General features: G+C 38.7%; 2 protein-coding genes and 1 pseudogene across 2 annotated transcripts; all 3 read right to left on the minus strand.

The window, feature by feature from the left end:
* Positions 1–34,071: 34,071 nt before the first annotated feature.
* On the minus strand, positions 34,072–88,556 carry IDO2 (indoleamine 2,3-dioxygenase 2). The gene is made up of 10 exons (XM_046648389.1): positions 88,373–88,556; positions 74,454–74,549; positions 63,112–63,231; positions 60,842–60,960; positions 58,966–58,980; positions 57,517–57,616; positions 56,510–56,627; positions 42,984–43,035; positions 36,040–36,188; positions 34,072–34,799 (listed from the first exon to the last, which is right to left on the minus strand). The coding sequence occupies exons 1-10, from the start codon at positions 88,469–88,471 to the stop codon at positions 34,444–34,446; spliced, it is 1,224 nt and encodes a 407-aa protein (XP_046504345.1). The 5' UTR covers positions 88,472–88,556; the 3' UTR covers positions 34,072–34,443.
* Positions 88,557–95,455: 6,899 nt separating this feature from the next.
* Positions 95,456–97,141, minus strand: LOC124231811 (serine/threonine-protein kinase PLK4-like; annotated as a pseudogene).
* Positions 97,142–100,287: 3,146 nt separating this feature from the next.
* Positions 100,288–114,300, minus strand: IDO1 (indoleamine 2,3-dioxygenase 1). The gene is made up of 10 exons (XM_046648648.1): positions 114,093–114,300; positions 110,520–110,615; positions 110,287–110,406; positions 106,851–106,969; positions 105,907–105,921; positions 104,284–104,383; positions 103,608–103,725; positions 102,541–102,592; positions 101,947–102,095; positions 100,288–100,893 (listed from the first exon to the last, which is right to left on the minus strand). The coding sequence occupies exons 1-10, from the start codon at positions 114,189–114,191 to the stop codon at positions 100,538–100,540; spliced, it is 1,224 nt and encodes a 407-aa protein (XP_046504604.1). The 5' UTR covers positions 114,192–114,300; the 3' UTR covers positions 100,288–100,537.
* Positions 114,301–144,179: the final 29,879 nt, after the last annotated feature.

The following is a 144,179-nucleotide window of genomic DNA, read 5'->3' on the forward strand; positions in this document are numbered from 1 at the left end:
ATTATGGTTTTGCACCAGATTGTAAATGGCTCAATCAGTGTTTACTGAGGAGTACGGAACACAAGGTAGTAGATGCCCCAGGTGATAACCAGAGCTTGATATGCGTGTCTGAGAGAGGACTGTCACAGGTGATCTTATCACGTTAGTGACACATTAGTGTTTATTCAGAAGAAAAAAGATGAAGCAAAAGTTAAGGACTTCATCTAGTTCTCAACCTCCTGCAGCCTCATTAAAAAAATACACAAACTTATTTCTTAAGAGTATTCTGTGCTCACTGACCTCACTTCCTCATCTCAACTTCTTCTTTAAGAAAATATATTTCGCATTTATTTTTTTTAAATGCAAATACTTGGGAAATGCTAAACATATAGAAAAATAGACAGGAATACACATATCCACCAATCAAATTTAACAAATATTTTTCTATATCCTTCATAGATTGTTGTTTAAAAAGACAAAATACCACAGAAACACTTGAAAACTGCCTTCTCTAGCCCATCCTTGTTCTTCCCATCTAATATACAACCATTATTTTCAGGTTGTTATGTGACATTGTGTGTTTATGTTTATAAATTTAGTATATGACCATGTAGAATTTTTTTTCTTAATCTAATATCACATGTCCTAAAATTTCTTCTTGGAGTTTTAAGGGTAGTTTTTCACCTTTAGAACCTCAACCCATGTGGCATTTCATTTTCATCACAATGTAATAGCATGTGGTATTGAAGAACTGGGCTCCGGAGACAGACTGCCAGTGTACATATGGGTCACAGTTCTGCTTCAGCCACTTACTCCCCATTGCCTCTGAGCGAATCTGCCTCTTTCTGAGACTCCACTTACTCATCTGTAACATAGCTCATTGGCATGTGGAAAGGATTAAATGAGTTAACACATATACAGCATTTACTAGACTAGGGCCTGACGTGTAATGACTATTCAATAAATGTTAATTCTTATTGTTTTTGTTGCTGTTGCTGCTGTTATTATCACTTGAAGTAGAGATTTACTTTAGTATATTATGAATGAATAGTTATTCCAACAATATTTATCATATAGTCATTTTTTTCACCACTGATTTAAAAAGCCGCCTCATTCAACAAGCTCCCAAATGTGCGTGTCTGTTCTTGTTTCCCTGCTGTTCAGTTGTTCCTCTTGCCTCTCCTTGTCTCTAGACCACAACCTCCTGGTTGGCAGCCTTATAACAATTCTTGGATCTGGGGTAGCTAGTCCATCCTCCTCTTCTTCCTCTTTTGTATAGTTTTGGCAATTCTTGGCTTTTTATTCTTCCATTTTAATTTTAGTATCCATCAATTAAATTTCTTTAAAAACAACAAGCAAGCAAACAGCAAACCTACTGTGTGGTAGTGGCTAGAATCACAGATATTTCATGTTCCCATTCATGTACATGACATATCACCAGTTATTTTGATATTTTTAGAATATCCTTCAATAAAGTTTTATTATTTTTCCATAAAGTTTATTCTCTACCTTTCTAAAATATATTCTTATGTACTCTTGCTGCTATCATGGATGAGATGTTAAATTATATTTTCTAAATTTTTTCTGTTGGAATTAAACGTTATTGTTCTATCCAGTAATGTCAATGAGCATTAATCAATTCCGATAGTTTTCGCGTTTTCTTTCTTTTCTGCGTAGGTAACCATGTCACCTTTGAATAATGTTCATTTTGTTTCTTCCAAATTGCATATCTTTTACATTTTCCTACCTTATTGGTCTGGTGACGACTGAGGGTACAGTTCTGAAGGAAATTTTTCTTTACTTTAGAGGGTATGCTTTAATGTTTTAGCATCAAATACGATATTCAATTTCAGTGTTGACTGACAGCCTTTATATAGTTAATGGCATTTCTTATGACTAGTTTAAGAGATTTCTAAAAATCATGAATATTGTGGGGCTGGCCCCGTGGCCGAGTGGTTAAGTTCGCAAGCTCCGCTGCAGGCGGCCCAGTGTTTCGTCGGTTCGGATCCCGGGCGCGGACATGGCACTGCTCGTCAGACCACGCTGAGGCAGCGTCCCACATGCCACAACTAGAAGGACCCACAACGAAGAATACACAACTATGTACCGGGGGACTTTGGGAGAAAAAGGAAAAAATAAAATCTTTAAAAAAAAAATCATGAATATTGAATTTTAACACATGGTTTTTGGCATTTATTAAGATAATCACATAGTTTATCTTCTTTAATCATTAATTTGTTAAAGTGATGATTATAGATGTAGATCTTTTTTTTAAAGATTGGCACCTGACCTAACATCTGTTGCCAATCTTTCTTTTTTCTTCTTCTTCTTTGCCCCCAAGTCCCCCCAGTACATAGTTGTATATTCTGGTTGTAGGTCCTTCTAGTTGTGCTAAGTGGGATGCTGCCTCAGCATGGCTTGATGAGCGGTGCCATGTCCCCACCTAGGATAGGAACCGGCAAAACCCCAGGCCGCCGAAGCAGAGCACAGGAACTTAACCACTCAACCACGGGGCCACTGGGCCCTAGACATAGATTTTCTAATGCCAAACTATCTATGAATTACTGGGATGCACTCTATTTGTTCACTGAAAAAATGGCTGGATTCAACAGAGCTTATTAATATTTTATTTAGGATTGTTGCACCTGTCTTCCTATAAAAGATTGACCTACAGTTCTTCCTTTTGATATTTTCTTGGTCCAATTTTAGAAGAGAGCATTGAACTTACTGAATTTACAATTTTTCTTAGACATTTAAGAGGAGGTGAGATGTTGAGTAGGCAGTTGGATAAATGAGTCTGTAGCTGAGATGAAGAGTTAATTTATGTAGATTTGGGAAGCAGCAGTATACTGGTTGAGATTACCTAAGGAGAGAGTATAGACTTAAAAGAAAAGATGTCACAGGAAAGAGCCTTGGGACACTACAATATTTAACAGTTGGGAAGAGAAGATTTAGTAAAAGAGAATAAGAAAGAGCAGTCAGTGTGGTAGAGGAAGAACCAGAACACTATGGCAATATGGAAGTCATGTTTACAAAAGGTCTTAAGAATGAATAAAAAAAGAAGAAGAATGAATAGGTGGTCCTTTGTGGAATAAGCTCTTGAAAGTTCAAAAACGATGACTGAGAATTGACCATTAGATTTGATCTTGTGGAGATCATGTTGATCTTGATGACGATGGTTTCAAAAGAGTGAGGAAGAGGTAAATGTATCCAGTAGAGTCAAGACAGAAAGGGAAGGGGGAAAGTCGAGACTTGATAATGACAGACTTTTGAGAGGTGTCTGCCAAGATTTTCCACCATAAATTTACTCTTTTCCTATATGAACTAAGTAAGTTAGTTGTGAGTAGTTACTTTCAGATTATATAAATATTCCATTTCAAATTAAATGCACAATTTATTCACTTATGTATTTGTATCAGAGTAAGACTTATGGTTTCCCATTTTATCCAGTGGGTTATAATCTGTTACTATAATTATTTATTTTGATGCACGAATTGTTCCTTATTTGGCCAGCAGGACCCCTTCAAGCTGGCTCTTATTGTTATGTGTGCCCTCTTTATCCTGTTTGTCTTGACGTCTCTTTCCAGGCTGCCCTCTTGCATGGATATCCTCCTTACCCTTCCTGGGATATGACACTCTTTGTTTTCCTACCCCCAATGTCCCTGCCTGTGCTCGGACACACTGCTCTGAACCAGGATGGGTCTTATCACGTGGCTCACAAACACCTACCTTGCTTGACTCCTCTTGATGACTTGTGCACAAAATTGTTCCAGAAGGGTTGAAAGTGGAAAGGAAATGAAAACAAAAGGAAGGAAGGGATATAAAGGAAAAGAAAGGGAATTAAAGAGAAAGAAACTGAAGAGAAAGGAAGGAAAGAGAAAGGAAGCAGCAAAAGGGGAAGAGCCAAAATAACTTCTTAGTTGGGCTTTCCATGTTCACTCATGTCCCTTCTCCATCTAGCCACAGAGCAGCTGAGTGTTCTTTGCAAAATCTATGCCAAATCACACCAGTGTTTTGTTAATTCAAACTCTGTAAGATGACCTAAAAGGCCCTGCAATATTGTCTTCTATTGACTTCTCTATCTTCATCTCTTCTACTTGCCCCCAATCCACCGTGATGCTGCTATGTTCAAGTCACTCTGACCTTCTTTCAGGTTCTTATGCTGTTAAGCTTTTTCCTTCCTTGAGGTCCTCAGCATGTGGCTTCCTATGTCTGGAATGCTTTTCTCCCTGTACTTTGCCTATAACTCTCACTCATCCCTCTTATATAGTATAGAACTTCCTCAGATGCCATCTCCAACCTGCCAAACTATAAAACATGTCCCCTGTTGTTCTCTCGCACATTACTCTGTATCTTCCTTTGTTTCACTTAACACAATGGGTAATTGTGTGTATGTTTTATTTTTAAAATGTCAGTATTATTCATTAGGGATAAGGTCTACTTTGTTCATTATTATATATGCAGTGCCTAACATCCATTAGATACTTAACAAATACATGTGGCCAGATGAATGTTAAAATAAATTCATTAATGTAGCTGACTTCAAAGCCAGATTGAGCTGTTAAACTACTGATTGGCTACCACTTCTTTCCTAGGAATCAGGCTTTCTCTCTTTCCATGGTTACTTTTGAACCTGCCACCTTGACCTTTAAAGGTGATCTGAGATGTGTACACCAGAAATAACACTTATTCTTCTGTTATCCTGCCATACTTTATCCTGGAGACAACTCCCAGAGAAGTCTGTTGGCTGATTTCCTGATTCTGAGACTCTACTGCTGACAAGGTGTGAATCACATTACGGAACTGAAAAGATCCCCTTGGGGCAAGGTCACAATGAACTGCACATTACATCAGCAAGCCCGGGTAGGCTGTGCTGCCACCACTGCTACTAGCGATAACAACAACGTTTTCGAGTATTTATCACTTTCTGTATATCAGCCATCTTACATATCACTTCATTCATTGATCTCATTTCTCTCATTCATTTATTTCAGCTAACTACGAGTTAAATTACTATGGTGGATGTTACTATTTTCAATGGCCACATCTGAAAAACAAGTAAAATAATACCATACTATTTACCTCCAGATGAGAAAACTGAGCATCAGAGCAGTTGATTCCATGGTGAGATTTGAACCTAGAGTAATCTGACTCAAAAAATCATAACTCTCGACCTTAGGGCACTCTCCAATATCCTTTCTCCACGTCCTGTCCCAGCTGTTCACACACTCACACAGTATATACGCACAATAGGCATCTAAAAAAAGGCTGAAACAGAAGGCTAAATACCACGCTCTCTATCATATGATTTGCCACATCTCTTGCTAAAAGAAGCCACATCCAAAATTACTGGGGGGAAGATAATTTCTAAATCTTAACCGCCTTTCTTCTTTCCCACCTCTCCCTTCCTCAAAGTCTGAAACTATAGTGCCTTATTGCAGCCACAGCTCTTGAAGCAACACATTACATTCTGTGCTCAACACCCCTGCTCCTTGCTGGAAGGGCGTTTGCCTATTGGAGCCTGTTGAGGAAGGGCTCTGATGTGCTTTCCCTTTCTACGTGCCTCCACTGATGCCTGGGAGAGAGAAGCACAAGGTTTCTTCGAAGTGTTGTCACAGAGTCGGTCCTTCCTGAAGCAAAAGGCATTCCCTTGTGATGAGTCCACAGGCTGAGTCACCTGCTGATTAGCACTTTCTAAAAGGAAGTGCTGGTAGACAAGTGCCTTTAGAGGCAGGATCCTTGGTGTTTGCTTTGGAGAGTCTTTCCGCCAGCTGCTTTGAAGAAAAATGCCTTGGACTAAACACTATAATGACCTGTTACCGTTCCTGGTAGACTGACTTCTGGACTTGGGGGCTGTGATTTTGATGTTTTTTATGTTGAAATCTGAGTGATGAGGTGGGCAAATGTTTCCATTGGCGAAATTATTTCTTGCAAGTCATGCACTGCCCTCAGCAGCGTGCTCCTTATCTCAGAGACGGAGGTGTGATAACTTTATAAGAAATTTTATCATCCCCAAGTTTTGGTTGAATTACAGTGATTTCTGGTTTTGTCAAACATTGACAGAAACTAGAATAATATTTTTTAGAGCCTAGAAGTATTTTTTAACTATAACAGTATCAGCTTTTCAGGATGTCCATCTCCAGTTAAAATAATATATTTTATATTCTGACATTTAAGTACCAGGGTAAGTACTAGGGTTTGTATTATGCCTCATTCTATGAGATACGTGAGGCAGCTTGCAAAATTAGAGGGGAAATTTTTGATTGGAAGCTATGATTGAACTTGAGCAGAGAGTTAGAAAACAGCCTTCTGGGTTGTGAAGGTTGGGAATGCGTCTTGGCTGAGAAAAGCATGAACCAAAACAAGGCAACATACAAGGAGGAAAACTCCTCCCCAGGCTCTGCTGGATTGTGGCAGGAGAACAGGAAGGTGTCAGTTTCAGTATCTCATCCTCTCCACCCCAGTTGTGTATCAAAACCAATGACTTTTTAATTTTTTGAGGAATCTCCATACTGTTGTGCATAGTGGCTGCACCAGTTTATATTCCCATCAGCATAGTGTATGAGGGTTCCCTTTTCTCCACACCCTCTCCAACATTTGTTATTCCTTGTCTTGGTAATTATAGCCATTCTGACAGGTGTAAGGTGATATCTTATTGTAGTTTTGATTTGCATTTCCCTAATAATTAGCAATGTTGAATGTCTTTTCATGTGTCTGTTGGCCATGTGTATATCTTATTTGGAAAAATGTCTGTTCATATTCTCTGTCCATTTTTTGATCAGGTTGTTTGTTGTTAAATTGTATGAGTTCTTTATATATTTTGGAAATTTGGTATTTCTTGAAAAAACATGAAATCAACAATTCAAAGAGATTTATGCATCTCTGTGTTCATCACAGCAGTGTTTACAATAGCCAAGACATGGAAGCTACGCAAGTGCTCATCAACAGCTGAATGGATAAAGAAGATGTGAGATACCTGTCTAACTATCTATCTATCTATCTATACATAGAACGGAATGCCACTCAGCCATAAAAAGACAAAATTGTGCCATTTGTGACAACATGGATAGAAGTTGAGGGTATTATGCTAACTGAAATAAGCCAGACAGAAAAAGACAAACACTGTGTGATTTCACTCTTTTATGGAAGATAAACAAAGATATGGATAAGGAGAATAGACTAGCAGTTACTAGAGGGGAACAGGGTGGAGGGCAGGTGAAAGGGGTAAAGGGGCACATATGTATGGTGACAGATGAAAACTAGACTATTGGCGGTGAGCCCAATGCAGTCTACACAGAAACTGAAATATAATAAGGTACATCTGAAATTTGCATAATCTTATAAGCAATATGACTTAATAAAATAATTTTTTTTTAAAAAGCCAATGACAGGGCAGGCCTAGTGGCACAGTGGTTAAGTTTGTGGGCTTTGCTTCAGTAGCCCAGGGTTCACAGGTTTGGATCCCAGATGCGGACCTACACACCGTTCGTCAAGCCATGCTGTGGTGGCATCCCACATATAAAATAAAGGAAATTTGGCACAGATGTTAGCTCAGGGCCAATATTCCTCACCAAAAAAAAAAAAAAAAAGCCAATGAGTTGACTTTGGTAGCTTGTGTGCAAAGGCACCATGGATCCTGAGCTGCCCAGACCAGGAGTGGAGCTGCAGCAGGATGAGTGAGAGATCCCATCTCAGCCGTGTTTCCTTTGCCTCAGGTCAGGGCTACATGGGACTCAGGATGCCCCCAACCGGTTCAGGCCTGACACCCTCAGCAACTCCATTATTCCCTTGCTGGCTCCCATACTTGTAAAGTCAAAATAGCTTAATAAGTGCCTACAAGACTAATAATCATTATTTTTTAAAGATCATTTTTTGTGTGCTGAGTTCCTAAAAACAGTTTGGTTATATGACATATAATTATTATTGTGTATAATCATCTGTAGGATTAGTTACATTCTCCTCATTTTAGAGAAGAGTGACTAAGCCTTAAAGAGGTAACATGGTTTGTTTACCCTTCCACAGTAATAAGTGGAAGTGTTAGAATTGGAGCCCAGGGTTAGCTTCAGAGACTACAGTCTTTCCATTGTTCCACACTGCCTGCTTGGAAAACAGACCTGACAGGGCCTTGATGAACACCCCCAAAAGGAAGAGAACTGTATCTACTGCAAAGTTCTCCATATTTTCTCATAAAGAAGCTGTGCTTATGTGAAACTGGTCACAAAGCCCAGATGGCAACAGATAAAAGTTTCAGAATCAAAAACAAAGACTTGAAGAGACGTTTGTACACCCAAGTTCATAGTGGCATTATTCTCAACAGCCAAAAAGGGCAGAAACAACCCAAGTGCCCATGAATGGATGACTGGGTAAACAAAATATAGTATATACAAGCAATGGAATATTATTCAACCTTAAAAAGGAAGGAAATTCTGACACATGCTACAACATGGATGAACCTTGACATCAGGCTACACAAAAGAAATCATCACAAAAGGACAAATACCATATGATTCCACTTATGTGATGTGCTTGAGTAGTCAAATTCATAGAGGCTGAAAGTAGAAGGGCCTTTGCCAAGGGCTGAGGGAGAGGGGAGTGGGGGGTTGTTGTTCAATGGGTGCAGAGTTTCAGTTTTGCCAGATGGAAAGAGTTCTGGGGATGGGTGGTGCTGACGGCAGCATGACACTATGAATGTACTTAATGCCACTGAACTGGACACTTAAAAATGGTTACGATGGGAAATTTTATGTTATGTGTATTTTACCACAGCTTTTTTAAACCCAGCAAAGGCAAAGGTCTCGGTAGGTGAGGGGTCTGTGAGGGCCATCTTGGTTGGGGAGGGTCTGTGAGAGCCATCGCGATTGAGAAGGATCTGTGAGAGCCGTGGGGGAAGGAAGAGCCACTTTGGGAGTTGGGTTCTGGTCTTTGCTTCTCCCCTTCCAGTGCTAGCCTTGACCCAAAGCCGTAGGACCAGAGCAGTCAACATCATAGTCATCCTCCCACTTTGCGGCAGCGTTTTGTGAGCTGAAACTTGGAGATGTCTAAGTGCCCGCCTCTCACCTGCTTTTTCCATGCCTGGCTTCCTAAGCTCCAGCCATACCGAGCTCTTTCCAGGTAGAGAGACACTATATTCTTTTAGATCTCTGGGCCTTTATGCACTTTAAGTCCCCTCTCTCCCTCCTGCTCTCCCTCAGCCCCTGTTGAAATGCTTTTCTCTCCCTGTTCACCTGGCTAATTCTTTATCATCCTTCAAGACTCAGCATAGACATCACTCCCTTCAGAAAGCTTTACTTGAGCTCCTCCAGGCCTGGACAATGTGCTCCTTCCTCTTTGTGTTCCTAAAGTACCTTGTACTTCCCCCATCATAGTGCTTATTAAACTTCATTAAACTTCCTTTTTTTGCTCTATCCCCCAAAAGACTACAAGCTTAATGAGAACAAGGGCTTTATTTGTCTTCTTTTCTGTCCTATCTTTAATGCTTAGCATGGGGTCTGACATGTAGTAGGCAGGCATTCAATAACATTGGTTGAATAAATCAATTCAGTGTATAATGTTTACTTTTGTGCAAATATCTACATAAGCACTTTCTCATTTTCTCTTCTTGAAAATTCTGCCAGTAAGATTGAATAGATCATATAGTTTTCATTTCACAGATGTGGAAATTGAGGTCTTAAAAAATTTAGGCAAGGGGCTGGCCCTGTGGCCGAGTGGTTAAGTTCTCGCGTTCCGCTGCAGGCGGACCAGTGTTTCGTCAGTTCGAATCCTGGGCGCGGACATGGCACTGCTCATCAAACCACGCTGAGGCAGCGTCCCACATACCACAACTAGAAGGACCCACAACGAACAATGTACAACTATGTGCCGAGGGGCTTTGGGGAGAAAAAGGGAAAAAATAAAATCTTTCCTTAAAAAAAAAAAAAAATTTAGGCAAGAGGGGCTGACCTGGTGGTGCAGTGGTTAAGTTCGCACGTTCTTCTTCAGTGGCCCGGGATTCGCTGGTTCGGATCCCTGGTGCGGACGTATGCACCGCTTGTCAAGCCATGCTGTGGCAGGTGTCCCACATAAAATAGAGGAAGATGGGCACGGATGTTAGTTCAGGGCTGGTCTTCCTCAGCAAAAAAAAAAAAAAAAAGAGGAGGACTGGCAGTAGACATTAACTCAGGGTTAATCTTCCTCAAAAAAAAAAAATTAGGCAACAACGTAGGGCCCTACAGAGAGAAAGCGGTGGAGGGGCCTCTTGTCAGAGTCTGTGTTTGTATCACAATACCTCGTGTCTTGGCTCCCAACTTCATATAAATAAGACTCCTCCTCTCTAGGCATCTCTTCATTTGTTTCCCTAAAAAGTGCAAACTTTGTGTGTGTGCACTCCAGTTTTCTCTTGCTGACTGCAGCAGACACCACTGATGCCCCTTTCATGTCCCCACAGTCCGCCGCTGAGTCCACCTGTGGCAGTGGTAGACAGTTTTCAGGGTGTTAAGAACTTTCCACCTCAAGCCCCTACATTTCTCATCTCCTGCGCCTGAGGGTTTTCTTCAGTACCACTGGCACTTGCTCTCTGCATCCCAGTGCAGCCCAGAACTGTGTGTAGGGGCTTAATGCCCTTGGAAGCAATCTCCAATTATGGGGATGGGAGCCACTGGATAAATCCTACAGCCTTCTCGCTCTCTGGTGGGATGGTTCTGAGGTGTGCTCCCTCCTCATGGTTTCCTGCAGGGTCTCCATCAGGGCTGAAGCCTAGTTGCCTGCAGGGGTTAGCCCACACAATAACATACCCTCTAAGGGATGTTTTTCCCCTCCTTGAATCATTGTAATCACTCTCTCATTTGTGCTTCCAGAGATTACTTCACAAATAAGCTACTAGCAACCAAGTCTTTGTCTCAGGGACTCATTTTGGAGAAAACCAGTCCAAGATATGACGAATCCACAGCAAGTGAGGACAGGGAAAAGAGCACAGCTTTCTCTCCACTACTAAGTAACGGCTTTGGGAGACACTCTCCTGCCAGGTTCCTCACTTGCCTCCTCACCAGGTGATCTTTTGGGCCCCTCTCAGCTCCGAGAGGTCACTTATTCCGCTCTAGGGTACACTTATTCATCAACTGCCAAGCTTGGAGATCATTGTTCTTCCAAGTGTGGTCTTCCTCTAGCTGCACAGGTGCCCTTGGGGCACTGAGTGGTGGCAGGCCGGTAATTGGCACAGAGCAAGCAATTTCCAACCTCTGTGCCAGTTCTCTCTGTCCTTTGTTTATCAGAACTGGCTGAATTACTGACTCGAATCCCTGAGGGGAGGACAGAAGTTGCAAACAACCATGGTTGCCTACACTCCATTAGCTGAAGCAGACAGAGCCGGCAGCACAATAGAGCATTAACTTCCAGACATAGACATTTAGTTTTAGACAGTCCATGAACAAGCGTGGAGAGTGCACGGAAGTAAACATACCCACGCAGCAAAATGCAAACGAGCAGCACACCAATTGCCTGTGGTCAACTATTGCACAACAGGTTTCTGAAACCAGTTTTCCCAGAGTTGCTGAAATGTTTGTTTGTTCAAAGGACGTTTCTGTAAATTCCAAAGGTCAATTTAGTTGATTCATGTCCGTGCCACTTCCACCACAAAATGTGCACTGCTGACTTGGGTCTTCCTTTCTCCTCTCCTTGGGGATACTGGTGGGCTACCCACCAACTTACTGTTTTCTTCACCCCCAGCTACTGAACCTGATGACTGCTCCACCACACACTCCACCCTAGCAGGAGGAAATCACAGGTGCAAGGAGGCAAATGTGCTTCATAGGCAGAGGGTTACACTTGATCAAACTCTGTGCGCCTCAGTAACTTTTGTCTTATTTATCTTCATACCCCATTCTTAAGTAGAGTGCCTGGCACCTAGCAGATGTTCATTAAATATTTGGTGAATGCTTGGATGCCCACATGAATGGATTAATGAATACATGCATAATTCTTCCAGCTTGAAAGACTGAGACTTACACTACGAATATATTTTCTGAGTAATTAGCTCTGTGTATAGTGGGTGCTCAATAAATGTGAATTAATGGATCAATAATGTGCCTAAAGTGGTTTCCAGAGAATAAATCACCATGGAGGCCTGTGGACATGCCCCCATCTTGCTGTTGGTGGATTGCGTGTTGTACCCATTGAGTATTATAGTCTTACATAAGCACGTAAGTGATTCTTATGATAATTTGCACTAGCAAGATTGGTAAACCATCATTTTAGTAGGGTTTTCTATTTTGGCATATGCCCTTTACCCATATCCTGTTTTGTATTAGTCTTGTAAGATATCTAGGCAGGGTTAGATAATGGGGGAAGACCAGGGCTAAAAGTAAGTTCCAGACAAATCCCCTAATTGAATAAGAGTTTGTCTGTGGTCTTAAGCATAGACGACTAGTCCCCAAGGGGAAGTACTAGCTATGTTGCCTATAGTACACTGTGGGCATGCAGTACATTTTACAAGGCCATAATGGAGTAATAGGTACAATCATTCATTGTTATCTTTATCCCTTTAAAGCTGCTTCAGAGTGCTAAATCAAATACAGCTTCCTTTCTTCACTATATAATGGCATTGTAGAATTGAGATAATTTGTTTTTCTATTTTCATATAGCATTGAATATTTCCAGAAAGTTGTGTAAATACTATGCCATGAGTCAACATTTCTTATATTGAATAAGAGTGGTAATAATAATAGCGATAGCAGTTTCCATTTTTTGAGCATTTGCTATGTATTAGACTCTATACTAACTGCTTTATAGGCAAAATCTTATTTATTCCTTGGATGAAGATTTGAAGTATTTATTATTATTTTCAGTTTATGTATGAGGAAACAGAAATTCAGAGAGGTAAGTAATTTGATTAGTATCGTATGGCTGGTAAACAGAAGTCTGTTTGATTCCAAGTCCTTTGCTCTTAATTACTTTACTAGCATGCATGCAGGAATACTTTACAGAAGGCTGAAGTTAGGACCATCATTTTAAAAAGTAGGACCTGGAATAGTAAAAGCTATCATCAGATTTTATGCTAAGTATATTATAAAAGTTGTCCCATTCAATATTTAGACAATACACCTAATAAATTAGGTACTATAGCTTCTTTATACAGATGAGAACATTTGAGATACTAAAGGTCGCGTGATTTGCTATAGATGACCAGGAACTAGGTAGCAGAACTGTGACCTAAACCAGCTCCATCTGATCTTGAAGCCTCGGAGAACCTCTGTAACACTCTACTGTGTCTAAGGCAGAAATTGCCAAAGTGTCTTTGACATATATTTATCATCTTTTTGTTTGTATAACGTCCATCCCCACTTCTTACCAACATTTGCTTCTGCATTTTAATTTTTGTGGAGGAAAAGGGCGATCACCTCTTCTCACGTGTGTAGAGCTGTTGGGATAGCAAATCCATGTTCCTGCATTTTACTAAAGAAGCTGAAGGGACCAGATTCTACCGTCTGTCAATTCACGTGGACAAGATGTGGATGCATGACCTAAATTTGACCAGTGGAATACTTTTTTTTCAGGAACTTGAATCTTGATGGACTCATGCAGGTGGTGCTGATGTGACTGGAATGTTTTAATCTCATTTCTTTTTTCTCAAATTTCCCTGCCATGATCACTTTTGTGATTCCTATATTACTGTAAACTCACTCAGGCATAGCCCTGAAGCATAATGAAGAAAAGAAATACTTTCATGAGTCGAATTGCAAAGAGCACATTTTATCAACTTTGCTTAGGAGAGATGGTCTGAAATAAGATCCTCACTTAATCAGGGGCAGTGGCTAATAGTCTGGCCAGATTATAAAGAACTTTTAAGGAGCCTGATTAGGGAATTGATGAGAAGGAAGTTTTGAGGAGAAGTATGTGGACACATGGATCCTATGTTATTTAGGATTAGTTTCAGCTTACCATAACAGAAGGCCCTACAAAACAGTAACCAAACAATGGAAGATCGCTCTTTGTTCTGTCTTGTTTTCTGTTTTCACATAAAAGAAGTTGTGGGTGGGCATCCAGGAATGGTACAACTGCTCCGTGGTCATCTTGGTTACTTCATGGTCCAAGATATCTGCTGGAACTCCAGTCAATCATGTTCTAGGCTTTGGAAAAGAGAAAAAGGAGAAGAGCAAAAAGAGGAACACCACCCAACTGTATCAGCTTTTTTTAAGCAATCTTCTTGGAAATTCCATGCAACATTTCCCTTTACATCTCATCAGTCAGAATTTAGTTACATGGCTACACTTTGATGCAATGGAGGCTTGGAGGTAAAGATTTTTCTGTCTAGATGGTTTGATACTCTAAATAAAATCAATATTCTATTTCATATAAATTATCACCAACAGTCCACCACTGCAAAAAAGAATCTTAATAATCAGGTGGACAGACCTGCTTTGTACTAATTCCTTTACTGGTCACCCCAGAATTTGCTCAATAACCTCAAGAGCAAAGTAGCCATGATGGCAGGCATGGAAACTGTACATTGGTTCAGACACAAAGACATCCTTTCACCAAGGTTGATATGCAACTGACCATGCTGAATATCCAGTAAGCCCCCATTGCTGAGCACCCAGTTTAGTGCTATTTGCTGATAAGAGAATTCAGCATGCTGACAGTATATTATTCACATTAGGCCCTTTCCATTATGAAGGGGGCAGAGACTGGATTTTCTGGCACAAACATTTTTTCTAGATTTGCATTTGCTTTCCATGTCTGTCATGCCTTTGCCAGTCCTATAATCTATGAGCTTGTAGAAGTCCTTATATGCCATCATGGTATCTCACACTTTCATGACATGAAAGATATTGCCTCCTTGTCAAAGTAGTAAGGCAATGATCCTGTGCTAATGGTATTTGTTGATCCTATTCTGTCTCTCATTACCCTGAAGAAACAGTTGTACCATAGCTAGGATACAAAGCCTGGCCAGGTTGTGCTGCTGTCCTGAACAATGCAATGAATGCTGTGAAGCAGTGACCCAAAATATGATGGTGTTTCACCCACAGCTAGAATATATGGCTCTTAGAGCTGAAAGAAGGAGACAGATTTGGCACTTCACAAGGTTACATATCTGCTTGCTCTCTACAACATCACTGCTTTCTGTTCTCAGGACTCGGAGATTGGAGGTTTTTAATACTAATTCAATTGGGAACCTGGGGTTCCCCGTGTAACTAGGTGAATAGGTTAAAAAGAATGTTATGGCTTTAGCTATCTAGGGAAATTGAGTTATTCATATATATTTGGGCAGGAAAGAATATGGATGAAACCCAAGTTGTTCCCTTTGGGGTTTCCTTGTACTTCTATGTCTAGTAGTAAAAGCTAATGGAAGACCTTAATAAAAGGACTGCCAAGGTCTCAATTCCCTCAGCAAGGCAAAGGTTTTGGTCACCGTGTTAAACAATCCTCTCACAGACCAGTTGTTGGCAGATGGCAAGGGAATGCAGCATAAGCACGAGAGAAAGGGAAAGAGAAATATTAGTTATGGTCTTGTGACCAGTTGTGGAAATGAGCTCTATAGTCTCTAGCTTTATGCATTTATTGTGTTGTGTCTACACACGTCTACAAATATTTTTATATTTCTGTTAAATTATCTTTTTATTTCTCAATTTCTATCTTTGAATAATTGTATTTGTTTTTTGTTCTGTTGTAGGGAAAACACAGCAGAACTCGTGCAGGAGGGATGGTCACCAAAAAGAGTTCTTTGATTTGGAGATGATATATAACCTGCAAGACTTAAGTTACATAGTTTTTATTGTACGTGAAATAGTTTTATTATATTGGTTGGTGGAGGTATGTCAGAAAGTTCATCCAAGGGTAAAAATGTATGAACACTGAGCAGCAAAATAGATAATCTGCAGTTCACGTTTGATGAATATTGTGTGAGTGACATCTCCCACAATTCATTCCCGCTTCCCAAAAGCATTCTATTTTCCTTTTGGGAGAGTTTGCGATCTTGATAGAGCAGGAAATCCAAAAGCCTAATTCAACAATGAAAGCTGTAAGGGCCGGAGTGACACTGCTGTTATCATGGGGCAAGCATGTGTCCTAACCCTGGACAATGGATATGCTTCTTCTCTCTGCATTTTTCATTTTCATGGTTCAAGATTATTCATCCTGATACTGGTGACTTCACCAGCTTGATGGAGATGAATACTGGGATTCTTATTCCTTAGCTCCCTGCTGAGGTGTTTTGCCTTTTGCCTTTTGCCTTTTTCAAAGTCTGGTTATAGGACTTCCGATTACAGAAAAATGGGCAAGGCATAATTTCCCTATCCATTCCTGTTAAGTATACCTAAAATGCCTTGAAATTATTTGTGAAAGAATATGAAACGACCCTGCAAGGTGGAGCTAAGAAAGCAGTCAGACTAGGGACCCCAGGACCCAAGTAATGACATGGTGGTCAGTTCACTAGGTTTTCTTTTTGCCTCATATATCCCTGACTGGATATTGGAGAAGCCAGCAACCCAGAAATGCCCATGGGTGCGGACAAGAAAAGCTCCAACAGAAGTCTGCTGTCTCTAGCCAACGGATCAGGAAAGGGACAGACCTGCAACACAGAAAACTTTTAGAAACTAGCCACTCTACTCCAGCCAAATACCACACAAAAACTGCTGCCCCACCCCCATACCTGCCAACAAAGGCCAGTGGAGACCATCTGCTGTAATGAGGCTCCCTAACCCCTTTACCAGTGTGTTGTCAGAAAAGGCACGGTGAAGACCCTGGACAATCATCCCCACTAAGCAGTAAGGAAGCTTCCCACCTTACATGGGTCAGTGGAGATCATGTGGGAGCCTGGATTTCTGCCACCACCTGACAGTAGTAAGGTGCCCGCCATTTCTCTGCCTCAGTGGTAGCAGAGGAGGCTGGTGGAGAATCAGCACCCTGTGGTGCTAAAGCCCCTCCCCCTCACCAGAATCTCAGTGGGGAGTGATAACAAGGCACCATTGCACCTCTCAACCAGGATAGTATCAGCAGAGGTTAGTGCAGATCGTGAACTCCTGCCCAATAATAATGCACCTCTCCATGCCCTGAGTGTCAATGGATTTGCACAGTGGGGAACTTGGACTTCCACCCCCATCTGGCAGTAGGTGATGAGATGCCTCTCTTTCCCTGAAGAAATGGTGTCAGACAAGGCTTGCTACACCAGAAAATTCAAATAAGGCCCAGAGTCTCTTAATATAACACAGAAAGTATGCAACTTTAATCACAAATCACTCTTCATATAAGGACCAGGAAAATCTCAATTCAAATGAAAACAGACAATCAATAGACACAAACAACGAGATGACAGATATATTAGAATTATCTGACAAAGATTTTAAAGCAGCCATCATAAAAAGAACATTTTCAACAAGCAATTACAAACACACTCGAAACAAACGAAAAATATAAAATGTCAATAAAGAAGACATACCAGAAGGAACAGTATGGAAATTTTAGAACTGAAAAATAGAAAAACACATAAAAAAACTCAGTGGATGAGGTCAATGGCAGAACGGAGAGGAACAAAGAGAGAATAAGGGAAGGTGAATTTAGAACATTAGAAATTACTGAATCTAAAGAAAAACAAGAGAGAGAGAAAAACAGACTGAAAAAAACAATAAACAGAACCTTGGGAATCTGTGGGACAAAAGTTTTCAAAATCTAGTATTTATACATTAGAGTCTAGAGAGAAAAAAGAAAGAGGTTGAGACTGAAAAGTACTTGAAGAAATAATGGCTAAAAACTTTACAAATTTGTCAAAAGGTACAAACTTACAGATTCAAGAACTTGAGCTGACACCAATGAGGACAAACCCAAAAAATCAAACTTCCGAAAATTAAAGACAGAAAATTCATGAAAGCATCAAGAACTGACACTTATCTACAGGAGAAAAACAATTTGAAAGAGAGCAGATTGATCTTTAGAATCTCAGAAGGCCAGGAAGAAGTGGCACACCATTTCTCAAGTGTTGAGAAAAGGAAACGTCAAGCCAGAATTCTATACCCAGTGCAAACATTCTTCAGCAGTGAAAGGGAAATTAATATATTCTGAGATGAAAGAAACCTCAGAGAATTTATCAACAGTAAACCTACACTAAAAATATTGCTAAAGGAATTTTCTTAAAAAGAAGAAAAATGATTAAAAAAAAACGGACCTAAGAACATCGGGAAAAAAGAAAGAGAATGAATAGGGCAAAAATATCCATAAATACAATAGTGTTTCCTTTTAATGTTAAGTTTTCTAAATTATGTTTTACATTTGTAACAAAAATTATGACAAATTTATATATAAAATTTATATTAAATATAAAAAGTATGTAGAGGAAATATTTACAATATTACATTGCACGTGGAGGAGGCTTATGGATGTAAAGTGAGGTAAGCTTTCTACACTTCGCTTGAACTGGCATAATGTTCATACCAGTACACTCTGCAAAGCTGTGCCTGTATAACGTGATACTGCACATATATAATATAGTAAAGCAACGGCTAAAGCTGCTTTACAAAGAGATACAGTCAAAAACCCTGAGATGAATCAAAATAAAATTTTAAAAAATATTCATGGAGAATGGGAATTGGTCCCACTAGTAATACATGAAATGGAAAAAAGCCATTCTCACCTTGATCCTAGAGAACTAATGAGAGCGGGAAGGTGCTCTTGCAGGTAAGATAGAAGCAGGCGTGTGGGGAGTTAGGAGCTGGATAGAAAAGCATTAGAATGTTTGAGACAGATGGAGACAGGCACTGCAGATAAAAAAATATTTACTTCAGCATTTTGTCAGAAAAGATGTGTGTGGGAAGAGGCCACACATGGAACGATTTTGACATAGAGATCCCACATTAGGAAGGTCAAAGGAGGAAAAACAGAAGATCTGAATTCCCCTATGACCACACTGGGCTGTCTCTGGACATAACGTTTACCCCTAGGGTTTGCTTATGTAGAGTCAGAAGTCTTTTATCTCAGGAAGAAATGAAAAACAGATTGTATGGGCCAGCCTGTGTATCCTCCTCAGCACTGTGAGTAAAGAAACTGAAAGTCTTAGTCACTCTTAAAACCAGAGGAAGAGGCCAGCAATATAGCTCACAGAGAAGCACCGTGAAAATACTTAACACTCACAGAGAGACAGATGCATTGAAGCTTTTTACCTGGTAGCAGCACCAAATGTTAATGCATCGTTTCATGGCCGAGGCTTGTGTTCTCCTGGTATCAGACAAGGCAGAGAGTTAGTCCTGGTGTTTTGAAAGGTGCCTTATAACACTAGCAGTGTGAACCTCACTGTCTGACTCTCCGGATAGACTAAGAATTCTTTGAGGACATGTCTTGAGACTATTCTATATGTACAGAATATAGAGTATAGATATATACACACATATAGCTTATCCAGTACCTGGCATGTAAAAGGTGCTCCAAAAATGATCATTTGATGGTCCTGAAGTAAGTGCTCTGAAGATTGGGCATCTGAGCTATGTCTTTAGTTTGGAAGCATAAAATCTAGTTTCTACTGTTTGCATCCCTTTCTGAAACCACTTAATTATTTTACTATGCTATATATAAGAGTTTACATGCTGACAATGATCCAGCCTCTTAGCTGTGAGTAGCATCCACATCAGGCAGCTCTTTGACAGTGTTGCTGAGAATTTCAGTCTAGGATCTATTCCTCTGTGCTTGGAACAGTAAATCAAGCCTTCCTTTCCTCTTTGGACAGAACAATCCAGATATACAGCTTTGTGACATCATTAGGGTTTCAGAGTCTGCACTAAAGAAGCACCAAACCCAGTCCTATTCTGCTTTCTCCACCAGGGAGGCCCTGTTGAAAGTTGGGGAGGATGTTTCAGAGCCACACCCGTGGAATTCCTCCACCGCTGAGGCAATAAAGGGTGGTTTACGGTGATCCCTGTCTCCGGGTTAATCTCAGAGCTTGGAGGGCAGATGGAAAGTGCACTTTGTATGACTCCCTCCCTCACCACCAAGGAGCCCGGGAGGTCACCACAAGGGTGGGGATGCAGAAGATGCTATATTAATGGTGATTTCTATTGAGAACAAAAAGGGACGTCGGCTTTCATTTTCTGCTCTTTTCTCTGTGTGAAGGGACTTCTTGCAATTGCTGTGGCCGTTGCCCCTGACTCCTAAATTAAAGACTTCTGAAGTAAATGAACAGTTTATGAAGTATGAATTAAAGATTAGAGCTAAATGGCCTGACTCACCGGTGAGCGGAGGGTGATTCACGGCAGGGGAATCTCTGCCCAAATCCGGTAATGTAGATTCGCCAGGCAGCACCAGCACTTTGGGATCCTGTGTCTCTGTTTCTGCTCCCAGCGTGGCACAGAAGCTCAACAATGAGACAGTGGGACAGGAGTAAAACTACTAAAAGCTGAGGCCAAAGGACCAAGTCCACTGTTAAGCCACTTAGGAGGGACTGAGGCAGGCTGGCTTACAGCATACTCCTCTCTCTTCCCATCAGACAACATGCACCAAGCTTTGGAAATTGCTTCTCCTACATTCAACTACATCAGGTAAGAACAATACAGAGGCCATTGCATTTGGAGCCAAAACATCTGGAGTGAGTTCGAGTTCCTTCCCTTACTGTGTCCTTGAGCCTGGGTAGGTCACCTATCTCCTTTGAGCTGCATTTTCTTTATTAGCCAAACTGGAATAATAATACCACCCACCTAACCAGCCTGTGGAAAAACTAAGTGGAATAATATTTGTGGAAGCATTTCATAAATTATACACATGCTATTATCATTATTTTTCACCCTGAATGCTTCTGTCTAAGCCAGTCCTGTATGCAAAGCTTTGCATGATGTAAATTTGAGTGAGATTTTACTGGCATAAAAGTGTGAGGGAAGGACTCACAAAATAATTTGCCCCAGGCTACAGATCCTATAGAGATAAGTAAACACCTGTTCCCTGGTAAGGCAGTTTGTTCCCCCTATACCAGAATCTCAAGTCGTGTTTATATTGCTGGCTCTACCTCAAAAAGGCTCTATCCACACACCCTCTGAGCTTATCATTTCTTCCTTCATTCAAAGAATATTTACCACGGAACAGGGAGACATGGAAGCAGAGGGGACATGGAGGTGACTTCCTGGAACTCAGAATTGAGTGGAGGAAGCAGTTATAGAACACATAATTATAGTTACTCCATGAGACAAATCCAGCAATAGAGGCAAGCCTAAGGTGTCAGGCAGGGTATAGGCTGGTGGGGCAGGGTAGGGGGCGGGGAGTAGTGGAGAAAGGGCCTCCTGGAAGCAATGCCTTAATTGAGTCTTTAGGGATTTGCAAGAACTTGCCAGGAAAAGACAGAAGGGGAAGGTGCTGAGGGAATTCCAGGCTCTCCCTACATGGAACAGATTGACTTAGCTAGCAATCATAAATTATGAGGAGTTAAGATAACATGATTTAAAATACCAATAGTCACTCAAATGTTCCGTGATATGTCTGCAAGGAGCAGATGGCTTGGTATAGTGAGGGCTTGTTCAGTGGGGCTGGTAGCTGTGGGGTGGGCGTTCCAAGGAAGGGGGAAGATGGGTTTCTCTGGTAAATTTCATTGTTAAAATATGATTAATTTGTCTATGATTTATCATTCTATTTATCATAAACGTTGCCTGTGTTTAACGCAAACAAGCGGAGTCTTGCCTAAATGACAGTGAACCAACCACAGCTTAGAATAATCCCCAACTGATATTACAAATAGAACTAATTCCCTGTGCATCCACACAGGATTGCCTCGTGCACACTTATTAGAGAATCATTGGATGTTAGAAAAGAGAGAGGCCTTAGAGAACATCTAGTCCAGCACATTCACTCCACAATCCAAGGCATTGAGTCTCAGTGAGGAGAGGCATCCTGCCTGAGATGGGCAGGCAGAGGGGAGTAAGACAATCCTTTAGCTACCCAATGTATAATTATTTTCAGAAGAATCTGGATTTGTATTAAACATTTTCCAGCTCTTTCTATTTTATCCATTAATTTTAGCATCATTAAGACCGTTAAGAAACACACTAAACCAATTTCAATTCAAGCCCCAGAAACAGTTTTCCCTCTGATAAAATCGTAGTTGGTCAGCAGTTGATTTGGGATTTTGCCACTTGGAGGAAACCATCCATCTCCCTTCCCGTGTCTTTTGGCCTAAGCTGTCTTGAAGTTTTTACTATGTCCTTCATTTAACAATAGTATTGTTTTCTTTCCTGACATTTGAATTTGTTTTCTATTTCTGTTGAAACTTAATGGTGCAAGAGAGTGATCAAAAAGAAATATTTCCCTTTATTATACATGGAAACACCTTTCTGCATGTTATTGGAGAGGGATGGGTACGTGGGCCACCAACACAAGTTAGGCATGTTACAGTTTATATTCAGATCATTATAAAGAAGGTAAGGTTTCCCCCTTCAAAAGCAAAACTCTCTTTCATTAAATGTGAGGTGAGCTATAGGTAATGGTTCACAGTGCCCTTGATAACAAAGAGAAGAGGAAAACACCATAAGCCAGTGGTTCTCAAACATTAGCTTGTAATGCCATCACCTGGGAACGTGGTAGAAAAGCAAATTCTCAGTTTGAACCCAAAATCTGCTGAATCAGAAACTCTAGAAAGGAAACCATCAACGAAACTAAAAGGCAACCTACTGAATGGGAGTAGATATTTGCCAATCATACATCTACTAAGGGGTTAATATCCAGAATATGCAAAGAATTACAGAACGTAATATCAAAAAAAAAAACAATCCTATTAAAAATGGGCAGAGAACTTGAGTAGACATTTTTTTCAAAGAGGACACACAGATGGCCAAGAGACACAAGAAAAGATGCTCAGCATCACTAATTATTAGAGAAATGCGAATCAAAACCACAATGAGATATCACCTCACACCTGTCAGAATGGCTATTACCAAAAAGACACCAGATAACAAATGTTGGAGAGGATGCGGAGATAAAGGAACCCTCATACACTGTTGGAAGGAATGTAAATTGGTGCAGTCACTATGGAAAACAGTATGGAGTTTCCTCAAAAAAATAAAAAATAGAATTACCATATGATCCAGCAATTCCACTTCTGGGTATTTATCTGAAGAAAACTAAAACAATAATTCAGAGACATATGCACCCCTATGTCCACTGCAGCATTATTTACAATAGCCAAGATATGGAAACAACCTAAGGGTCCACTGATAGATGAATGGATAAAGAAAGTGTGATGTATGTATACACAAAGGAATTTTAGCCACAAAAAAGAATGGAATCTTGCCAGTTGTGACAATGTGGATGGACCTAGAGGGTACTGTGCTAAGTGAAATAAGTCAGACAGAGAAAGACAAATGCCATATGATTCCACTTATATGTGGAATCTAAAAAACAAAACAAATGGACAAACAAAACAAAACAGAAAGAAACTCACAGATATAGGAAACAAACTGGTGTTTACCAAAGAGGGGAGCAGGCAAAATAGGTAAAGGTGATTAAGAGGTACAAACTTCCTGGGGATGGCCCAGTGGTGTAGTGGTTAAGTCATGCGCTCTGCTTCAGTGGCCTGGGGTTTGCAGGTTCAGATCCTAGATGCAGACCTAGCACTGCTCATCAAGCCGTGCTGTGGCGGTGTCCCACATACAAAATAGACAAGGACCAGCACAGATGTTAGCTCAGAGACAATCTTCCTCACCAAATAAAAAAAGAGGTACAAATTTCTACTTATAAAATAAATAAGTCATGGGAATGTAATGTATAGCATGGTGACTAGAGTCAATAATATTGTATATTTGAAAGTCGCTAAGAAACTAGATCTTAAAAATTCTCATCACAAGAAAAATATGTAACTTTGTATGGTGACGGATGGTAACTTGACTTATTGTGGTGATCATTTTGCAATCTATATAAATACCAAATGACTATGATGTACACCTGAAACTAACAGGATATTGTATGTCAATTATACTTCAATAAAAAAAGAAAGAAAGACACTATGGGAGTGGTCATTCAAATCTGTGTTTTACTAGGTTCCAGGCAATTCTGATGTAGGTTTCAAGTTTCAGATACAGTCTCCTGTAAACTTATGGAATGCAACCAATTTAAAGAATTTACTCCTGACTATGAGAAGAGGTAGAATTTCTTCCAGTCTGATTGCAGCTATTTTACACAGGAAGGACTTTTCTCATATCAGCGTGGCTGCAAGTTGAAGATAATATTACAAATTTTAGTGCAAGCTGACTGGCCTAAGACCAGGAGCGAGCTGTCTACACACTGCAATTTCATACTCTGCCCCACCAAACAGCCTCAGCTCCCTCTCCTCTCTCAGAATTTTACTGGCAATAGTTAATAACTATACTTAAGGCTTTAATCCTACTATTATTCAAATCCCTTAGGTAGGGTTAATACTTTCATCCTTTATCAATCTCTTCTACAATGGAGCGAGTTTTAGATTCCTTTTTAAGGGAACGTTTTGAGAAACATGCAGGGAATGGAGAAAATTGGACTATTTAAGCAAGGTATAACATAAATGGGTTTTGTTGCCTACTCTATATACGTTCATCCTATTCTTATTTTTTTTTAAAGAACCTATTTTTTGTTGGGTGTGTGACTGTTCTGTTAAAGGACTACATTTGCCCATATCCGTTGTAACTGGGAAGGCTGTGAGACTAAAATACAGTCAATAGAAAGCCAAAGATATATAGGGCACTTCTTGGAAGTCTCTTCAAAAAAGAGAAAATTACCCTTCTTTGCCTTTTTCTTCCTATGACCTGGAAGGCAGATACAAAGGCTGGAGCTCCAGCGACCATCTTAAACCATGAGGTGGAAGAAATCCTTTGAGGATGTTAGCGCAGAGAGAAAGAGCAACTTGAGTCATTAATGACTGTGGAGCCACCATTCCATGCCTGTATATTTTAAAATATGAGAAAGAAACTTCTATCCTTGGGATTTTTTTGTTTTTGATTATATAAAATACAACATTGTCCTGATAGAAGAGGTGTCACCAAGTTGGGGAGTTGGCAGCACAGAAGGGAGGTTAAAAGTGTGGAAGCTAAATTTTCCAGCCAGGCAGTAGGATAGTACATTCCTTCTTCCAGAAAATTAGCTTTCCCTTGCCAATATTCTTCACAGTCTTTAGCTCTGTAAATCCTTAGTTCCAGTTTTCTCAAATTCTATAGTATTTTCACTTCTCTCAAAGAGTATTGTTGTAAAGTCTAACAACACTGACATGTTTTTGTTTTGATTTAAAAACTAGATATTTTATATCATTTAGAATTTAGGAGTGGAATTGGAGAAGATCTTGTATAGTAAACATGACAGCAATCAGATAGTGTCAGAAAATATTTCCCTAAAAAGATGAGAAAGCAATACCACAGAAATTTCTCAGTTTTTCCAAAGGTCTTCCTCTGTGGTTCTTAGATCATAAATTTCCTCTTCCAGGTGAAGCCTGAGAGAGCAGAAATGAGTGGAACTCTTCCATGACTCTATGCCTTGGATTTAAGAAAGCAATCTTCCCTTCCACACTGTTCAACAGGATGTCTAACAGTCCCTGGAAATTAATAATAGTGATAAAAATAGCAGCAAATAGATACATAGTGTTTGTTCTACCCAGACACTGGTCTAAATGCCTTAAAATATTAACTCATATAATCATCATATCCTATAATGCAAGTATCGTTATTACCTGAAAATGGACACACAGAGATGTTACAAATGTATCGAATGGAGGAACTGGATGCTTACCCAGGCAAGAGGCCTAGAAAGGAGGGATGATGTGAGTAGAAGCTGTGTGGGCTTCGTACTCTGTACTGAGATCACTAATCCCAAATTTATGTTTACTATGTGGCTAAGGGGGATTAGTAGTATATAGTTTGGATTTGTTGTTTTCATTAGTTTCATACTAAAATTTTTAATTCTCTGTTCAGTATCTTTATTAAACCTTGGAAATGAACAGACAAGGGAGATGATAAATAAGGACTCTTAAGGTTGTTTTCTTTTATGCTTTTTAAAAGAAGGTTGGACTTGGTTAGATTAGCTAGATATCACATTGCCTAGTCCATCTAGCATCTCAGCCCATCCATGCGCTCCCCTCCAGAGTTTGAATAGAATTTCAGTGATTACCGTAATAGGATATTTGTAGGTAAACTATTTTCCCTTGCAGACTACGTCACTGAGCTCTTACGATGGTAGGTATTGCACACATGTCACTCACGGCCACGTGCCGTAGAGTAAGGATGTGTGTGTGGGGGATGAGGCAGGCAATGAGGACAGAAATACTTAGTCAGTGATGATATTTGTCTTTTCTTGTAGATAAAATCCCAAGTAATCTCTTTCTAAGCCCAAGGCAGTGATTTGGCTTCTCCTCTTTGTGCTATTTATGTGATCCTTCTTTTCAATGCTTACACATGTTACTCATCCCCTTTTCACAGTTTGGCAGCACTTAAGCCTCCCTGACAGTAAAGATTCTCAGATAACACAGGTCACGGAAGGAGGATGAAGAATTCCTCTCCAGCTTAAGAAAAAAAAACTTCGTTTTTAATTTTAATAAAGAATAATATAAAAAGAAGAATACAAATTATCTACAATTCGACCAGCCGGAATATCCTTAGTAAAATTTACAAATAAAATAGGATTTGCTTTTGGCAAGGCCCTGGGTGCCAACATCTCGAGATTCCCCCTGTCCTACTTCGGAGAAAGAGAGACTTCAGAACCAACAGGCTTGCCACATCAGGCGGGAATCCATTCCTTGCTCGGAGCTTGGTGCTGAGTGTTGCAGGTCGCTATTGCCCTCTGGTGGTAACGGACCACACTTACAAGCAAAGTTTAAACTTCTCAAGCCGCAGACAGACAGACAATCCCCCTCTCTGATGTTTGCCGGGCCCGGGGTAAAAAGTGCAAATGGACATCCACATACCATTCCTACACATAGTTAAAAGTTATAAATCAAGCTAGTAAATTATTAAATAAAAGATGTTCCATCATCCTACCTAGAAAAAGATAATTTCAGAATGACCTGGAAGCCCATACTCAAGTTAAGATGCTCTGACTCAGAATTCCACATCAGACACGAGACAATCGGTCTCAGGTCTCGCCTCCCTCCTCGCAGCGCCGCTCTGCGCGTCCTTTCAGGGACTGCTCCGCCAGGCCCGTGGAACCCCGGCCCCCAGCTACGCTCCGGCCCCGTGTGCGCAGAGAGCCCGCCACACTCAGTGTGGGCATGTGGACACCAATGGCACAGTCAGGAGCAAGCCCAGGAGAGAGGGCTGAGTAGGTTCCAGAAGCAATCTTGAGACCGTTTGTGCAAGGAATTCTGGGGATCTAGGTACCCAGAACATGATCTAGAAAACAGTGGTGGTGGAGGTGGTAGGGGCGCCTGGAGGGCAATTAGGGTGACCAGACGGGTTTGCCTAGATCTGTCCTGCTTTTGGCACTGAAAATTCCATGTCCTGGGAAACCTTTGATCACGATGTGAAAAGTTCCACTTTCTGATCTTGCATCAGAAGATTAAAGGAAAAGTACAAAATTCACATGACAGTTCCCAAATAGCAGCTGCAAGTGACAGTTTTTTGCGTCACATAGATATGGTGTAGATTATCCATCTTCCATAGTCATTGTCGCCGGTTTTTCCCCTGACGGCTGACGTTGGAAACTGGTCTGTGGTTCACAGTGGTGGACCGGCCCGAGCTGCTCTGAGGAATCTGAGCAAAGCCTGCAGTTTCAGCACATTCCAGTCCTAAGCGTGAACAGTCTGTCTGTGACTTGCTTGTGGACTAACGCTGTGCTTTGTACTGAGATAGTACGTTTGATTGAGTTTGATTTCTCACATTGTGATCATCATGACCATGTTTCCTGAACTCCCTTGAAAAGTTTAGACAATTAAAATGAGAACAATTACGTATTAGTAGTTGTTTAATTGGTCCTACTGCTAATTACTAATTGCCATTGTTAACTAGCCAATCGTTTTGTTTAAATACTAGCATTTATGTAACAAAAAAGTAAGTGATGCTGAATATAATAATATAATTTCAATTCTAGATGCTTATTTTTCATATTTTAATGATAAATTAATAACACATGCATTATTACTATTATTATTGCTGTTGTTGTTATTTTGTCTAGGATAGCTGTGTCCCTGATTGTTTCTCTAAACAGCTGGTCACTCTAAAGGCAAGCCCCACGCCCCTAGTACTCCTCACCTTGTGAGGAAGGATATGGCCTGTGAAGGGCCAGAGTGGGGTCTAAGGCCTTACTCCAAATGGCTCCCAACATACAGTGCAGGTCAAATCTCTGAATGATCCCTTTAGGGAGGAAAAAAACTGTTTATGGATAATTAAAGGCAAATTCATAATAGATTTTGGTTTGAAATCTATACAGCCACAGAACCGTGTGGGCCGATAGATTTATGAGTTTACAAAGGAAATTACTTTGCCAAAAAAAAATCATTTATTTTTGGTGATGCTTACATTCAGGAACTCAGTTTTTTAACGTTACTGTGAAGCAGATGCTAAACTGCAGAAATTAACTAGCGACTGCATTTCAGAAAGCAATGATATCCGACTTCTTTATCAAGTTTACTGTTAAGTGAACACAGAAAGAGAAGAGCGTTTCTTCCATTAGCAAAGCAGATAGGACATCTGTGCACAAGAAAACGCAGGACAAAATTCGGTGGGTGAGATTCATTGTTGTGGAAGGAATAATTGGCTTGTCGTACTGAAAGTTTCATATCCCAGATCTTAAATTGGATAAGATCTCACAGGTTTTAAGCATTTCTTTGTTGTAGTTGTTGCTTAGTTTTATTTTGATTTTAACTCTGGTTTGGAGACAACAAAAGATGAATTTCGGACTAACAGCAAGGGAAAGTGAGTTCAGTCTCTGAGCGTCCCTGTCCTGACCGGACCCTGTAAGTCCAGAGAGCTTTGCATCCCAGGTGGAGGGATCCCAGCCCCCTGCAGGCAGCCCCAGGGCCTGCGAGCCCCACAGAGCGGGCATCACTCTGTGATATATGTGATGTGTGTGATGTATGGCGTGTTAGCTATGCATCTCACTGGCATTTCCTTTCTTTTTGTTGTTTGCTTTTAGAATCATTCCTGAGTCTTTACTGAAGTCTCCTAAAAATGCCAACTAATCCCAGCTGGACGTGGGCTTTTCCAGATGAAAAGGAATCAGCACTCCTTTGCCACCAGCAGTGGTCGGTGGTGGGGGCAGCCAAGGAGAAGGTCAGTCCTTGAAGGTCAAATCTGGAAGGCACAGGTTTAGGACTTCAAGGTCTTGCTCCCCCTTCCCAGGTGAAGATTTCTCCTACACTCTCAACCTCCGGCAGTGGGTTTGAACTTTTATTGAGAGAGACAGTGTGTCATTCCACGTGGATTACCCAGCATCAGGAGCTTTAGTTGTCAACTAAGAATGTCTTTTCTGAGTGGTGTTCCTTGTTTCTCCCTAGTGGCTTCTGTCCAGTCCACTGCTCATCCCTTCCTGGCATCTCTTAGGTGATAGTGGTACTCCGCACTAAGTTTGATCTCCTCTCCGTCATTTCAAAGGAAGGTTCTTCATCTGTAATAGGGAGTGTGGGGAGAGTGTATGTCAGACACCATAACTGTCCTGATTCAAATTCTTCTCAAGGAGACTTGTGATGGCTAATTTTACATGTCACCTTGGCTGGGCCATGATGCCCTAATATTTGGTCAAACATTATTCTGGATGTTTCGGTGAAGCTGTTTTTTGGATGAGATTAACGTTTAAATTGGTGGACTTTGAGTAAAGCCCATTGCTCTCTATAATGTGGGCGGGTCTTATCCAGTCAGTTGAAGGCCTGAGTAGAAGAAAGACTGACTTCCCCTGAGAAAGGATCAGTTCTGCCAGAGTCGGCTGTTAGACTTGAACCATAGCATTGGCTCTACTCTAGGTCTCCAGCTGAATATATAGAGACATATATAGAGTTTCTAAGCCTACACTTTTGCCATTTCTTCAAGCTTGCAGTAGTATCTGCACATAATAATAAAAATAAAATTATTTCTACCATTAGACAGTCATTTTTTTCACTGATGTAGATACTTTTTATCCCTAGAAATCTTGAGAAAAATGTGTTCTTTTCTGTACTGGAAGCTTTACTTTCACCACTATACCAGAAAGCATGCGCCGCACAATGACATTTCAGTCAACGACAGACCACACATACGACAGTGGCCCCATACGATTAGTACCCTATAGCCTAGGTGCAGTAGGAGATATGCCATCTAGGTTTGTTTACATACACTCTATGATGTTTGCACACGACGAAATCACCTAACGACTTATTTCTCAGAACGTATCCCCATTGTTACGTGACATTTGACTATGTGTGTGTGTATAGAGAGTGTTCTGTTTCTCTGGAGAACCCTAGCTAATTCAAGGCTCTCATTAAGGAACTTCAAATAATTATAAGGCATTGAGGGAGGAATCTACAGGTGAGCACAAATTTGGTGAAACTTCAAATTGAACACGTAAGTGCTATGTACTCAATCTCTTTGTAGGACTCACCCTCTACAATAATTGAAGATGCAAGCTCCCTCAGATGAGAAGAAAACATCCATTTTCCTCCCCCTCCACTTAGTCCCTGGCAATAAAGCTGAGTAACCTGAAGGAAAACATTATTTGAAGGCAGGAATTTGTAGCTCTCCCCTCTATTCCACTCAATCTGGATGTTGATTTATTCTACAATTACTGAGAAACTGCTATGTGTTAGACGCTACAAATGGTTTTGATTATATCTGGATGAATTTAAAATATGATCCCGTGACAACATCCTTCTTGGTCCTCATCAATACGAAACAAAACTTACAATGGCACAGCGTGGTGTGCCTGTCCTGGGGTCTGACTCTGGGCTGATTCGGCGGCCTGTCTGTTCTCAGTCACAGTTCTGCTTCTGACACCCATATACATACACACGGGACCCACACGTGTGCACATAGCTCCCAGAGGATGGTTTCTACAGCCCGTCTTGATTACACGTCCCTTGGGCCTCCTCTCCGTTCTCCTCGGAACTTACAGAATCAGGGAGTGCAAGCTGCCCATTCTTCTCACTGTTTCTTTTCCCCATGCTTGTTTTCTTACCCAGATCAAGAGGGTAGTCAGGGAACAGACAACACCGTTGTGTAATACCATTCACTCAGGGCCTGCTATCTAACAAATATAAATTGGCTTTACTTTTCACAAAAGCCCCGCAAGGTAGCTATTTACATGCATGATCACTATGACTCAGAAATATTAAGGGAGGTGAACAGCTTATATTGTCAGTAAACAGCACAGTGAGGATTCAAATCTGTGATTGTCCAGTTTCCAAGCCTACACTTTTGTCATTTCTTCAAGCTTGCAGTAACATCATCATCATCATCATCATCATCATCATCATCATCATCATCAAATTATTTCTACCAGTAGTCAATTTTTTCACTGATAGTCATTTTTTTCACCTACGAATCTTGAAAGAAATGTGTTCTCTTCTGTACCAGAAGTTTCCTTTCACCACTATATCATAAAGCTGAAAATTGAAACTCTCTGGCCCAAGAAATCAAACCTTGGCACATGAATTAGCAGTTGGTTCATTGGCAAAGGAAATGCTTTTGTTTGCATTTAATTTATCCTTGTGTAATGACAGCAAAACATTCTGACAGCTTTGGAAGACAAAACTTTGTACACTTCCTTTCCCACCCTGTTTAGCCTCTCTGGTTTTCCATTTATTCAACATTTATTGAAAACCGGCTCTGAGTCAGGCTCTGTGGTCTCTTTAAGTGAACTTGGATCTGTTGAAAGTATACCAATTAAGATGATTTTTCGTTAATCCTGTCACTCTGAGGGACAGATCAGGGCTCCGTTTGGTGCAGGTCTAGAGGTAAAACCTAAACTGCCTGGCATCCTTTCTTAAGTTCTCTAATGTCCTTGTCATTACTCCCGCAAAGTGCCCACATTGTTTCAAGAAAAATCCAGATTCTGTCTCACCCTGCTTGCTTGTTTTAAGGTCATGTCGTCTCTTTTCTTTGCCAAGTTCAGGGCTGTAGCCAGCCAGTTTTAGCCTCCCTTCTGGTTCTTAGGGACTAGACAAGGGGAGTTCAAGGCCATATGCATGATAATAAAAGCATAGGAACTACCATTTAGTTACTCACTCTGTATATTAGCTCCACACAGAAATGACAAAGTTCCTGCTTTTACAAAGTAAACTGTGACTCTGAAAGATTAAGTTTGTTATTATAAAATGTGACAAGGGTGGAATACAAACTCAAGTTTTTCAGCTCTTTAAGTTCACACTTTTGTCAGTTTCTTCTTTATAGCATCCCCAAATGATAACTAATAAATGGTAATTTTATTGCTATGCAGATTCTGTGAATCCAAGAAGCTTGAGGAAAACAGGGTTCTCTCTTGAACCTGTATCTACTCCGTGTTCTGAGCCCCACTTCACAACCAAATACACTTTTATGGTTTTCTTCCTCCAGTCCAAGCACTATCCCTTTGGTAACTTATACCCACCCTCAGACCAATCTGATTATCTTGATTTTATGAGAAATAGGAAGCTGAGGATTAGCGATTTACCAATCTGATTATCTTGATTTTATAAGAAATAGGAAGCTGAGGATTAGTGATTTTTCTGAAATTGATCAAAACTGCACTGTTAAAAAAATGGAGAAGTCAGAATTCAAACACAGAATTCAAACATATTTTGAAGGTCACATTCTTTCTACCTGAGAATGATCTTGAGAAGGGTTTTGAATCATTGACCAATGTGCTTGTGTCCTGTTCTGTCACCTAGTCCACTTCCGTGCACTGTGGCATACACCCAGCCCAGTAGGTAAGACAGTCTGGGTTTACTGATACCAAGACAGGACAGTTAGAAAAGCAAATCAAAGAGAAAAAAAAAATCCATGCTCATTTTCTGAGTTTCATAATAGACTTTTCAAGCACAAGACAAGGACAGCATGGGGAGAGAAAAGGCTTTTTGAATTATGAGAGCTTCAGTCTTTCGAGCTTTGAGACTGTGACCTAAACAGTAGGCAGAGGGGACACCGTGACACCAGGGATTTCCCTTGGCCCACCCAGACTAGAAGCTCTCAGCCCTGTCATGCCCCACCTTCCTTCTTTTCTTTGCCAGCCCAAGCCCTTGGAGGATATGGGGCAATAGGAGCCCTCCTGGTACCCCAAATGGAATATACTGGTTCATGACTACTTATCAAAGGCCCTGAGAGTGGACAAGACTCCAGTAATCCCCTCCCCCCATGGCATTGGAGAGTGGAGATAGTTGCTGTGGGGCCGGGCAGCTGCTCTGAGCCTGTCTCGTAGGCACCCAGAGCTCCTGGAGGATGTGGGAAGTAGTCAATGTTTTTCCAAGAGGCATGATAGGACCTTGGGGATGGAGCAATCTGAAAGGCCTCTTAGACAGGATGAGACATGCCACAGGCTCCATTTGCTCAGTACCCACCTGGGGACAGGACTGCTCAGCAGAAGCTAACTTGCCCCATGATCAGGTGCCTCTCCTTGAGGCCGTGATACTAGATCAGCCTTCTGGAATTTAGATACTACCCAGGCAAATGTGTGTGTGTGCATAGTGGGGGGCAACCCTAAATCAATGGAGCTTATCCTAAATTGGCAAGATTAAAGTTTTCTAGCTTCCTAGTGTCATGACGAATGAGACCTTGAGAAAGAAACTAAGTCAATAAAAATTTACACTTATTTGTACACTAAACATGTGGATTTACGATTTATGCCCATTTTTTTCATTTACTTCCAAAGGGTTAATTAATTCATTTTACAAACACAGACTTTCAATGTAAGGAGAAAGAATCATTCTTCTAAAAATAAAGAAGGAAACTAAAATAGAATTTACAAATGTATAAACCATGTGGAAAAGTCTCATCTGTTCCCATATCGTTAACTATTCATTTTCATACTGGTGATTTCCAAGTCTTATTGTCAGCTTCTCCTTTCCTCCACATCTCCACTGGAGCATTTCCAACCTCCTGCCACCAAATTCAACACATGCAGGGAGAAGAGGGCTGGGCCAGAGCCACAAAAACCCCTGTTCTAATCCTTACACCAGTACTCAGTAGGAACTCAATAAGTTGTTAAGTGAATGAATGAATGCATGAATATTTAATTTGTTTTTTCAAGAAATCAACAAGGTGATCTGTTCACAGGCAATTTTATTTGGTTTCTGAAATTTAGAGTGTTTTCCTATCACTTTGCAAAGACAACAGGGGTACACTAGCTCCTCTGTGGGGTTCTGAATGAGAGAGTGCCCAAAGCTGTTTGCTATTAACCAACAATCAGATAAGGAACGGAAATTTCTGGCCATGAACATTCTCCTCTGTGAAGACTAACAGCTCTCAACAAAGGAGAAGACAGAGTTCTATAGAGCAGGAATGTGAATAGGGCTGAGGTCTCTTTCGGATTATTCTAGACAAAACTCAACTTTGATTTTATAGGCCCACCTGGCCACCAAGAGGGGGAGGGGGCGAGGGAAACGAGTTTGCTGGTTTTGCATTGCATGGGAAGGGCAGTCTCTTAACCATGCTGGTACAGGATTGCCTCTAAAGTTTTATCCCTGACACTCTTCAGGAACCTCAGCACTGAAGTTCCACCTGTGCCCCTCTGTTCTAAGGCCTGGGGTGGTCCTGGGGGATGGCTGGGTCTCTTGTCCTTTGCTTTGGCTGCAGCCGTGATGAGGTATTTGGCCACTATGGTGAGGTGATAGCTGCGCAGCTCTGCCAGGGCCTCCGTACACTGGTTATAGGCTGTCAGAAGTTGGTCATTTCCAGAGGACAGGACGTGGTCCCTCAATGAAGGAGCCGAGTGGATTTCTTCTATGAAGGCCTTATGGGAAGGAGGCATGTAGTCTCTCATTCTGTGCAGGAAATCAGCTGAAAGAAACAATCCAGAACAACGTCATAGCTCCACGTGGAAAGATAAGAGAGCCTGTCTGCTTTTCCAGCTATCGATGCAACGAAAACTGCTGTTGTCATCCTAACTGTCCAGTTGACTTTGCGGGCTCTTTTGCTTGTAGACTTCAAATACTCAAATGCCCGTTCTTGACAGTTGATAGGAGATGGGGAGGGGAAAAGAAGCAAGCACATCTCCGCTGAGCTGGAACTAGCTCTATCAGCCAATGCATAAATATATATCACATATCAAATGTGGACAAAGTGTCTTGCTAGCCACCAGCTAGCCACCATGAGGGATATCCACAAAGGTAAGACATAAACCTTTAAACCGATTAGCTAAATACTCTGCTGAATTTTGTTTCCTAAGTGCTTCGTTTTGGAGGGAGTGCTAAGGAAGAGGAAAGTTACAAAGTTTATAGGGGCAAGAAGATAGAGAATGAGCAGCTAGTTTAGTAATAGCCTCCTGAAGTCAAGTTGTTTAAGAATCAAATCAGGAGATATTCATAAGAAATATAGATGGATAATTTGTAGAAAATCCTTTATGTGTTCAGTATTATGCATGGTAAGTCAACCACTAACATCAAAAATCCATGAAAAATTATCATAATTCTAGAGAACTGACTTTTGCGGATGAGACTGGACCCTATGACATCTCTAGTCATTTTTTTTCCTACTCAACTCAAAAACTCTGCACTGTCAAGTGCCTTTTGCAGCTGTTGAACATTTGGCTGAGGTAACGAAAGGAGCAATTTCAAGCTTCTAGAATGGTAGACCCCTCTTCTGGTCTACATCGACTTGGCTTGACGATGCACCACTTTTACGGGGAAGGGCTTTAGCAGAGGAGCTCCGACCCATCAGACCCATGAGTTGTTACCCAGACTTATCAACACAATGCCATGGCCTTCAACTCTAGATCTCTAGAGAGAGATCTCCTCTCTAGAGAGAGGAAGCTACTGCCTAAGGATCCAAACAAAATTACAGTGAATAGCTGGAAATATAGCAATGTTTACAAATTTGGAAACGAAACCCAATATCCTGCTGAGATACAATATTAATTGACTTACAATAACATACGGCAGGCACACAGTTTCTTGGTTAATTTAGGGAAGTATAGACTTTATGACATTTTAACCTACACTTCGTTTTATCAGTTGGTAAAAATACCTCTGTTTTTCCTCCCTGTTAAGGAGAAAAGTAAAAAGAAAAATATCTGACTTACCATTTTCCTGGCTATGACGAATGCCTAAGAACTCATCGAAGGCATGAAGCACTGTGCTCTGCGCTGCACTCCCTCCAGAGTATTTCAGGGGCTCTTTAGAGACTCCTTCATATGTCAACCCCGCAGGCATTGCTGGGTTATCTCTCCATCTAAACAAGAGTAAAAGTCAGAGAGAAGAAGGGGATGCTAGGAGTTATGAACATGTTTTCTGATATGGAAACAGGGCGAGCAAGAAAGCAGACATGATTCCACTGGTAAATTTAGGGCAAGCGGCTGGGTACCTTCACAGGATGTGTACTTAAGCATCACCTTTTTTTTTTTTTTTTTAAAGATTTTATTTTCCCTTTTTCTCCACAAAGCCCCACAGTACACAGTTGTGTACTTTTAGTTGTGGGTCCTTCTAGTTATGGCATGTGGGACGCCACCTCAGCATGGCCTGATGAGTGGTGCCATGTCCACACCGAGGGTTCAAACTGGCGAAACTCTGGGCCGCCGAAGCAGAGCGCGCGAACTTAACCACTCAGCCATGGAGCTGGCCGTTTAAGCATCATCTTGATCCCAACTTCATAAGAGGCCAAAGAAAGCAGCCCTTCTCTTTCCTGATTTAAAGGATTTTTCCAGAGAAGTAAAGAATATTTAGAGAGGAACATTTGACATTGGTCCCATGACATATTCCTTGGAAAAATTCAGTTATAAAGATGACATCAATTCAGATCAACAGGAACAAATTAGGGGCTCCAGAACAATCTTCAATCCGTCTCTCATCTCACCGCGATGGCCTGTAACTCCACAAGAAGAGATTCGAAAGTACACACACACAAGCACACACATGCACACACACCCACACATGAGTACAAACACATATACAAATACCCACACACACGTATCTTTGCCCTTCCTTGAAACAGTTATAACAGTTGTCACATGAATCTATCAGTTCTAAATACTACCCGACTTTATGGGAATGCATTTATGAAATACTTTGTGGATAGCAAACGAAGAGAACAGAGGGTAGCAACAAAGAGAACATAATACAACCCTGCAGGGTACTGGAAGCTAAAGTCAAGGACAGGGAGAACTGGAACTGAGGCTCTTAGCATGCTCAGATGAAGTGAATTCCCCTCTCCTCTCCTCTCTTATTCTGTCTCCCCGATTCCATTTCTTCATCTTTTTGTCTCTGGGTGGCCCTCCTTCTACCTTCAACTACCTTACTCACCTCCCCATCTGCTCGTTGGCAGAGTCTCGAAGAAGCACAGAGTGCATGTGGGTGACTCCACGAAGAGACAAAAACAGCAGCACTAAGAACACACACACGTGCACTGATGATGCCTTACGGTTTATAAAGCACTTTCACACTCATTTTCTTATTTGACTTCTTTTGAGTAGATCAAGGCAGGTATTTTTACACCTCTCTTACAGAAGAGGAAGCAAAGAGCTCAAAGCAGCTAAGGCTCCAGGGCCACATTGTTAGAGAATGGGGGAATCTCAACTTGAATCCCAAACTTGTAATTTCTATTTTCATTTTCTCAAGACCCCCATATGTGGATTTCTACCTTTACTAAGTAATAGAATCTTTTTCTCTTATTGCCAGGAATAAGCTACTTCCCTGTTGTTCACGGTTTAAGTAACAGGCTGACGTTGACGTCTCACCTTCTTCCTGTAATTCTATAAGTTACTTTGCCCAAGAGAAGGGGAACACACACGTCACACACACACAAAAGCCGCAGCTAGACTGCTCAGCTTGCTGTTCCTGACCTTTTCAAATACTTCCCTGAGGTAGGAAATGCTGTAAGAGCTGGGTTGTTTTCTTTAGGGGCTGTTTTGGGTTGGTTGTTCCGTGGTTTTTCACTGCGTGAATATCAGAGTGGGCTTTGTGGGTGGAGCAATATGACTCTAGAAAGAGATGAGGCACAGAAAGCATGGAGGGGCACAAGTGGGAAGAGCAAAGGAAGGATTCTGATCATAAGATCATAACATGCTGTAGCTGTTAGGAGGGACAGGTCTATTTTAGGGAGATATGGAATTTAATCTCAGCTTTGATGTTTAGCAGCTGTGAGCCTTAGCTTAGTTAATTAACCTCTATGAGCCTTGGTTTCCTCATCAGAGTAATATTAGTATTTACCTTATTGGGTGGTTGTGAGAATGCACTAAAATAGTACCTCCTTAGTGCTTGGAACGTATTAAGCATTCAATAAATATTAGCCATTTTGTCATATTGTTCACAGTGAGTTGGAATCCCTGCTCCCCCTTTCACTATTTTGTAGCTTTGTACAAATCCTTCTGAGTCTTAGTTCTCCTAATTTGTAGGTACTTCCTAAAGCTTCTGGAAGAATTAAATGGGTTCCAGAGAAATTTTGGGACTTGTCAGAGTTCAGGACACTGGTCCTGATAAAAATTTCTAAACAATATTTTATGGGGAAGAAATATTGAAGACGGGACTGCTACTGTGGTAAGTGGTCCAAATACAACGGCCACACTTGTTCAGATTTTCCTCTGTAATTTGGCTGATGGTCCTATATAGTCATTTCAGTCTCCTCCGCTAGTTCCTTCCCATCATGACCACTTCCAAGTGTTGGACTCTCTTGGGCTCAGTCCTTGAGCTTCTCACTACTCCCACTTCCCAAGTAATCTTGTCCAGCCTCATGGATTTAAAAACCAACTATATTAGGACTATTTACAAATTTGCTCCTGTACCTGGACCTCTCCCCTATATTCCAGACGCATATATTCAACTGCCTCCTAGAGATCTCCATAGGAATGAACATGTCCCAAACTGACTTCTCGATTTGCCGAAGCTGTTCTTCCTATAGTCTTCTGCATCACAGAAAATGGCTGCTCCATTCTTTCAGTGGATAGGGCCAAAAACCTTAGGGGCGTCTTTGATTTTTTCTCTTCCATCTGTATGCAGTCCAGTAGGAGGTCCTGTCAACTTCACCTTCAATCTATACCCAGAACTGACCATTTCTCAATGCCTCTCTGCTACCACCCTCGTCCAAGCCACCACCCTGGATTGTGGTCACAGCTTCTCAAGTACCTTCCTTGCTTCTATTCTTGCTCTCACATAGTCTATTTTCCACCTAGAAGATGGAGTGATGACGTGAAACTTAAGACAGTCCATGTCATTCTTCTTCTCAAATGTTGCCAGTGATGCCCCTCTAACTCAGAAAAGAAGCCAACAAGCCTCTGCAGGATCTGGCCTCCTGCTCTCACTTGTACCTTTCTCCTTCTCCCCATGCCTACCTAATCCATTCAAGCACAACTGGCCTCCTTACGGCTCTTCCTCCAAGACAAGCATGCTCCCTCCTCAGGGTCATTGTAATTTCGTTCCTTTTGCTTGGAACAGGTATCTGGGTGGCTGACTGCTCACTTGCTTCAGGTATCTGCTTAAACATCACTTAGAAGTGAGGCATTCCCAGATCACAATAAATAAATAAGAAACTTCATCCACCACCCCTAACACTTCATAACGCCCTGTAGCCTGCTTTACCTTTCCCCATATCGCTTATTGTTGTAATATGTATTGTGTGATTTGTTGTTAGTACCCTGGAGTCAATTCCGACTCCCAGTGACCCTGTGGACAGTAGAGCAGAACACTGCCCAGTCTTTCTGTGCCACCCTCTCACCTTCTGGTGCTGTATCAGACAATGCTCCACTGCTATTCATAGGGTTTCTGTGGCCAGTTTTTTCAGAAGTGGGTGGCCAGGTCCTTCTTCCTAGTCTGTCTTAGTCTGGAAGCCCCACTGAAACCTGTCCACCAGGTGTGACCCTGCTGGAATTTGAAATACTGGTGACAAAGCTTTCAGCATCACAGCAACATGCAGCCACCACAGTATGACAACCAACAGACTAGTGGTGCAGTTCCCTGACCAGGGATTAAATCTGGGGCTACGGCAGTGAGAGCACCAAATCCTAACCACTAGATAAGCAGGGCTTGCATTGTATAATACTTGCCTTTATTATATTAATTTATTCATTATCTGTCTTCCATTATTAAAATGTCAGCTTCACAGGAACAAAGTTGCTGTTTTGTTTTACCACTCCATTCCCAGCACCTAGAACTGTGCCTGGCATATGGTAAGCACTCACTAAATATTTGCTGAATGAATGAATGAAAAAAATACCACTCTATAATTGGATATTATATATGTAGAATAGGCAGATCCGAGTGTATTTCTTGAAAGGACCTTGCCAGCTTAAAAGAGCCGTCAGATGCTCAAACAGCCAAGAGACATCAATCAGTCTCCTTTTCATGCCCCAACCTGAAGAGGCTATGCTGAAGCCTCATTGAAGGTGATGGAGAAACACCAGCATGAAAGTCAAAAAAGGAAAGAGAAGGGCATCTACTTTCAGAGCCCATATTCTCCACTTAGGATGAGATAAGTCTGAGGAAGGAAATCGGGTTTCTCTGAACAGCCCAAGGATTGCACCCATGCATCCTCAGGCCCAAACTGCTGTTTGTGAAGGAAAGGAATTATTTCCTTTCAAATCTCTGTAGGCAAGGTTATTTTTAGCCTTTCTCGTAGCATATTTCTAGCAAACCCAAGAAAAGGAGAAGTTAAACAGAAAAAAAAAAAAATGAGATGACATTTTTTTCCACAGGGACTGTTAACTCCCCTGAGGAATTCAATGTGAGTAGAAAATAAAGAGAACATGTTTCATCTACAGATGAAATCTCTCAACTCTCCTTAATAAAAATGTTTTTTAGAAGTAAATAAGCAAAACTAATAAGCCAAAAATAGGACAGATCAACAACACAGGAGTGGATTTAGAATTTTCAAGACAATCCTTTTGGGAATTCTCAACAAGCCAGATGCTTTTGGCCATTAACACTTATCAAGATATTTAGGATTTGACACTGGTCACTTCGTTTAGCTACATGGGAAATATTTCTGAAAGCCAAAAAGAGAGGGGTGCATTTATGTAGCTCACAGGTAAAATGTGTCACTGACCCAGAACTTATTTTAATGAACAGAAACTCACTCTCTGGTGTTCATCTAATCATGATAGATAGAATTTTTAAGATATTTCCCCAGATTCCCATCCTAATTCCTAGAACTGTTAATATTATGAGGCAGCATGCCTGCCAATGTAATATAGTATATGGCAAGGCAAAGAGGACTTTGCAGATTAATTAAGGCTACTAATCAGTTGACCTTCATATGGGGAGTTATCCTGGATTATCTAACTAAACTGAATCTAACCAGTAAGGCCTTAAAAGCAAAGAGTTTTCCCTGGCAAGTGGCAGAAGATGTCGGAGAGATGTGAAGTACTGGAAGGATTAAGTGCCACTGCTGAGCTGGAGGAGACCATGTGACAAGGAATGCCGGAGGCCGCTAGAAGCTGAGAGCAGATCCTTTCTGACAGCCAGTAAGGAAACAGAGACCTCAGTTCCAAAACCCCTAGGAACTGGGTTCTACCGAAAACCTGAATGAGTTTGGAAGTGAATTCTTCCCCAGATTCTCTGGATAAGTCCCTAGCCCAGCAGATCCTTGACTTCAGCCTTTTGAGACCCTAAGCAGAGAACCAAGCTGAGCTTGCCTGGTCTTCTGACCTACAGAAATGTGAGGTAATGAAGGTGTGTTGTTTTAAGCTGCTAATTTGTGGTAATTTGTTTTACGACAATGGAAAATGAATACAAACTTAGAAAAGTGAAGCACAAATAGATTTTCCAGAATTAGGTGCTTCCTAAATCAGAGGCTCCTTAAAACATTGAACAAATTACTTTTTTTCCTTTTGTCTGATCCCACCAAAGCAGGTCTGCATATTTTACTTAATATTTGTGCTAGAATCTCTCTTCTGCAATTAGATCTTTGTCTTGACCCTGACTACGTGCAAAAAGTACAGAGAACAAGAAGAGGCCTACAGGACGGATCTTCTCTCTGGGAAGGGCTTCAGGTCTGGAGGGGGATGGGGAAAGTGGAAACGCTGAGACACACTCCCAGTTCCATTTCTGCGCCCTTCCTTTTTCCTTTTCCTTTCCCCATAAACCAGGTACTCATTACTCTCAGGGTAGTCTCTAGAAACCTTCTTGCTTCCACTCTTGGCCCCTATAAGGAGGAATCCCCACCCAGGCTGCCTCTGCTTGGACTGTCACACTCCAGCCCTACCCAGTCTAGACAAAATACTTAGGACATGTTGCACTCCTTCTTGTACCAATGAAATATGCCAGCAAATCTACTGATAAATCAATAAACTTATTGATTTTAGTATTTGGCAGGTCTCTTGCTACATCCAGGCACAGCTTCAGATGCTTTCTATCAACAACATCTCCTGGTTATCAAGATGGCACACTGGATGATATCTATTTCACATTTTTCACCTCTTCCATCCACTACCTCCACTTTTCGCTTTTCATCATTAAAAATTGTTTTTCCTCTTAGTTAACATGAATAGGAAAGCGATCTCATTAAAATATGTCAAGGTATGACTAATGTATTTAAAATAAGAAATGCATCTAAGAGTAGAGTTCTCTATCTGGAGAAATTACAGGCCATGTGACGAAAGAAGAGTACCCAGGAATATGAAAAAGTGGCTTGAGCAGCTCTTACAGGAATATTTGAAGAAAGCTTTTAAGGTACTGTCTATACCTCTACCCGCCTTGGTGACAAGGGGAGAGAGTGGATATAAATGATAGAGCTTTGTGGGTGGCATACTGGGCTTTTATTCCTTTCTGTCACCATACTTTTTGTCATTAAGGTGAATACAAATGAATCTAAAATGATGGCCTAAGGACAATTACTCTAAAATTAAACATTCCACCTTCGGTGTCATTTGTCACTCAGATTGTACGCCACTTCTTTTATCTAAGAGTGGATCCAAGTCATTACTTTGCCACCAAGGGTTATTTGTTGTACTTTTTATTCTAGAATATTCTGTTTCTTGTCTCATAAATTTGGAAAATGCTACAGAGGCCTCATGCAGGAGAATAGTTGAACTATACTTACCCAGAGAGAAATATCCGGATGACTGTATAAAATACATCTGGATCTACATAATCTGGAAGAGCAATCAAAACGTGAACTTTACTACAGGCAAAAAAAAGCAACTGGTTACATGTGCTCGGGCCCTGCTGCTCTCCTGGGCCGCCTGCTCTGTCTGATCTACGCAGAAACCTGGGATGAAGGCAGCAAGAGGGGGATGGAATGTTCTCTCCTGTAGTCCCCCCTCAGTGGCACTGACAGAACTTTTAAACCATTCCAAATGCTGCCCTTTTCTATTTGTGGTACTTCCTTTTTCTGTACTTAATAAGAACAACAAAAAGAGAGATCAAGGCCAATTTAAAGAATTAATGTTTTAAACAGACATGATGTTTGAGAGAATGTGGGAAGTGGAAAGGAAAAAAGCCAAGGGAAAGAATGCCCTCTCTCAAGGATTTCACAAGAGAGGAGAACTAAAGCCACGCACGCCCGAGGGAAGTTCTGCGTAGTCAACGAAGGACAGAGGGGTGCAGAGTCTCCTGCCCAGGGACGGCCACACCAGGTCAGACACAGGTTCATTCAGCTCTATTCATTAATCTGTGCAGCTATTGCTCAATCTCAGCCAATGCTTGGGGATAATTGATTCCACTCGTTTGTTAACTTGTATATAAGGAAGCAGGGCCTCACATGTGTACTAAATTTCTTTTTATCAACATTTGAAGGTTATTCTTTCTTCTTGGCATAATGGGGCCCCTCTGTGACCTGGTATGTTTCTCTTAACCAGATTCCTGTCTATGTCTCTTTGTTTCTGAGAGAAAAAGAAACATCTTTTTTATGAGACCTAAATAATAACATCGCTTTCCCTTTTCCACCATCACACCTCCTCACTGGTCCTGCATCTCCACTCTCTCTGAAGCCCCATGGGCTCACGTAACTCATGTCTTCCTCCAGCCTCGGGGTTTCCCAATGCTCCTGAGTAGTGTCACATTCTCTCTGCTCTGCTGTGACAATGCCCATGCGTTGAACTTTTCTCTGGGCCCAATTTCTGGGTCTTTCTCATTTAGTGCTCTGTTCCCACAATAATGCTAAGTATTATATACAAATTTTTGCTGAAGCAGTAACAACTGGCCATAATTTAATATTTCACCCAACTTACCATATTTAAGGAGGAAAACTCACATGATTATTTCAGTAGATGTAAAATAATTTTGATGTAAAAACTTTTCAATAAATGTAAAAAATATCCATTCATGATCAAAACATTTCAGCTAATTACAAGCAGGAGGGAACAACCTTGAATTGATAAAAGGAATCCACAGAAAGCCTATAGTACATGCTATACTTAGTGTTGAAATATTAAAAATGCATCTTTTAAAATATGGAACAAAACAACGATCAGCACTTCCATTCAACACTGTAATAGGAGTCCTAGCCAGAAGTAAGAGAAAAAATTCGTAAAGAAATAAAAGTTATAAATATTGGAAGTGAAAAAGCAAAACAACAATATTCTCAAATGATATAATTTCTAGATAGAAAACCCAGATAACCTGCAGATAATTATTAGAAATAAAGAGTGTTTATCAAGGTGCTAGATTCAAGGTTGATATTCAAATATAAATTTCATTCCGTAAACCAGCAACAAACAGTTAGGAGTTAGTTAAATCAAAATATACCATATTCACTAGAAACAAAAATATAAAGTAACTATGAATAAAGCAGAAGCTATCTAAGTCTCTTATGTTGAAAGAAGTTTTTTAAAATTAAAGACATTAAAGAAAAACTTGTCCATGTTCACGGACAAGAAAACTCAGTATCAATATCTAAAAGAAGAACTCTGTCTGAAAAAGAGTTTTCTATCTGGATAAATTTCAGGCCATGTGACAGAATAAGACTATCCAGCAATATGAAGACATGATTTTGGGTAGCTTGTCCAGGAATCTTAGTTAATGCTTTTATGCTATTCTCTACCTCTCTACCTGCCATGATCACAAGACAGAAAGACTGAATATAATATCAAAATCATGTAATTTTTATCCAAATTAATATTTGGAGAAATTTAATGCAATTTGAGCAAAACTCCTAATAGGGATTTTTGTTAAATGAAATTTGACAAGCTGATTCTAACAATTTATATAAAAGTCAAGGCTCAAAGACAGGACCAGCACCCCTAGAGGAGAAGAGCAAGATGGGGAGGTTTTCTCTCCCTGAACATGAGAAGTACTATGAAACTATTGCTCTTCAAGACAGACGCCTTGGTGTAAGGAAAGACAGACTGACAACGAAACAGCACAGAGAGCCTGGAAATAATTCCAGTCACTTAAGAAAATCTAATGTAAGACTGTGCTAATATTATAGATTAGTAATTACTAACAGAAGGAAAATTGAATTTATTTCCTATATCATATTACATATAGTTAATAATCATATGTGAATTAAGACCAAAATGTGGAAGACAAAACAACAATTTCAGAACAAAATGCGGGAAAATGTATTTCTGAACTATGATTATGAAATAATTTGTCATGCAAGACCTTTTAAAATCTAGGCTTTTATAAAAGAAATGACAGATACTCCGCCTATATTTCAATGAATTACTTCTGCTTTCAAAAGGCATAAGACAAACCACAACGTTTGCAACACATATAACTAAAACCAGCCTCCAGAGTGTACAAAAAACTTACGAAACTTAGTAAATAAAAGATAAAAGACCATTAGGAAAAAAAGGAAAGATATTCATTTCACAAAAGAGGGACATGAGTGGTGAGCACTCACGAGTACACACACACACAGAAGACAGTTTAATTAGAAATCAAGGAAATGCAGGAGCGATGTCATCATCATGTGGAATAAGTTTTCTATTGTCTTCCCTGCAAGGAACACAGATTTAGATAATCGCCCATGGACAAGAGAGCCTTTGTGGGAGTCCAGGAGTCCAGTGAAGAAGTTCCAGCTCACCACTGGAGCAAAACTATCCAAGACTGGATGCGCTGAAGAGGATAAGAACATTGGTCTTTACCCAGGTCAGGCCTCCCCCGAGGCAGCACAGCTTAGTGCCAAGAGACCTTCTCTGCCTGTGATTTCTCCCACAAGGGAAAGTGAGAGCATGTGAGTGAGTGCCTGGCTCCCCCAAAGGCCTGAAACCCACTTCTTTCTTACCCTCTCCAGAATCCTGAGCTGTGCTGCACGACTGGAGGACTAGGGGGTGGGGAGCAGCTGGAAGGGTCAGATAGGGTTCTTGGAGGGCATTAAAGGGATGAGGATCCTACTAACCACCTCACGGACTCCAGCAAGAAACCCACCCGCCAGCCACTGGGGATGTCTCACTTGCAGATCCCCCCAACTGGACCATGGGCACCCCTAGCACTCAGGGTGCCTCACTCGCACACCCACACACCTCACACCCCATGGCCAGCTGCTTCTGCACACTCCTGGTGGTGGCAAGAGTGAGCCTTTGCAGATGGCTAGTGAGAGCGTGCAGCAAGCTGGCTGACTCTGTGGGAGGGGGAGAAGCACACCAACTGGGACATGCAGTACCGCCCTAGGAACAGCAAACAGAAGAATGTCAGCCCCTGGCCTGGTTTTGCAGGATCCAGAGAAGGCAGACACAATTATGAATTCTGCCACAAGAGGGAGCAAGAAGCATGGAGCAGGCAGAGCCACAGGTGTGAGAAGGCCTCAGAATCCCCAGCGGGGCAGAGGGAAGGTCTTTCTCCCCTGAAACCAGTCAGTAAAGACTGGAGGAGCTGACTGCTTCTTCAGATACGAAGACAGCAATGCCAGACTTCAAGGAACACGACATATCAAGGAAATGAGACCACCAAAGGAACAAAGTAGTTTTCCAGTAGCTGACCCTAAAGAAATGCAGGTCTGTGATTTGCCTAATAAAGAATTCAAAATACCTATTTTAAGTAAACTCAGTGAACCACAAAAAACACTAAGACAATTCACTGAAATCCAGAGAAGAACACACATCAACAGGAGAAACTATTTGTGAACCTTACATGAGATAAGGGGTTATTATCCAAAATGTATAAGGAGCTCATACAACTCAATAACAATAAAACAAATATTCTGATTAAAAACTGGGTAAAGGACTGAATCGATATTTTTACAAAGAAGACATACAAATGGCCTACAAGTACATGAAAAGATGCTCAACATCACTAGTCAGCAGGAAAATGCAAATCAAAACCACAGTGAGATATCACCTCACACCTGTTAGAATGGCTATTACAAAAAAGGCAAGAAATAACAAGTGTTGGCAAGAATGTGGAGAAAAGGGAAGATTTATGTACTGTTGGTGGGAATGTAAACTAGTACAGTCACCATGAAAACAGTCAGAGCTTCCTCAAAAAATTAAAAATAGAACTACTATACGATCCAGCAATTCCGCTTTAGGGTATATATCTGAAGGAAATTAAATCACTATTTTGAAGAGATGCCTGCACCCAAACTTCATTGCAACACCATTCACAATAGCTAAGACATGGAAACAATCTAAGTGTCCACCGATAGATGAATGATGAAATAAAATGTAATATGTATCTGCATATACACCCACATGCACACACACAATGGAATAATGGAATACCATTCAGCCATAAAAAGAAGGAAATCCTGCCATTTGCAACAACATGGACGAACTTTGAGGGCATTATGCTAAGTGAAATAAGTCAGACAAAGAAAGACAAATACTGTGTTCTCTCACTTCTATGTGTAATCTAAAAGAATTTTTAAAAAGCCCAACGCATAAAAACAGAGTCTATTGGTGGTTGCCAGAGGCTGGGTGGTGGGGAAAATGAGGAGAAAATGTCGTTCAAAGGGTACAAACTCCCAGTTGTAAGAGGAGTAAGGTCTGAGGACCCATTGCGCAGCATGGGACTGTAGGCCACAATACCGCAGGGGATGCTTGACAGCTCTTAACGGAGTAGATCTTAAACGTTCTCACCATCGAAAAAACCACACACACAAAAAAAGTAATTATGTGAGGTGAAAGAGGTGCTAACTAACCTTATTGTGGTAATCGTTTCCCAATATATACATGCATCAAATCGTCATGTTGTCCACCTTAAACGTACACAATGTTATATGCCAATTATATCTCAATAAAGCTGGGTTAAAAAAGCATCATAGTATAAAAAAAACAGAGCATATAAAATTGGCAATCAATCAATCAATGAATAACTGAATGAACAAATAAGAATAAAGCTGACAATACTAAATGTTGGTGAGGTGGGATTTTAAGTCAGGACAAACACTTGGTGAACAGTCTGGTGCCAGTTAGCAAAACTGATGTTCGTAGGTTCCCACTGAGCATGCCAGGAGCCACAGCGCACGCGCATCTGTAGCAGCAGGATTGCTGAAACCAGCAAAGCCACACCAAACCAAACCAAAACAGTGACAACAACAAGAAATAAGCAGGAGAACAAACAAATCACAGTCTATTTATACAAGAAGATACTATATAGCAGTGAAAATGTACTCCGTCTATATGACCAACATGGAAAACCCTTAATGAAATAGGCAAGTTGCAGGAAGAAAACATACAATTCTTTATATGTAAAATTCAAAAACATATAAAACAAAATAATATGATGTTTAGGAATAATTCTTAACAGTGAAATTACTAAAAAGTGAAAGTGAATGATTAATATCACAATCAGAGTGATGGTAACTGGAAGAAATGTTTAGGGCAATGAAGTTGAAAAGAAGCACACAGAAGGTTTCAGAGTTTTAGGTAACAGTCTATTTATCAAGTTGGAAGCTGGGTATGAGGGTATTTTTTTTTTACAATTTTCCTATATATTCAATTTACTTATTCTATATTGTATATACGTTAAATATTTTATTAAAAAAAGAATCTAGGACCCAGATTAGTGTGGTCATGTGGCTATTAATAGAGTCAGAGCTGGAATCCAGTCTTCAGATTCTGAGTCCAGTGTTCTTTTCATTTCCCCAAAAGTTGATTTGCCAGGGAGAAATTTCAAGCAAACTAGTAGGGAATATATTTTGGGGACTGACTCGGAACACTGTTCAGAGGATACCAAGTGGAGAACTTCATCCTCATTATCATGGGGCACTCTTGCTTCTGGATCTAATGTGTACATTTTGGCTAAGAAGGGGGGTTCCTAAAAGCCAGTGACAATATGGGAACAGAGAAGCTCTAAGGACACATCTGAGTTACACCGCCTCCTCGTCATGTGGCTTCCTAGTGGAGTGGGAAAATGAAACGGGGGGACTGCAGCTTCTGCCCAAGGCCAAGCCCGGGGCCACTTAGCACCTGGCCAGATGTTTCTGTTGCTGTTGTTCAGCAAAACACAAAACATATTGCTCAAGCATCTTTCTCTTTTAAATCCAAGTGAATCTCAAGAAAAATATAACATCTGGTTTTGACTAGTTTACACTCATCTCATGAAAATTTTGTGTCCTAAGCATTATTTTTGTTTTGTTTGGAAAACCTAAGGAAACTTGTTTTTTAAACTTTTCAGGGGTGGGGATTTAGGTTTCACACTGAGAAGTGACCTTTAAAAAGAGCAAAACTCAGCAAATCCCTGCTTTGGGTCTGTGCTGTAAAACCACAGACCCAGAATTCCTGCAGCGTTTTCACATTACATTATTAACGTTCATTATGGTCCCACTCGGGGGAGTAGCACAGCCAATGACACCTAAGACAAAGTGTCATAGAAGCATACTCCAGCTATACATCTGACAGTCATGACTACGAAACTGTATCGTTTTTGTGTAATCCCCACTTTTAAATCACGTATTTCCAGTGGATGTCTCCCTGTCACCTTAAATGTGACATGTCTGAAAGCAAGTTTGTCATTCTTCTATATTCCCTATTTACTTTGAAAATCAATGACCAATCCACCAATTTGGAAGCTTGAATCAAGTTTCCAAATGACAGATCTTTGCCAGAAGCATCATGATTTCTTTCAACCAGCTTTGAAATGGCATGCACGCATCCTTGGCATCCCCTTCTGCCTCTGATCATATAAACTCTGCCATCCTCAGTCCTTTTCCTTGATGACTCTTGTTCATGTCTTCTGCTGCTGCCACTACTCCAGTCCCTTCCCCCATTCCTGGCTTTGGTAGCATTGTCAGTAGAGTTTAAGCAGCTATATATGTCTGGATGAGACCAGGGCTTGAATGTGACTATAAGTAGGAGTTAACCAGGCAGAGGGTGCGGGGAAGAATGCCTGAAGCTGAAGGAGCAGTGCGTAGGCAGGCCTTGAAGTGGAAGGAGGCTCTTTTCAGGAACTAAAAGCTGGTGTCAGAAAGAAGGAGTGAAGGGAAACATGGTGTCAAACAAAGCTAAATTAAAATTAAAAGAGCCTGGGATCAGCTCATGCTGGGTCTTACAGAATAAGTTAAGGATTTTGGCCTCATCCTTAGAATAAGAGATAAAGGAGTCCTGCTCAATAAGAATATAATGTGATTGACATATGTAATTTTAAATTTTCTAATAATCATATTTCAAAAAACAAAAAAGGCAAAATTAATATCAATATCATATTTTATTTAACACTAAATATCCAAAATATTATCATTTCAATATGTAATCAATATAAAAATTATTGATGAGATTTTTTTTGGTAATGTCTTTGACATTCTGTGTATAAATTTACAAACTTAAAATTTATTCTACACTTCAATTTCGATGCTAAATTTCAACAGTTAAGTGAAATGTAGTCTTCCTAATAATAAAGCTGTTTTTAACAAAAAACTATTTTACACTGATTCCACTTTTAAATCTCTATTTTAATAATTAGAATTAAATGCAGTTAAGAATTTAGTTTCACACTGGCCACATTTCAAGTGTTCAATAGCCACATATCTCTAGAGGTTACCATATACGACTGTGCCCGGATAGAAACTGAAGGGTTTTAAGAGTAAAGATGCTGCAACTTGCTTTGCTTGTTTTTTTTTGTTTCTTTCTTTCTTTTGGTGAGGAAGATTGTCCCTGAGCTAATACCTGTGCCAATCTTCCTCTATTTTGTATGTGGGACACTGCCACAGCATGGCTTGACAAACAACGTGTAGGTCCATGCCAGATCTGAAGCCGCATACCCCAGGCTGCTGAAGTGCAGCATGGGAACTTAACCACTAGGCAACAGGGCAGGCCTCTGATTTTCATTTTTAAAAGTCAACTGTGGGACTGGCCCAGTGGTGCAGCCGTTAAGTTTGCACGTTTCACTTCTCGGTGGCCCGGGGTTTGCCAGTTCGGATCCCGGCTGCCGACATGGCACCGCCTGGCACACCATGCTGTGGGAGGCGTCCCACATACAAAGTAGAGGAAGATGGGCATGGATGGTAGCTCAGAGCCAAGGTTCCTCAGCAAAAAAGAGGAGGACTGGCAGTAGTTACCTCACGGCTAATCTTCCTCAAAAAAAAAGAAAAAAAGTCTACTGAGGCTTCTGTGTAGAGAATGAAGTAGATTAGGTAAAGGGCAGATGAAGGAGAGGATTTAGAAGACAACTGCAGGAGTCCTGGCAAGCGATGATGAGAGCCAGGTCGAGAGTAAGGGATGGTGAAAACGGGAAGGAGGAGATGCAAACGATATTCCAGAAAGAGAATTCCATTTGTGGTAATGAGTGTTATTTTATTTGGACCTATCCTTCCACTAAAAACAACGAAAAAACCTGAATAAAATATGAAAACATATTAAAGGCATCCAAGAGCTGAAAAGACGGCAAGGAAGCGCTTAGCAAAACTTTAAGGGAAAGCAGGAACCCAGAGAGTGAGGCATAAACCTAGAGTGGCAAAGCCACTTTCCCCTGAAGGCATCTGCCAGTCCAGGGAAGCCTCAGGCTTTGGTTTTATCGGCTTCTCTGTGTGTGGTGCCAGAAGTAACGCTCTGGTCCCAGCCACGGTGAGGAGTTTTACAGGATACCCTCCTCATGTTAACCTGGGAGCCCCCAACATCCATACCCTCAACTTCAGTGTGAATCAGAGCTCCCACCCCACCCCTGCCTGCCACAGGAGACAAAACAAAGGTTACCTTGTTACTGAGCAAAGCAGGATAAAAACAAAATCTGTCCCTAAAAAGTTGTGACCACTTTGGGCACATTTTCAGCCCAAGTTCAATTGCTCGATTAGTACATGCGCTCTCACTTGTTGAACTTGATTTAAGATGGTCCAGGATTTTAGGAATAACCAAACACAAATATTCCTTTACCCTAGTGTGGTGACAAAAGACTGCCTAAAAACAATGTTTCAAGGACAATGAACTTGAAATAGTGGAGGAAAAAAAATCAAGCACACATGAGAACCAATGGAAAAAAAGAAATAAGGAACAAGAAGGACACAGAAACGTGTTTCAACTATCAGAATTACCATACAGAGATTATAAAGCAACCACACTTACTATGTTTAAGAAAACCAAAATCAAATTTTAACAGCAAATTACAAAAAATGAACTAAGAGTTCAGAAGATAATAAAATATAACTTTTGGAAATGAAAAACAAAATAACCTACTCAATGTATGTATTTAGCAGCAGATTGTAAGCAACTGAAGAGAAAAATCAATTAATTAGATCATAAGAATTAATCCAGAATGCTGCAGAGAGGAAAAAGAAAAGATGGAAAATAACAGCAAGACTTCCAGAGAATGGAGGGTAGAGTGGAAAAGTTTAAGATTCCCAGTTAAGGTTCCAGCAGGAGAAAAGAAGGGAAGGAGGCATGGACAATTTGTGAAGATTTAATGTCTAAGAACTGTCCAGAGTGATGAATCATACCAATCAAAGAAGCATAATGAAACCTAAATGCAGTAAACTGAACAACATGAAAGACAGACAGATAAAGAGTAACTCTTACAAGCAGACAGAGGAAAAACAGAATGCCTCCAAACAAGCAACAGGCTGACAGCTACCTTCTCAATGGTGAGAATGGAAACCAGGAGATATTGTACTGATCTATTCAACATCTGAAAGAAAAGAGTTGCTAGCAAAAATATCCTTCAGGAATTGGAGTGAATAAGGTAATTTTCAGATGAGCAAGTTCAGCAGCAGCAGACCCTCACTGGAGGAAACGCTGCAGATACACTTCAGGCAAAAGAAATGCCTATAAAGGCGTCAAGAGCAAAGAAGGCTATCGATATGTAAGCAAATCAGAGTGAATCTTAACCATATAAAACAATAATAATCTTTGCTGGGGCTGGAGTGGTAGCATAGTGGTCAAGTTTGTCTACTCCACTTTGGCAGTGTGGGGTTCATGGGTTCAGGTCCCGGGTGTGGACTTATATATCCCTAATCGAGCCATGCTGTGGCAGTGACCCACATAGAAAATAGAGGAAGACTGGCACGGATGTTAGCTCAGGGACAATCTTCCTCACCAAAAATCATCATCATCATCATCATCATAATCTTTGTAGAGTTTCAGATATTTTTGATGTATGATATGCAATTTAAGTTCTTCCTTATACTCCCAAGAATTCTTCTGTGAAGATATATAAAACTCTACAATATTTTGAGAATTGGCTTTGTGTATGTATGATTGTTTGTGCTTACAGATTTGGGGCCGACACGATAAAACTGGATCTAGGGAAGAGATGGTGGCTCAGATGACGTGGGTGCAGGCAGATCGCCGAGTGTAGCTAACCTATGCATGAAGACAACTTCAGAAATGTGAACACAGTCGTATCATCATATGGCATTTAGTAGAGAAGAGTTCCGGTGCTAATTGTTTTCCAGTTAGGTTTAGACAAATAAGTTCACAAGTTAAGACGGACAATTCCTTAGAGAAAATTAAGTGAGCTAATCAGAAGAGGACGACCACAGAAGTTCACTTTACAGGTTAGCACCAACCTACTGATTTAGAAACCTGATTTAAACTCATACCAAACTGTCAGAAGGAAACATTTTGGCTCCTCGTTACTATTAAAAGAAGAATTCTTACACCTACCAATAGGTCAAGCAGAAGTTGGAAAATTGTGTTGATTCAGAAGGAAATACAATGCAAAAACTTCCATGGCTTTTCACAGAGAAAATTATCCCTCAGCTTTTCTGGGGAGAAAATTAATTCTTAGAGAACAGGAGCTATTAACAGGCATGTCAAAAAACATGGCTGTATAACCTGGATGATTGAAAATCTGAATATATGTTAGCCTTCCAGCGGAGCACAGAGCTCAGACCCGGTCGAGTTCTCTCTAACCCAGCATGGAAAGAAGAGGGAGACACAGACCCTGCAGGAGGCGGTGCACGGTGAGGGGAGGTCCGTCAGGCAGTGCTATTACGGATTCTGCCCTAAGGGAGTCAGGCTGTGAAAACAGAGCTCTGGTGTTCTCCAGTCGGTGGAGAAAACTGTGTAAAACCAGGAAGTGGAAATTGAGCGTGAGCTGGGCAAAGGCCTAGCGACTTAGGTCCTTAGAAGTGTGAACTGCAGCCTTAAAATGAAGGCTGCCTCTCCTCTGCCCTGGGCATGGCTTCAGGCCTACAGGCCTGGAAAGCAGGACTTTCTGAAGGAGGAGAGTAAAGCACCTAACTCTTGCTGAGGTTGAGCTCGGAATCTGCGGTAAGCTCCATCTTGGGGAACAAAAGCAGAGGGAAGGAGTGCAGTCAAGCCCTACGTATCTTGCAGAAGAAAGTTGTGTGATTCCTAAACCTTGCAGTTTCTAATATTTATTATTTTTATAATTTCATTTTTCTGGTTACTATGGCTGTACGACAAACCGCTGCAAACTCAGTGGCTTAAAACAAGCATTGTATTACACTCACGGAGTCTGCAGGGCAGGAATTTGCCAGAACACAGTGGGGATGGCTTGTCTCTGCTTCATGGTGTTTGGGTCCTCAGCTGGGAAGACTTGAAGAGTGTGGATGATCTGAAGATAGGGGCCTAGAATCAACTGCGGGCTCATTGCTCCCATGCCAGGTGTCAACGGGAGCACCTATATACATGGCCTGTCTGTGCGGTTGGCATCCCCATTCACAGCCCAGTGGCCTCAGGGTAGGTGGACTTTTTACACGGTAGCTCAGTAGACAAGGTGGCAGCTGCCTCATCTTTTCTAGCCCTGCCTCAGACGTCATGCGGTGTCACTTCTGCTGCATTCTACTGATCACAAGCATGTAACAAGCCCGCCTACGTCACAAGCAGGGACACAGACTCCACCCTTGGTGAGAGGAGTGTCAAGGTCACATTGAAAAGGAGCATATGGGATGGAAGATGCTGTTGTGGCCATCTTTGGAAAATGCAGTCTGATACACTCCTCTATTTCACTGTAGTGACTGGTAGCAAAACCTTCAAAATAAATTGTCTCTGTGGGAAAATCTGCTTTTGGGGGAAACAAGGGAAGTAGCCCTGGCACCTCCCCAGGTCGTCAGACGTCCTGCAGAGGATGATCAAGAGAGCATCAGGTTTGGTTCTGGCTGAAGAAGTGACTCTGAAAATAAGCACTAGGAAAGCCTGTGACAGTCAGACACGGGTGTGCCATCTTACTGCACATGTGCTGTGACAGGAGGGCCTCTCACCTTCTAAACGTCTCACTCCTGCTCATTCATGTGATCTGAACACACCTTGAAATGTACCTCTAAGGATCTTGATATCCTAGTAACAAACTCAGGGCATCCTGGCACAGCTAAAACCCATCTCACTGAGTTTGGAGAGTTTGCTGGGCAGAGGACCTACTGATGTGATCAGGATGGCTTTAAAATTAAAACTCGGGAAATGGAGGAAATGTGAATCTGAAATGTAAAACATGGAAGTTGAACGGAAATAATACATAACCCTGTGACTTCAGATGGACTTCTCCTAGTGCAAAGAGTCTGGGATGACAAATCAGTTTGCTCTTTTAATAAAAAGTAATAAAGCTGGGCACCATCTGTCTCCTTCTCCCTTCCTCCTCTCCTGTTTCCTGTAAACACTCTCTTTTCCCGGAATCCCTCTTTTTTTCAGTGAAGCAGGATTCAGAGAAATTTGGATGCTCCTCCCTTGACGAAGAGATCACACCCCTCTGCTACACCCTCCTTAAACACATGCCAGGCACGTTTTTCAGGTTCTTGTGATAGAGGAAGTTGAAGAGCTGCCCAGACACTGGAAAAGGAATATAGTCACCGGAACAAGATGTAGCCAATGGCAGGAAGGGTGGGCCACTTAACTGGCCACACCCATGACAACTCATCTCTGCAGTAGCCACGGAGAAGGAGCACCTAAAACGAAGGTCAGTCGTCTCTGCCCACCCAAGAAAAAGAATGATAGGGGCATTAGAAAGTGTTAGGACAAACTCTCTCGTCACATTCTGTTCTGCAGTAGACTAACACTGCTGGGTGGAGCACACAATCAGTCGTTGTGCACCCATTCCCTCCTCCCAAGCTTCACACGAGACCTCAACACGCAAAGAAATATACGGCCACCGAAGAGAGGAAACTACCCTAATCACAAGAGAATTAAAGAAGGACAAAACCAGAATACCCCTGAAGACTGAGATCACTGCCCAATTGTATGAACAGCAACAGGTTACCTTAAAACAAAGCTGACACACCAGCGCCATCTCGTGGCTGTTGCCCAACCTCCAGGCCCTTTTCCCACAGCAGAGTGCTCAGCCTTCAGGACCCCATACCGTGCATTTGTCCCAAGGTTCTGGTGATGTCCTGAATGCAGTGTCTCAGTCGCTGCAAGGCTTGGAGCAGGGAGTCCTGGCTGCGCTGCAAGATGGCATTCACTGCCTGAACAAGTGCCTGGGGAGGAGATTCATTCACTTACAGTGAATTGAGGTGGAGTGAGCTGCAGAGCTGGGAATCCTGGAGAAGAGTCCCCTCTGACTGCCGGACTGTTTGGCAGGGCTCCCCTGGGAGTGCTCCTAAACTAGACTTGCTGTGAGTTCTGCTTGAAAGGAAAATCTCTCTGGGCTTCTCCCAGGTAGACCCCTGGTTAGGTTTTTCTGGATCTTTCCACTGACTGCTACTTCTTATACCTCTCAGGGGCCTAATTCTATCATTTTGCTCCTTTCTTCTTCTGAATTCATCACACATTACGATCATTCCTACTTCTGCAACATGAAGTAGGATAACTTCACTCCTGAGCTCTGTCTTACATAAAATCAGACAGACTCTGTAGAGGCCCCAGCTCCAGAGCCCCCTCCATGATGATTTCTTCCTTGTCTAGCAGTTTCTACGTTATCAGAGTGTATTTGGAAAACCAATATTTTATTCTGTATCTTTCAATGGACTAAACACACAGATGAGAGGTAAACGACTCCAGAGTTTCACTTCTGAGAGTGAAAGAGGAAGCTATAACTGTTATGGTGCAGCTGCTCATTCTACCGAGGTCACGGTAAGCACTCGAAATACGCTTACCAGGGAAGGTGGTGAGAGAGGACACAAACCTAACTTAAATATCTTTAGGCATGGCACGAATTCAACAATTCCAAGTTTCCTAGGAGTTGAGAAAATGGAGCTATCTCTGTGGGCTAGAACTTAGATCTCTGTCGGTCAGACATAAACCAAGTAGAAAAAGGCCTGTGTTCATCTCTATTGATTAATTCACCGCAGGGAAAGGGCCTGGGGGGTGCCCAGTCAGACTGATTTCTCTCCTAGTAACAAGATAGAGTTGTGAGTGAGAAGATACCTTAATCCCAGGGACTGCTGCTTTCTCCACCAACACAGTCACCAGTATAAAGCCACGCAGGCTTTCTCCCCCAGGAAGGGAGATGACAGTGTCCAAGTTCCTTGGAAAGGAGATGACCACATGGTTAGAGAGGTCTGGCCCCACAGATGCCCTCGGAGTTAGACAACTGTAAGTGCAAGGTGGAATCAGTGAACAACTTTCCCCTCTCCAGAGGACAGCCCACGGATGAGCATTACCTTCAGCAACACTCAAGAAGTTAAGGGAACAGATCTAGTCAAGCCCAAGTTCACCTGATCTGAGCACTCTCAAAGTCTAGCATGGCCCTCAGGGTCCTAGACAATCCACCCAATGGAACAGCTGAAGCATGAGTGCGCAGGTACTGCCAATTCTGCATGGGGCCAATCTATGGCTCATCATACCACTACGATCAGGAGCACGGGGTCTTAGAGCTACAGTGACCACCGGCAACAGCTAATTCCATGCTCCTGTTTTACAGACAGGAAACTATGACCCAAAGAGCAAAATAGCTTCCCCAAGATCATACAGCTGATTAGTCATAGGACCAGGTCAGGCATAGTTTCTTAACTCAGGCTGGTGCTCTTTCTAATCAGTATTTTTTCCCCCAAAAGCTGTATAATAGAGTGAGAGCTGGAAGGTTGTTACAAAGAAATCATTTTTAAATTACCTGTTATCATATGGATTCAGATATAGACCTATTTTACAAAACCTAAAAACTGCACTCCATAAATCACTTCTGTCTCTAACATATTAAACATGAGAAAAGATGAAAAACAAACACAAAAGAACAATGAGTCAGGAACTCCACCATTGCAGAGTTACATTAGAGCAGGAAATGGTGTCTTCACGCTTGCTTGCCTCCATCTCCTGAGCTGCAGCCTTCACACTGAACCCCTCATTGAGCTGAGGTTTGGTGACGGGAGAGGCAACATCACTTTAGAGCCTAACTTTGCTCTCCAGGGAAAGAGGAGCCTAAGGATGTCTGGACCAGATCTGTCCCACGAGCTCCCGCTCATGTAACAATAAGACATTTCAAAGGAATTCTTGTGTGACTGTGGCAAGCACTGCCCGCAATTGGGCTTTCCATAGAGGTTATGACACGAGAGATCTTTCTCAGATCTTCAAAGAATCATAGAGAATTAGAGAATTGAAGTTTTTTTCTTGCATTGAACTTTACTTGTTTTATTATGTCCAGTTTGGAAAACATAGTAAAGAAAATAATCCTATAATCCCTACAAGGCAGAGGCAACCATTGGTAACTTTTGGACTATTAATTTTTGGGACATTTCTTTCTAGTCTTATTTTTTCAGTCATTTTTACATGGTTTATATTACTATGCATACAATTGGGTATGCTTTCTTTTTCATTTTATTGTAAGCTTTTAAAGTTAGCATGGATTCTAAAGTGAATGAAAGATTTCAGAGAACTCACCTGATATCCATGGGTCTAGTCAAATTTCAGTTATTGACAACCACAAAAGGAAAAAGAAAAGAACAAATCAGTTTGTAAACCAGATAGGCCTTCTAGGGTCGCATGTACACAGGTACACACACTCGTGCACATGCAGATGCAGATGCATACACACCCATGCACACTTTGGAGGTCATAGCTTGTGACTAGACTATGGGCCACAGAGTGACAATGAGTGAGCCAAAACTCAACTCACATAGCGGCCTCTGAACATTTAGTTACAACCATCATGAGAAATTATCTTACTCTTTCTGTATTTTTGTAATTACCCCAAACTCACACTTCTGTAATGACAATTCTACTCCTACTCATCTTTTAGCACCTACCGTGGAGAAAGTTTCACCCTCTCATCAAGCTTTTTCCTGATTTTTAAAGCCTGTATTAACGCAATTTCTTCAAAATTCTAAAGGCCTTACTGTTTGCGTCCCTCTTTGACAACTCTCACATACCGCTTTGTCTTGTTCTTTAACTACTTTGAGGGAACTTTGCTTCCATTTCTTTCATTCCTTCATAGCACATAGCTCTGTACTTGGCATAGCAAAAGACTCCAAAAAAATAATTGTCAAGAAGAATACCTACCACACCCCAGGACTGTGTCTGCATCTCTGGGATTGAACCAGCCCTCCACCCTCACCCACTAAGAAACCAGCCTTTTGTTGTTGTATTTTTGACTTTACCATCCCAGGCCAGCCTTCAGCCTCCCTGCCTCTCTCTTTGTCTTTGAATCAGAAATTCAGTTTATTCCATATTTAATGTCATGACTGGAATCATTTCTGCACATATATTTATTATTTCTCTCTGTACACATTCTGAACCAGATTCAGCAGCCTTCCATGGGAATGTTGGCCACCAATTTTGTTATTAAAGCAGAACTGGTCAAAGATCATAATTAATAATTAAAGAAAACGTAAGCTCCCTGGGCTCAGAAGTCCTTAGAGAGAAGAGATGGCCCTGTCTCACTTCCTCCAAGGGGCACATAAATTAGTCCTAAAAGCTTTGTTTTTTATTAAGCGTTTAATCCTTAAAGCAGATTCTCATCATCTCCTCTGGCAACCCTGTGCTCACTCACAACCCTTATGCTGAGGAAGTTCTTCCTCACGTTTAACTTAAATGTCCCTTTAAGCCATTTTAGTAAGTCACCAAAGTACTATCTCTTGCATTGACAGCCTGAAACAAATCTGGCTGTGATAATGAAGTTCAAAGGGAAATTTAACATTTCACCTCTTCCACCTCATTCCACTTACTGGAATGTCTTGATTCTTAAAAACTCATGCTGTTTCTTCTTGAGACAAACGCCGATATTCCCAGCCCAACTGTCAAAGGAATGGAGCCAGCCAGGTGGAACACACAGCATCATTAATAAGATTCTCAAGCCAACACACCTAGAGCACCTATTCTCAACTCATCCATAGCCATTCATTTATGATCACTATTTAATGATCGCTTACTGAAGTCCCCGGTCCTAACTTGACTTAAATAGAGGGCACGTTAGGGAACAGCAAACAATTTGGTGAGAAAGAATGAGTGAAGTGTGATTATGCAGGAGCTTGAAGGTCAGGGTGAGAAATCCAGATTTGATGTGGAAGCCAACAGGAAAACCAGCCTGCACCAATGTATTCAGAGTGGGCTGAGAGGAAACACCTGGGAGCTATGATCCATGAACTTGTGTTCAAGGTCAGCCCTTGGGAACCATAAAGCAGACAATAAACACGAACATCCCTAATCACAAAATAGCTGGAAACACTTGGGCCTTTCCTGTAGGAGAGTAAAAGCGACAAGCCTGCCCCTTACTGAGTTTCAATCTGATCAAATGCGAAGCATTCTCTCCCTTTCTTACCCTTCAGGATTCCTCATAGTCCAGTTTGTCAGCACCAGGTCTGAGTGGGCCAGGATAGGAGGGAGCCCCAAGTTCTTGGAGACTTCGACAAAGGGAAGGGCAAGATTTCTTGGCAGAACCTTTCAGACATAAATCCAGACAATCAGCATGTTCTAGAAAGAATGCAGCAGAGAAGGTAATCATGGCTATCCTTTATTCCAGTAGTCCTGTGGTAGAGAAAGGACCTGGGGAGAAAACTGGAATTATACAAGTGATCTGTATACACAGACCTCACTCTCATTAACAACCTAGTGGATATATTGTTTATGAGTACAATCTGAAATACATGTGAAAATTAAAAAAATGGAACACACACATACACATATAGTATAAAATAATCCCTGAAAATTGTGCAAAGAAGGGCATTACCAAATGTTTAAGCATGAATTGGGGGCTGAATTGATGAGCAGAGAGAAAAATCCCTCTCTCTCTTTATCTATCTATTTATCTATAGATATATATATATACATAGATATGTAGATGTGTGTGTGTGTTTGTGTGTATAAAACTGAGAGCACATACATATGTATAAGTATGTGTGTGTCTAAGTGTCAGGCAGAGAGAGGAATGGGGAGGACAGTGTGTGGCAGCCGACTGTCCGTCACTTCATAAGTCAAACCCAATAACAACGCCAAGTAAGTCAACTCAAGACCATCCGCACTCAACCTCTACGTTACCTGAGGAACACTCTAAAGAACCTCATCTGCCCTCAAATCCAGAAAAGCCACTCAGATTCTTGGTGGTTGGGGAAGGGGGGGAGTCTCTATCTGGGGACCAGGCTAAATGAGTCTAGACCCAGAAGAACATTCTTCTGTTCCCTGTCTCACTTCCATTTTTATTTCGCCTTAAGACATACTAAAGAAGCCCTGCTTCTGCCTTTGTTTCCCCTCAGCTTTTTAGAGAGGCTGGGGACAGAACTGTTTCTTAGGTAGAAAACACTACCAAGCTTTAAAGAGTCTTGAAGTTCAAACATAAGGTTAGCTTCCCCTGGGAGGTGGGGTGTGAGGAGGACAGTGGAGACGGGAGGAGTCTTCCTAGCTGAAAAGGCAGAGAGGATACAAAGACAGTAAGAGATGATCCAAGCCTGGGGTCTGGAAGTACACGGACACAACTCCAAGCTGGAGACTTCCTCTGTCACCCTTCTCCACCCCTTCCCCCAGTCAGGATTACGGTTTGGAGAGCAGAAGGGGGAGAGAAACCCAGTGGATGTTCTGTCGTGTGCCTAAATTTCAAACCTGTCTACATCAGACTCACAATTTTTTGAAGTTAGATGTACTGACATTTACAAGGTCTGAAGCAGCTCTATCCTCTCCTTTTCTTTCCTTTTTCACTTTCCTCTCCTCACAGGGAGTCTCCTGCGTTGACTTCAGAGATTAGAGGTAGGATCAACCAGGCAAATAAAATGGGCGTGGGTTGCTCACCTAACCACGGAGTCCCAGAACAGGGTGACCCCTGACTTCTGGGAAAGGTGCATTTATAAAAAATGAAAGGGAGTAATAAATTATACTGTGGGCGGTAGCACTCGGAGATTTCATGTCTCGAGGTTCAGGTCGAAACTATGAAAAGTTATGCAAAGATTCAGAAGAACTTTAAATGAATTGTTAAGATCATTAATGGGTAGAAAGGAAGCAGAATTAAACAGCGTAGATTCGGGTTGTAAATTTCAGCGCGTCTCTCCGGGGAAGGAAGGTTACGTTAGTGAAATCAGGTCTGCATCTGGCCATGGATTTTCCACTAGCTTGCTATCTGTCCTCGGACAAGGAACTTAACTTCTGGAGTCCTCAGCTGTCTGTAAAATGGGCACAGTGTACATAGCTCTACTTAGCTTATGAGACTGTGAAAATCCACCGGGATAACATGTGTACAAGAGCATAAACTGCTGTTAAAGGAAAGCTATTGTTTTCTATGAGCTCTCACAACTTGCCTTCAAATGCAACTCTTCAAGCATTCTTGGAAGACGGTGCCGGAAAAAACAGCTAATGAAAAGGAGAAATTCATTGAAAGCTAATGAAAGGGAGAGATGGCTACAAGTTCTGAAGAAAATTAAATTCCTAGCCAGGGGAAAAAAAGTCTTTCATTTAAATGGGCCTTTCAACCTTCCTTCAACTCATGCCCAAAGAACAACACAAGAAAGGACCCATTTTCCAGGCAAACAGGACAGTGCCCAGCAGGTGCATTCCAGGCGCAGCAGGCCTGCCAGACGACTTGACGGGCAGTCGTCTTGTCATTACCTCTTCAGGCTCTCTCTCGCCTTCCTGCCAGACATAGCCGGTGGAGATGAAGCTCAGGACCAAGTGGGCCAGGCGCCGTTGCCGGTAACTCTTGAGGAACTGGCAGTTCAGGAGGGGCATCTGTTCAAGAGAGTTTCCAGAGATTCTCAGTTGCAGGGGTGGGAACGGACATAAGGGTCTGTGACTTGAAGGGTTTTTTGGGCAAAAGGAACAAGTTACATTTCAGTGCACACCTATTTTTGCCCTGATCCTAGGACACTGCGGTATAGGAGGGACTTCCGATGACATTGTTCATGAAGTACCTAACCACCCCACCCAGGCCACCAAATGTCCCCATGGTTGTGCTGGACATTAGTCACCATCACTACAGTGACAGCTTGATTAGAGTGCTCTAGAATAATTAACTTCCAAGACTGAGATCATTTATTTCGTATGAGGCTCCCAGGACAAACTGTCTTATCAAGGTGCCTCTTCCTTGGTATCACCTGGCCCTGCTCACAGCCTGGTGCTGTGGGCGTTACTCTAACTTCTAAGTAAATCCAGGCCCAGTGGAGTCAGGAAGTCCACCTAATCCCTAGCAGGAGGTAGGCGAGCAGGGCCGAGTGGTTGTTCAGCCCGTGTTTGAACACTGCCAGTGACCTAGGTCCTCTCACCTCTCCACGCCCGTTTCCTCCTTATCAAAATGTGTCATCACGAGGCTTAAAGGTGGTTTCTCACTGAAAGTAACACCCTGTACAGAAGTCAGTTATTATTGACAGTCTGGCCCAAACAAATATTACCAGTTTCTCAGATTTCCCTGGGCCAGCCCTGCCTGGCTTGGTTGACACCAACAGCCTCTCAGCTCCAGCTTCCAGGCACACCCCCTCCTCGGCATTCCTCCTGCCCCTATCTCTTCTTCCGCTCTAGACACAGTTTGATCTAGATCTTTCTAGGTACTCTTCTCCGGGGTCTGAAGCACCAGAAGGGGCGACGTTGGATGTCTCGTGCACCCCTTTAAGCTCCAGGCCCCGCCGAGTGCGCAGGGGCTGACCGCCCCTCCTACCCAGGCTCAGGGGACAACTCGCGCTAGAGCCTCCGCGACGGAATCCTTCCTCCGCTGTCCGCTAGGGGGCAGCATTTCCGTATCTGTGTGCACGGCGCCCGACTGCCTGTTTTTTCTTCCAAAAAATTGCCTTGGAGACAGAAACGCCCATGTGCCCTGGACTCAGGTGTGTATGTGTGTGTGGAGGGGGTGGGGTAGAGGGGAGCGGTTCTGAGAGGTTCTTTGTCTTTGTTAACGGGAACCAGCCTGAGAATAATAACAGCAGTTGTTTATTAAGTACTTACTATAAGGCTCTTACTAAAGAGTGTGCAAGGTGTGATGCTAAAAACATCCCGCGCAGGATGGTACTCCGCCTTCCCGAAACCCACAAGACAAAACTGAAAGTCAGAAAAGGTAAAATGTTTGCCCCGGGTCGTAGTCCTGGGAGAGCCAGGATGCAATTTCCGTTCTGCCAACCACAGCCCTGCTCTAAGTCAGCGCTGCCCGATGGAAATGAGAGCCACATGTGTAATTTTAAATTTTGTAGCAGCCAGCCACATTTTAAAAATAGTAAAAAGAAAGGCGAAATTAGTTTTAGTAATATATTTTATCTAGATCAATATATCCAAAATATTATCAACACATAGTCAATGTTAAAAATGAGATATTTTACAATCTCTTTCTATGGTAAGTCTTCAGAATCCAGTAAAGGAATAAGGTCCAAGTTGAGAATGTTTCTCTGGGTAAGAGGTTTTTCTGGAAACTTCTTGCACATTCCAGAGTCCCTGGGCTCTCTCCTCCGAGTAAACATACAAATAATTTTTTTAAAAAAATGGATTCAAAAAACAAAAAGCCTTTATAATGGATTTGTTTTTTCTACAAACAAGATGAAATGGTTAGGGAGAGATTTCATATTTGTACAGCAGTTTAGCTTGGTTTCACCTTAACATCAAACACTTTTCTTTTGCACTTCTCAGTGAGCTGGCATATTTCCTGATTTTCTTAATATTGGTTATAATCGCCCTTTGTGCATCTATGAAGGAGGGCTGGATTAAGAATTCATTAGTAGTAAGACAAGAGCGAGAGTGCGTATTTCCACAGTTTGGTCTCAGTAACTCCACCTTAGCCAGCATTTGCTTAGCTGAATGGCTGCTTATGAGTCACATATTACTTTGCTGGTGCCAAGATTACAGTGTTTAAAAAGTATTTTTATTCTGATCCTCCCCCTCTTCTCTTCTAGAGAAGAATGATGTGTTTTAAAAAAAGGTATACAAAAATAATAGTGTCACTGTAAAAAATGCCAAATACACATATATACGTAAAGTAGAAAATGGTTTTTACTAGCTTCAATATCACTCCTTAGATATAATTGCCATTAAAAGTTCAGTGTCTCTACTTCTGTCTATCTAAATATCTATAAATTTTAAACAATTGTGTTCATTTAAACTATATTGAATATTAAATTTATATATTAAATATATATCGACATGCATTACATGTATATTATACATATATTTGTATATGTAATTATATACATTTTATATCATATCATTATATAAATTATGTGTTTATATACATCAAATATATAATTTTATACTGTTTATACCTTTCTTATTTCAGTAAACAATATAGCAAAAGTGTATGTATATACAGAGAGAAAAAACGAGAGATGTACATATACATTGTCATTTAGTGGCTGCATAGTTTTCCATTTATTTAACAGATTATTTATTAATGGCTGTTTAGGGGATTATATTTTTTGTTATATTTTTTCTTTTTTGTTTATTTTGCTGTTATGATTGCTGCAATAAACACCTTCGCTTATTCATCTTTGAGCTTTTGATTATTTCTGCAAGATAAATTCGTAAAAATTAAATCGCTGGATCAAAGTATATGTATTTTAAAAATTTTAATGGATGTTGCCAAATTGCTTGTCAGAAAGATTGTACCAATTTGCTGTCCTGCTTTCAACATTGTTCCTCCACATCTTGACTAACACTATTTTGATGGGTTTTTAATTTGTTACCACACTGATAGCCAAAACCAGACATTTCATCATTTTAATTTGCATTTTTTGTTTATTCTAGAGATTGAGCATTTTTGCATGTTTATTATCAATTCAAATCTCTCTCTCTAACTTTATTCATTTCTTTTACCTATCTTTTCCCATTGATCATCTCATTGATTTGGGGAAACACATTTTGTATTACAGTCGTGATCTTTGTCTGATATAAATGTCCTAAATTATTTTCCTAGTTTATCACTTATCTTTTAATAATTTTTGAACATTATCTAAATAGTATTTATATTATGATTAGACACATTGCAGAGATGTACTATTGGAAAATTGTTAGCAATACTTGTTCACAAATGAATAAAAATATTGAACGCATTTTATTCCTAAGCTAATTTGTTCTGCATTTTGTAAATGACTTTGGGGACGTGAACACATTACTTGTCCATTATGACAGAAGTATTAACAACTTATAAATTTGTGTAAACAGAATTGGACCAAAAGCAGAAAAACTAATCTCTGAGTTTCTAACCCTAACAGGCGGTTGCACTACAGATTTGCACATTTCCCTTCCTTGATGATACTGAACTAACATTTCGACAGTTTCTGGCCTCTGATACATTCGCAGAGATGAGTGTGTGATTTTCTCCCCTAGGGCTAAAACATTGGTTGGGGAGCTTCTCAGAAGCAGTGTGACATTTCTTTAGAATCTGCAGCATGATGCAGGGCAAGGTTTGCACTCTGTTTTTCCACTGAACATTTTGAAGTGAATTTCAACATTTTTTGGTTATTAAAAATACTTTATTAATTATATAATGTGCATCTAAATTAAATACATGAAATATCTATTTACAGCTTGAATAATACACATAAATAAATGCTTGTTTACCCATCATTCAACTGAAGAAGCAGAGCTCTACCAAAACCTGTGCAGCCCTCCTGTGCCCCTCGTTGGTTGTGTAGCCTGCCTGCTCCTCAGGAGCATCTATTTGCTGAATTTTGTGTTGGTTATTTTCTTGCTGTTTATATATCATTCAAAATTCACATACATGTGACCATTAATATATTTGTTTGAATGATTTCGAGATTCACCCACATGACTGCCTACAGCTCAGCTCATTCATTTCTACAGTTACTTCACCTGTTTTTCCTATGATAAATAATATTTTTACACCTCTTGGCACACACGTGCCCAAGAAGGTACTTATATACACAAGGTTGGAATCCTTAGAGAAGAAGGATGTATATCTTCAATGCTTCCAGATAATGACAAAGTTTGTGAAAGAGATTGTACCCACCCACAGTGCATGACATCCAGACGCCTTATCTTCCTGCCCAATACCTGGTAACATCAGACTTTTAAATATTTTTCAGTTTTGTCATTGTAAAATGCTATCCCATTATAGCTTTAATTTTCATTTTCCTGTTTATTAACAAGGTTGGCATCTTTTATATGTCACTTGGTCATTTATGTTTCCTATTCTGTAAAATATCTGTTCATGTCTGTCACATACTTTTTTACTTGGTTGTTTATCTTTCTTATTGATTTCCAGGACTTCACATATTCAGGGCACAAATCTTTTTCTCAGTTATATATGTAACAATATCTTCTCTCAGTCTGTAACTTGGCTTTTCATTTTCTTTATGGTCTACTTTGGTAAACGGAGGTCCTATTTTAATAAAACCAAGTTTATCATAAAAATATCCCAATTTCATGTCATTAGGAAATTCTTCCTTAGTTCAAGTACATATTCTCTTAAATTCTCTTCAAAAAGATTTAAATTTTTATCTTTTACTTTCAACTTCTTAATCTATCTGGAATGAATTTGTTTTTGTTCATGATAAAAGGAGCAAATCTAGTGTATTACTTGTGTGCCTGCTATATGTGTGGCTCACCAGTCATCCCCGCACCATTGTGTTCCCCTCTGATCTCTCATTTCATCTCTGCTATATATTAAGATCCCATATATACGTGGGTCTGTATGTAGGTTCTCTAGTAAGGTTTTTGGTTCTATTTGTTTATTGCTGCCTCAGTATCACCTGGTCTCAATTTCTGTAGTTGTCATGATAACTGATGAGGCAAATCTTGCTAGTTTGCTGTTTTGCTGTTAAGTATATATATACACACATATTTTTGTTGATGTTCATTTACTTTGTAACACAGCTAAACAAACTAAACGTGAGTTTATTTTTACAACTTCCATACAACTGTGTCTTGTTAAAAAGAAATATGGAATTTTAGATCCATAATGTTAACGCACTTTAGCCCTAAGAATGTGTTCACACACACATACACACACACATTATTTTATATGAGATAAGATAAAATATTCCGCAGCCACATTAGAAATGATTATTTGGAATTGACCATACATTTCATTAATTTCATTGGTTAGCAATGTTTCTTAAATACTCATATTCCTCTTTCCTGAGTCCTTTATTCTGATTTATATTCCCAATGCCAGAATAATTCCTGAGCAATTGAGACAAAGTATGTGGATGATATACTTTCTTATTTCTTGATTTGACTGATAATTTATTTTCTTTTGTCTTCATAGATGAATAATAAAATCTGAGTTCTAAATACTTTTTTCTTAAAATGTTAGACATATTCATACATTATCTTTAAAAAACATATCAGTATGTACAGTATGCACTCTGGATTGTAATCCAATGCTGCTTTATTTATTTGTGCAAATTGTTCCGATGTGTCTGCTGGGAGCTCTTTCAGGTTGGCTTCTGTGTCCCATTGGAGATGTCCTCATTCTTTCTTCTTTTTTTTTTTAGTACTCTTTTACTTTCTGGCAGTACAAGATGTTTAGGGTCATCTTGTATTTTCCCTATCCTAGGTTTGGAATCAACTATTTCTCCAAGGATCCCTAGTTCTTTTTATTGAAGAAGGTATTTATCTGGGCACTGGATTTGCTCATTGCTACTGGGGTCCCATTGCTTCTAGATCCTTGAGGTGGACAGAGCTAGGAAATGTTTGTATGTGTACAAATATTGTAGAAATATACATACAGATAATATTTATTTATCTACATGTATTTGTCTATTTATCCATGTATATATCCATATATATATATAATGCTAAATATGAAGTTTTAGTTTATATTGACATCTCCAACTCTAATCCAGTGCCACAGGTTGATGCTAGCCTTCCCTCCTTGCTAATTTGTAACTTTTATCTCTGACAGGGAAATATCATCCACCATCTATTTAATTATCTCTTCAACCTATTATACGTATAAAGCGGTTTAAGAATTGTTAACCTGCACCCCATGAAAAACAAATTTACCAATGCAGTACAGTGATTATGTACAGTTCCTTTTTAATTCAGCCTTATAGATTCCAGTCAGAACATAATTTTCCATAGTAACTTAGATCAGCTCCTTTTTTCCCCCACCCTCTTCCATGAAGTTCTGTCGTACATCTGTAATACAATTAGATTCGTTTGTTGTAGTCTACATTCCATCCCAGCATCCACGAATAACCAACATTCTGGTTAATTTTTAAAAGTTTGTATATAGTTCACTCTGTGTGATTTACAATTCTATGGGTTTTACAAGTGCATAGAATCGTGTATCCACCCCCTGAATACCATGCAAAACAGTTACGTCATCCTAAAAATCCACCTTTAGTCGTTGACTACTCATTCCTCCTCAATCCTTGGTAACCATTGATCTGTTTTCTGTCCTTATAGTTTTGCCTTTTCCAGAAAGTCATGTGAATGAAATCATACAATAAGTAAACCTTTGGATCTGACATGTTTGATTTAGCAAAATGTATTTAAGGTTCATCATGTTGAATAAATCAATAGCTCATTCATTTTTGTCACTGAATAGCATCCCGTTGTATGGCTATAACTCAGTGTCTTAGTCAGTTCACATTGCTATAACAAAGTACCATAGACTAGGCAGCTTATAAACAATGGAAATTTAATTCTTACAGTTTTGGATGCTAGAAGTCCAAGATCAGGGTGCCAGCATTATTGGCCTCTGGTGAGAGCCTCTTCCGGGTTGTAGACTGCTGCTTCTTGTTGTAGCCTCACGTGATAGCAAAAGAGGGCCAGAGAGCACTGCGGGGTCACTCTCATAAAGGCACTAATGGCATTTATGAAGGTTCCATCCTCATCACCTAATTACTTCTGTGTTAGTCAACTTTATGTGTCAACCTGACTAGGCTAAGGGATGCCCAGAGAGCTGGTAAAACACTGTTTCTGGTTGTGTCTGTGAGGGTGTTTCTGGAAAAGATCAGCATTTGGATCGATAGACTGAGTAAAGAATGGTGATTGCCCTCACCAATTAGGATCAGCATTATCCAGCTCATTTAGGGAATGAATAGAACAAAAAAGTGAGGAAGGGTGAATTTGCTCTCTGCTTGAGCTGGGACAGCCATCTTCTCCTGGCCTCAGACATTAGCACCCGTGGTTCCTGGACCTTTGGACTCTGACCGGGACTTACGCTGTTGGCTCCCCTAGTTCTCAGCTTCCCTGGGTCTCTAACTTGCAGATCCTGGGACTTCTCAGCCTCCATAATCATGTGAACCAATCTGACATAATAATCTCTTTCCAAATATCTCTATATATCCTATTGTTTCTGTTTCTCAGGGAAACCCTGACTAACATTCCTTTCAAAGGCCACACCTCCTAATACATCATCTTGGGGGTTAGGATTTCAATATATGAATTTGAGGGTGACACAAAAATTCAGTCCGTTGTACTGAGTTTAACGATTCCCCTGTTGAGAAACATCTTGGTCATTTCTAGTTTGGGTGACTATGAATAAAACCTGCTGTAAACATTTGCACATTGGCTTTTCCATGAACATAAATTTCAGTTTACTTGGGTAAATTCTTAGAAATGCAATTGCTGATTCATATTGTATGTATTTAACTTTATAAGAATCTGCCAGACTATCTTCCTAAGTAGCTGTGCCATTTTGCATTCGCACCAGCAATGTGAATGAGACTTTCTTTTGGTACTTATCCTCACCAGTATTTGATATTGTCAGGTTTTTTTCAAAATGTTGGCTATTGAAGTGGGTGTTAAATTATCTTTTAATACTTATTATTATAAATAAATAGTCCTTATTCTGTAAGTAACCTAATTTCATTTTTATTGTTTCCTGTTAAAACTTGCAAAATTTTCTTCTTCTTCTAGAAAATTTGAAATTTCGCCAGCATACCTACGTGTGTCCCTCTACCCCCCATTGTCTTTCTGATAGAAATACTCAAATCTTTTATTAGATCTGAAAAATTTTATTCTTATATGCTTGAAACTTAGATTTTCCTCCACCCACACTACTCTGCTTGTGGAATCTCTATTTTGTGGAATTTGGATCATCTATTTCTCTTTTTACTATAACTGTATTTTTCTGACGGCTGGCATTTCTTTAATTTTTGCTTTATGCTTTATGAAAACTTTTTAAGGGAATCTTTAAATCACTGTTTTTTTTTATAATCAATGTTTCCCTGATTTATTGGGATTTATATTGAGTTTTTTTGTTCGCTTATTTGTTTTCTGATAGTTCCTTTTACATAGCAACTTCGCTTATGTTTATGAAGTAAACATACTGGAGACATTAATTAGAATTTTAAAAGTATTGATCTCATTTTTTGTTTTTTGTTGAAGGCCAGTGGCTCTGAATATCCTGTCCCTTCCTCCTGCTTTTTGACTTGCTCATTTTTCTCGTATTGTTTGGTAATTTTGGGTTATCTATTGATGTTCAGGAATGGAGGTCATTTTTATCAGAATTAATCGCTAATATAGCTTCCGTCATCATATTTCCAGAATGCTGATTGTTTCCTCTTGTATAGCTTCCTGTGAGAAAGTCAGTTGTCTGCAGTGTTTTCTGGCAGAGGGATGGAGAAGGAGGAATCTTCCTGGAAGAAGATGAGTGAATCTAAACCAATGAATAAGTTTTTTACTAAGAAAAAGATACATGAGTTGGGACTTTCTAAGAACACGGTGGCTGGCCTGGAAGTACCGTAAGATCAAAACTTAATTAACTTATTGTGTTGTCTGTGCCAAGTAAAGGACTCAAGAGGACAAATGTTTTAGTCTGTAGCTCCGTGTGTGGTCCTAGAAGCTGACAGATTTGCTTCTCATGACTGATTTTCAGTCACTTCAGTCTCAGCCTGTGGCGGTGAAGTCTTAAACGTGGTTTTATCTAGTTTGATGTTTTATGAGTGATTAGAAGTAGAGAGACTGGCCAAGAGTGTTGTGTTAGTTTTCTAGGGCTGCCTCAACAAATGAACACAAACTGGGGGGCTTCAAACAACAGAAGCGTATCGTCTCACTCTTCTGGAGGATGGAAGTCTGAAATTAAGGTGTTTGTAAGGTTGGTTCCTTCTGGACGCCCTGAGGGGGAATCTGTCCACATGTCTCTCCTAGTTTCTGGCGATTTCCAGCAGCTATTGGCATTCTTTGGCTTGTAGATGCATCACTCCAGTCTCTGCCTTTATCTTCACGTGACATTCTTCTCTGTGTCTCCGTGTCCGAATTTCCTTCTTCTTATGAGGACACCAGTCTTATTGGATTTAGAGTGCCCCCTAAAACAGCATGACCTTGTTAACTTTGATTACATCTGTACAGACAGTATGTCCAAATAAAATATTCATGGGTTCCGAGGAGACAAGATTTCTGGAGAGATACTCTTCAACCCAGTAAAAGTGTCAGGGGATTCATTTCACTGCAGTGCTAAGCTCTTTCTCCAACTCGCAGGTTTTCAGTGGCCAGAGGTTAGCTGGCTGCTCCTGGCCTTTTCTCATTGACATTTAACATATAAGGAGCACCAATTCAACGAGTCCTTCGCTCCACTTATGGCAGTTTAATCAAATAAAGCCTGAGGAAAGTCTGATACAGAGGACTGCATAGTTTAAAAATTGAACTTTAACCTGCCCTCCTGCAGACTGTCCCAGACGTCCCCTTGCCTCTATGCCTTGCTACTCCGAGATGGGAGATGGAGGCTCTGGGGGGTCTTCTTTTTGCTTTGGTTGAACGCTTGGCATGGATACTATAGACTCATTCGTGGATCTGATATAATTTGCTTAATGTGGTATGAAAATAGTTAAAGTTATTATTCCATCATTGTTACTTTCTTTGTTTTCCTGCACTTACAGATATTTTCTTATTTTTTTCTTCTTTTTGTATTTCTTTGGTCATGTTAATGAGACTTTCTGCAGCATGAAAATAAATTCTTAAGTTTAGTTTGCCATTTTCATAGACCCTGAAGACAATTTCTTGCATTTCTTACAGGGTTTCTAATCTTGTGCCTGCACTTAGCAGGCATTCAATACATATTTTGAAATGAATTTGTAATTGTAGACATTAAGTATGTGCAAGTCAGTGAAGGAGAATGTTGGAGCGTGGAAAACCTTTCCTGTATCTCTGAAGTCACATGGCACTTCAAATTGGTGAGATTGAGACAGATAGAGAAGAGACTAGAGGGAATTATAAATATAAGTTGAACACTATTTAGTGGCAGGAAATATGGAAGGATTATTTCAAAAGTCATTTAGTTTTCACAAAAATTCTATGAGAGCAGAATTTCTCCCATTTTATAAATAAGGAAGCAGAATAACTAACTTGTTAAGTAACTTGTTCAAGGTTACATAGCTGCTAAGTGATAAAACCAAGATTCAGACTCAGGTCTTACTGAATCGAAATCTTTCTTCCTGTTACACCTTCCTGTTACTCCCATGGGATAATGTCAGTTCTCCCAGGATCAATAAGTTTCACTGTTTCTTACATACTCTTAGGAAACATTGCTCATCTTATCCCATATGTGGTATTTAAAACTTATCAATTATTTCTGAAGAACCTGCCAACCCTGACTTTATAACTCAGAAACTCTTGACTCAACTGTTCTTTGAGACCCCCATCGTAAATCAAGGTAGACTCACTCAGAGGCAGAGGAGCCCTGACCATGTGACGTGAAGTGAGGACACTGAGAATTTCCATCTTTGTCCTTCCCCAGCTAAATCTTACCCATGAGCTTACCTACAATTCCCAAACAGATTGTCTTCCTATTTTAAGCAAATACTTGTTGAGTGGTTAACACATTCCAGGAATTGTTTTGCACAAGCTCTGGGAAATTTTAGGCAAACATATCTGTCATATCAGGAATGAGTCTAAGTCGTTTTGCTTTTTAGGAGGGCTGAGACAGCTTTGTTGGTAAGTTCAGTGGCAAAGATTGGTGTCCCAGGTCAATCAACACACTTCAACAATGCTGAGAAAGAAAAGTAGTGGGAGGGTGAAAATAGAATGGTGAGAAAGACTTAAAGAGAAAAGTAAAAAAGGTATACCTTGTTCACTTGAGCTCGAAGCTGGTGACTTTCAATCAAGTGAGAAAGTTTGTTGGCTATTTCCATCCAAGGCCTATAATGATCTGGAAGTTCTTTCTGCATTTAAAATAGAAACGTCTCAGTACTTTAGACCTCTCTGAGAAGCAGCTTTGGAGAGTAGCTGCTTTCAGATTTCAGTCCTAAAGCAGAATTCAGGTCAATCTAGTTCAACAAACATTGAGAATTCACTATATGCTAAGCACTTTGGATACACAGATGTCTAAAGTACAGTCCTTATGCTTAAGAAGCACGTGGTCTAGTAAGGGAGAAAATAAAATATAGTCAGATATATCCCAATGCAGTGTAATATGTTCAATTACTGATGCGTAGTTAAGCTTAAGAGCTTGCAAAAGAGGAAGAAGTGCTGAATTCTGTCCATTGTTGTGGGGAATTAAAGGGAAGTATTTCTATAAATATAACAGTTGAGTCAAGTTTTAGAGTCTGAAAGTGGCTTTTTCTATGTGGGAATTTGAAGCAGGGAAGGCAATAAAGCAGAGGGACTAGTGGGTAAAGAGAGAGAACTGTGTGCCTTGGGACCATAAATGATTCAGTGGTACTAGAACATAAAGCTCGAGAGAAAGGATGATGGAAAATGAGGCTGAAAATCATATTGAATGTGCTTTTTACAAACTACATAGGAGTTTTCTTTTTATGTAAGTTGGCAACGTAGTTCAATTTGAATTTTAGGAAGATAATTTTGCTTATAGGATTTTAAGGTATAAAGTCAGATTGGGAAGCCTTTGGAATACTGTTGAAAGAGTAAACTTAGGCAATGACAGTGAATTTGGAAGGAAGAAAGCATGCATTCAAGAAATATTTGGAAAGTAAAATTGAAATGATGTGATGATTAAATTGGGCGGGAGGGGCTAAAAGCAAGGTGGTTTCTAGCCCAACAGCACCATTTGTGCGCACGCTCTGGGCCCATGGTTTAGCAAGTAGAACATAGGCTGGATTTCAGCAACCCCAACTCTATTCCAGAAAATGGTAAAATACGTCTATTGTTGTAAATGAACTTTCGTTGGAACACAGCCAGGCTCGGTTGTTTATGTTTAGCTTGTGGCTGCTTTCACATTACAGCAGCAGAGTAGGGAAGTTGCAACAGAAACCATACATTATGCAAAGCTTAAAGTATTTGCTATCTGGCCCTTTACAGAAAAAAATTTGCCAACTCCTGATCTATGCCCGTGGTCTGGTCCTCCTTTTGTAGAGTACAGACTGCACACTGAACGTTATGTCTCTGGGCTCAGAAGAAGAGGAGGTGAGGATGATTTCTGTGTTTATGAATTAGGTAACTGAATAAATTGGTGGGATTGCAAATTGAAAGAGAAATGCAGGTCAAGTTAAAGAGAAGGCATAAAGATACTGAATTTCTTTTTAGATAGACAACCCAAAATATCTGTAGAATATCAAAATATGGCTGTATACTGGGCAATTGGATATACAGTTTGAAGTTCAGGAAAGAACTAATATAAATACGGAATTGAGGGACGTAACTGCAGTAAAAACTCCCCTTTGTGGTTAAAACCACAAGAGTATGTAAGATCATTGTGGAGAAGTTGAAAAGTGAAAGGAGAAGAAGACCTAGATTAGCCCACTGGGGGATATTTACAAGGCAGGCATAGGAATCGAATCTAGCTACACAGATCACAAAGAACTTTTTATAGGTTCAATGAGCCAGAAGGGAAGCACCCAACGACTCTAGGAAATTTCAGAGAAGTAGGATTCATCAGGTTGAATGCATCATTAGGAACTTAAAGTAAGATTGTCCCCTTTGAAAAAAGAAAAAAAAAACCAGAAACTGTGAAATCACTAATACATAATTAATATTTCTCTATATATGGCCTAGAAATGTAGGTCAGAGTGATGGAAGCAGAGGTCAAATTTTAGTGTGTTGAGGAAGTAAGAAACTAGAGATCAAAAATGTAAATTACTTTTGTGGGTGAGCCATAAGGCGTTAGCAAAGAGGCACCTCCATTTAGGAATGAGAAACTTGAGTGGTTTAGTCTGCTATTGTAAGAGGGAGGGAGTGAAGATAAAGGAGAAAGCGGAGTGATTAAAGGCCAGATGTCATGGAGGAAAGCAAGGAGGAGAATAAGGGGCCTCTGGCTTTGAAGCAATGGAAGGAGAAAGTCTGGCGTTCAAGGGAATCCACTTTTCATAAACTCAATTTCTCAGCAAATGGAAGTGAAGACTTGAACGGAGGGTTGGGTATTAAATTAATTATATAGGGAAAAGGAACAGGAAATTAAACAGAAAAATACAAATATAAACAATAAGATATATTATAATATATATTATGTTATTTATAATATATTATAATAATATAGAAGACCCAGGGAAGTTTGAAGAGGTATCTCTCTGTAAGTTACCCATGAATCACTTGTTGGAGGCCCTCTGTCTCTCAAACTCTGAGATAAAACTGAGTTCAAGTTCTTAAGTAATTCATAACCTGGGTGAATCCGACATTTAATCCACAATCTCTAAAAATCATAGGCTTTATTTAATCCTCTCCTTTCTATTTCTGACCCTGATTCAGTTCAGAACAAATGGGCCCCCTTTAGTAGCTTTCACAACAAATCAATTACACCAAAAAAGTTTATATGCATGGAGGTATAATTTTCCCCAGCAGCGCTCAGCAGTGGGTGCAGAATTGGAGAAAGTGGATAATTAAATTGACCCAGGTTTGGGGATTTACTGAGCGGTGGCAGAGTTGAGAATGCTAGTGAGAATGATGGCAAAGAGATTTATGGTAAACTGACTCTGAACTGGCAACGTTTTTGTCCTCTCCTCTATATGATGCATATGTCTTATGAACAAAAATTGAATGCAGTTAGAGAAAATGGAATATAATCTTCATAAAAGAAAATCAAAGTTGCAGAGTCATGGTATTCAGAAATTCCTTTTAAAGTGGACTGTAAGCAAAGAAGTTGAACCAAATCATCACCTCTATTTTTCCTTCCTTGATGCCTAGAAAAGGGATCCTAGTCTGAGAATTAAATTAAAGCATCCTGGATTTCTGCTTCCTGGCTTGCATGGAAATACTTAAATACTACATTTTGTCTCAATCTAGCCTGAACTCTAATATGTACTTTCTCTTTCTCCTTAGTTTTCTAGAGGAATCTTGCCCTTCCTTCTCTTTTTCATCCTCTCCCCTCTTTAAAACGTTCTAATGTTTGGACTTCTGTATCATCTCACAAATACAAGAAAGCCATGAGCATTGAGATCCTCTGGGCTCTCAAAGTGTGGTCCCCAGTCCAGCAGCATCAGCATCATTGGGAACTTGTTAGAAATGCAAATTCTTGGTTGGCCATTGAATGAAGCTTGCGTCGTTGACGGCTCAAAAAAAAAAAAAAAAGGAAGAAAGAAATGCAAATTCTTTCCGGCCCAAAGCCAGACCCACTGAACCAGAAACTCTGTTGTAGGGCCCAGCAGAATGTTTTAGCAAGTCCTGTAGGTGAATTTGGTGTACCTGAAAGTTTGAAAACCACTGATGTGGGGACCTTGAAAGTGATCAAAAAGAGGAGAAAGGACTTTAGAGATATGTCACAATCCATTAAAAATGTACTCTTCCTTTGGCTTTTCCTCTAGACACTGGAGAAAGTATTGAATGATGTTAATTATCTTTTGATTCCCAGACTTTTTTTTTTTAAGTTACAGTGTGGGAGACAGAATTAGCTGATGAGTTTTTCACTAAATAGAACCCCTTTTGGTGTCGGCTTGTACATATCTATCATATCTGTTTTAAAACCTGTAAAGTATTCCAATATTCTACTAATGAATATTACTAATTGCTTATAATTTCCACTATTATCAACACATCTGAAACAGTCATCCTTATACATGGAATTTTAGATTACAGTCATTATTAAGACATATCTTTAGGGGCCAGCCCCATGGCTGAATGGTTGAATTTGCACAGGGTTTGCTGATTCGGATCCTGGGTGTGGACCTAGCACTGCTCGTCAAGCCATGCTGAGGTGGCATCCCACATAGCAGAGCCAGAAGGACCTACAACTAGAATATACAACTATGTACTGGGGGGCTTTGGGGAGAAGAGAAAAATAAAGAGGAAGATTGGCAACAGATTGGCTCATGGCCAACCAAAAAGAAAAGACATCTTTAAAAGAGGGCTTATTTGATTAAAAGTTCTGCACATGGAAGTGTTGAAAACTGCTTATTGATTTTCTTGCAGAAAAATTACATGAATTCATAATCACTTTTATAATGTGTGATATACAATGGGAATACCTGTTCATCTCTGATTCTAGCAACACTGAACGTACCAAACATTTTTGTTTTGTTACGTCTTCAAGATAGGACATGTATTATTTGCATTAAAATTTTATAATTATTTTACTATTTCATAATAATTTATTAAAATAACCCTCCAAGAAATATACGTTTCTCAGAAATGATGATTAAAAATAATGCAATCAATGTTTATGGCAAGACAGTCAAAAAGCACTAAATTTATAAGGTGGAAAGTAAAAGTATCCTAATTCCTACCCTCCCAACTAGCAGTGATGACCCTTGAAAGTTTCTTGTGTGGTTTTCCAGAAATTTTACATGCCATCGTTCTAGTGTTTCAATTTACATTTCTCTGATTATCAATGAGTTTGAATATCTTTTCATATGCTTTGATCATTTACATTTTGTGTGCGTGTGTGAAACAGCTGTTCATAACAGGGTAGTCAAATGAACCAATATTTTCATTTATGCCATTGTGTTTTAAATTATGTATAAAAAGTTCTTCCCATCCCAACATCGTTTCTTTTAGAGATTTTCTAGTTTAATTGTTGATACTTACATCTTTAATCCATCTACATTTCTGTTGTACATGTTATGAGTTAGGACTTATCATCTCATTATTTCCATTTTGAAATAGAGGAAGTTAAACCCGGAGAGTTTGGGTGATTTTCCCCAGGTTTCACAGCTGGTCAGTGGCCAGGTCAAACCTTTGATGACTCACAGTGTAGTGTAGTTTCCAGTACCTCTTCAGAGTAAACGCATGGAGAATGGTGGGGATTCAAGGAGGGAGGATGGAGGGTTGGTGCAAGGGGTTAGGAAATTGAAAGAAACTACGTGTTTCCCTTCCCCTCATTCCAATAATCAGAGACCCAGAAGTGGGATGGGCAGAAATAATAAAATATTTAGCTTTCCTTTCTTTATATAAACCTATTTTCTATTTTGTGTTATTCTTTTTCTGGACTTCTATATCAGTCAAAGTATAATTTTCAAAAAGTTTAAAAAAATGACATACAAATATAGAATGTGTGTCCAAAATATGTTTAGTTCATTATTGAAGAAATCAGCAGGATTTCCTCAGTAAAGTTGGTTCAAAAGAACTTGATAAACTGAATGTTTACAGAGCTTTGAATAAAGAATGTTGAAATCAAACTACTAGGTTAAAGATATAATCAGTTCATAATCCTGGGGGCAGTACAGTCACAAGTTTTAGGTTTTATTTCTACTCAACAGAAATCATTTGAAGTTCTTGCGTAAAAAAATCTACAAGTTAATGTGTAACTTCAAAATTGGGCCCTAATCAATAGTAAGTAGCATGTCAAACAGAGGGACATCCCTTAGGTGATTAAATGATCCCAAGGTGAGACAGACAGTGCTCCAGGTGGCACTGAATGAACACACAGCCATCCTTCTGCTTTATTTTGGGAAATTTTTCTTAACACATTTATAATCTGAAAGAGAATAGACTGTTTAAAATAAAGAATTTTATAGAAATAATAAACTCTTTGTTAGATTAACACTTCGGTTAGGTTAACTAAAGTGTCTGGTTAAGAAAATAGCACAGAAAGGTTAAAAATAAAAGTTTGAGTAAGATTAAACCAGGCAAATATCAACAAAGGAAAATTGGTTGACGATGTTGACATGATAAAAATTAGAATTTAAACTCTCAGACAGATTAGAATTTGAAGCAGACAGTTTTAAATGAAACAAGAGACAAGTTTTAATGGAAAGAGGCTGGTATGACACTGCAGCAAAGTAGAGTGAGGCGGAAGAGAGATAGAGGACTTTGAAGAAAGAGGGCAGCAGCACGAGGGGCCTTGTGGGCTGCACTACAACACTTGACTTTGTTCTGATGAGCAGTTAGAGAGTTTTAAAGACTGAGGTGATGTGGTTTGATTTTTGTTTTCAAGGATCACTCTAACTGCTGTGCAGAGAGTGTCCTGTAGCTGGGCAAGCGGGGAAATAAGGAGACAGGAAGGGGCAATAGTCCAGGGGAGAAATGATGATGGATTGAACTAGAGTGCAAATAGAGACAAGTGGACACATAGGAGGTACATTTCATAGACCGGACTGAATTCATTCATTATCAAGTGAATCACTTACGAAAACTGAAAACTATTGTGAGACTCAGATGAAAAATGTGTAGTTAAGGTTAACAGAAGACCTCAGGCAAAGTGAGCACTAACTAAATAGTAATTACTACTGTTATATTGTTAAATACTATAAAGGGGCTGTAACAGAGAGCAGGAAAAACTCAGTTCTTATTGAAATAGAAGAGAATGGTATAAATAGATTGTGCTGATACATTTGAAAATTTGAATTGAATCCCTATTTGGAGAATTGTAAAAGATCAAATTTTTTGTCTAGAAGTGGGAAACCTGAATAGACCAATAAGCATAGAGGAAGTGGAAAATGCAATTAAAAACGTACCATCTAAAATTTCTCAGGTCTCAAGAAGTATGATATATTATCTCTTCTGGAGCATAGAAAAAGATGAGAGAGCATCTAATGCATCTTACAAAGAGAACATAAACTCAGGACTAACCCCTGAAATAATAAGACTCCTGTTATTTAGGAATACAAAAGGATAATTCTTAAATGAAATAGTATTGAATTCAGTGGTATATTAAAAGACCAATCAATTTGAGCATTACTTTGAGTATATTTTAATATTAGAACATTACTATTATACGTGAACTCAGGAAAACCCAGAAAGATTATAGAAAAGATTTGGAGAGAATATTTTTATGAACTGCTTGAAGAAATACCAAAGTAACAATAAATGATTGCTAAAATGCCTTCCAGGGTGGTACTCGACAATGATAAGATTTTCTTCTTTTTTTCCTGAGGGATGGGTAACTACACTGGAGACTGAAGCTCAGTAGCTGTGAGATCAGCTCCCACAGAGAGAAGTTCACCTTCTCTGCCCTCTCTCTCCACCTAGAATGAGAGGTCAGTCGTTTCTCATAATAAACACTGGACAAATAAAAAGACTGCGACTTTTAATTGGCACCAAATTAATTAGTCCTTCTAGGGTGCTCGAGTCTTTTGTTCTGGTCTCCTTCTATCCAAATCTTCAGTATCTATCTGAATGCTACGCATCTACCTAAGTGCCCTTAAACATAGAAAGTAATGTAAAAAATTCACTAAATTGAAACAGTAAATAAAATGCCAGTAAAAAAAAAAAAAAAAAAATAGTAAATCCAGGGACGATCATTAATTTGACACTAGACAGAGAGAATGGTTGGAGGTTAGAATGAAGGATGGGGAAAGGTTCTAAACAATTACCTTCAAAATTAACTGTGATTACAAGTTATTTTTAGGAAAAAGATAGGGAAGTTTTTGTGCAAATGGTTTGGTTTGAATTAAACATCAAGGGTAGAATAGTTACAGAAGTTTTATATATCAGTTTGATTTATAAGGAGAGGAAATTGAAATTAACCAAAATGTCTAATGCCATTTAAGTTTCGGTGTTATACCATGTAAATGGGATTTGATGCAACCATTAAAATTATATTATTAAGACTGATTAATTTCAGGCAAAGGTTTATGTTATAGTATTGAGTTTAAAAATGCAGAATGCAGGTTTGTATATGCAATAGGATTACAATTTTGTAAACATACACACACACACACACACACACACACGCACACACAGACATATTCACTCTTAGATAAGTTATCCCCAAATACCGGAGGTATTTTGATTCTGTGGTGGGGCTAGGAATAATCAACTTCATACTTTTTTTAGTTTTTCAATTTTTATTTAATACACTTGTTAACTTACTAATAAAATGGCCACATTTGGTATATTTTTTCACAAAAATATTGTGACTAAGGTTGAGCCACCGTAATTCTGTAGTCTCCCAATTTCTAAAGATTAATACTAAAATAAATAATCAATTAAAAGAAATGTAACTATCGTCATCATGTTGTACATTACATTCCTAGTACTTATGTACCTTGTGACTGGGTACTAGGGATGTAATGACAACATGGTGACTACAGCTGCACTGCCGCGTGATACACAGGAAAGTCCAGAGGTTAGAGCCTAAGAGTTCTCATCACAGGAAGGAAATCTTTTTTTCTTTTCTTCTTTCTTTTCTTTTTATTGTATCTGTGTGAGATAATGGATGTTGGCTGAACCTACTGTGGTAATCATTTCACAATATATGTAAATAGAATCATCGTGCTGTATACCTTAAATTTATACAGTGACGTATGTCAATTATTTCTCAATAAAACTGGGGAAAAAAAGAACTGTGAAGTAGAATTCCCAGCAATGGCTTGCCAATTGATGGGACTGTTGCGAGATATTTATAGTAATCATATGCTTCAAAATCAAAGTAAGACACATAGTTTGATAAATATTGGCATAATTATGGTATGAAATGGGATAAAAACATTCTTTTGCAAATTAGTCATTGTTTAGAAAATCTGGTCCTCACTTATTCCGTCGTCAGTAAGAGGAGGCCAGGGCAAGGGGTGCCCAGTGTTAGTTCTAGAGTCACACCACAGCGTCAGAATTTTAAGGGACTTTATCTAGTAGTAATATTTACCTTCATTGGTTTCTTACTTTGATCCTCATAGCGTGCCTATGAAGTATTATCCTCACATGAGGAAAATAAGGTTCAAAGAGATTAAATAAGACTTAGTAGTTTTAAAATTGATAAGACATTTAGCTGGAATTCAAACTCAAATCAGTATGACTATTACAGAGTCTGCCTATACCGTTAATCAGAATTTGTCATATTAACTATATACTATTTCTCAACTAGAGTAATGGATCCCAGAGAATAATTTCCCGAAGATCTTAAGACCTCAGTTGGAAACTAAAATCTTATTTTATGGAAAAATTCTTTCAATTGCAAGTTATCAGTGCAACATAAAATTTTTGTTTTTATGTCTAGTCAGAGAATAAAAACACAAAGTTTAATTTCTTAGTGTTTATGCACTCTCAAGCATATGTCTTCGCTTCTCTTCCCTCTCCCCACTCCACAGGCCACAGCTTCAGAAACATGATTCTAATTTACCCTTTTAAACCTAAGCAGGAGAGGACTCCTTTCCCATGTGACTTGGTCACATAATTACTGTGGTCACATATGATAAACAAGGCTAGAGCTTGAGCTCAAGTGGGCTAACGTAATGCCTACCCTTAGCCCATATACTGTTTTCTCATATTCTAGCTTTCTTCTGACCTTAAAGCTACAATTTTACAGCATAGGACCTGATTTTTCTTCAGAAGATCAAGTCATACTTGTGAACACAAGTTAACATTATTCTGGCAAAACCAGTCAATATTTAACTGTGTCCCCGTGACTCCTTGATCATTTTATACTTTGTACCCTACTTTTCGTTGCCTTTCACCCTTCCATGCCTGTGTGGTCAGGTTTGGGAATCTCAGGACAAGACAATATTTTAGTACTTATTGTCCAAGTCCCTCCCTCCCTCTAATCCTTTATCTTTTCGCCTCACTATCTGTAGTGGGTTGAATGATCTCCCCTCTTCCAGAAGATATGCCCCTCAACTGTGATTGAGACATTATTTGGAAAAAGAGTCTTTGCAAAATAAGTTAATGATCAAAACATGAGGTCACCCTGGATTCAAGTGGATCTTTAGGAGAGAAGACATAGACAGGATGGGAGAAGACACAGACACCGAGAAGAAGACCATGTGAAGATGGAGATAGACAATGGACTTATTCCGCCACAGCAAGGAACACCTAGAGCCATGAGAAGATGGAAGAGGCAGGGGAAGATTCTCCCCTACTTCCTTTGGATGAGAGTGGACCTGCTAACACCCTGATTTCAAACTTCTGACCTCCAGAACTCTGACAGAATAAATTTATGGTATTTTTAATTTAATTTAATGTTTTTACTTCGGAAGATTTGCTCTGGGCTAACATCTGTTGCCAGTCTTCCTCTTTCCCTCTTTTTTTTTTGTATGTGAGCCACCACAGCAGCATGGCCATTGACAAGGGAATGTAGGTCCATGCCTGGGAACCAAACCCAGGCCACCGAAGTGGAGCACACAGAACTTAACCACTAGGCAACTGGGGCTGGCCCTAAATTTCTGTTATTTTAAGCCACCAAAATTGTGGTAACTTGTTCCAGCAGCCCTAGGAAACTAATACAGTCCCTTCATTTTGACTGAAAAGTGCAGGTATTTATTTTCTTATGCCCAATTTTTCATCTCTCCCCGTTTCCTCACGTTTCTCTACAGCTTAGATATCCGGAGTGAGAACACTCTAAGTTGCTTCATTGTTTAAAATTTCGGTTTCCAGAGGACCACCTTGGCTGTCCCTGCTCCTGCGTCCTTATCCATGATAGTCCGTTTCCCCTTTGGCTCTACTCACTTTTCTTGGTTCCTTAATTTTGGCACAGAAATTCATACCCAATCCAACCTTCCCCTCCCCGACATGTTTCTCTGTATTGATCTACATTAACTGTTATGAAGTCTGATCTCTGTGTCTCTATTTCTACTAGACGTCTATCATTGCCTATCAGGTATGCCTTAGAACCAGCAGAGATGGCAGTAATTTCTCAGGGAAATATCTGAATTCTTCCTACCTACACTTTCTATGTAGAAACTACAGCCTCCTGTGGCAGTTATGTTTCTACTCTTCCTTCTAAGAAGTCCCCAGCTTCTATCAAGTGCTTTGAATTTCTACAATAGAGTACATATATATATATTGATTTTTCCTAAATAGTTGCTTGATCTCTATAAAGAATAAAGTTTCCAACTTCCCTATGACTATTGGTACCAGTCCTTTTCTTCTGCTCCATGGCACATTTAAAATTTCCCCTTTCCTTTGTTTTTTTTGTTTAAACTATTTCCAAGCCCTTCTCAGTGTTTCCTAAAGCCGTGACACCTTTCCTTCCACAGCCGGCCTCCTAAGTGTAGCCCCTCATCTCTCACCTGGACCTACGCTGTCCTCTATGTATTCTGTGGTTTTCAAGTACTGAGCCCTTTAGGCTGGAGATTCTGCATTAACTGTTCTGAGGCGGCTCTGCCATCAGTATTTTTTAGAGCTCTTCGATGTTTTGGAGCAGGAACTACTGCTCTAACACACCCTGCACTTAACATTCTGCTAGGAAAATATTCAAATGCCAGTTGCGTCACATCATTTACCAGATGTGTGAAATCCAAATTCCTGAGCCAAACTTTCCAGGTCTCTCAGTTCTACTCCAATCTAATCTCCTGTGGTCATCTACCTCGGCCCCTCCTTTCCTGCCAAACTAATTTCCTCGTATTCTTTATGTCTAAAGAAAAATTACTTCCCTGGCGCCCCTCCCCAAACACACACACATGCAACAAATGATCTGGCAAAGTGTTTTTGTGGGATATTTATGGACATGAGTCTGAGAAGTATGCATTTTCCTCACTGAAACATTGGACCCTGGAGATACTGAAGAGTTTATAGAAACAGTTGAGAAGAGTATTTGAAACCAATTCAGCCCCCTCCCCCAAAGCCAATATGTTTACTTGTTCATTAGCTTGACTGTGTTTTCTTCAGAGAGACTTAGAAGTAAGGATTTATAGTTAGCCACTCAGCTTGCTGAAAGAGCATCTTTGGGCAGGTTGACATGAAAGAAGAGCCCTCCCATCACTTGCCTTTAAACTGAAAGAAAGGACAGCCTATCCATGCGCTTAGCCCAGTCAAGGGCTGTTATTTCCCAATTTGTGGTCAACTGCAGCACTGCTGCTGCCTGCTGATGCTGGTGACAGAATCTCCCCTGATGGGTGGAGCAACCTGCAGCAGATTCTTCTGAAAACTTCCTTCCCCACCTCTTCCCAGAAAGGGGTATGTTTACAATTCACACAAATAAGAGAAAACTGAAACTGAAACAAAGACTGACATTTTCAGAAGTCTAACATGTGACTATGATAGAGTAGACCCAGTTTTCCAGGGAAGTTTTTATATGAGCTCAGAAATGGAAATTTCTTGTAAAGAGTCACCGTCAACCAAATCACAGGATAAATATGATCTGGCTCAGAGTGTCACAAGCTCTTGATGTCCTTATTGTTTCTCATTTGGTTTTCTTATTTATGAAAAGGAAATAACAAAGATGGGAACTCAATAATTACAGCCCTACCCAATGTTTACATACTTTATAGTATCATTTTTCCTAAGCTCAATGTGCGTGTTTAATTGCAATAAGAGCATGTTAGCCTATTGACCTTTTCTTCTTTGTAAACTAGAGATAAGGGGAATATTCCCAAATCAAGTTACACATGCAAAATGGAGTTTTTAACGAGCACTGGACTGAAGGTCAGGGGGGCTGGCTTCTAGTCCTTACAGTGGATTTATCAAAGTGCTTTAATGCTCCACAGCAATCCAGTGGGAGTGGCACTAGATCTCCATCAAATAGATATGAAAACTGAGAGTCAGGCAATGCTTGTGATTCATTCAAGATCACAAGAGAGTTAGTAAGTGCAAGTCAGGGTGACTGACTCATTCTGTTTTCCCCAGGAGTTTCCTGGTTTAGCTCTGCAAGTCCTGGATTTTGGGAACTTCTTCAATTCCTAGAAAGGTGGAGACTCTTGGTCACCCTAGTGGCTGTGTCAGAGAACATAGTCCACTACTCTGGGCTACAAGCCTACTATGCATAAAATTCTGAAGTCATTACTTTTAGTGCTTAAGTTACTTGCATATCTGTAACGTGGTCTCACAGCTTACAGCTCTGCAGAGAGATTTTGGACCAGTGAATAGATCCTGTCTTCTTCTAGTAACACTCAGAAGTAAATAAGCATCAGAATAGGTATTCAATAAAAGCTCATTGAATTCCAGACCATTCTTTAATCACAGTTAAATAACAATTTAGGCCTATAGGGGGACAAATTGGATCCAACAAGTTATTGCAATGACTGCAACATTGGATCCTTAGATTCTTAGCTGAGTAGTCTTGGCAATTATTTCTGATATAGCAGAAAAAAGACGTCAAGAGTCCCATGTACTAGTTCTGTTTTTGCTACAATATGACTTTGGGCAAGCCACTTCCTCTAAACTTTGGCTTGCCCAGATATGAAAGGAAGGGGTGGAGACCATATGGTTTTAAAAAAATTTTACAGTTTTAACATTCTAGGTGTCAGACCACATTCAAAGAGTAAACAATGTTGATAAAGATTAACTGAAGAGATAGAATTGTATTACAGGTTGCACCTTAAGTAGAATTTAGAAATACGTCCCGTTTGTTCTCAAGAGTTCCTTCTTCTCAGCAATTTCCATGAGTATTAAATACCTCCTACCATCGGAAAGCACCCAATGTCCTTTCTGTTCTCTCTGCTTTCTCACTTGCAGGTCAAGATAAACTGATTTGCTCACGTAACTGATCTCTCTCTAAGTTCTGTCTTATTTTTCGTAACCACAGATTTGTTCATAAGTTTACCGGACTGATTGACAATCTATTAAAAACAAACTGGCATTAAAATATTCCATTTGAACTGACCTCTGCTGTGGCTGTACTTCTCTTTTGTTGGCTATTCCACTGTGCGGTATTTGTAGCATTTTCCCCAGGTCAAGGACTTGGTATTTATATTGCATCTCTCTTAACGACAACATAAATTAAACAAACAAACAAACAAATCAGTATCTCAAGAAATGTATTCTGAGCTGGTCCCAGCTCCATCCTTACCAGAGGATTTGGAAGAAGAAAACCATAGTCTTCAGAAATGTGAAATCGTTCTAAAGACAATGATGGTGTTGTCTTCAAATCCTGACTTTGAGGCTCCATAATTTTGTTTGAAGTATCTGCACTGAAGCTGCTACTGAAGAGCCAACTGCCTCAAATATATCAAAGACCCAGGTTAAGGGAGCTTTGGATAGTATTTTTTCATTGTAGTTAATTATTGAGTGTCTGAGCAACAGGGGAGAACCTTGGCCTGAGGTTGAATTCCAGTCTGCATGGACTTTCTCTGACACAAGCTGAGTAAATAAAGGCTGCTGATAAAAACAAACAAGCAAACAAAACCATCCCAGAAAAAAATTCCTCCTTTCTTTTATCGATGCAAATAATCCATAACCAATCTATAAATCGAAATTGGGATGAGTTATTATGAGCCAGATCTGAGGACTAGCCCAGGGCATTCCTTCCCCAAGGAAGGAAGGGCACCAAAGAAGTGGGATGTACACAGTGGTTATATACTGTCTTGGAACAAAGAGCATACATCACATATGATAGGAATGTCCCTTTTACAGCAGTCATGAGATGGCCTAGCCAGCACAGCACAGCTATTCAAACAGCAGGTAGCAGGTCTACTCTCTCGAGCTGAGTGGTTACAGGTGAGTGCAGCAATCAATCTCTAGCCTAGGGAAAGATGCTTATCCTTAAGGAAATGCGATGTAGGGGAAGTTGCATCTTTATCTTAAGGGCATTTGTTCTTGTCTTTGGGACAGAGCAAATGCTTAAAGCAGATATACAATGCATACCCAACGGCCACGTCAGACCCTTTTGGAAAAACAAGGTCAGGTAAAATTAGTTTTATGCCAAATGGCATCCCCATGTACTCTAACATATTCTATTACTTATCATTTGTTTGTCAGTTCCCAGGAAGAGATGCTTATCCTTAAAGAAATGAAAGAAATGCTGATACGGGGGAGGTTACATCCCTATCTTTAGGGGCATCATTCTTGTCTTTGGGACATTGTAAATACTTAAAGCAGATGTACAATGCAGGCTCAATGGGCCAGGCCAGGTAAGGACCTTTTGGAAAAACAATGTCGTGCTGAATTAGTTTTAACCCACAGGGCTTCATATACTCCACTATATCCTATTGCTAGTTGTTTGTCACTTTTCATACATGTGTAATATAAGAAGATTCATTTTAAACCCAGAGGCAAATTTGTTCTAGTTTGGAAAAGGGGAAGTGAGTCAGATCTTTGGCCACGGCTGATCCCAAATACCCTGACAGGAATCTGGTCCAGAGTGGACTTTGACCACTGAGTATTTATCCCAAAGGAGTAAACTATTAAAACTAGAAGTTGCTTAGGTTAGACAGATATTTCAGTGACGGGCAGAGAGTACAGTGGAGAGGAGGGCTCTAAATGCATATCAGAACCTCAAAAGGGTTCTGCATGTAGTTTGAACAGCATATTCTAAGATTATGATTGCTTTGATTTCCTTTAAGAAATAATATTTAATCACTTTTTGAAATCTTTGATCACATTCAAGGAAGATGCGTATTTTTTTAAGTTTGACAAATGAGGTAGTGGATACCAACAAACTTAAGAGCCTGAGCAGATGATTTGATTTAGCTCTCCTCTTTTATCAAACATCTTCTGTGAACCTACCACTCAGATGGATGATTTTACCTATGAAGTAGGTACTACCAGATCCACTTTATGGATTAGTAAACTGAGGCACACACATGTGCATAACCCTGTCCGCTGTCACTCCACTAGTTATTAGCAGAGTGAAGACTAGAGCTGAAGTATCTTGATTTCCAAGCCATTGCTCTGTTCACTAGATCAGGCTGTCAGCTGTCTGTTAAAAGTGCCCTCACAGTTGGAATTCACTGTCATGTGGAGCCCATATGTTCCAGGCCATGGATGGTAGAAATTCTGAACAGTCGGCCTTTTGCCCAGTGGACCCTGAACTTAGGTCATGAGGTTATAAACAAGTTCATTTGGAAGCTAATTTACCTATGCACATCTTCTCCTTTCACCTTTTCTCTAAGATAAATGCAAAATCTAAGAGTAGGAAGTGCTCTGATAATGCATTTAACAGTTTCCACAGAGGGTTCAGCTTTGAAGGTTTTTTGTCAAAAGTAGGCTGATTGATTTATGGTCCATCAGACACCTCAGAGCAATCCTCAGTTATCTACTTCCCCTCAGCCCGGTATCCAACCAGTCTTGAAGTTCAGGTTCTTACACCTCCATTCCATTCTTATGTATTTCCAATTTCTCAAACTTTATGTGCTTAATCATATTCTTCTTCTTTCCTTCAATCTCAGATGAAAAAATGGCTCATTTATTTTTGTTTATGCTAGTCATGCTATTTTTCACCTATTTCTTCTGCACCCTCTCAAGAATTTTCTTTAACAATGTAATAGAATCATAAAATATCAGAACTGAAAGGGACATTTATAGAATAAACGATTTAGTTCAACACCCTCATTAAACATATGAAAAACTTGAGATTTATGGGAGTGGAATGACTTATCGCATGTCATCCTGACTGTTCGCATCAGAATTGGACTAGAATTCTGACTTGCTGCCTCTCAGCCCAGAACTTTCGCACTGTTAACTCAGCCAGGCCTACTGGAGCATGAATCTCTACTCTATTGCCTCTTCGCTCTGTGGCTTTTTAACAAGTGCCTTTGTTTATGCATCTGCAGGAAATAGAATGAGAAACCAAAAATGAAGCGCTTATCAGATAATGTAAGTGCTATTTTTCTCATAACTCCTTTCCCCTTATTCTGGAAATCCTTTTATAATATTATGTTTTTCTGGGTTTCTTTCCTATCTTTGACTATATCTTTTCTTCAATCACTGACACCTTTTTCTATTTCAGCCCTGAACATATAGATATTTTCAACTTTATTATAACTACTTCCCTATCTCACTGTGGACCCTAATAGCTTTAGAACAGGGGTCTTGATGCCAGGTGGAAGTTTGTGCTGGTCTCTGTTGCACCACTTTAGGCACAGCCCCAGAGACTTATTCTGCAGTGAAGAACACAATGGCCACACCCTCCATGAAGCTCTGCTTATCATCTTTCTTATTTACCTAGAGGAAGTTGATTAGACATAATCATACCAAGAAACTTCCTTTCCTAACAGTAGGGCTTGGAGTTTCAGAGTTATAGGTCCTATAATCAACTTTCCCATGAACTACAGTGGTATTGGTGCACAACAATGGTTCCATTTCTCTTAGACTTGGTGTTAGGGCCTTTTGGAAATAGATCAAGGAGTATTCAGAAAAGGAAAAGAGATGTTCATAATGGAAATTTTTAGGGTATCATTTATATGTTTACTTGTGGCAGCATCTGATATACTTAGTTTCAGTTTTGAAGTGATGAAGTCGAAATCTGAATTGTCAAAACAATCAGTCCGAATCATTCTGGTACACCGAGACTGTTCTTGTACAACTCATTAATTACCTCTTTGTTCATAAATCTATTGGGATTTTCTAGTCCTTTCCTTAATTGTTCAGGCATCTGGATTTTGCCTACTTCTCCTTTTTTTAAAAAACTCTTTTCCTGACATCTCCCGTGACATCTATTCCTTTTGATTGTGCTTCAAAACTAACAGTTCACAGTCATTATCTTTTTTCAATGCCAAATCCTATGGTAAGCATCTCCCAAGGAGTATCTCATTTAACCCTTATAACAGCCCTGGGAGTTAGGTGCTATTGTTATTCCCATAATTCAGCTGAGGAAACTGTAGCCTGGAAAAGTTAAGTAAAAGCCTAAGGTCATACTTTTTGTAAGTGGCAGAGTCAGGCCTGGAGCACAGTCTGACTTAAAGTCATCACTGATAAGCACTAGAGGCGTGGCTTCCCTTTCTTGGTTATTCTGCCTCATTGCATGGGTTCTAGCTTACCTTTGGGGATCTCCATAGTTCAGGTCAAGGCTTCCCTCTCTTCTCGCTTTGCTCCCTCTCTCTAGGTGATCACATCCACTCAAAGACTTCAGTCATCATCTCTAAGCTAATAACTCCCAATGTTTTGTTTCTAGTTGGATCTCTCTTGCCATGTACTAGATATCTTCACTTGACTGCTCTAAAGAGGCTTTATATGACATATTTTAATACATCAAACATACACTGAATACCTTCCATTAAGGCAGGAGCAAAGGCTTATAGAACCTTCACCAACTCGCTCAAGGTCTTGAGCAGAGAGCTGACTGCTTAGTGACAGGTCCAAGCTGTACTTACCACTCATTATAAGAACAAAGTTCATCTTCCTCATCTATTCCACGTGGTGGTGAATAGTATCTCATAACTGGCAATGTAATTTGAGGGGCCCCAAGAAGAATGAAAATGTAAGGATTGTTCTTCAAAATTGTTAAGAATTTCAAGACACTGACAGTAGAACATTAATCCAAATATGAGGCCCTTCTGCATGCAAGACCCTATGTGACTGCACAGGTTGAATGTCCATGAAGCTGGCCCTAGGGACCTCTGTTGCCATAGTTGACCAGTTAGAGACCTGGAAGTTGTCGCTCCTTAACATGCAACAGAACACCGGTCTTGCCAGTCCTACTGCCTTAATATTATTTTTCAAGTTTCCCTTTATCTCCCATTCTACTGCCATAGTTTTCAATCCCTTGCCCTTTACTATTGAAATATTATATCATAATAAGTCCCTAACTCATCTCTTTGCCTCAAGTCTAATCTCATAATACTTTCCCGTCATTTCAGACTTGAAACTTGTTGCCCTGTCTTTATTATTACTCCCCAATTTACTGCACTCCTACAATTTTTCTTTCCAATTACTGCCAGAGCCATTTAAGTATTTCTTTATTTACAATGGGCAAGCTTTAATTTAAGTATTATTGAAATATACAAATATAATAAAGTCATTTCACTGCTTAAAAATCTTTCGCTTTGTTTTCAGGATAAATTGAAACTACTTCACTGCATGGCTCTTGACATCAGTCATGGTTTAGCTTCACTGACCCATCACCCTTTGAATTCTTTTTTGCTCCAGTCATATTGAACTATGTGTACTTCTTCAAAGAGAACATGTTTTCACCACTGTTCTTTGTGCACTGTTCTCTCTCTCCCTGGAATTTTCTAAACTTTCTTTCACTTGCGTATGTACTACGCCCTTGAAAATGCAATTCATATATTACTTAATATAAGGAGGTCTATTCTTACCACACACCATTGCTAGTCCCATCCTCTCATTTCCTGATTTGTCCATGTAAAGCCCCATTCTTCCTCTGCTGCCCTCTGTTCTGGGTTAGGGACTATGGTTCTATGCTCCTATACACTCTATTTGTATTTATATAGCCCTTATTCCATTGTGTTGAAATACTCCATTTGTCCATTTCTCCACTAGTGAGCTCCTTGAAGGTAGAATTGGTGCCCTTAATCTTTCTCTCTCTACTCTCTAGCTCAGGGACTAGCCTACTAAGTTTGCCTGTTAAATGGCTATTGAACAAATGAGTAATTAGGGTAGAAATTCTTTTTTTTTTCTTAATTTAGATCAATTCTAAACACATTTCTTTTTTGCTGAGGAAGATTGGCCCTGAGCTAACATCAGTTCTTTTTCTTTTCTCTCCCTAAAGCCCCAGTACATAGTTATATATCTTAGTTGTAGGTCATTCTAGTTCCTCTACGTGGGATGCCACCTCAGCATGGCCTGATGAGGGGTGTCTAAGTCAGCACCGAGGGTCCAAACTGACAAACCCTGGGCCATCGAAGCAGAGTGTGTGAACTTAACCACACTGCCACAGGCTGGCCGCTAGGATAGAGATTCTGATGCTTGTAGGGTTATGTCTAACCCCATTAATGAAACAATACTCTGACTAATCTCTATATAAGAGTAAAAGCAAAAATCTATGGGAACAGAGCTGAGAGAAAATTCCCTACAAGTTAATCCTCCGGTTGGGTGTGGGCAACCGCCTAAAATAATGGTTCTCGAAGAGAAGTGGAAAGATGGCAGATGGTTGTATCAGCCTGATCACTGGAGCTCTTCCCAGGGTCCGGGAGGCTTTGACTATCCTTGGAGAATTAGAGGATCTGTTATGTATATTCTACACAAAACACTCTCTGCAAAAGACAGGTTATTCTTGTATTACCTTTTCTCATTCACCCTGCCTCCAATATTTTTGAAAATTAGTAAAAAATAAGAGAAATAATTCCTGTTCTGACTTACTGACAGGATTATAGATAGGAAACAATGCCATTGAGTAAAAACATTTGGTAAACTTTTAAGATATATCAATATATAAAAATAGCTATTACATCAAAATCATTGTTTGTATGATCTGGAAGAAATATAAGTGCTATTCTACTTTTGAACATGTTGACTTTTGTTGTTTAAAATTTCCGTTAGATTAACCTAATCTATCAATTGATTTTTTCGTAGGTAAATTTGTAGATCACAAACATGATTGAATCATAGAGTTGGAAAGCACCTTAAGAATGACCTATGAATCTCTGATCATTTTACATGTGCAAAAACAAACCAGAGAGGTTAAGTGAATTGTCTGAAGTCACATAACAGGTTCTTTTTTTAATAGACTTTGGTTTTTGGAGCAGTTTTACGTTCATAGAAAAACTGAGCAGAAAGTACAGAGAGTTCTCATATATCTCCTGCCCCACACAAGCACAACTTCCCACACCAGAGTGGAACACTTGTTACAAACTATGAACCCACAAGGACACATCATTATCATCCAAAGTCTGTAATGTACTCCTGGTGTTGTACATTCTATGGGTTTTGGCAGCATATAACCATATGTATCCACCATTAAAGTGTCATACGGAATAGTTTCACTAAAGTAAAAATCCTCTGTGTTTCCCTTATTCATCCCTCCCTCCCCCAACCCCTGGCAGCCCCTCATCCTTTTACTGTCTCTATGGTTTTGCCTTTGCCAGAATGTCATATTGTTGGAATCATACAGTATATAGCCTTTTCAGATTGACTTCTTTCACTCAGTAATATGCTTTTATGGTTCCTCCATGTATTATCATGGCTTGAACACTCATTTCTTTTTAGCACTGAATAATATACCGTTGTCAGGATGAACCTGAGTTTATTTATCCATTCACGTATTGAAGGGCGCCTTGGTTGCTTCCAAGTTTTGGCAATTATGAATAATCATCCCTGTGCTGGTTTTTGTGTGGACAAAAGTTTTATTTTCGTCTCCTTAAATTATGGATTCCAGTGATGAACAAATGCAATGACTCTCGTTATCATGGACCATATATATTTTTATGTTTTCTTTCAAGCTATTAACTGTACTTTCTCTTACCAAGATGTAAGATTCTTTAGTTTTTTCAACTATCTGACATAAATCTTCTCTTTTGATTATTTTTACCCCCTCATAAAACCGAACCTCAAAATTGACACCAGGGGGCCGGCCCAGTGGCACAGTGGTTAGGTGCGTGCATTCCGCTTCAGTGGCCCGGGATTCACCGATTTGGATCCTGGGTGTGGACATGGCACCGCTTGGCAAGCCATGCTGTGGAAGGCATCCCACATGTAAAGTAGAGGAAGATGGGCATGGATGTTAGCTCAGGGCCAGTCTTCCTCAGCAAGAAAGAGGAGGATTGGCAGCAGATGTTAGCTCAGGGCTAATCGTCCTCAAAAAAATTAAATAAAATAAACACCAGGGTAATTTTTCATCAAAATGCATTTACAGTACTTTGTAAAATAAAAGATTTTTAGAGACTTAGCGTTTAAAAGCTGAACAAATCTGGAAACATATTCCTATTTCCTCCAATACTTATTTTGTACATTGTCAAGTCTGTACCTACTGATGTTGCCAGTGGGTGAGCACATTCTATCAACAAGAGAAAAGCTTTTCCATCATTTGGATGATAAATAATAATCACATTCCCATCACTAGATTATATGAACAACTCATTTAGAAACTTTGCACGTGCCTCCTCTGAATGAAATACGTTCACCACCACCCTTTTGTTTTTCAGTTGATTGATTTTGACCTGTGAACAGTTAAAGGAGGTGTAATGGTTCACAATGTACATTTCTGATAATCCAATAGTGGCTCCACACCTCAGGTTTTACTTTTTTCCGAAAATTTAGCATTTTGTAATCTGCCAATGTTGCTTTATTTACTGTGGTTTTGGCTGTGCCAGTGTCAAAAGGTGGTCTCCCAATAAGTAATGTATAAAGCATACAGCCCAAGCATTATCTAAGTCTTTGTGCACTTTGAGTTGTAATTTCTGGGGAAAATGTGATTACGAGTTCCACATACCGTAGACTGCTTTTTATATGGCATTTTCAATTGAGTTGCTAGTCTCAAATTGGCATTCTTGATGTTCACGTTATACATAAGCAAGAAGTGAGTTCCTGGTGTAATATATCATGAATATGAAGAGACAACATTTTTGTGATTATCTGGTGCATAAAGTCTTAAGCTTTGTTTTTTGAGAAGGCTTTCATTCTGTTCTTTAATATCGTGTCCTTTTTCTTTTATGGTACATTTCTAATACTAGGTACACATAATTGAAATCTTCAAAATAGTAAAAAGCTCTAAAGTAGAAGTATATTCCTATTGGTAGTGTATTTTCACCTCATGTAGGATTCTCTGTACCATTCCAATTTTCTTATACATTATTTTGACTGCAACTTCCAAATAAGTGTGAATGGACTCAGTTCTGTAGACACCAGCAGATGATCCTTTACAAAACAGATTTCCAGCTTTCAAATTTCCCATCTTCTCTCCCACACAGGTCACCGTATTTCCAGGTACTGACTCTGCTCCCATTAAGCTCAATTCCCATGACTGCACCTGCTATGGGAAGACCACAGCCACCAAAAGGTCTCCAAGGCATCTTCCAGGTCAGGGCCATGCCCCCAAGTTCCCATTTTGAAAAGCTTCAGCTGGTTGCCACACATAGCAGTAATGGGAACAACAGTAGGTCTTCTTACCACCCTGCCTCCACTACTCTCGTTATGACAACACAGTGAAAAGTCCTGCATGAATTGGGAATTTTTGGGGGAGCCCATGCAATCTCGTGTGCAGTACTTTGATTGCAAAAGGCAAAAGGATCAGAGTTTTCTTGTGAGAAAAGTTGTTCCTTACTGGGAAGTTGTACTGTGTAGTGGTTTGACATATTCTGGAGTCAGATTGCCTGAGTTCAACTTTTTATTTTGCCATATTCTTCTAACTCTGTGGCTTTTGAAAGCAACCGAACTCCATTGGGTCTCCATTTCCTTCAAAGTAGCTAGTACTCATCTCATAGGTTCGTTGAAATGATTAAGTGAATTGATACATGTGACACTTTTAGAATAGTAAGAGGTACTTGGAAGAATTAAGGAAATAGTAACTATCAGTACTAATTTACAGATTTAAAAGTTGCTCTATCGGGGGCAAACTCTACATAACTGTGCAGTATATTCTAGAGTTCTGGAGAGGAAGGCTTGCATTGTGTGGACCATTGTGTCTCAGAGTTGGCAAGAAACTTAGAGATCATCAAGTGCATGTTTATATGCCAAGTTTTTAGCTTGTCTGAACTTTTAACTCTTCAATTGTTTATTGTCACATAAAACAATTCTGTGGAAATGAGAAAATATCTATCTTTGGCTGATGACTAACTGATAATAAATGTTTAACTCTTGACACTAGCTCTTATACAGGGTATGAGGGGTTCGGAGTGGTGTGAACTGAGCAAAATTTTCTCTGTACCATTAATATTATATTTAATATATTAGAGTGAGAAAAATAAGATATAAATTATACATAAGGAACCTCAGTCATTTATTGGGCAAAAGTTCATTAAAGAAGCAAGGGGATAAAGAGTAAGAATATTTAACTTTCTGAATCCTTAATATGAAAAAGATACATATTTTAAGCTAAATTCTCCTTACTTACGGAAAACAGCATGTGGAGGAATATACCACTACAAACTCCTGATTTTACTAGGACATAGACTGGGATGGAATTATCGTTAATTCTATTCAAATAGGATCTATGTTACTAAGAATTCATTACATCTAAGTAAAACCTTCTCTTATGGTAGGAAAACACCTTCACTCTCTGGTGACCGCTCCCCCCAGAGGAACACTCACTGTGATGAGGGAATGCCAGAGTAGCAGGACTTCTTTAGAAACATATCCAGGATTCTGTTGTACCTCTCCCAGTCTGGAGAGGAGTGACTTAGAGGAAAATCAGGAATCTTGGTCTCTATTATTTGGATAGAGAGAATAGACTCTGAAGAGCAAGTGTCCACACTCTCTGTGGAGAACTTGAGGCTGGGTTTCTGTCTATCACCTACACAGCAACAGTCCAGTGTCAGTGACAAGGCCCCTTGCTTCTCCCTCCCTCTACCTACTTCTCCTCCTGCAGGTCAGATGGATGTGCCGTTCTAAAGGGGAAAGTGTGGGTGAAGGATCTTGCTGAGGGGACCAAAGATGCTCTGCATCTCAAGGTGATTCAATACTAATTAGGTAAAACCAACCCTGGGGGAGAAACTCCTGAAGTGCAGAAGTGCAGCCCTGTCACGTGCAGCTGTGGAGCCAGAATGATCAGGGTGGCAGATAGCACAGAAAAAACCTTAACTTGGAGCTAATAAATGATCCTCAGCAATTTACCTCCATCCTAGTAGTACTTTATAGTTTCCTAACACTTTAGCACTATAGTATCTTATTCAGTCCTCACAGGAACCTGGTCAATGAGGTAGGGCAAGTATTATTATGCTCATTTTACAGAAATTCAGAGTGACTTGCCTAAGGTCACAAAGCTGATAGATGTCCAAAATGGAATCCGTGACTTGGTCTCCTGAGTCTCCGTTTAATGGTTTCTCACCCGAGTCAAACTCAAAGACATGATGATCTTTCCAGTTATCTCTAAAAATTACAAGCTTGTGCACACACACACATATATATGCATGCATACTTTTTTCACTGTAAATTTATATATGCTCACTGCAGAAATAGTGACAGGAGAATAAAGAAGAAAATGTGTCCATGGGACTTTTGGTGTACTTTCTGGGGAATCAAGTGAGATTTTGTTGTGAGAAGGAAGTTTTTACTTGATTTTATTGGGTTATATTAGAGAAACAATGTTAAAATAGTTTTCAGACGTTTAATTTTAGAAATATGTGACTCCATTTCCCTCCTCAAATCTACTTGGGTGTACTCAACCCATCTCCTCAGGTCTGGGCTTTTCATAAATTGGAACTGCTTGCTAATCTTGAACCCACGCAACCACTGTTCCCTTTTTCTCTTCTCATCTTTAAGAGCTTACCCAATTTCTGGCTGACCATCTATTACCTCATGAGATCCTGCTAAATCATCTCATTTCCTCCCCTTCCCCCTTCTCTAACCTAGTCTACCCCAAGTCTAGAGAAGAAGATGAGAATTATCAAAAAACTTAAGTTCTCCTCTCATTTATAACTAACTGTGTGACCTTAAGTAAGTTACTTCACTCTTCTGAGCCTCAACTTTGTCATCTTTAAAATGAGTTTGGCTCATATGACTTTTAAGTTCTTCTCCAGCCCTAACTTTCTTAGATTCCATTATCAAATAAATTCATGCCAGAGTGTGAGTGCCTGATAACCCTGACTTCCCAGGAGAACCTGTATTTCAAAGGTGACCTCTTCTTGCTGGCCCAGATTAATTTATTCATAAGTTCACTAATCTTTTATATAATTCAACAGATACTTGCTAAGTATCTATTAAGAACTGGGGATGCATGGGTGGGGTAAACAATACAGAGTGTCCCTGGCATCACGAAGCTTATTATGTAACAAAAATACAGACAAGTAAACAAATAATTGTGAAAAAGTGTGATTTTACTATAGGGAAAGTACAGGAATCTATTAGCCAGGCTTGAAGGGTAGCAGTGTGAAGTGGGTCTCATCTGGAGCAATATGTAATAATTATGAATAAAGAAATTTTTAAACATTTTATTATATCAATTTTTATTGACTTTCATCATTACATTCTATAGAATATAGACTATAACACTTCTAATATAATTGCTTTTTATTGTTTTCATACAAGCAATGCACATATATCAGAAAAAATTATTTTGAAATCTTTTATAATGTACTGTTAAGAAGTTGCATATTAATAATTCATGGGCCTGATATAATGAGCAGTCACATTAATATACACAGACATCTTTGTCTTGACAAAATGTACCCATGCCTAGGTTTCATTATTCTTCCTTCAATAAGGCGATCTCAGTTGTTCTTCTTACAGACTTTAGGAATTGCATGACATCAGTGCCTCCAGTTCCTTTATTTTCCTTTTCTGATAGCTCTTCAGGTGTTTGGTTTTTCATGGACTGCTGGTGTGCAGGAATCACAATGTACTTAGTAACTATTTGCAAATGGTAGCTTCTCAGGGAGACCATAGCTTTCACACAGTCATTATAAGCTGCCTGCAGGCTATCATTACCTTCTGAAAGGACAAACTCACGGACTGAGGGGCCTGACTCTAATGAGCGAAGAAAGTTTTGGTGAGCTGGTGGCATATATGTTCTCATTTCCTGGAGGAATTCAGCAGCAGATTCTGAAGGTACAAGAGAAGGATGAGTTAGCAGGGAGGCCAAAGCATTCCCCAATCCAGGGGAGAAGGGCAGAGTGAGGTCAGAGCTGGTGGGGGATCACAGGCCAACATTGTAGCATGAAGCAGGAAGGAGTTTACCACCATCCTATTAGAAGGCTATTAGTCTTGCTACTAGTAATGGGTAATTGCTGTAAAATATGCTTAATTCTGATAACCACACAAGCTAAACTCTTTCTTTTATAATAAATATTTTTGTTCGTACTTCCTTTCTCACTTTCCTACTGTATTTGATCCTTCTAAAAAGCCAGTGATATAGACAGGATATATATATATAATCTATACTTGACAGGTTACAACACTGAGTCCAAGAGAGTTTAAGGGATCATTTGTAAATAATTCAATGAACTAAGAAAAAAGCCTATTTCCACCCAGCCCAATGCTTTTCCCTTTGACTATTAAATACATGTTTAGGAAAACAGAAAGACAGAAAGAAGTTCTTCCTGGAGCTTCTTCCTCTGTGCCATCTAAGCCCCTAGAAGGAATATAGTGAATGTGGCTCATCTTTAAATGTTGGTGCAGACATTGCCCCTGGGCTGCTGGGGAAGCAGGATGGAGGCAAGGGCAGTGCCAAGCCTCTCTTTGTCGCTGAGGTCTCCACCTCCTCAGCTTCAACTCATAGTCAGTCTCATTTGCAGGTGACTTTCTCTTTCTGAATCTGATCATACATTTTCAGAACATGTGAGATTAGCTTCACCACAGCCAATCAGACCTCATATACATGTTCAAATGTTAAGATCAAAAGGGTGATGAACTTGGGTTTGAGTTCTGGCTTCACTGCTTTCTACAAGGTTAACAGGGAGCCAGTCACTAATCCTCTGCAAGTTTCTTCTTCTTCATCTGTAAAATGAGACGATGGCAATAAAGTTTCTATTGTATTGATTCTCCTAAAAGCATTGGTAAACTCAGATGAGATGCTGATGGGAAGGTAATTTTTAGATACTAAAATACTATTTTGTTAACATAAGATATGATTATTAGTTGCCATTTTCTACTCACTTTCACCAGCACTCTGCTTGACCCCCAGCAGAACATCGAAGCACTGAAAGATGCTGCTTTGGGCTGCACTGCCCCCAGCGAACTTCTTTGGGGTGTCCCAGACGCCTTCATACAGCAGACCTTCTGACAGCTGGGGGTTGCCTTTCCAGCTAGGCCAGGAAGGAAAGAATAACATTTATTTGAATTAATTGGCAAATTTTCACATTTAAATCTTGTAATGGAGGATGAATTGAAGGTGATGTGAGATAGATTTCATTTTTCTTCTTCCAGACTTCCCCTTCCACTCATGCTCATGCATGAGAATAATAAATAAAATGATTTTGAGCAAATTTGGCATATGTATTCTGTGAAAGGAATTTACCTTTGCTCTGGCAAAGCTCAGTCCACTCTCTTTAAATGACTAGCTTTTCTCTCCATAATCCAGAGCATGCCTGGCCAAGTAATAACAGAGTCTATTCTTTCTCTACAATATGTATTTTAGGATGTAAATTATTTCCTAAACCCAATGGAGAGTGGGGACCATGAGTGGGAATTTGATGTGTCCTTTGGGTTAATTGTTTAAGAGAAAACAAATTCAAGCTTAAGTCTACATACCCAGACAAGTATATGCGAAGAATACCAAAAAATTCTTTTGGGTCCACGTAGTCTGTAAAAAGATGGGATGTGTTTAATTAAGCAGCATCAGAGATATTGGTGAAAATCAAGATATTGTAAACCACTGATAGTGGATTTCAGCATAGGCTGCAGCAAAGGCATGAGGTCAGTCTGTGCCCTCTCCCAGGCGAGCCCTGCTCATCTCCTGTGTCCAGTGAATGGCTGAATGGGATCTACCACAGGGCTAACACACAGCTTGTGTCAAACAGCATGGGCCCACCAACCAAGCATCCTCACGAGACCAATTAAACTGTCAACATTTCTTTAAGGCTACTTCATGTGCTTAGTGATATAACAGATAAACTACTCACATAAAGAAACAAACCTAAACAAAAGAAAAACAGGAATAAAAACACCAGGAGCCCCATGGACCACATCCCTGGGTTTCCTTCTCCAAAGTTTGCTAATGTCTTTGATTTGAAGGTCAATCTTCTTGCCAAGCAACTCAAAGCCCAGTGATGTACAGCCCACTAGGGCATATTTCCTTTTGCAAATCCTGTTTATGTACTTTTTTGGTTATTCTTGTATTTTAGCTATTAGTTTTGCAACAACCTTTGAGCTCAATGGCTTTTCTCTGTTGTATCTTAGTTAACTTCTAAAAAGCATAATTCATAGAGAGCTCCTATCAAACAGAAGCTAAGTTTTTCAGAACTTAAAACAGCCTGTACCTTTGGCAAGTTTCCCTATCGTGTTTAATGGGAGGCACGGATGTTCCTTAGAGTTAAATAGACCTACCTTGGAATTCTGGCTTCATTAGTTACTACCTGTGTACTTAGGCCATTTATCTTATCTCTCTGAATTTAGATTCCCTTATCTATAAAATGGACATAATAAAAGCTACCACATGGAACGTATAATGATTTAGTGAGATAAAGTAGACAAAGTGAAAACACACTACTAAGTGAGGGTTGTTTTTGCTTCCATTTTTTTTCAACAACTCTTACATCTCAGATAATCAGAAACTTTTGACTGCTGGCCCAGAATGTTGTATGGCATACAATACTTGCCATGAATTTGGTGAAACACTTCAAGGGCGTTGCGTAGACAAGAAGTTATATCAATCAGTGCCTTTTGCAAAGTGTCCCGGTCCTGATGTTGTACTGCTTTGAATATAATCGGAATTTCCTTAAAAAAAAAAAGAAGGCGAACACTTAAGATTTCCTAGCACTAAACATTGACATAAAATAAAATTCTCCTAAATCTTAATCCCTAAATTAAGTTTGAGATTTCCATTTCTTTCTTGGGCTGAGTACCCTCCAATTGTTTGACTAATTTCCTTATTTTCAATTAGGCCTGGATTTGTCTTTATTCATTTATCATTTAGAAATGTTTATATAGTTTTATATATTTCTATTTCTAATAGTCAAAACCACTGAATTTATGTCACTATGTGATATAGTTACAATGCCAAATTGCATTCAAAATATTTCTCTCTTATTGGGGTTTCTAGTTTGATTGATTTATTTATTTAATATTCTGGCTCCTACATTTTATATTTTAGGTGATACACAAAAATAAATAAAATATTTATGTCTATCGGATGATCCTTTACCTCCAATTAAATAGTCAAACGCTGTATTTAGTTAGGATAAAGTTACTTCTCGAGTCATAGAGCTCAGTTACTAAGTGATTGCTCTGTTTGTGTGAATCAAGATACAAAGTTTCCAGTGGAGATGGACATACTTTGATTGCAGAAGCAGCTGCTAGTTCCACCAGTAAAGAAATCAGGAAGAATCCTTTACCACAGTCCCCACCAGGAAATGAGAACAGAATGTCCATGTTCCTAAAGAAATCAAAGAAGTCAAGAATTTAGCAAAAATCTTGGTATATTTATTGACGACTTTATAGTTTTCAAGTATTTTTCATTTATTCTATTTTATTTTCAAAATAATCTTGTGAGATCATTATGGCAGGTTTTACTATCTCCATTTCACAGCTGGGGATATCAATGTCAGGTCCTTTGTCTAAGATCATATGATTCATAGTAGATTTTAATAGTAGATTAAGCTGGGACTTGAAATTCCATTCTAGAACCTATATACATATATATGTATATATATATATACACATATATATGCTCAATGCTGATAGAGATATTTGCTTTAAGGTATAATTTTCAGAAGTAGTCTTTTTGCTTAAATAAATATATTCATATCCGCATTTTTATCTGGGAACCTGATTCAGTTTCTCTGCCATGCAAAGGGATTGACTGGGGAATTCAAATAACTGATTAGATCCTATTTTCTTTCTTATTGAAGTTTTGCATTGGTGCAAACATGGCTTCAGTATCTGTGTAGCTATGAGTTTTGTGCTGGTTAAATTTATGGTTTCTGAAGGCAGACCATTTCTGCAGCTTGCTTGCTGTGTGACCTTGAGCAAGATATGTCATCTGTTTTTGCTTCAGTGTTCTCATCTGTAAAATGGGACTGATGATATCATCCTCCCATTTAAAAACCTTCCGTAGCTTTCCATTTTTTTAAAGACACTGTTTAAATCCCATGTCATAGCCAGAAGTCCTATATAATCTTTTTTCAAAATTTATTTCTTTATCCCTTTCCCATGTACTTTCATCATTCTTCATGTAGTAGCAACACTAGCCTTCCTTCACTTCTGATAATACTCCAAGATTTTTGTCACTTCAAGGCACTCACTCTTGCTGTTTCCTCCATTATGAACACTCCCATCTTCCCCTCCTTCTAGTTAACTCCTACTCACTCTTCAGGGCTCAGCTCAAACAACGTGCTGCAGGGGTTCCTCCTTCATCTCTTTGTTTGATTAGAGCTCCCAGTACTTTATCTTCTTACCAGTTTCTCTTAATCATATAGCAATTTACATAATTTCCGTATGTCTCCTTTCCTCCACATTAGTCCAGCTTCACCAGGGCAGGCTTATACCTATGATATTTACCTTTGTGTCCTTAACTCTTAGCTTCTGCTTGGCACATAGATCAAAAATAGGAAGGATTGGGTCAAAAAGAACAGGTTTATGTTTCTGGCCGCTGAGGCCATTAAGTCATAAATACACAAGTGTGTGTGCTTTTGTATTTATATGTATTAATTACATTTGTATATGTGCAAGTCCTATTTTTGCATGTATCTATAGCTATAATATCAAGCAGACACAGTCATATCACAGTCGTAGATACAATTAAGTGCTGGTATTATTTGCTCTTTAAACAGTTATTTTAATTACTTTTTCCCTGAGTTTAATTGGTATTTTAAAAAATGCATTTGGAGAATATGATAAACCTACATTTACTTTGGATAACAAGCAATTCTTAGACTAAAATGAGAATCAAATACTTACTCATAAGTCATGGGCCTTATGAAAGCAGACATGAAGCAATGGACCAGTTGGAAGAGAGAAAGAAAATCAATTTAAAAATCAAATGGTTTTGAGTTATTGTTATTAGATTTACTACTACTGACCTAACAAAGGTAAGACATAATCAGATAAAAAAAGAAAAGCGTATGTTTTTTATATTTCTTAAGTAAGCATTACAAACCCTTAACTTAGGACTTTATAAGTGAAATAAAAAATTAAATATGCAAGGAACAAACACATGAATAGTTGAAACTAGTTGTAACTAAAAAGAAACTTTTATAGATCAAATCCTTTCCTTTTGTGGTATCCTCGTGTCTAGGATACTCCTCTGCAGATAAATGCCCAGAGCCCTGGGGCACACAGTTCTCTTTTCCCCTTATTGTAGCAGATCTTATCACTAAGTGGTTAGTGCTGCTGAAGATGTGTTGACTCTTAAATGCAACTGGATAGTTACAAATTAAATTTGTAGAATCTCAAAAACATGTTAATCAAGGGCAGACAGACACAAAAGAGTGCATACTCTATGGTTTCATTGAGATGAAATCCAATAACAGAAAAAACTAATTTTTGATATGGCAAATCAGAATTATTTATCTGGGGGTAGGAAATGGAATGAAAAGAGCCACAAAGGAATTTTCTGAGGCGACAGAAATATTCCGTATCTTGTTTAGGATTACACATGTGTATATAACAGTCAAATTCATCAAACTGAACACTTAAGATTGGTGCATTTCATCGTATGTTAATTATACACTTCTCTTTCATATATGTAGAATACATTCGTAGTTACAGATACACCAGTCAAGGAAAACACACGCCCAAAACAGCGAAGGAAGATGTGCTGCCAAAAATTAACCCAGTGGCTAACACCCTGATGAGTCTCACAGCATGCACTCCTTCATTCCTATGATAATCAGTGTACCTACCCGCTGGGATCCTTTTTCTTCCAGTTGGCCAAGACACAGTCTGCATAAACCAGAATAGGAGGCAGTCCCAGCTTCTCAGAGAGTCTGCAGTAAGGAATAGCAATATTGCTTGGCAGGACCTAATTAAAACACAGTATTTAGTATTAGCCCTTAAAGTGTTTTACCTTTTCTACTGCATCCTGAGTGCCAACCATTAGCTGTTCTATATAGAATGGCATCCTGAAACCAAACAAACATAATTTTCTCTTCCTCCATTTCATAACTTAATTCCGGTAATTGTTAAATGTTTACATTTTGGATTTGTGTTGATGTGGACATAATCTGATTATAGAGAGCAAAAAGAGGTAGAGGACAGGAGGAAGAAAGGCTGTATCCTTGACTGTCTAATGGCCTGTGAGTTATTCCCAGTCATTCATTCATCCATTCGTCCCATGAATATTTGTTAGGCAACTCCTCTATGCAAGGTACTCATTATCCACCAGCAATGCAAAGATAAAAGCAATTGTCTCATAGAAGCTCAAAGTAATTTGTAATTATAACTTTTGGATGTGATACATACTAGCAGTGTAAACAGATTGCTGCTCTTGGAGCACAGAGCTGACAGAAACTCTCTCCTGGATGATTTTTTATAAAACCTCACGGAAGAGTGACATTGGTGCTTGGCTTTGAAGGCTTACCTGTGTCGGAACGAGGAATCTCCTTTACCCTTGCTTTATAGTTCCATGCAGAATATATAAATTGGACTGAAACTTTTGGTTTATCTCAGCTGTTTCACTCACACTTCCTGAAGGAGGATTAAAGTCTCACCTAATTGTTGCGTTTAGGAGTGAAACTACAGCTCAGCCCTCTTTTCTCCTCAACTCTTCTTTTCCTGAGCCTGTTATTCATAGAATTTTGCTCTGTGTTTGGCCATATAGCAAAAGGCTCCTACTTCCAAGGGTCAATCCTGATGGGTAGGCACACTCAGCAGGCCTATTTTTGCCACATACTCAAGCCATGTTCTCCAAATGCTCTACTAGTCATAAAGCTGACATTTTATTCTATATCTGCCTGACTTCATCTAACTATAATTTGGTTTTTATATTTGGATGGTCTCGTGTAATAATTAAGGATATCCTTGTCATCAGCGGCCTATGGTTCGAATTTGTCTGTCTAACCAGGCAAAGGACAGGGATGCGTGGCCCACCTGGCATGGTGGGTGGTGGGACTTCTGTGTGACTATGTGGCCCATTCCACAGTTCTTTGAAAGTCAGGGGGTCCACAACCCAAGTGGCTTCAGATTAGCTTAATACTTGTAGATATGGTTTAGGCAAGAGAACACAGTGTTACAATAGAATCATTGACTCTAAGTATTAAACACCTGGATGTGTGCTTCCCGTTGCAGAGCTTGTGCTTCTGGGAATTCAGACATTTTGACTGGCAAATGATTTGCACATGTTTCAAAAGGAAACAAATCTTGCCCCTCTCTGATTTAGAGAAGAGATCAAAGGGAAGCAAAAAGGGAAGAAGTTGAATTGAATAATTAACTTGAAATGACTCAGGAAAAAGAAAGGAAATGTTCAAACACATCTTAATGTATTAATGACCTTCATGAAGATGCTAAGAAACTCAGATGCTAATTTCTTGTCCATTCTCAAACAAAATGTGCCTTATATTGATGTATCTTATTTTTTACCCATTTATTTTCTCTTTTCAACAATTTCCTCACTTAAATATTTTTATCTTTTTATATATCTATTTTTTTTTGCTGAGGAAGATTTGCCCTGAGCTAACATCTGTTGCCAATCTTCCTCTATTTTGTATGTGAGCCACCACCAGAGCATGGCCACTGACAAGTGCTGTAGGTCCATGCCTGGGTACCAAACCTGGGCTGCCGAAGCAGAGCACAGCGAACTTAACCACTAGGCCACTGGGGCTGGCCCTACATAGTTTTTTTTTATTACTATCTTCTTTTTTTTTTTATTGTGGTAACATTGGTTGACAAAAGTATATAAATTTTGGGTGCACATCATTATATTTCAATTTCTGTGTATATTACATCATGTTCACCACCCTATTGCCATCTTCTAAGGTCCTTTTCAGAAAGACGTGGTATACAAAAACTGGATACAATTTAAAAAACACATTTTCATGTTTTCTTTTTTACTTCTTATTTCCAGTCTGGTAAATTCAGTATCTTTTGATTATGTCATGTACATTCTGGTCTCCACATTTTTTGTTAGTCCTCTCTTTCTTTCTTTTCTTCTCCTCTTCTGCTTGGATAAGCTCTCCCAGTCTCTCAAGAAGTAATGAAAGTTGTACTTCTTCCTTGAAGCATTTCATGATCATGTCAACTACTAATTAGTTCCTCTGGACTCTCATTCTTCTGCACCTATCATATGCTGCCCTTCATTATGGGTGCTCTTTTTGTATGCAATGCCCATGCATTTAGCTAAACTCAGATTCTAGCAAGTGTAGACAGACTGTGTGCTTAGCTAAATTTTAAGGTAGGTTGTAAGACTAGAACTAATCTTAAACTTTTTGGTATCATCAAAGAATCTAGACATGACAGTTTGACAATTATAAGGAAGTATAAGTTGCTCTCATGATTATGCAAAGCAACTTCTTCCTCTTCTTTATATTAGGGGATGACTCATCACATAGGTGGACCTTATGTGTTGTCTTATCTTTAAACAGGGCATGCAAACAAAAACAAGATAAAATAATTACTTTTGTCAAAAAAGAAAAAAAAAACTTTCACTAAGTGGCAGAAAGTGCTTCTGGAATCTCTTTGTTTGTAGTTTAAAGGATGAGTATTACAGTCTGTATTGGTTTCATGTGATTAGGGGTGCCTGATAAATTCAAGATGATATTATTTTAAATCTAAAGTTACCTACTGTTGATAAGAGTAGAGTGAAACTAATATATCTTTCTATGTTGGCAGATGTAAGATAGCACTTTAGCATTAACTAAGAAGAGCCATAAAATGTTCATATCTCCCAAAATTCATAGAAAAAAGTGGTTCACATTCAAATATATTGATTGTAGTGTCATTTATAATGTTAAAATATGAAAAATAAGTAAGGTATTTATCAATAGAGGATTGAATAAATAAAGTTAGGGAACTCAATGAAAAATTAGAAAGTGATTTCCAGTCATGACTAGAATGATTGTGTAGTAACTGACAAATGTTCACAATGTAATTTAAGTGAAAGAAGCAGTATGTCTATGTATATGCATAGGATGGAGCAACTCTGCTATGAGTAAAAGACTAAAACTCCAATAATGGTACCAGTTGACACGCTAAGTCAGTGAATGATTGTTTTCTTTTCCTTTTTTTCCCCTGTTATCCAAGCTTCACAAAATGCAGTTATAATACTTTTCAATTTTTTTACGTTTAATGTAAGTTGAATGTAACTTATCGTGGAGCACAAGAAATATTAGAAAATCTCCATACCTTACAGATATCTCCATCACCTTTATTCCATACATATGCCATGGTGATATACCCCAGGGCCAGATGTGCCAGGCGCTGCGACTTGTGCCCTTGGAGGTCATCAATGCTGAGCATCTTTAACTGAGAATAAATGGAAAGACTGATTCAGTCTCTATGGGTGACATTAGAGCTTCAAAATCCAGTTAAAAATGTTAAGAAGCTATAATAGAAAACAAATGTCTTCTTTTTCCAACCTTCTCAACTTCTGCACGTAACTGGTCCTTCTCAATCAGTTCTGGCAGATTTTTAGCAATGGAAATCCAGTCATCATAAGGGTGAGGTAGTTCCTCCTTGAAAAAAGTAAGTAGGACTTTTATTTACAGTGCAAGTTATTGTAAAATAGTTTTGCCTCCCACTGGTAGTTGATTTTGCTTCTAAATCAGTTCTGTGCAACGCTGCCCTGACACACACTTACCTGCCAAGTAACACCAGCCCATGCCCTGTCACCTGCGCATTCAGGCCTCAAGAACTTCTCTGTGCACCTCCTCTTCCTCTCTCCTCAAGCGCTCTCATCTGCCTCTTGCTCAAACGTCACCTTAAAGGTTCCACTAAAATCTTCCTGACTACTACCCATATGCCCAATTATGACTTCCATGGATTATACCTTTTCACGTTGTTAAGTGACTTATTATCGGCTATTTCTTTTCCTTCTTGGCTAAATTTTACGTTTTTTTTGAATAGAATAAAAATGAGACATTAAATGTCAGTAGCAGACTAGGCACTTGAGTCAATAATTTCTCATTTAATTATTATAATGACCAAAAATATTGATTGTTATCTCCATGTCATAAATGAGGAAAGCAAGACTCAGACAATTCATGTGACTTTTTATATATAGTTTATTATGATTCAAACACAAATGTTTCCGACTCTCAAAAGTCCATGCTGCTTTTTACCTCTCACTACCCAATGGTAAGGATTTTATCCTGCCTTTAATTCTTTATTTCTTACAGAACCTGGCACAGTACTGGTCATGTAGGAGATGCTGTATATATGCACAGTGATTACCTGCTTTGTACCATAGGCTTATTTTTTGCCCAGTAAATGCACATGAAATCCAAATAAAACTGTCTCCCTGAATCTCATCATATTTACAATCTCATCTTGAAGGAAAACATATGAACAAAAGACCTAGGCAATATCCGGAAGTAAGATTCCGATCACTGAACAACTCCCCATATGCCCTGTCCCCATGCCTCCTTCATTAGGCTGCTGCCAGACATGCCCTTAGGCTCATCAATACTGAACTATGGGGATGGAGTCAAATCGAGAGATTAACTCAAACCAACATGTGTATTTTAAGCATCAAAACAAAGTTAACATTATAAGTAAGCTATAAAACAAGAGGACAAATGTAACATAAAATTCAAAGATTTTGATGGGCTGCAGATGATTGGCCAGTCTTAATCTGTTAGGGCAGCTTGATAGCTATGAAAGATATAGGCTGTATGTTCACGAGATAGTCACCTTTCTCGTTCGCTCTGAATTTTTCTCCCTAACCACACAAATGCTGTGCTCTAATGTTTTCAGTAATACATATATATTTTTTGGTGTGTGTTTCACTGTGCAGCACACTCAAATATTTGGTTGCTGCAATTTTCACCAAACAACAAAGTTTTTTTGTTATATGTGATGACTTGTGTCCTATTTGACAGAACTTTCAACAAATGTAAAATTCAATCAATAATATACTTCTGGTTCAGAGGATGGCTAAATGGTATAAATTAATGAACAAGTCGGTGGGCCATTCAACTTCTGCTAGATTAGACAATGCATTTTGTATCTATATGGAATTAGAAGACATAATATTTTCCTTTGGAATAGGAAGCTGATAGATTAAAAGAGATGAAATGGACATTTTTGAGCTCATAATCTCCAGACTCTTCAGTGGAGAAATAAAAGTAACTCCTATTTGTGTGTGTATGTGTGTGTGTGTGTGTGTGTATCAGGAGGCTGAATCTAACTTCCTAAGCATCTTAAATAGCAGTGATATTTTTTAAGTAGCTGAAGAAGAGTTTGTTTTGCTTTAACCCATGGAATCCAGTCTAGAAGTCTCCATAATTACCACGATTGTTTTATTTTTTAAGAGAACAGACTATTTGGAGGAAAAAAAAGAATAAATTTGATGTGAAGTTTTGTAGTTTCTGAAAAAGATTATTTTTTTTATTGTATCATTGATAAGTACGTGCTTGAAACCCTTTAATCTTGGCAATTTTGTGTGTTTGTATGGAGGGTAACGAGTCTGAATATTATTGATTTTCAAATATAAAGTAAACTAGATGCTTTTAGCAATAAAATTAAGACACATTCTTCATTTTCTTAAATTAGCTTAATAATTTGAAGAGGAAAATTAGATTGGGAGGAATTTGCTTTAGACTTACCTGTATTACACAAGGTATTTACAGGATGTTATTTCTAAGTACAGTGTGATTGAAATCTCTGACTAAAAGTATATTTATTGCATTTAAAGGTGCTCTCTAGAGTGTGGACGCTAATTGTTTGAGCCACAAACAGAGATACGCTGGTGTACAGAACTGTCACAACATGAGTTGGCTCCTAGAAATCCTCTCCTTTAATCTCATGTAACTTGTTAAATCCAAGGGTGGAAAAAAAATCAATGCCTTGTGGTCTCTTCTTCTCTTAAGAAGGGCAGCATAGCATAATGGTTTTAAGATCATGGACTCTGGAGCCAGACTGTTAAGGCTCACATCCTATCTCTACCATTGATAGCTGTGTGAGTTTGGATAATTACTTAAATTCTGCAAAGCTTACTTTTCTCATCAGGAAAATGAGGTTAATAATATACATAACTTTTAGAGGAGTTGTGAAGATGGAATAAGTTAGTATGTGTAAATTGCTTTAAAAATGCTATATAGGGGCTGGCCCCATGGCAGAGTGGTTAAGCTCGTGCACTCTGCTTTGGCAGTCCTGGGTTTTGCTGGTTCGGATCCTGGGCACGGACACAGCACCGCTCATCGAGCCACGCTGAGGTGGTGTCCCACATAGCATAACTAGAAGGGCCTACAACTATAATATACAACTGTATACTGGGGGGCTTTGGGGAGAAAAAAGAAAAAAAAAGATTGGCAACAGATGTTAGCTCAGGGCTAATCTTAAAAAAATGCTATATGAATGTTTGATAATTAAAATATTAATGATAAGATGGTTTTCATGGCATTCTTTGGAAGACAACTGAGGAGAATATAGGTTTTAAGGTAAACATTTACTCTACATGCCTTACACTTTGTAGGCAAAACTTGTAAAAAAGAAAAGGCACTTCAGACTCTCTCTTGAATCTTATACTTAGTAAACAACAAACAATGTTAAGACAACACTAAGTTGCTTGATGTGCCATCTCAAAAAAACCAAATCAAAGTAGGAACACATCCTTTGTACAATGTAAGGTAAATCAGCTGAGAAATGGAGTTCCTTTAACTCATGGATCATTTATTACTTTGTTTTTTTCCAAATGCCCTCTGAAAATGCAATTGGATTAAACCAAAATACTTCTAAAGTTTCCTTATCTCATCACTCTCTGTATCTGTGTAAGATAAGTAAGAATTGCATCTAAGACTAAATTTCTAGGCAGAAAATTTTAAGAAAGTTAAGTGAGACCCATTTATTAAAACTCTGCCTCTAATTTAGGCACTGTTTTACCCTTTGTTCAGTAGAAATTACCTCACAACATTTGTTCAATAGAAGTTAACTTGTGCAGGTAAGTAATGATAAGAAAATATTTTTGCCCATATTTCAGTGCTCTTTCTTACCAGTGGATTTGGCAGAGCAAAGCCCACATCTTCATCTATGTGGTATTCTTCATCAATTTTCCAAGAACTTTCCACTGGAGATGCCTTATCATGTGCCATTCTTGCAGCCCACTCCTCTGGTCCTCTTCAGTGTCTGACCAGTTTCAGAACATCTATTTATTTCAGAGGCTGCCATAGCCAGTAACCACAAAATATCACGTAGTCAGTTAAGAAATGACTTCCACTTTTGGAATACTTTCAGTTTCTTTCCTTCTCTGTTTGTAATTTGGTAAATAGTACAATTATAAAAGCATCACTTCACTGTTCATCATATGATGAAACTGAAAACTTATATTCCATATCAAATCTTTACCACTGGGAGCATTATTTGTTCAGTGCCCTAGAGAAAGTGAGAAAGGACTTGATTGAAATAAAAACCACAAAAATAGGTGATTGGAAAGGAACATTTTTATGTCATGGGAACTTTCAAATATGTGAATTAAAATAATAAATTTGATCAAGGCTAAAGTCCCACACTATTATTTAATTATTACTGTCATCAGCTTTCTTTTAAGCTTCCAGGATTCTATGAACATATTAGTGTCCTGTTTCAGTAGTCTTGGAATATAACCTGTGGTACACTGACTCTGAAGTAGAAAAAAATGAGAGCACATAAACAAATTAGAAAGATAGCACCTCTCCACCTCCCTGTTTTTCTTACCCAGTCTTTTATCTGTGTTCACAACGATATAGTTCTTTCTACTTCATATTCCTCGTAAGTCATTTTTAGTAAGATGATCCTGCATCTCTACTATATCCGCCCGCTAAGACTGGTGAGGTAACAGTCCTTCACCTTTGGAGACTTTGTAATATGTTAATAGTTGAAAGAAAAGATACAGTATCTTGAATATGTTCCTTTTAAAATTCAAACTAAGACTGCATTTGGTAAAGGTTTTCAGGGTGTATGCAGGTCTTTGATCACTCCCAGGCATTGTTCAATCTTAGTAATAAAGCTGAAGCAACAGCCATATCGTTCCAGTTGATGATCAAAAGGAGAAAATAGAAGCAGTTAGTGCTCAGTACATTAAAAGACAATGCAGATTTGTCATCCAGTTTATCAGTACTTGAAATAAATGTCAATAGTACATGGCTTTAACTACATTCTAGAATGGTCCTCACATTATTCTTTCCTATTACATTATGAAATTTCTAATGATGTAGTGTTACAAGAACATGCTCTGTTTATAGTAAAGATAAGGGAAACTGAAACCAAAATTATATAGCAAAGAGACCATGGTTGCTAACCTCTTGTAAAATGAAATGTTCATGAGGCTGATACGTTTGAAACCAGGCCAATGGAAAAAATCAAGAAAAAATGTCACATTGTCCTGTCATATCGATATGGAAGCCAAAAATACCAAGAAAATATTGAGAAGTAGAAAATGTGTGGTTACTCCTATGAATTTTCGTTCTTGTACTTGAATTTTTTTATGGATGAGTCAAAACAGGCATGAAATTTTTAGATGCTCTGTCTTGGAAAAATCTCTGAGGATTGATTTTTAAGAAGCATGGCTTGATAAAGCTTTTTATTGACTCTGCTTATCCAGCTACTTCACTAAATCTATCCTGCCTTTAACTGCAGAAACAATAATACTTTACTGTTTTACTTTTATCTCTACCTTTTAACTGCTTCAGACTTCAACACCTTTCATATTTCTGAAACTACATTTGAACTTGATCCTCAGTCTTCATTGATCTTTATTTCTATTCAACAATGATCACACCTCCTTGAAAATCCCTTTTCACATGGGGTCAGAAGAACATCTTAATCTTACTATCTTGTATAGGTTCTTTTATCTTTTTCTTTAGCTTTTTATCTGTGGCCACACCATTATGATAGAAAACTCCTGAAAGTCAGAGCTCAGCCTTTTGCTCTGTAGACTCTTAGCTTTGAGACTTTCTATGGATCTGTCTGCCTTGTGTATATCACCTGTTTGATGACTTGGATAATCTCTTCTCTATGATGATTTTACTGCCTGACTTATCTCCATAGCTATCAACTACATTTCCAATCACCTGGTGAACATCTCCATCTGAAAATCCTGTTACCCTGTTTCATTGAGTAGTTCATTGAGACCAGGAAAATTATCAGTAGACCCACAAAGAGACTTTTATCCAGGACCATTATAAATACAACTTTATTCCCTTATAACATGTCATCCTCTATAACAAATCCAACTTCCTCTCTGCCAATATGCTATGTTAATTCATAAAGAGTAGTTTTGTTTTAAGAATAAAAGAATTCTCAGTTAAAAAGTCAAGTGATTGAGAGCAAACAAGAAGAATGAAAAAAGTCATTAAAATTCTAACATCCACTGACATTCACCATTAATATTTTGGTGATAATGTTTTCCATTATTTTTTGTGCAAATTAATAATATCAAATTTTCCTGAGCACTTAATAGTGTCAGGAATTTTCTTAAAACTTTGTTTATAATAAATAATTTAACTTTTATTATTGTCTTATGAGGAAATCTTCATGACATCCCTAAAAGGGAATTAGGGTAATTTGGGATTTTCTGTGCCTCTAGTTTCCTGAGAAAACCAAAATTAAACATTCCCTTAAGAAATTAAATATCACTTGGACCCCAAAATATTTTATACAACTTTGTCTACCACTTTTATAGACATCTGACAATTACTAAATAACTATCAGGCACACTATCCAATACAATGGAAAACAGACTATAGAAATGACCCAAAGGGGATTTGATAAAAGTAAAAGCAAACAAAGACTTAAAACAAGTCATTTGTTTAACATATTCATTAAAAAAAGACAAGATTGGGAAATTTTGTACAAAACATGAAAACCAAGTGAGTATTCTAGAATTAGCATAATTGAGGACAGAATTAATGAACTTGCAGATATATCAGAAGAAAATGCAGATTAAAGCCTAGAGAGAAAAAAAAAAGATGGAAAAGAGAAGAGAGTGAGAGAGAGAAGAAGAAAGAGAAAGGTTAGAAGGAGAATAAAACACACAGAGAGGCGGTGTGGTGAGGAAATCTAACACAGACACAATCTGTATCTCAGAGGAAGAGAAGGGAGAACATGCAGAGAAGCAATACTTGAAACAATAAGATTGAGAAACTTTTAAACATCAAAAAAGACACTAAGTCACAAATAGACAAAACATTCAAAAGGGTTACATGAAATGAAAACCATACTTACTTATATAATAGTAACACCTCAAAACCAAAAATTTTTAAATTTTAAAATGATCTAGAAAAAATAAGTTACCTTCAAAGTAGGTAAAAATGCTAACAGCTGAATTTCAAAGAAATGATTGAGACCTGAAGGCAATGGAGTGATGAAATGCTGAGAAAAAAATATCGAAACAGAATTATATATTCACAGAAAATAATACTCAGGAATGTAAATAATTTTTTTTTTCAGTTAGGCAAACAAAAGATAGGAATTTATTACCAGCAAGCCCACAGTCAAGGAAATATTAAAGTTTTATGTTTGTGCGTGTGTTTTTGCAGAGGGAAAATAATTTTAGAAGTAGCAACATATGAAGAGCAATGAAAGGGATAACTATCTGACTGAATCTAAATGAATGTCTATAAAATAATATAATTCAATAATAAGTCATTGTGGAGTTAGATAAATTGAATTAAAATATATCACAACAATAGCATTAATATGACAAGTGATATAAATGGTATTAAAATTCTTTCATTTTCTGCAAAGATAAATAATAACTAACTTATAAGGGTTTTGAAAAGTTGCATATATTTGTTTTAATCTCTAGGGTTACCAATAGATATATGGTGTAACCATGATAAGCAACAAACCAATAGATAGAAAAACTGATTAATAAATAAATCTTAATCAATACAAGAGAAGACATAAAAAGATAGCTAAACAGGGCTATCAGAAAGAAAGAAAACAGTTTAATGGTAGATTTAAAATCATATATATCTTGGGGCTGGCCCCATGGCTGAGTGGTTAAGTTCATGGGTTGCACTTTGGTGGCCCAGGGTTTCGCTGATTTGGATCTTGGGCACGGACATGGCACTGCTTGTCAGGCAATGCTGAGGCGGCTTCTCACATAGCACAACTAGAAAGACCTACAGCTAGAATATGCAACTATGTACTGGAGGGGTTGGGGGAGAAGGAGAAGGAAAAAAAAGGATTGGCAACAGATGTTAGCTCAGGTACCAATCTAAAAAATAAATAAATAAATAAATAAATAAATAAAATCATATATATCTTAATTACATTATATATAAATGGACTAAGCATTCCAATTTAAAACTACAAAGATTATCAGACTAGACTTTTAAGGGCATCATATTGATATGCTGTTTAAAATATAAAAATCTAAAACATAAGGATGCAGAAAAGTTAAAAAAATAAAATGATAAAAAATATATATCATACAAACATTAATAAAAATAATTAGCATAGCTATATAAATATTAAGTAGTGTAGATTTTGAGGCAAATAGTTTTATCAGAGATTGTATCACTCAGGTTTCTCCAGAGAAACAGAACAAGTAAGAATGATATATTACATAAAGATAGATAGATAGATACACAGACAGACAGACAGACAGATAGATATCAAGAAATTGACATACATGATTGTGAGAGCTGGGAAATCTGAAATCCTGGAAGGCAAGCCAGCAAAATGGAAGCTCTGACAGAATGTAATGTTGCAGTTCACAGGAAGAATTTCTTATTTTTCAGGGAAACCTAAGTTTTTGCTCTTAAGGCCTTTCAACTGATTGGATGAGGCCCACAGAAATTGTCACATTTAATCTCCCTTGCTTAAAGTCAACTAATTCTAGATGGGAGCTACATCTCCAAAGTACCTTCACAGCAACCAAGATTAGTATTTAATTAAATAAATGGGTATGATAGCCTAGCTTAATTGACATACGGCTAATCACCACAAACATAAAAAGGGAGCACTTTATAATGTAAGGCATTTAATTTACCAGGAAGATATGACAATTCTAAATTTCTATACATTCAGTAAGATGACCTCAAGATATGTAAAGCAAAAATTGATGGAGGGGCAACACAAAAGACAGAGAGACAAACCTACAGTTAGACTGCAAATTTTTTGTTTTTATTTAAAATCTCAGTAACAGAACAAGCTAAATATATAGGCAATTTTAAAAACAGGATTAATGAAGTTGATTTAATTAAGATAAATAGAATATCAAACTCAACAATTTAAAGACATGTATTATTTTCAAGTATACTAGAACATTTATAAAAATTAACCATATATATATATTCAGGTCCATAAACAAGTCTCAAAAATGTCATAAGATTAAATCATACAGAATATATATTTTAACCAAGAGAAATTGATAGAAATAAATAACAAAAAGTTAACTGGAAAACCTCTGTATATTTGAAAATGAAGAAATATATTTTTATATAATTCACAGGTCAAAATACCACATCAAAATGGAAACTAGAAACTATTTTGACTTGAATAATGGTAAAAAAATTAAAAAGACAAGTTTTCTGGGATGCAGTTAAAGCATACTTAGAGGGAAATACATAGGCTACAATGTATAAATTATTTAAAAGGAAAGGCTTTGCACCCATCTGATGATTTTGGAAAAATAAACAACACATTAATCTCAAAGAATGTAAAAGGAAAAAAATAATGCAGAAAGAAGTAAGTGAAGACATTAATGAGAAATAGAAAAAATATACATATATTTGAAAAAATTTTAACCCTCTGAGAAGACCAATAAAGAAAAAATAAAGGAGCAAATACCTAATGTTAAGAGTGAAAAAGGGAACATAACTGCAAGCCTACAGCCACTACAAGTATGTTAATATTCAAGTGAGAGTCTAAGCCACTTTTTTGTTGTTGCACTTTTTAATAAAAAGAAGTGCAAACTTATGTGAAGTAAATATGTTTTCCTTAAGAACTACATTTCCTTAATTTGTCTTTGAAAAAATGCCATGTAAACCAAATACTCACCACTATTTTAGTTATCACTGAAATAGCATTTCTTTAAATAATTTACAAATGTTAACCCATTCCATCCTTGCAACCATCCTAAAAGGTATGTATAGTATTATCCTCATTTTCCTGATGAGAAATATAACACATGAAGAATTTAAGTAGTTGTCCAAGCTCACACAGTTAGTGAGTGGAAAGATAAGATTTGAGCCTAAGCATTCTGGCTCCAGAGACCATGATCTTAAAACCATTATGCTATGTAGCTTCTCCCAAGAGAAGAGATTACAAAGCATTACCTTTTCTGTTTTTTTCTTTCACTTTTGGGTTTAACAAGGTATATGAGGTGCCAGGAGAGGATTTCTACAAACTAGTTACATGTGACAATTCTATAAATTTTATGCTAGTACATCTTTATTTGTTTATAGCTCAGAGTCCATACTCTAGAGAGCACTTTTAAATGCAGCGAATACATTTCAGTCACAGATCCCAACTTAACTGTACTTAGAAATGTCAGCATATTACATAAAAAAGAAAAGGTGAAAAGCAATATGCAATAAGAACAAAAGAGGAAGAGCAAAAAACGAATCAAGCACAGATGATGAGTATAGAAAATGTAGTAAAGTCCACACTAAATAGCAGAACGGATACAATTGAATAAAAAGTTGGCAAATTAGAATGATTATGAATTCAGTTCATCATTGTCCTCTGCTTTGAACTTCACCCAAAATTCTGAGATAAGAGGAAATTATCATTTAATGTCCTTTTAAATCAATTCATAAAAAATATATGACAGTATCTCTCAGAGTTTGTTACTTGACTCTAAGGGGAATTGCCAGGTCGCCAATTGAATCTCCTAAATATTTTGCCAAATAGACCCTGTAATACTTTGTATAGGGGCCAAGAATATACAGGGAACCAAGCACTGTGAGAGGCAACAATAACAGTACATATACAAAGACTGGGTTCAAGAATGTGTACTTGAGGAAATCTCTTCTTATTTGTCACTGTATTTTTCACTTAATATTTGGGTGCATTCTTTTCTACATTTTAAATGTTTTTATTTTATCATGAAATGTTGGTAAAGACAAGTGAAGATATGAAGACTATATTTAAGTTATGAAGCGTAATAATAAACCTACAGAAAAAGAACGTTACCCAGTATCAAAACTCTGGGTGCTGTTTCTCAATCACATTTCCCTAGATCCCAATCCTTAGTTCAGAGAAACGTTATCCTGAATACCTGTTTCTTTATCATTACCTTCACTTTGTAGCTTTACAATGTACACATGTAACCTTGGACCATATGTTGTTTACTATTGCTAGTTTCTGAAAATTTTGAAAATGATACTCTATTGCATGTTTCACAATTTCCTTTTTTAAATGAACATTATCTTTGTAACATTCGTCCATGTTGATATGTTTAGTTGTCATCAAATTTTACTGCTTTATTGTATTCAGTTGTATAAATATACCACACTTGACTCATTTTCATGTTCCTGGATGGAAGAGCTATATGTAGGGGTTTTATTTTCTTTTACTTATTTGTTTGGCTGGTTTGCCATTAGAAATAGTGTTAATAAAAATCTTCTGTTGGACTTACAAAAGAGTTTATCCAAGGCACAGTTTCTCAAACTTTGTCTTGTTGACATTTTGAGTTGAGTCTTTTGGTTTGGGGAGGGGCTCTTCTATGCATTGTAGGATGTTTAGCAGCATCCGTGGCCTTGATTAGCAAACATTAGGTCCTGTCCAAAAGGTTCATAAGACATTTGGTCCACGCCAAAAGATCCTTGATATCTGGTAATATTTGGTCCTGTCCAAATCATCCATGAAGACATTGGGTACATGCCAAAAGGTCCTTGATATTTGGTCCCACTCAAAACCATTTGGCACGGACCGAATATGTTTGTGGATGTTTTGGACAGGACCAAATATCGAAGACCTTTTGGCCTGGACCAAGTGTCTGATGAACCAAATGTCTTACAGATGTTTTGGACTGGACCAAATATCAAGGACCTTTTGGTGTGGACCAAATGTCCGATGGACATTTTGGACAGAACCAAATATCCTGTAAGGTTGGCCTCTACCCACTTGATACCAGTAGTGTCTCTCCACTCAGTTCTAACAGCCAAAAATGTCTCTCAACATTGCCAAATGTCCCCTTGGGGGAAAAAGTCACCCATGATTGAGAACTCTGATTGAAGATACATATGTAGTAGAAGAGAACTATTCAGCTTTAAGATGAGAATGTGTCACTTTTTACAAGATACTGCTGCCAGAACATTTTCCAACCAACATTATATAAGCATATAAGAATATCTCCTCATGCTTTTGTTGAGACATTCTTTAACCTCAATATTTGTTAGTGTTTGCAATTTTAATTTTTGCTTATCTTGTTAATGTAAAATAGTATTTCATTGTGTGTGTGTGGTTTTTTTTTAAATTATGCTTTATTTTTCAGTGCAGATTTAGGTTTATAGCACAATTCATCAGAAAATGCAGAGAGTTTTCACATACCTCTCGTCCCCAATCTGACTCCTATTTCACACAGTTCCTGTTATTTACATCTTGTATTGGTGTGGTGCCTGTATTACAACTGATTAGGGCTCACTCTTCATGTTCTTCAGGTCTGTGGGAACAAAAAAAGAGTTGGGTAGCAGGCTTCTTCTCCAGAAGACCTGCAGTACAGCAAACAGACCAGAGGGAGCAAGATATTATGAACTCCTGAAAAAAGAAACCAGAAAATCCCACTAATTAGGAATTTACATGGATAAGTCCAGAGAAGAAGATACATCCACAAAAAAAGGCTTCAGAGGTCCACCAGAATCTCCAGCCAGGCTTATTGGTGATGGTTTTCCCATGTATGAAGCCAGTCCACAAAAACAGAAAAGGGGCTATTTTTTCAAATGTGCAGATACCAATACCAAGTGTGAAAAACTTGAAACAGGAAAACATGGCTCAAGTGAAGAAACAAAATAAATCTCTAGAAACCAACACCAAAGAAAAGGAGGTATTCATTACCTAAAAAAGAATTCAAAATTCCAATTATAAGGATGCTCAATGAGTTCAGGAAAACAATGCATGAAGAAAATTATATTTTCCACATAGAGAGAGGAAAAAAAACCCATAAATTTTGCAGGTGAAAAATGCAATAACTGAACTGAATGATTAACTAGATGGGCGTAACGTCAGACTTTATCGCTGGAAGTCAGTGAACTCAAAGACAAGACATTTGGAATTATCCAATCACAAAAGCAAAAGCAAAGAAGAATGAAAAAGAGTGAATAAAACTTAAGGGACTTATCAGAGTCCATCCAGTAGATCAATATCTGCACTACAGAAGTCCCAGAAGAAAAAGAGACAGAGAAAGCTTATTGAGAAAAATAATGGCCAATGCTTTTTCTGTGTCTATTTAGATGATGGTGGTTTTTTTTTCTTTCGTTTTGTTAAAGTGTTGTATCACATTGATTGATTTACATATGTTGAACCATTCTTGCATGCGAGGGATAAATACCACTTGGACATGGTGTATAATCCTTTTAATATGCTGATGAATTCAACTTGATACTATTTTATTGGGGATTTTTGCATCTATACTCATCAGGGATATTTTCTTCTTCTTCTTTTATGTTTCTTCTTGTGTTATCTTTCTTTGGCTTTGTTATCAGAGTGATACTAGCCTCATAAAATGAGTTTGGCATTGTTCTCTTTTCTATTTTTTGTAATAGTTTAAGAAGGATTTGTATTAATTCTTTTTTAAATGTTTGGTAGAATTCACCCATGAAGCCATCTGTTCCTGGGCTTTTCATCATTGTTGGGCTTTGGATTATTGATTCAATCTCCTTTCTTGTTATTGGTCTATTCAGATTTTCTATTTCTTCTTGTTTCAGTTCAGCATTTGACAAAATTCAACATCCATTTATGATTAAAACTTTCACCAAAATAGGTAGAAAGGAGTTTACCTCAACACAATTAAGGCCATATTTGAAAGTTACACAGCTAATATCATAATCAGGGGTGGGGGACCTAGAAGCTTTCCCTCTAAGATCTAGTAAAAGGCAAGGATACTCACAATCAATACTTCTATTTGACATAGTACAAGAAGACCTAGTGACAGCAATTTGACAAGAAAAAGAAGTAAAAGACAACCAAACTGGATAGGAAGAGTAAAATTAACTGTTTGCTTATGAGATGATCATATATGTAGAAAACTCTAAAGACTCAAGAAAAAACTGTTAGAACTAATAAACAAATTCTGTGAATTTGCAGCATGCAAAAATCAGTTGCATTTCTACAGATAATGAACTATCTGAAAAGAAAAATAAGAAAACAATATCATCTATGATACTGACCGAAAAACAATTTTAAAGCTGGGAATAAATTATCAAAGAGGTAAAAGACTTATACACTGAAAATTATAAAACATCAATGAAGGAAATCAAAGAAGACATGGAAAAATAGAAACACATCCCATGTCCATGGATTGGAAGAATTAATGTTGTTAAAATGTCCATACTATATAAAGCAATCTACAGAGTCAATGCAATCCCTATCAAAACCCAATGACATTCTCAACAAAAATAGAAAAGATAGTCCTATGATTTACATGGAACCACAAAAGACCCAAATCGTTCAAGCTATGTTGAGAAAGAAGAACAAAGCTGGAGGCATCATATTTCCTGATTTCAAACTATATTACAAAGCTGTGGTAATCAAAACAGTACAGTACTGGAATAGCCCAATGGAATAGAATAGAGAGCCCAGAAATAAATGCATGAATCTGTGGTCAGCTGACTTTCAACAAGGGTGCCAAGAACACACAATAGGGATAATCTATTCAATAAATGGTGTTAGGGAAACTGAATATCCACACACAGAAGAACAAAATTGGACTGTTATTTCTCATTATATACAAAAATAAACTCAAAATCGATTAAATACTTAACCATAAGACTTGAAACTGTAAAACAGGTAGAAGAAAACTTAAGTGAAAACTTCTTGACATTGGTCTTGGCAACTATTTTTTCAATATGACACTAAAAGCATATGCAACAGAAGCAAAAATAGATCAGTGGGATTACATCAAACTAAAAAGCTGCTGCATAGCAAAGAAAACAACCAACAGAGTGAAGAGGCAACCTGTGGAAAAGGAGAATATGTTTTCAAGCCATGTATCAGATAAGGGGTTAACATCAAATCTATATATGGAACTCAAACAATTTAATAGCTAAAAAAACAAATAACACAATAAATGGGATAAGAACATAAATAGACATTTCTCCAAAGAAGACACACAAATGGACAATGGGTATATGAAAAGATGGACAACATCACTAATCATTGGGGAATCAAATAAAAACCACAGTGAAATATCACCTCACACCTGTTAAAATGGTAATTATCTTAAAGGCAGAAGATAACAAATGTTGATGAGGATGGAGAAAAGGAAACCATTATTTACTGTTGGTGGGAATAGAAATTGGTACAGCCATTATGAAAAACAGTATGGAAGTTCCTCAAAAAATTAAAAATAGAACTAACTAATGATATAGCATTCCCCATTCTGGGTATATATCTAAATGATTTGAAATCAATATCGTGAAGAGATATGACACTCCTATGTTCACTGCAGCATTATTCACAATAGCCAAGATACGGAAACAACCTATGGGTTCACTGATGAATGGATAGATAAAGAAGATGTGATATATATACATAAAATTCAGCCATAAATAAAGAAAGTCTTGCCATTTTCAGTGACATGGATGAACCTTGAGGCTATTATGCTAAGTAACATAATAAGCCAGGCACAGAAAGACAAATACTGCATGATCTCGTTTACATGTGGAATCTAAAAAAGTCAGACTCATAAAAGCAGAGCACAGAGTGGTGGTTCCAGGGTCTTGGAGGAGTGGGAAATGGGTAGATGTTAATTAAAGGGTACAAAGGTTCAGTTACGCAGGATGAATAAGTTCTGGAAAATTAACCTACAAGATGGTGACTATAGCTGATAATACTTTATTGTATACTTGAATTTTGAAAGAGAGTCGATCTTAAGTGTTCTTACCACACACACAAAAACTGAAATTATGTGAAGTGATGGATATGTTAATTAGCTAGATTGTGGTAATCATTTCACAATGTACATGTATATGACAACATCGTGCTGTACAATTTAAATATATACATTTTTTATTTGTCAAATATACCTCAGTGAAGCTGGAAAAAATTTTAGAAAACAAAGACAGAATGACCAAAAGCTCCCAAATCTGGAGAATGGACATCTGTCTCAAGGAGACCAAATATTGTAAAATAGAATATATTCTAAGTATTCACCACCAATACACATTATAATCAAATTATCAAAAGTTAAAAACAAAGAGATAATCTTGAAAACAACAATAGAAAAGTGATTTATCACGTAAAGGAAGCCTGCATAAGACAATTAGCAGATTTATCAGTAAAATCCTCAGTTGAGAAGGGAGTGGTATAATATATTCAAAGCTCTGACAGAAAAAATCTCCTGCCAACCAAGAATATTATACTGGAGAAAAAACGTCCTTCAAAAGTGAAAGAGAGATATGAACTTTCCCAGATAACAAAAGCTGAGAGGGTTCATCACCACTTGGCTTGCCTTATAAGAAATGTTAAAAAGAGTCCTTCAAGTTGAAATAAAGAACATTAAAAACAAAACTAAAGCATACGAAAGTATACAGCTCTCTGGTAAAGATAAATACATGGACAAATACAAAATATTGTACCATGGTAACAGTGATGCACACATCACTTTCAATTCTGTTATAGAAGTTAAAAACAGAAGTTTAAAAAAAAACTATGACTTGGAATATGTTAATGAATATACAATATAAAAAGATATAATAAGTGACATCAATATCATAAAGTGCATGTGGAGAGAAGTAAAATTGTAGAGTCTTTATATGTGTTTGAAGTTAAGATGTTAGCTTAAAATAGATCATTATACCTATACGATATTTTATTTAAACCTCATGGTAACCACAAAGGTAATACCTATAAAGATACATAGAAGAAAATAAGACAGTAATCAAAGCACATCACTACCAAAAAAATCAACAAAACACAAAGGGAGACATCAGTTGAAGAAAGGAGGGACAAACAGTCTATAAAACAGGCAGAAAACAATGAAGAAAATGGCAATAGGAAGTATCTATCAATAATTACTTTAAATATAAATGGATTAAAATTCCCAATCTAAACATCTAGAGTGGATGAATGGATTAAACAAATGGAAAAGATACAACTCAATGCTGTCTACAAAAGATTCACCTTAGATAAAGGACATATCTAGGCTGAAAGTGAAAGGATGGAAAAAGATAGTAAATGCAGGGTGATCATACTTATATCAGACTAATTTACACTTTAAGTCAAAAACTACACAAGAGACAAAGAAAGATATTACATAATGATAAAATGGTCAATTCACCAAGATACAACAATTATAAATATCTATGCAGTCAACATCAAAACAGCTAAATATATGAAGCAAATATTGACAAAACTGAAGAGAGAAATAACAACAAAATAATAGTAGGAAATTTCAGTACTCCACTTTTAATATTGACTAGGACATCCAGACAGTAGGTTAATAAGGATGCCTGACTAACACTGTAGACCAAATGGACCTAACAGACAGAAATGGAACATTCCATCCAGTGGCAACAGAATACACATTCATCTCATGCACACATAGACCATTCTCCAGAATAGATCACATATCAGGCTGCAAAACAGTCTTAACAAAATTAAAAGATTGAAATCATTTTAAGTACATTTTCCTACCACAATGGAATGAAACTTAAAAAATCAATAACAGAAGGAAAACTGGAAAACTAACAAATATATGGAAATTAATCAACACACTTTTGACAACCAATGCATCAAAGAAATAATTAAAAGAGAAATCAGACAATATCTTGACATGAAGTAAAATAAAAACAAAGCATACCAAAACTTATGGTATGCAGCAAAAAGCAATACTAAAAGGCAATTTTATAGTGCTAAACACCTACATTAAAAATGAATAAATATCTCAACTAAACAACAAAACTTTATAACTCAAGAAATTAGAAAAAGAGCAGATTAAGCCCAAATTAGCAGAAGAAAGGAAACAATAATGATTAAGGCAGAAATAAACAATATGGAGAATAGGAAATCATCGAGAAACTAAGAGTTTTATGAAAAGTTTTTCAAAAGTTTTTTGGTTTTTTGAAAAGATTGACAAATCTTTAGCTAGACTAAAAAATAAAAACATAACGAGACGTGGCATTACAACTGATATTGCAGAAATACAAAGGATAATAAAAGACTAACATGGGCAATTATCTGCCAACAAATTAGATAACCTAGAAGAAATGGATAAAGTCCTAGCAACAGAAACCTACGTCTAGAAGACGTAGTTCTCCTGGCTTTAGGTCTGATGTGGGGATCATGTAGGAGTCGAAGGTCAGGTCTTCGTAATCGGTATACTCGTAGCTTCAGTATCATTGGTGGCCCATTATTTTGACAGTGAGGGATGGGTTGTTGATTTCGTCTATTATGTATAGAATTCGTAAGGATGGGAGGGCAATTAGAATCAGAATAATGGCTGGTAGAATTGTTCAAATTGTTTCTACTTCTTGAGCGTCTATAGTGCTAGTGTGAGTTAATTTGGTTGTTAGTATTGATGAGATGATATATAATACTAAGGAGCTAATTAGGAATACGATTATTAGTGTGTGATCGTGGAAGTGGAGGAGCTCTTCTATAATGGGAGATGTTGCGTCTTGGAATCCTAGTTGGAAGGGATAGGCCATGGAGGTATATAGGGATTTAACTTATAAGTTAACTTCGACAAAGTTATGTAATTTTTACTAATACCTCTTTTAATGGAGAAAGACATAGTAGTTATGATATTGGCTTGAAACCAGTTAGAGGGGGTTCGATTCCTTCCTTTCTTATTTTAGGTTCACATAGGCAGGTTCTTCAAATGTATGATATGGTGGAGGGCATCCGTGTAGTCATTCGAGATTGGTTGAAGTTAGTTCTACTGTAGATACTTCTCGTTTGGATGCGAATGCTTCTCAGATCATGAAAATTATTAGTATTACTGCTGTAAGTGAGATGAAAGATCCTATGGATGAGATGGTATTTCATGTTGTATATGTGTCTGGGTAATCGGAATAGCGTCCTGGCATTCCTGAGAGGCCAAGAAAATGTTGTGGGAAGAAGGTTATGTTGACTCCTACGAATATGATTGTAAAGTGGATTTTTGCTCAGGTTTGGTTGAGTGTATATCCTGAGAATAGGGGGAATCAGTGAACAAACCCTCCTATAATAGCAAAGACTGCTCCTATAGATAAGACGTAGTGGAAATGTGCTACTACATAATAAGTATCGTGGATGACAATATCTAGAGACGAGTTGGCTAAGACGATCCCTGTTAAACCCCCTACTGTAAATAAGAAGATGAAGCCTAGGGCTCAGAGTATGGCTGGAGATCATTTAATATTTCCTCCATGAAGGGTGGCCAGCCAGCTAAATACTTTTACACCAGTGGGGATGGCGATTATCATGGTAGCTGATGTGAAGTATGCTTGTGTGTCAATGTCCATTCCTACTGTGAACATGTGGTGAGCTCATACGATGAAGCCTAAGAAGCCGATGGACATTATAGCTCATACCATGCCCATGTAGCCGATTGGATCTTTTTTACCTGACTAGTATGTGACGATGTGTGAGATCATGCCGAAGCCCGGTAGGATGAGAATGTAGACTTCGGGGTGTCCGAAGAATCAGAATAGGTGTTGGTAAAGGATTGGATCTCCTCCCCTCGCGGGGTCGAAGAAAGTAGTATTTAGATTACGGTCTGTGAGAAGTACAGTAATGCCTGCTGCTAAGACTGGGAGAGCTAGTAGAAGGTGTACTGCTGTGATAAGGACGGATCAGACGAATAGGGGAGTCTGATACTGGGACAGGGCTGGTGGTTTTATATTGATGATTGTAGTGATAAAGTTGATGGCACCTAAAATTGAAGATACACCAGTCAGGTGGAGAGAGAAAATAGTTAAGTCAACGGAGGCTCCTGCATGCGCCAGATTTCCAGCCAGGGGAGGATATACGGTTCAACCCGTCCCAGCGCCTGCTTCAATTATTGAGGAAGCAAGAAGGAGCAGGAATGATGGGGGGAGTAGTCAGAAGCTTATATTGTTTATTCAAGGGAAAGCTATATTGGGTGCTCCAATTATTAGGGGGACTAATCAGTTTCCAAATCCTCCAATCATGACAGTTATAACTATGAAGAAAATTATTACGAATGCATGGGCGGTTACAATAACATTGTAGATTTGATCATCTCCTAGCAGGGTTCCAGGTTGACCTAATTCAGCACGAATTAAGAGGCTTAGGGCGGTTCCTACTATTCCAGCTCAAGCGCCGAATAGGAGATATAAAGTGCCGATGTCTTTGTGGTTGGTTGAGAATAAGCAGCGAGTAATGAACATAGGTAAGATGGCTGAGTAAGCATTAGATTGTAAATCTAAAGACAGAGGTTGGAATCCTCTTCTTATCGAGTCCCGTGGTGAATTTCACATTGAATTGCAAATTCAAAGGAGCAGCTTCAATTCTGCCTGGGCTACTCCCGCCTTTTTTTCTAGGTGGCGGGAGAAGTAGATTGAAGCCAGTTGACTAGGGTATTTAGCTGTTAACTAAAATTTTGTGGGATGGTAGCCCACCAATCTAGTAAGGGCTTAGTTTAATGAAAGTGTTTGATTTGCGTTCAATTGATGTGAGATAGAGTATTGCAGTCCTTAGTATGCAGGAATTAAGTGAATACACTTGCTTAGAGCTTGGAAGGCTCTTGGTCTGATGTTAACCTAAATTCCTAGTCCAAAATTGATAATATGGGAGTTAGAGGATATTACGATTAATGGGGGTAGGAGGGTTATTTGTTTGGTTTCAAATTGTCATTTCATTTTTATGTTGTTTGTGGATGGGAATACGGTTGGTGATGTGGAGTAGGTTAGTCGTATGTAGAAGTAGAGGTTGAGTAGTGCTATGACGGCCATTAGTGTGGGGAGGATGATACTGTTGTTTTTAGTAAGTTCTTGGATGATTATTCATTTGGGTATGAATCCTGATAGTGGAGGAAGGCCTCCTATGGATAGTAAGGTAATTAGGATCAGTGCGGTAGTTAGGGGTGTTTTATTTCATGTATGTGAAAGTGATAGTGTTGTGGTGGAGGAGCTGTGGATAAACAGTATGAATATTGTGAGTGTCATTATAATGTAAATTAGTATACTTAGTACTGTTATTGTTGGATTGTATGCTAGGACAGCTGTTATTCATCCTATACGTGCGATTGACGAGTATGCTATGATTTTTCGTAGTTGAGTTTGGTTAAGGCCGCCTCAGCCCCCTACTAGGATTGATAGTACGGCTATGGTCAGTAGGATGTTTAGGTTGATTGAGGGTGAGATTTGGTACAGGACTGATATTGGGGCTAGTTTTTGTCATGTGAGTAAGATGAGGCCTGATGTCAGTGAAATGCCCTGTGTGACTTTGGGTACTCAGAAATGGAAGGGTGTAAGTCCAAGTTTTATAGCAAGGGCCGAGGTTATAATGATGGATGCTGTGGGGTTGAAGATTTTTGTGATTGTTCATTGGCCTGAGTGTATGAGGTTGATGATAATTCATATTATGAGGAGTATGGATGCGGTGGCTTGGGTCAGGAAGTACTTAGTGGATGCTTCTATGGCTCGGGGGTTGTATTTTTTTATTAGAATGGGGATAATGGCTAGCAGGTTTATTTCGAATCCAATTCAGATTATTAATCAGTGCGAGCTTGTTATAACAATTATAGTTCCTAGAAGAACTGTCGTTAGGATAATTGTAAAGATAAGAGGGTTTATTAGTACGGGAAGGGTATAATCCAACATTTTCGGAGTATGGGCCTGATAGCTTATTTAGCTGACCTTACTTGTAGGGTATGGAGTAATTCGGTAGCACGGAGAATTTTGAATTCTCAGGAGCGGGTTCAACTCCTGTGGTCCTAGAAATAAGAGGGTTTGAACCTCTATGATTTACTCTATCAAAGTAACTCTTTTGTCAGACATATTTCTTATGTTTGTGGTGGGATCTGGATAGTATGATTGGTAGTGAGACGTGTCATATGCAGAGGGCTAGCGTAAGCAGTAGGAACTTTTTTCATGTATGAGTTGGTCGTATCGGAATCGTGGGTAGGATGCTCGGATTCATAGGAAGGAGCATGTTAGGAGGAGGGCTTTGATGGTGAAATTAATTGAGTAGAGTTCTGGTAAGCAGGGGTTATGAAATGCTCCTAGAAATAGTGTTGTTGTGAACATGTTTATCATGATGATGTTTGCATATTCTGCCAGGAAGAATAGGGCGAACGGACCGGCTGCGTATTCAACGTTAAAACGAGAGACAAGTTCTGACTCTCCTTCTGTCAGGTCGAATAGGGCTTGGTTGGTTTTGGCTAATGTTGAGATAAATCATATTATGGCTAGGGGTCATGATGGGAAGATTAGTCATAGGTACTCTTGGGTGGTGATAAGTGTAGATAATGTGAATGATCCACTTATGAGGAGGACTGAGAGTAGAATAATTGCTAGTGTTACTTCATATGAAATGGTTTGTGCTACTGCCCGTAGGGCCCCAATTAGGGCGTATTTTGAGTTTGAAGCTCATCCCGATCAGAGGATCGAGTAGACGGCTAGGCTTGATATAGCTAGTATGAATAGTACTCCTAAATTTATGTTGATTAGTGGATATGGTATGGGGAGTAGGATTCATATGGTTAGGGCTAGGGTGAGGGCTAGGATTGGTGCAATGATAAATATGGATGTTGATGATGTTAGTGGTTGTAGTGGTTCTTTAAGGAATAGTTTGAGGGCATCGGTGATGGGTTGCAGTAGACCGTAGGGGCCTACAATGTTGGGTCCTTTGCGGAGTTGTATGTAGCCTAAGACTTTTCGTTCGACTAGTGTGAGGAATGCTACAGCGAGTAGGATTGGGACAATTAGGAGGAGGACGTTAATTATGAACATGCTGTTAGGGAGAAGAGTTGAACCTCTGGTTATAAAGGTTTAAGTTTTACGCAATTGCCGGGCTCTGCCACCCTAACGAGCCCTGTTCCAGGGCAATGGGGGGTACAAATTAGTTAGATTTAGATTATATCATCTATTAGTTTGAGGGCGCTTCTTGCAAAGTGGGCCCTAGTTTTCTTGTCCTTTCGTACTGGGAAAAGTGTAGATAGATAGAAACCAACCTAGATTACTCCGGTCTGAACTCAGATCACGTAAGACTTTAATCGTTGAACAAACGAACCCTTAATAGCGGTTGCACCATTAGGATGTCTTGATCCAACATCGAGGTCGTAAACCCTAATTGTCGATATGGACTCTGGAATAGGATTGCACTGTTATCCCTAGGGTAACTTGTTCCGTTGATCAATAGTTTGGATCAATAAGTGATTGTATATTTCGACTAGTTAGTCTGGATTTTAATCACTCGGAGGTTATTTTGTTCTCCGAGGTCACCTCAACCGAAATTGCTGATTCAGTCAAAGGTTCTCTTGTCCCTGAAGGTTAGGTTTGTATGTTATTTTTTGTGAATCAGTTAATTAAAGTTCCATAGGGTCTTCTTGTCTTATTTAGTTATTCCCGCCTCTTCACGGGAAGGTCAATTTCACTGATTGGAAGTAAGAGACAGTGAAACCTTGTGTGGCCGTTCATACAAGTCCCTGTTTAGGGAACAAGTGATTATGCTACCTTTGCACAGTTAGGATACCGCGGCCGTTTAAACAGACGTCACTGGGCAGGCAGTGCCTCTAATACTAGGAATGCTAGAGGTGATGTTTTTGGTAAACAGGCGGGGTTTGTGTTTGCCGAGTTCCTTTTACTTCTTTTAATCTTTCCTTATGGGTGCATACCTGTGTTGGGTTAACAATAGTTTTGATAGGTCGTTGGTTTTTGGGTTGTGTCTATCTTGTTGTTAACTATCAGTGAGTATTCGTTCTGATATAAGCTTATGCAAGGAGAAATAATTCTTGTTACTCATATTAACATTATTGCTTCTATATATCGATAGAATAGTCCAGTATAAGATTAGGAGTTAGTTTGGGTTTATTGCTGGAATTAAGATAAATATGTCGTCGAGCTTGAACGCTTTCTTAATTGATGGCTGCTTTTAAGCCAACTATGGGTATATCTTATTCTTACTCTCTAATGAAGGTTGTATCCTGTATCTAAAGAGCTGTACCTTTTTAGATTATAATTTAAATTTACATTAGAATTCAGTGGTTTTTAGGTAAATTTAAATTTGAACTGAAATTCTGTTTCTGGACAACCATCTATCACCAGGCTCGTTAGGCTTTTCACCTCTACCTATAAATCTTCTATTTTGCGACATAGATGAGTTGGTTCTTTGCAACTGTTCATAGGTAGCTCATCTGGTTTCGGGGTATTTAGCTTAAGTTCTCTTTGCTAAATTTGTTCTAGTTAAATCATTATGCAAAAGGTAAAAGGGGTAAGCTTTGCTGTTTGGTACTTTTAATGTGTCTTTCATCGTTCCCTTATGGTACTCTCTCTATAGCGCCAAGTTAAAATTTCTATCTCCTATTCTTTAATGGTTTGGTGAATGTTTTAGTTGAATGACTAAAAGTGGTTAAGTTGAATATTGTTTGGGCTAGCTTTAGTTCAAAGTGTTCATTCTGTATGAAATCTTCTAGGTGTAAGCTGGATGCTTTGTTTAAGCTACACTTTGGTTATCCAAGTACACCTTCCGGTATACTTACCTTGTTACTACTTGTCTCCTTTCATATGTTTGAATCACGGTTTTATGTTATGTTGTGATTTGTGATATTTAAGGAGGGTGACGGGCGGTGTGTGCGTGCTTCATGGCCTGATTCAATTAAGCTTTCTATTCTTAATTTACTGCTAAATCCTCCTTTGGTCTCTAGTTTCATAGAGACTTTCGTTTGGGTTGAGTTCTTAAGGTAGAAAATGTAGCCCATTTCTCTCCATCCCATGGGCTACACCTTGACCTAACGTTTTTATGTTGGATACTTGTGCTTACTTCGGTGCCTTTTTAGGGTTTGCTGAAGATGGCGGTATATAGGCTGTATTAGCAAGGGTTGGTAGGGTTTATCGGGGTTTATCGATTACGGAACAGGCTCCTCTAGAGGGATGTAAAGCACCGCCAAGTCCTTTGAGTTTTAGGCTGTTGCTAGTAGTACTCTGGTGAATAGGTTTGTTGTGATGGGCTATTTTGGTTTAGGGCTAAGCATAGTGGGGTATCTAATCCCAGTTTGGGTCTTAGCTATCGTGTGGTCAGAGGTAGTAAAGTCACTTTCGTAGTCTATTTTACTTTGGTTGTAGCTTTTTACAGTTTAACTGGGTTTTAACCTTATTTCTGGTGTTAGTCTTTGACACGCTTTACGCCGGGGCTTTATTAATTTGGGTTAATCGTATGACCGCAGTGGCTGGCACGAAATTTACCAACCCTATTTAATATAACTTAGTCAAACTTTCATTCATAGCTTAATTTTTATCACTGCTGTTGTCCCGTAGGGGTGTGGCTGAGCAAGGTGTTATGAGCTACTTCTTAGTGCGCTTGATACCTGCTCCTTTTGATCGTCAGGGCGCGATTTAGAGGGCATTCTCACTGGGGTGTGGATACTTGCATGTGTAATTTTATTAACAACTAATAAAAAGGCTAGGACCAAACCTATGTGTTAATGGAGTAGTAATACTCATCTAGGCATTTTCAGTGCCTTGCTTTGTGTTATTAAGCTATATTAACAGATTTAAATTCGGGCGGGTAAATGGGTTGTTTTGGTAAATTTAGAAAATCAGATCTAGGGGGATGTCTGTCTATGGAAATTTTATTGATTAAAGTAGCATGTTGGTATTAATGGCAGGGCTTGTTGGGCTTATTAGGTGTGTTAAATTGGTGCGGTTGATGTGCGAGAGTTAAGCTTCATGAAGTGTTGTACATTTTAGTCTTGTTTTCGGGGTTTGGCAAGATTGTGTTGAATGTGCATGTGTGAAGTTTAATGGGGGGTGGGGGGTTTGATTAAGAAAATTATTTACCTGCTTGGTGGGTGTGTGCATACGTGTACGTACGTGTACGTGTGTGTACGTGTGTGTACGTACGTGGATTTTTCCCTATGTCCTGCTACCATGGACTGAATAACACCTTATGGTTGGTGATGCGGGTATGTAACGTTCAATTTAAGTCCGGCTTCAATTTAATTGATTGTGTCGGGGCCTCTGACGGCCATAGCTGAGTCATAGCATCCCCAAATATAAAAAGATACCAAATGCATGAAACCACAGCTATGTGTGAGCATGGGCTGATTAGTCATTAATCCATTGGGATGTCTTATTTAAGGGGAAAGAGTGGGCGAATTTAGGTGAGATGGCCCTGAAGAAAGAACCAAATGCCAGGTATAGTTTCACTGTAGAAACCCCCCCCAGTTGATGGGCCTGGAGAGAGAACGAGGGTACGATATTGGAAGGGTTGCTGATTTCCCGCGGCTTGGTGATTAAGCTCGTGGAACATGGGTTGTGATATGCGTGTTGACTGGAAATGATTTGACTTGGATGGGGTATGCACGACCAATAATATAAATGTACTCATGTAAAATAAATAATAGTATGTACATGCTTATTATTCATGGGGCAAACAATTTAATGCACGATGTACATAGGGCATTCATAGGACATTGTGTGTCTGGATAATGCGGTGTTAGGTGGGACACCATTTAATACTGACATGGCACATGAGGGTGGGTTGTTGTCGTTTAGGGGAGGAAATCAAGGAATAGTTTAAGTAGAATTTCAGCTTTGGGTGTTGACGGTGGAGCTAGAGCTTCTTCCTTGAAAGTCCTTGGGGGGAATGTCTCCCCCTTTTCTGGTTTACAAGGCCAGGGTAATGTGTGATATACTACAGGGACTCTTCATTTTAGGAGGTTGTTTTCGATGATACTTGCGAGTTGTATGAGGATGAGGATTAGGGAGAAGTAGAGGATTGAGGCTATTTGGCCGATAATTACGTATGGGTGTTCCACTGGTTGTCCACCTATTCATGTTAGTGTTAGTAAGTCTGCTACTAAAAGTCAGAATATGCATTGACTGAGGGGTCGGAATATTATGCTTCGTTGTTTTGATGTGTGGAGAATAGGGATGATTGCTAGGATTAGGATGGAGAGGATTAGAGCTAATATGCCACCTAGTTTATTGGGAATGGAGCGTAGGATAGCGTAGGCAAATAGGAAATATCATTCTGGTTTAATATGTGGGGGAGTGCTGAGGGGGTTGGCTGGGGTGTAGTTGTCTGGGTCTCCTAGGAGGTCGGGAGAAAATAATACTAGGGTTAGTAAGAGTAAAATCAGGAGCAGGAATCCTAGAATGTCTTTGATTGTGTAGTATGGGTGGAATGGGATTTTGTCCATGTCAGATGAAATTCCTGACGGGTTGTTGGATCCTGTTTCGTGAAGGAATAGTAAATGTACGACTACCAGGGCTGTAATGATGAAGGGTAGGATGAAATGGAAGGCAAAGAATCGGGTCAGGGTGGCTTTGTCTACTGAGAACCCGCCTCAGATTCATTCGATGAGGGTAGTGCCAATGTAAGGGATTGCTGATATGAGGTTAGTAATGACCATTGCTCCTCAGAAGGACATTTGGCCTCATGGCAGGATGTAGCCCATGAATGCTGTGGCTATCACTGTAAAGAGTAGAATAATTCCAATGTTTCATGTTTCTAGGAATTTGTGGGAGCCGTAGTAAAGGCCGCATCCTACGTGGATGAAGAGGCAGATAAAGAATATGGATGCTCCGTTGGCATGGAGATAGCGGATAATTCATCTGTAGTTGACATCTCGGCAGATATGGGTGATGGATGAGAAAGCGGTTGTTGTGTCTGATGTGCAGTGTATGGCTAGGAATAGGCCTGTTAAGATTTGTAGGATTAGGCAGATTCCTAGGAGGGAGCCAAAGTTTCATCATGATGAGATGTTTGATGGGGCTGGTAGACCAATAAAAGAGTGGTTGATAATTTAATTAGTGGGTGGGATTTTCGGATGTTGGTCATTAGTGTTCCTATAGTTGAGATACAACGATGATTTTTCATGTCATTGGTCATGGTTAGATTCCACGTAGGAATAATGATGACATATATTGTGTTTATTTTGAGCGTTATCTTTGTTATTAGTTTTGTAGGTTTTTCTTCAAAACCTTCGCCTAATCTTCCTCAAAAGAAAAAAAAAAGACTGATTTCAATTCTTTTGTAAAAGCAGGTGGAATTGAGATTGCTGGTAACTCTTATTTTTTTGAGTAACCTCCATACTGTTTTCCATAGCAACTGCACCATTTTAAATTCCTACCAACAGTTTACAAGCTTTCCAATTTCTTGTCATCCTTGCCAATGCTTGTTATGTCTTGTTATCTATCATTATCTATCTATCTATCTGTCTATCTATGTATCATCTATTTATCTATCTAGCCATCTATTCATGTTGATAATAGCTATCCTAACAGCTGTGAGGTGATATCTCATTGTGGCTTTGATTTGCATTACCCTGATGAATAGTGATGATTAACATGTTTTCATATACATGTTGTCCATTTGTTTGACTTCTTTGGAGAAATGTCTATTCAAGTCATTTGCTCATTTTTAAACCAGGTTATTTGTTTCTTTTCCATTGAGTTGTAGGAGTTCTTTATATGTTTTGGATATTAACTCCTTATCAGATATACAATAGGCAAATATATTCTCCCATTTCAGAGGTTGCCTTTCAATCTGTTGACTTTTTCCTTTGCTGTGCAGAAACATTTTAGTTTGATGTATTCCCACTTATCTATTTTTGTTTTGTTGCTTGTGTTTTTGGTGTCATTTCCAAGAAATCATTGCCAAATCCAATGTTATGAAGCTCTTTTCTATATGTTTTCTTCTAAAAATATTATAGTTTCAGGTCTTACATTTAGGTCTTTTTTCCATTTTGAGTTAACTTTTGTCTGTGGTGTAAGAGCCCAATACATTCTTTTGCATGTGAATATCCAATTTTCCCAGCACCATTTGTTGAAAAGACTGTCCTTTCCCCATTGAATGTTCTTGACACCCTTGTCAAAAATCATTTGAGCATATATGCAAGGGTTTATTTCTGTGCTGTCTATTCTATTGCATTGGTCAATATGTCTATCTTTATGCTGGGACCATACTATTTTGATTACTATAGCTTTGTAGAAAATTTTGAAATCAGGATTTGTGAATCCTCCAAATTTGTTCTTTCTCTAGATTGTTTTCTCTGTCCAGGATCCCTTGAGATTCCATATGTATTTTAGGATGTGTTTTCTATTTCTGCAAAAAATACCATTTGGATTTTGATAGGGATTGCATTGAATTGACATCTTAATAAATATTTAAACTTCAAATCCATGAACACTGATGTCTTTCCATTTGTTTATGTCTTTTAAAATTTCTTCAGCAATGTTTTGTGGTTTTCAGTGTACAAGTCTTTCACTTCCTTGGTTAATTTTATTGATAATTATTTTATTATTGTTGACGGAATTGTTTTGTTTATTTCCTTTTCGAATTATTCACTGTTAGTGTGTACACATGCAACTGAATTATTTTATTCAACTAACATCGGTTTATAACATTATTTAAATTTTAGGTGTACATTATTATATTTCAATTTCTGTGAAGACTACATCATGTTCACCACTCAAAGTCTAACTGCCATTCCTCACCATACATATATGCCTTTTTACTCCTTTTGCCCTCTCTCCCTTCTCATCTGGTAACAACCAATCTATTGTCTCATCTATGTGTTTGTTTGTTGTTGTGTTTTATCTTCCACATATGAGTGAAATCATACGGTATTTGAATTTCTCCATCTAACTTACTTTGCTTAGCATAATGCCCTCAAGGTCCACCTATATTGTTGCATATGTTACGATTTCATCTTTTAATGGCTGAATAGTATTCCACTGCACATATATATATATATATATATATATATATATATATACTTCATCTTCTTTACCCATTCATCCATTGATGGGCATTTAGGTTGTTTCCAAGTCTTGGTTCTTGTGAATAATGCTGCAATGAACACAGGAGTGCATGTAACTTTTTGAATTAGTGTTTTCATGTTCTTTGGATAAATACCCCAAAATGGTATAGCTGGATCATATTGTGTTCTATTCTTAATTTTTTGAGAAATCTCCATAATGTTTTCCATAGTGGCTGCACCAATTTGCATTCCCACCATCCAGTGTATGAGGCTTGCCTTTTCTCCACATCCTCTCCAACACTTGTTATTTGTTGTATTTTTAATAATAGCTATTCTGACAGGCATGAGGTGATATCTCACTGTGGTTTTGATTTGCATATCCCTAATAATTAGTGATGTTGAACATCTTTGCCTGTGCCTGTTGGCCATCTGCATATGTTTTTTGGAAAAATGTTCAGATCCTCTGCCCATTTTTTAATTGAGTTATTCATTTTTTGTTGTTGAGATATATGAGTTCTTTATATATTTTGGATATTAATCCCTTATTGGATATATAATTTTCAAATATCTTCTCCAATTGTTAGGTTGTCTTTTCATTTGGTTGATGGTTTCCTTTGCTATGCAGAAGCTTTTTAGTTTGATGTAGTCCCATTTTAAAATTTTTTCTTTTATTTCCCTTGTCTGAGGAGACATGATATTCAAAAATATACTGCTAAGGCTGATGTCAAAGAGTGCACTGCCTATGTTTTCTTCTAGGAGTTTCATGCTTTCAGATCTTACATTCAAGTATTTAATCCATTATGACAATTTTTTTATACGGTGTAAGATAATGGTCTACTTTCCTTCTTTTGTATGTAGCCGTCCAGTTTTCCCAGCACCATTTTTTGAAGAGATTTTCCTTTCTCCATTGTATGTTCTTCGCTTCTTTGTTGAAAATTAACTGTCCATAGATATGTGGGTTTATTTCTGGGCTCTCAATTCTGTTCCACTGATCTGTGTCTGTTTTTGTGCTAGTACAGTGCTGTTTTGATTACTATAGCTTCATAGTGTATTTTGAAATCAGGTAGTATGATACATCCAGCTTTGCTCTTTCTTCTCAGGATTCTTTTGGCTATTCAGGGTCTTTTATTATTCCATATAAATTTTAGGATTTTTTTGTTCTGTTAACATGAAGAATGTTGTTGGGACTTTGATAAGGATTGCATTGAATCTGTACATTGTTTAGGAAGTGTGGACATTTTATGTTAATTCTTTTTAATCAATGAGCACAGATTATCTTTCCATTTCTTTGTCTTCTTCAGTTTCTTTCAACAATGTTTTATAGTTTTCAGCATACAAGTCTTTCACTTCTTTGGTTAAATTTATGCCTAGGTATTTTATTCCTTATGTTGTGATTGTAAATGGGATTGTATTCTTAATTTCTCTTTCTTCTATTTCATTGTTAGTGTATAAAAACTCAACTGATTTTTGTATGTCAGTTTTGTACCCTGCAACTTTATTGCACTTGTTTATTATTTCTGATAGTTTTTTTGTGTTTTCTTTAGGGTTTTCTATATATAAAATCGTGTCATCTGCAAATAGTGACAGTTTTATTTCTTCCTTTCCAATTTGGATCCCTCTTATTTCTTTTTCTTGCCTGATTGCTCTGGCTAGGACTTTCAATACTGTGTTAAATAAAAGTCATGAAACTGGGCATCCTTCATTTGTTCCTGATCTTAGAGGGATAGCTTTTAGTTTTTCAGGGTAACGTTGTCCTCATAGAATGAATTTGGAAGCATCCCCACCTCTTCAGTTTTTTGGAAGAGTTTGAGAACGATAGGTATTAAAACTTATTTGAATGTTTGGTAGAATTCAATGGGGAAGCTGTCTGGTTCTGGACTTTTGTTTTTTGGGAGGTTTTTGATTACTGTTTCAATATCCTTACTAGTGATCAGACTATTCAAATTATTTATTTCTTGTTGATTCAGTTTTGGAAGGTGGTATGATTCTAAGAATGTATCCGTTTCTTCTTGATTATACAATTTGTTGGTGTATAATTTTTCATAGTATTCTTTTATAATTTGTATTTCCATGGTGTCTATTGTAATTTCTCCTCTTTCATTTCTGATTTTATTTCTTTGAGACTTCTCTCTTTTTTTCTTGGTGAGCTTAGTTAAATGTTCGTCAATTTTGTTTATCTTTTCAAAGAACAAGCTGTTAGTTTCATCGATCCTTTCAATTATCTTTTTAGTCTCTATTTCATTTATTTCTGCTCTGATTTTTATTCTTTCTTTCTTTCTACTAATTTTGGTCTTTGTTCTTCTTTTTCTGGTTCCTATAGGTGTACTGTTAGATTCCCATTTGAGATTTTTCTTGTTTCTTCAGCAGGCCTGTATTACTACAAACTTCCCTCTTGGTACCACTTTTGGTGTTTCCTATAAATTTTGGTATGCTGTATTTTCATTTTCATTTGTCTCCTGGTATTATTTGACTTCTCCTTTGATTTCTTCATTTACCCAATAGTTGTTTGGTAGCATTTTGTTTAATCTCCACATATTTGTGACTTTTCCAGTTTTATTCTTGTAGTTGATTTCCAGTTTCATATTGTTATGCTCAGAAAAGATGCTTGGTATTATTTTAATCTTCTTGAAGTTACTGAGACTTGTTTTGTGGTCTAATATGTGATCTATCCTAGAGAATGTTCCATGTGCATTTGAAAAGAATGTGTATTCTGCACTTTTTCAATGGAATGTTCTGTATATGTCTATTAAGTATATCTGGTCTAATTTGTCATTTATGGCCAATATTTCCTTGTTGATATTCTGCCTAGATGATCTATCCATTGATGTAAACGGAGTGTTAAAGTCCCCTACTATCATCACGTTACCATCAATTTCTCCTTTTATGTCTGTTAATATTTGCTGTATACATTTAGGTGTTCCTATGTTGGGTGCATAGATATTTACAAATGTTATATCACCTTGTTAGAGTGTTCCCATTATCACTATATAATGCCCTTTGTCTCTGGTTACAGTGTTTATTTTAAAGTCTATTTTGTCTGATAGAAGTATTCCTATTCTAGCTTTTTTTTTAATTTCCATTTGCATGGAGTATCTTTTTCCATTCCTTCATGTTCAGTTCAGGAGTGTCTCTAGGTCTGAATTGTGCCTGTTGTATGCAGCACATACATAGGTGGGTTTTTTTTTTTTATCCATTCAGCTACCTTATGTCTTTCTATTAGAGTATTTAGTGTATTTACATTTAAAGTGACTATTGATAACTATGTACTTATTGTCATTTTGTTACTTTTTTCTGGATGTTTTTGTAGTTCTCTATTCCTTTCTTCTTCTTTTGCTCTCTTCCCTTGCAGTTTGATAGCTATCTTTACTGCTATGTTTGGGTTCCTTCCTCTTTATTTTTTGTGTATTTAGTATAGGTTTTTGGTTTGTGGTTACCACTGGGGTTCATATAAAACAATCTGTGTAAATAACAGTCTATATTAAGTCGATGAGCTCTTAAGTTTGACCTCTTACTAAAAGCCCTACAAATTTATTCTGCCTCCCTAACTTTTATGTTTTAGATATTATATTTTACCCATTTTATTTTTGTATATCCCTTAACCTCTTATCATAGACATAGATGATTTTAGTACTTTTGTCTTTTGGCCATCATACTAGCTTTATAGGTGGTTGATCCTCTACCTTACTTGTATATTTGCCTTTACCAGTGATATTTTTTCTTTGATAATTTTCTCATTCCTATTTGTGGTCTTTTCTTTTCCACTTAAATAAGTCCCTTTAAAATTTCTTGTAAGTCTGGTTTAGTAGTGATGAAGTCCTTTAGTTTTTGCTTGTTTGGAAAGCTCTTTATCCTTCCTCCAATTCTTAATGAAAATATTTCCAGGTAGAGTATTCTTGTTGTAGGTTTTTTCCTTTAATCTTTTTGAGTGTATTGTGCCACTCCCTTCTAGCCTGTGAAGTTTCTCCTAAAAAGTCAGCTCATAGACTTATGAAGTTTCTTTTGTATGTAACTTGTTGCTTTTCCCCTGCAGCTTTTAGGATTCTCTATCTTTAATTCTTGA

Source organism: Equus quagga, chromosome 22, assembly GCF_021613505.1.
Source record: "Equus quagga isolate Etosha38 chromosome 22, UCLA_HA_Equagga_1.0, whole genome shotgun sequence".
Classification (NCBI taxonomy): domain Eukaryota; kingdom Metazoa; phylum Chordata; class Mammalia; order Perissodactyla; family Equidae; genus Equus; species Equus quagga.

Bases quoted from the DNA above. Each gene is read 5' to 3' on its own strand.
- IDO2 (XM_046648389.1), bottom strand. From the start codon at position 88,471: ATGGAGCCTCAAAGTCAGGATTTGAAGACAACACCATCATTGTCTTTA. The intron at 74,550-88,372 runs GTAAGGATGGAG...TTTTAAATGCAG, and splicing joins TTCTTCTTCCAAATCCTCTG to AAAGAACTTCCAGATCATTA. The intron at 34,800-36,039 runs GTAAGTCAGATA...TGTTTCTTTCAG, and splicing joins TCGTCATAGCCAGGAAAATG to CTGATTTCCTGCACAGAATG.
- IDO1 (XM_046648648.1), bottom strand. From the start codon at position 114,191: ATGGCACATGATAAGGCATCTCCAGTGGAAAGTTCTTGGAAAATTGAT. The intron at 103,726-104,283 runs GTATGTCCATCT...TTTTTTTTTAAG, and splicing joins CAGCTGCTTCTGCAATCAAA to GAAATTCCGATTATATTCAA. The intron at 102,096-102,540 runs GTATGTAGACTT...TTCCTGGCCTAG, and splicing joins CTTCGCATATACTTGTCTGG to CTGGAAAGGCAACCCCCAGC.